The sequence below is a fragment of the Accipiter gentilis genome, chromosome 18 (genome assembly GCF_929443795.1).
Source record: "Accipiter gentilis chromosome 18, bAccGen1.1, whole genome shotgun sequence".
In the NCBI taxonomy this organism is placed as follows: domain Eukaryota; kingdom Metazoa; phylum Chordata; class Aves; order Accipitriformes; family Accipitridae; genus Astur; species Astur gentilis.
In genome coordinates, this window is record NC_064897.1 from 6,673,892 (window position 1) to 6,818,070 (window position 144,179).

Here is a 144,179-nt window from a genome sequence, read left to right on the forward strand (position 1 = left end):
AAAGCAACATTGAGACAGGCTCACCAGTCACGTTTCGTCCTAGGAAAGGAAATGGATGAAGCATTGAGCAGTCATTTGATGGCAGACCAAAACTGCTTGACTAAAAGAACCTGTGAAACATTCCCCTGCTAACAAGAGGAACTGTCATGAAGGCAGTTCTGGGAGAGCCTTCTTTTGTTACGACTATATTGTGTCAGGCATCTAGCTGAAAATCTATAGTTGTCCCATCTTCTTCACTGCTACTACAACAATTCACATCAACTGACAGCCTTACCCATTCATTCTGAAGCAGGATTTTTCTCCATCCAAAAAGCTATCTGGAGTTAAAGTAAAATAAAATGCCAATAAAATACGGAAGCCAAAGTGGTATGAGTCTCTCTTCCATCACTACAAAACAGCAACTCAAAGTTTCAGTCAAGGAATTCATTAGCTCACCAAAATAATAAAACCCATGTGTAGTGAACAAAATAAACTGGCTTAAGTACATTTCTTGGATAAGAACAGTTTCTGCTTTTGACTGAAACTGTGGTGCCCTAATGTTCTTTAAATAGCAGCAGAAAAATGGCACTGCTACCACAGTATTGGCAGCGCTCAACACCTGCAAGACATCAGTGTAAGGCTGAACTGTATAGAAGCTTAGAAATCTCCATATTCCCTCCATTTCTCCAGAAAAAAAAAAAAAAAGGGGGGGGGGGGGGGGGATCCTGTTCTCCAAGCAGCTTTAAGTATGGATAATTATTCTTTATAGAAATCAGTAGCATTTATATGGAAAAAAATTAAAAATCACATAATTCACTTGATCAGTGTGTCCTCCCTACCTTCTCCGACTACACTGTTCATGTTGCATCTCAAAGCAATACTATACTCTTAGTAGACCAAAATATTTCTGAAGAACCCTAAACCACCTAAATAAATACATGTGCATTGGGTAAGATGTAACTCGTATAAAATGCAACTATTTCAAGTTCTTAGTCACCATCCTTATTCATTCAAATAACACTTCCTCATTAAAACTACTTGCATATTACACTTATATTAGAGCAGTATCTAGAAGCCGTAGAAGAGACGAAGATCGCCCTGTTAATAGGAAAAAAAATTTAAAAGTACATATAACTAGGAGACAAGATGATTGGAAACTGAGGACCCAAGTTCTGTATAGAAAACTGATACCTCTCAGCATGCGGCTCTCAGGGTCTACCATCATCCTGTCACAACCAAGATGACGCACAGCTCTGTCGATTCCTCTGTATTGAAACTTGACAAGAAGGTGACTGAACACATTTTTATTGCAGGAAGTGTAACTTCTCCTGTCTGTCTCAAAACAAACTCAAAAATTAACCACAGCCTTCAATATGTAGAGAAACCTAGCATTTCTAGAGTAAAAAATCTCCAAAATAAGCTGGTAATTGTCTTATAATGTCAATGGCAGACCATCACATGGGCGTTTGTGTACTCTTGCATTCTTGGTTCTAAGCCAAACAACTACTGGGAAAGGCCAGATAACAACCATGAGCTGAAGAGCGACTGCTGGAGACTGAGATGGTCTGGTAGAAGTGATTGGCAGCCTGTACATATTAAATGGTAAAAGCAGCCATCGCTAAGCTCCAAAGTGAGAAAACAATCCTCATAAGACCTATTAAAAGATGAAGAAATTAAAGGTCTACCAGAACAAATCGATTAGATAATGAAACTCTGGAACTAGATCAAAACTGAAAGGGGGAGGAGGGAAAAAAGGGGGAAATGAGATCAAATAACAGCTGTGGGATGCAAGCTGCAGAAAGTAGAACTGATTGAATATCCTCAAGTCAGACCCAGAATGAGACAGCATCTGGCAGAAAGAGGGAGAAGAGCGGTGGGAAACCAGAACAATAGGAGTAGGGAGTTTGGGAAAGCCGGTTGGATGATGCTGCATACCAGAGTACCCAGATGGGCTGACTGCACAGACACATTCACGCTCGGATGCACCCAGCCCATTTTGGAAGGAGAAAGCAAGCCTTACCAGAGGAGGAAGATAAGGAAGAGAAAGACAAGGAATTCATGAGATATGAGTTGACAAGATAACAGTGGGAAACAAGGATGGAGATGCTGTTAATATTAAGTGGGATAATATTCATGCCCAGAAGGTTTAAAGTTTTCTAGTGATGCTATAAGAAATACAACAAACATGGCACACTGTAGATACGGACTGACTTGCGTCAGAGTATCACATTTGTTGTTGCATAGTCTAATCTCTGTAGCCTTTAAGCCTGATGCATTTTCCATTACCATGGAAGTTTGTGGGAAAGCATTCAGAACCTGTTTTCTGGCCTCTTCTTACGGAAGGTGTGTTCCCGATGAGGGGAAGGGTACTATGCCACATGTTCAAGAATTATTTTCCAAAGAGAAATGTGGCCCCAGTTTCTTAAAGATACTCAGATACCTAGTCAGGTGCATCACAGAACCTCTTCCATAGGCTTCCTACATCCCATGAACATTTTAATGAAGTTAAGGCTATGAATGGTTAACTATTTTTAAACAGGACTTTGGATGACAGACTACCTAAACCACTTTCAAAAATTATAATCCAAGAATTTACTGAGATGACAATAAGTGCTGTCTTTCTAACACCAGTAGGGTAGATGGAACTTTTACACTTCTGTAAGGAGTTATCTGTGTCTACAGAATGAGCTGGAATAATCTTGAGGCATGATTTCCTAAGACAATGAAGCAAACACAGTCATAGCATAACAGCTTTCTCTCCAATTTACTGCTCATGTTTATCCAAAATTATCAGAGGAATGGAAGTGTCAAAGACCCAAGTTTCTGACAAGTTTCAGGAATTGTAGGAGAAAGAAAGAGAAAAAAATCTGAATTGATGCCCCAGTATGTGAAGGGAACACATGAACTTGAGCTAAACCCTTAGCACTCCTGTTCTGTGAGTCTTCCCACAGGTAGGTCATGATCAGTTGTAACATCCATTGCTTCTTGCCCAAACTGTGAGAAAGAGATAACAGGAGGAAGACGGGGGTCCTGGCTTACCACAGCAGGAATGAGATTATTCTCATGACATTCCAGTGAGATTTTTCACAAAGGAGAAACTGTTGTAGTGAAAAAAAAAAAAAAAAAGGTGAAATGCAGGATCTGTAGCAAAGACTGGTTTCTTCTCTTTTGCTCCACTGATCCCAGTAATGTCTCTCTGAAGTATCACATTGTTTTTATTCCTTAGTTAAAATAAAATTATTTATTTTAATCAAAAAAGCATCACTCAGACATGCAGGTGGAAAAGGTTAGAGGGATGTCAGCAAAAAAATGTTTAACTCTAATGCTAGCATTTTATTCTTTCACAGACTGTAAAGTAAAAGTTCCAGCTGAAATTATTAAAAGAAATGAGAAAAGCGAAGCAGCTGGTGAAAGAGGACAAGGTCTCTGCCTCAAGTGGTAAAGGCTGTGGCCTTCGGGGGACAAAATGGCCCTTAGCACAAATGAGTGTCTGCCGAATTTAAAGCTGCAGAGCACTGAGCACAAAAACATTTTACTTTCGAAGCTGTCATATTAAGCAAACTACATCTGTCGTGTTACAGATTAAAACGTTCTGCCAATTTAACAGTTGGGCAATGGACATGGAAGGTACTATAATCATTTGTATCTGTACTTTACTTGTCCTGTGTTATCAGCCTGTACAAATGCTGAAGATCAATAACAAATATCACAGCCTGAAGAAAAAAGGAAAGGAAAGAAAGAAAGAAAAAGAAACCTAATATACAAATGGCTATAACAAAGTACGTGTGTGTACACTGCATGTTACTAGAGTAAATGGGAACTCAGCATTTAGGTCTGTGAGTTCCCACAATTTTACCACACATTCGTCATCATTTCAGCATCAGACTTTTGCAATTTCATGTCATATTTGACACATTGCAGCCTGAATATACGAGCTGGAGGATTCCACTTACATCTCTTACATATGGAGAGAGAACATTCTAAATGTCAGGGCATATATATACTCTAAATTGTTCTTTTTATGGTAGCAGTTTGTGTCTCTCGCTATCATATTTTCATGGCATGAGACATAGTATATATTCTCATTGGGTTAGCGTTCGAGACCAGAGAAATCTTTACTTCTTCATTTGATACTGCCTCATTGCAGGGTGTTAAGTCACATGTTCCCCTTGGTGCATCAGTTTGTACATCCAAAGAAGTCAGTGGTAGAAGAAAATGTACAACAGATACAACAGATTCATTTGACAAGTGAGGGGAGACAGTTTACTCATGAGCTGGGGCAGTCCAGCATTAGGTAGAAAGTTCTGGAGCCAAAATCTTGCTCCCAGAAGAGAGATATAATATATAGGCACAGTAAAGAAATATATATGCTGTGGAAAACTCAATTAGGAAGGATACTTGATAAGTTATTAAGGCACTTAGCTAAGATGTTCTCCCTCATCAAGAAGAAACTCTGCTACCACACCAAAGTACTTGAGCACTCTTGGGAATGCAGAATTGGGTTCTCTCAGGTTCCCTGTTATGCTTATTCCCTTTTGCTTCATGAGGAGCGTGTGGGACTGATTGTGAAGGGTGAAGGACTACAGGAACAAGGATATTACACCGTTACGGACAAGGCTCTGCCCAGTGTGAAGAGTGAGGCTCTACCCAAGCTGCCTTCCTTCCACCGGTAGAGCTTCCTGAGGGCTGTGAAGTTGAGCCAGAGCAAAAATTGTTGCAAACAGCATAGTCTTTTCAGCAGAAAAACACCAGTGCATTGCATGTAGTCATATATTTTAAAGGACGTATTTAATTTACTGTTAAAGCTCTGAAAAATCAGTCTCTGACTGTAAAAATAGGACCAGCTTTCCCACCCCAAAATTGCAGAAAAACTACAGTGCTAAATATTCCTCTTTTTTTTTTTGTTTAGGGAATCCCTGTAATTTAATGGATATATCCTTTGCCTCCCTCCTTCAACCATCTTTGCTTCAGCTTCAAGTGAGTCCCACATGTGAACTGTTGAAGGCACTGGAAGTCTAACAACATCATGAAAAAGAGACAGAAGGTCTGCGGTAGGAGGAGGAGAAAAGGCAGATGTGGCTTGACAAGTGATGAGGAAATAGGCTTTCAGGACACGTAAACTCAGGACAGCTAAGCTGACACTGTATCCCTGAGAAACAGAAGGAAATCGCACACCAGCCAGAGAACAGCATTACTGAGTCACTGGAGCATATAGGAGTGACCAGCAGGCATGCTGGTATTTCAGAACAGGCAGACTGAAGTCATGAGAATATGAAACACCATCTGAGAGGAGGCATTCTGTACAAAATGCAAGGAAATCTCCATGGAATCAGCTAGGAAGCATGTCAGGAGCATGACCAGCAATGCTGGCTGGAGTTCAAAAGGTTCGGCTCCGCATCACAAAAAGCATCCAAGTGTTACAAACGTCTTTGGTCCTGTGTATGTATCGTAAGTTAGTTTTACATTAAAATTCCATGATTCTCACCCACCCCTTTAATCATGAAACGGTGGCCTCCCGTAGCACCTACCACGTGAGGTCATCAAGAATTCTGCAATCATTATGACACCCCTGTGAAGTGTTACCTTGACAGATGGAGACCTGAAAACCAAAGGCTGCATGCTTAAGGCGATGCTACAAATTAGTACGAGAGCTCACGGCTTCCCAAAGCGACTCTTTAACTGCTAACTCAGATTTCTCTCAGTTGCACTGGAAGAAGAGCTCTTATTTTGTTCTTGCTTCCTGAACATTATCACTGGAGAGCCTTCACAAGCCAGTTATAGTAAATTAACAGAGCCAGAAAAGTGGGCCAGGGCGCTATCAAGACCACAGCAAATTACTGCATGCTTTACAGCCCTCTTTCATTGCATTTGAAAAGAAGGGTGACTCAAACATTATCTAAATGACAGGCAAAACAAGTTTCTGTAGACCCAGACAGCTGAACAGCGAACAAGGCTTTCTGAGCAGGTGGCATGGTATCTAAGAGAAGGGAAAAAGAAAAAAAAAGTAAGTCAATATGTGAGGCTAGATCTCAATAATCCATTTTAACAGTGCTAGAATACCCTTCCCAAGGCCTGATTCTCCATTCCTTCGTAATAGCAAATTCTTGCATTACTAACAAATGCAATTTAATAATAAGCTTCACAGTGCAGAGTGTTTCTCCTAAAACGCTGAGCACTGATATAAAAAAGCGACATCATAAATTCAGCTTCTCCTAAATAACAGTAACTTGCTGTAGGACAGCAAATATCTGTCCTACAATTTCAAAGAAATACTTGAAACAAGAGCTGGCCGAAAATTCAAAAAAACTCCTTTCTGTGAGAAATAACTGAACAAACCTTCAAATAACTGTTCTTATTCTGGGGCAAAATGAGGGAGATTTCTGCCTCTCAAACTCATACCTCTCCCCAAAGAAAAGCGGTGTATGGATACTCAACTCACAGTACCCCAAAGGAAAACTACCGCCGTCTGACTTTCTTCCACACTGCAAGTAACCATCTGTATGTTCCAAGGCTATGCTTGGGGACTGGAATGCTGCCAGACAAATATGAATTTGGTGTTAATGAGCAAAAGCCCTGCTTTCAGGGTTAGAATAGACAGAATCAGGGCATAAGAATATGGACAGGCTCAAGGGGTGAGATAAATCACAGTTCGTTTATCTCAAAGGACATGGCTATCTGCAGGACTCTTCGTTCAGCCTGGCGAGCTTACTTTAACAGTATAAGTACTTATCTCTGAGCATGAGCAGGACTGACTCAGGGGAAGCTGCATGCCTGAAGTCAACCACACACTTAACAATCCTATCGAGTAGGTCTTCTTAGAGTAAATAAAGAGAATCATGCTTTGGGGTTCACATATCAAGCAGTTTGTATTATCTTCCTGAGAGGATGAATCCTTCAACAGCAGCATCTGCAGTTCCCTGGCAGGACATGATGGCCGGGCCTCTGAATTTTCTCTATAGGGACAAAAGGAAGAAAGAGTCCAGCATTGCTTTACATTGACATAGGTTTCTTGAATCACACAATTCAATAATACAGCCATTTCTGGCACCATTGTGCTTGCCTAAGTCTGTATTTGTAGACAAATGAGATCCAGGACACGGTTTCAAATACTGACCATGCTATTTAAACTGCCAACATGCTTTCTCCCAGACAGTGCCTGGGAATGGCAGGTGACAACAAGAGCCAGGGGTCGTTCCCAGTAGGCAGACTGCAATCTTTTCAGTTGGTTTGGGAAAGGAAGAAAACCCAGTTGAAGGGACGTGAGCTGTGCCATGTCATTTTGCATAAGAGACAGAGAACAGATCCCATACATTTTACACAGCAGCACAGCTGAAGCTTGTTTTCTAGAATGTAATCTTGTGAAAGGACAATGGTAGCTACACTGAAGTGTCAGAGAATCATCTAGAAACATTTCTCAGGCCTCTTCCAGGTTTCAGTTATCCAAGGTGTATGTTCCACTTGTCCTTCCTACCCACCCTCCCATGCCCCCCAAAAAAGGAGAGCTGTACAAACCAAAATTCTCATTTTTAGGTGGTAGGTTGAAAGCTTGTATGGAAACCTATAGTATGAAATATGTCTAAGGTGGTTGTAAGAAACTTGAAAAAGTGAGAGAGTAGGAATGAAAGCCAAATTCAGCTCTAGCAAAAGCAGTCATTGGTTGATTCTAGGAATATCTAGTTAGTTGACTCTTACACCTGGAGTTGTAAAAAGTTTTCAGAGTATGAAGCCATAACCAGAGACTAGAAAGACTCATCTTCCACTCAACACTAACACCCAAGGCTTTACCTAGACTAATAATATTAGCTCCAGATTTTCAAAAAAGCTTTCAGACAATCAAGTCCTGCTAACTTTCTGGGGCAGTATAACATGTACCCCTCTCCATTTCCTTGGAAATCCAATGCTCATCACTCAGCCAAAGCTTCTCTGGTGTTAGACTTTGGGCATTCATCATTGGCTCTTCCTGGTGCCTCCTCTCTTGAAGAATGTTTTCTTGGTACATTGCTCTGAATTCCTCCAAATCCAAAACATTTCAAACATCACTCTAAAGAAGTAGCAACAACAAAACAACAAAAAAAAAAAAAAATCAGTTTTGAATATGGAAAAGGTGACATTAATTATATATTCAGCCTGAACTAGTTACCCCAGTCCTACTAATTGCTTCATGAACTATCATTGCTATTGCTGTTCTGTTCCTTACTGAAAGTTATAATGCATCTTCTTTTCTACCCAAAATCTCCTCTTCTTCAAAGAAGGAAGTCATCACACTACAACACCTGCTTTGGCTGCTTTGACTCCACTACATGTCCTAGGGTTTTGCTTTCTTCAGGAGAATGGGATTAAAGAAGAAACAGCAAGATATGAAAAAAAAACACTTCTAGAGCCAAAAAGGGACCTTGGGCCATTGAAAAAGTGAAGAGGTGTCAGTAGAACACTCCAGAAATGATTTTTAAAGACAAATACAACAGCATGATCAGATAATAATTCAGGCCCAACTGGAGATGTTTTCTATTTGTGGGAGATGGGATGGGGTACCAGGAGACTGGTTCCCAACACTGGCTAAGTATTTCTGGAGGGACAAAACTCAATGACTGGACTGAAATGTTAAGAAAACCAGGGACCACTGTGTGTAGTTCCAAAACCTGTCCAGGCACCTTCTACAGGGAGAATTAGCCATCCCTGTAGACAGAGTCTGCAGGGACACGGGAGGACTGGAATTTACCCTCAAGCAGAAAGATTGCCAATATCATGTTGAGAAGCCAACACAGGATCTGTCCTTTGTCTGCTCAAGCTACTGTGTGCCCTAAGCCTGTTTGTGCATAGGCACTAAAGTCATTGCACTGATTTTTAGTACAATGAGGGATAACAACAGTACGATACAGCAATAACGCTGTAGGAGATTTCTACTTACATAGTGGACAGCCTTCTGTAAATATACTGAGAGGCAGGTTCCATGCAGAATTGCATGCATGGTATTCAGTCAGTCACTCAGCCATTTTCTTGATTTCAAAGCAGTGTATGTTTAAATGATAGTGAGTCTTTCTCAGATGTCTTACTCCTCAACCAGAAGCTGTAGGCTCACTGCCCAGCACGGCTTCATAGCACATGTTATAAAGAAAGTCAGAGCAGGTATCTGAAGTTTCATTCCTTTCCTGACTTAAAAAAAAAAAAAAATCAACTCTCTCACCCCCACCAATGACACCAGAGTTATCCCAATTGCTGTTTTCTGTATAAAAATCTTTTCCTTTTCTTTTCCTCATGCTTAGGCATGTTGGAGGCTGCCATTCCTACAATTCACCCCTTCTCTGCTCACCTCATCACCAGCAGTGTTCTTTTTCCCAAGAATGGGAGTGCAGAGGGATCTGTGTGTAACTATCAGCAGATGCAGTCTTCCAGCAGCTTAGCTCAAAGAGCTATGAAACCCAGAATGTCCTCTTCCTCCCCAGAAGAAGGGGGAAAAGAGAAAAACCAATCTATTTATGGCTGCCAATTCAAAGGTCAATGAAAATAATCTCATTTGCTTCCATGGGTTTTGGATGAGACCCACAGATCTTTATTTTTAGGTATGAAAGGATCTATTGCTGGCTGCTTAAAATATGCCGTGACTGACTCCTCATCCACGGGACAATATTCCTCCCTCGCTTTTGTTGCACTTTGACAATGAAAGGTCCTTTTTAAGTTTTGTCCAGCACACACTCATTTTCCCCAACACACACTAAATACTTTGTTTAGAAGGGTTTACTGGAACAACACTTCTTTCCCTTCTGTGATGAAAAAGGCTTCAGTCTCCCTTCTCATAGCCCTCCCTTGTACAGCCGAGCATCTGAGTCTACTGCATTTACCCTGTCCTATGGCCACGTAGCTGGATGTCTCCGCGTGAGTAGACCATCATAGCTGTGCATGCCAGTTGCGATGTACTCTGCAAACCACAATGTCCAAAAAATTTGCTATCTTGCTCAAATTGCTGTCACTGCCAGGAATCTCCTCGGACTTTTGTTGTGCCGGATTGGATCAAAAGCACCAGGTCAATAGCAGTCCGAACAAATTAAGGCCTGTTTTCCTTTCATTAACTGTTTAAGGAATTTGTTGTGTACTACAAACAACATAGACAATGAACTTTATCAAAAAGTATCTTCCCATATATGAGAACATTTCCAGTCAAGTAAATATGCGTAAATAAGGTGCTGCTGTGGGAAGTCACCCGAGACTTTAAATCTAATCCATATTCTGCCTACCATGGCTATCTTGCCAAATGGAAATTAGATACTCTGGGACAATTTTTGAAAACAACAACCATGAGCCCCCAGAGCATCTAAATAACATCTGAAAGGATTTAAAGATTTGCTGTAATTAGAGTGGACAATAAATATCTGAGCAGAGTGGCAGATTGCTGTGGGACAGGAAGTGCCCATATTGGTATCTGCCCATGATTATACATCCCATTCTTCCCCTTTTCAGACTGAGCGCTTACGTGCACCAAGAATTTCTGTTCATTAAATACACTATTTCAATTAAAACTGCACCAAAAGTGGAAAGCACAGTTTATCCCAAAGTAGTTTATTCCAATCTGGTGAAACCAGATAAACCGAATATTATAAAATACTTAATATCAAAATAATTATGCAATGTACCAGGGTCGTATGACTGGAATAAAAATAACTTCAAGCATCCTCCCAACTTAATTGTGCTGTTTATGCTGTTAGCAGAGACAAGGAGTTAGTTTCCACACTACTCGGTCTGTGGATAAGTCTCATTTTCAACAGTGGCTATCATTCTTAAGGAAAACTTGCCTTCCCGTAATGGCAAGCTAAAAGCACTCCCTGCCCAGTCTTCCAGCCCTCCAGTATGTAAAAATGTGTATTTTTTCTCCCATACACATTCTGTCAGACTGCATTCCTACAGTCTGAGAAAACAGCACACAAGCTAAATCAAAGATAATCTAAAAATACTTTCATAATGAACTCTCTTGAAAATAATTTGCACCAGGGATGGACTGCAGCATTCCCTTGCAAAGAGAGTATTCGTTCCTTTTCATATTAAAGAAGTTCTGGGCACTAACCAGTATTTCCTAGAGTTTTGAGTCATATTTTATTCCTGATGAAAGGATCAGAGTTGCAATTATTAGTGAGCAATTCTTGACAGTTTTCAGGAATCTCAGCACCAAGAAAACTGAGATTAATGGGTCTGCTCTGAAAAGTGCTAGGACAGCTGGATGCTACACAGAAAAAAGGGTTCTGTTCTGATTAAATCAGGACATCTGTTCAGCTTCCTGTTGGAAACGATTATTCTAATTTTAATAACAACAAAACCAATCCAATGTATCTAGAAGGCAGATACTCTGAAGAGCCAGACGCTGAGTATTGAAGAGTAGATGTCACCTTAAAAGGAGATCAGCAGCAAGAGCCACCGTCCAGGCAACAAGGCAAAATCACCGCAACCTCCTTCCTGCAGTCCCGGCTTTTGCTACCACTGGTACAGAAAGTGAAGCTCCTCTGCAGGAAAGCTACTGCCTTGCCTCTTCTTCTTCCTCCCTCGCTCTCCCTTCTCAACACAGCTTCATGTGGAACAAAGAATCGGGAGACTTGAAAAGACATTTGGAATACATCTGCCCATTCCAGTCACATCACCGGGGCCTGAGTCCTTGAGGTCAATGGGGAAAAAGCTTTCAATCCCTACAAACATTAAATTTTTAATTATGTTTACATTTATTTTCAGGAAACTCAGATCAACCTATCATTAGGTGTACTGCACTTAAAACACAGGGAGCCTGACTGGTCCCACTACTGGTGGATATTTGAGCACAGAGGGAAGCGATTGCAAGGAAACGTTTAGCCTTCTTCAGGGCAACAAACCCATATGCCAGGCCCTGGGGCCCAGGCCATATTTGGCAAAAACACTAGCAATATCATAGTGATTTACAATTAACCTCCACAAAACCAGCAGCCGCTCCCTCTGCAGCAGGAGAAAACAGCAACTCCGTAGAGACTGATATTGCAACTGTAAAATTTCCTTTTGATAGGATGGTGCTACGTCTTCTTAGCATGGAGGCACTGACTTCCTCCTTCCTGCTCCTGCTGGGAAATCCTTAGCAGGACTTAGGACTTTGTTCATTAATAGATTACACTGTAATTATAATTTATATTTGTGTCAGATCCCCTTAGAACCAAAGGAGCATAAGAGAAGACTGACCGTAACTGCCCGCCATTTGCATTGTTAATTATTATCAAGTGGCTTAAATCCAGAAAAAGAGAAGTCATCTGAAAACATGAAAAAAATATAAATGGGAAAGCTAGTCAAGAGGAAGACATTCCATCTAGCACAGACACGACAACCAGGAAGACTATGAACTTGAGTCATCTCAGGCCGCCTGCGGGTGCCCTGCCAGTACTAAGAGCAAAAATAGGACTCATAACACCAACATCTGACTTCCAAGACTCAAGGCTGCATAAACTTCTGCTGGCAGCTGCAAAAAAGAATCAGAAAAAAAAAAAAATATTAGCTAAAGCAGGGGAAAAAGCAAAGGAGAATCTCAAGGACACTAAAATATTCCTGATGTCTGGGAGACACACTACTTATTTATGAATAAGGGCTTTCTGGATTATTGCAGAACGGTGGAGTTATCACCACTGACCAGCACCCATTGCGCTCAGAGGTACCTGGACAGAAGAGAGAGGTGCTCCCTGGTTCGAAAATAAAAGCATCAGCACATGCAGGTGAACAGATGGGAAGGGATCGTAAGGGCCTGCTTCATCTGCAGTCTTTGCCTGCTGCCAGGATCAATCCAGCTAAATCTCTCCTGAAAACAAAACAAAACAAAACCCCAAGCCCCTTCCTTGAGCTGCGCTTTTATTTCGGGTTGTAGGAAAAAAATGCCACACTGTTGGTCAGCACTGACACTGAGTATTCTCCACTCAGAAACATTAAAATTCTCAGAAACTTGGAGCCACCAGTACTGAGGCTGCCAAAAAGGGAAGGGAATGGTAACAGGAAAATCTCCACATAGCCACATACATAAATGAGCATAGCAAAGCAACACAACAGGACTCTAGTTTCATGCTCCAGAGATCACTTGACCATTCACCCTACTGTTTAGGCTACCCCCAATCCCAGGGTCCTGCTCAGGAATCTAGTTAGGTCAGATCTTTATCACTGCTGCGCCAGTCCAAGTCACCCCAAGAGGACAGGATCTCCAGGTAACAAGCAAGAAGAGGGCCTTTGAACATCTGTTCTGCGTGGTAGGAAATCAAGGAAATACCAGCAATCTCATCTGGCCTGTCTGATACAAACCTAAGAGTTCATGCTAGTATCTGTGGAGAGAGTAATACTTTTTCACAATACTCAAGGCAACATTATTCATGGGAAGGTCAATAGCAGCAAGGCCAGATCATGAAAACGGCCAAAGTGAAAGACAAACAGAGCTCTGTAACAGGCAATCCCTTCCCTTGGACAATGCTGTAATGCCGTATCTCTCCTTATCTTACCACATATGTCACAAATAAGCTTTACATTTGAAAAAAACACAATCCAGTTTGATGTTCTTTAGTGCTGTGACTGGGTCAATGCTACCTTTGCATTTGCGCAGACCTTTCCTTTCAGTTAAAAAAATGTTTGATTTGAGTTTTCTAAAGCCTGTCTGGTCTGTTTGGAACAGACCTCCATTATTCCCTCCTACCGACCTTCCCACTTCTTTCCCTAGGGAATCTTTTAAATTTATGTTCCCCTGGAGAATTTTGAAAGCAGATAATCCTAAACCACATCCTCTGGCAAGCTACCAGCTTGTTAGCTACCAGGATATTAGCTATAAGTAGATCTTCTCTCAAATGACCTACCACAAATTTATACCTGGTGATGGGAAGGATGAGAGCTTGCACTCAGAAATACCTAACTGAGCTGGAGTTGGAATCTTGTTTCTTCTTCAGATAATAATGTTCCTCTGCATAAAGCAAAGTATCCTGATACTGTGTGCTGGGATTAGAGGACTATCATGACTATCTGAAAACAGAGCTGGGTAATTTTATACTTCATGTCCTTCCCAGGAGCCCTTAGAGACTCCTTAGATGGAACACCAATATAGCAGATACTTTGTGACTAACAAAGAGAAAAGTCAAACAGCCCCAGGAGTACTCTGAATATGTGATAAGAGACAAAAAATGGAGAATAAACATGGGGAACAGACAGGGACTTTGAAGAGACAAGCTACAAAAGAAACATGTCTCTAATAAAAAGGGTATCAAACTCAAAGTGATTGTGAGAAGCAGTAAAGACTGAAAAAACTTGCTGAATCTCATTTGTAAGGTAATCTGAAGGATGAGTTGCCAAGTCCTGTCAATGTACTTAGGAAACAGAGCCGCACATTTCATTCACATTCCTCTTACCCTTTCACAAATGAAAAGAGACACAGAAGGTATGGCACAAACACCTAAGTAATGTGAACAGGCTGAACAGGCTCCAACGCCTTTCCAACAAGCCTAATCTGAAAGAACAACAAAGCATGTAGGCATTGGTGTAGCTGATGTACCTAGAATCTCTCTACCATGAATGAACTTGAAAGTTTTGTTTTAAGAAGATACCATATATACCCACGAAAGATTCTCCTTCTTCACCTACAGATGACAAGATGACTTTGGATGCCTTCGGATGCCTTCACCTCCTATTCCTTTTGTGATACGTTAGGGCAGCAGAGCTAGTAAAAAATTCATTCACATAATTTCATCAGAATGTGTTGCAGAACTGCTTAAGACTTTCAGATGATGCTTCAGGTCAGGTTACTCAGGCTGAACATGGGACAAGAATAACCAATCACCTGCTGAAGACCTCAGACAACATCCTCTTTGGGAGGACAATACCCTGGGGCAAGAGAAACCCAAATCAGATTTCTCCTCTAAATATGGCAAAATTACGACTTGATCCAGAGTCTTCAGTATAAGAACTTCCAGCTATACTGCAAAAATCTGGGCCAATATACTTAGTTACCCATGGCTCCAGCTGCGAAATGGTTTTCTACTTTACTAACAATTTTGATATGGTGATTTTTATTTTTTTCTTTCCTGAATTAGGTTAAAACCCCAAAGATCTCAAGACAGGTGATCTTCTGCAGGAAAAAAAGATCTTTTCTAGGAAATTAAGCATTCCATTTCAACTTAAAGATTAAAAAATAATAATAAATTAGAGTTTAAACTTGAAAAATATATTCTGCAAAGTAGTTTTAAGCAGGGAAAACCCCCCCACCCAAATCCTCAAAACTGTTAAGTCATAGTACAGACCATCTTGAAACTTTTTCATCATAATATATTTGAGTGTGGGTTTTTTCAGAAGCTAAACTTCTCTGTAAACAGTTGAAGGTTTTAAATCAGCATTTTTCAGAAATATAGAGGTCAGCAAATGTTCTCTAAAGTGTAAAGTTGCTAGGCCAAATGTGGAAGAAGTATCAGGTGCTTGTATATATGAATTCCCATAATGGGTGCAGGAGAAATGTTTCAGAACAGAGTAAGAATTAGAAAGAAGTAAAAAATAACATATTCACTTGTCAAAAAACAGAAAAACTTTGTTATTCACATTGCATCCTACACAACTGGTGTTTTTTTTTTCTGCTTGCAATTTTACTTTGAAAGGTGCTTTTTTAAGGTTCCACCAAGCAGAAAGTCTCAAGAAAAAAGAGTTTTCTATATTGCTTTCAATCACAAAATCACCTTAGTGTGAACTCACTGGCCACTCAGGTTTCACCCTACTAGCCTCTCTCCTGCTCTGCTGTCCCGGGAACCACCACCCGCTGCGAAGGAGGAAGAAAAAATCACTCCCCACTGAAGATGCCAAGCTGCATGTGCAGAATTTGAAGCACTGAGGAGCTTTAGTTACTTCTGTATAATGTGATCTATTTAAAAATATGGTCACACAAGAATTTCACTCTTTTTTTAATTAAAATCTTAGTCAAATGAAAAGACAAGCTTGACAAAGGTACTGGAGCGTGCTGCTTTGCTTAACAGGCTGTGGCAAGTATCCAAATTCCAGGCAGAACTGCAGCAATCTCATACACTGTCAAGAAGTATGACTTCCCTCTGACAGAACGTGCTGCAAATTTTATGAGAGATAATTGATGCCAATTCTTGTAACATCCATTAGAGTCCCTCTCAATCTGTCTGTGCGAGGTCTAGAAGAGTGGGAGCTTTCCCAGTCAATCCCCCACATTAGTAACTAACGGCTTCCAAGTTTTCTGCTCTTTCCACCTTTAAAAAAGGCCTTTGTTCTGTAGAAATCATTCCTGGCACGTTTAAATCATTAACCTCTGCAAAACTTTCCTGTTTCAGTGTCTAGCAGAGAGAAGCGCAAAAATACGTGCCTAATACCGTGGTGAGAATAAGCTGACTGGATGCTGTATCTCACCCTACACAGTGAAATGTTGTGGAGAACTCCATCTGCCTGGCTTCTTAGTAACGTATGCAGAGGAAAACTGACCTTTACAATATTTTGCATTTTAACAGCTTTATAAACCTCCTATAACTAGAGCATCTGCAAATCAAAGACAGGGATGGAGACGAAAGTTATAGTGCAGGCCGTAAGGAACAGCATTGTCGGGATGATCCAAGGACAGAAGTGGAAATGTTTGCAGGAAAAGGGGCTCTCCTATAGTAAAGCTGCTGATTGATAGAGTTTAGCTCCAGCTCTCTTAATGGGTATAAATAAAAGCTGTAATGGGTATAAATAAAAGCCACACTGTCTCTGAATTGTAAGTCTTAGTACTCGGGACGCAGTTACACACTGACGCTACTCTATAAGACCCTCCTGACCTCGCTGTACTCCCAGTCCTTCCTCCCATCGCCCCAAAAACTCGATCCAACTCCCTGCGTGGCTACCTCGTACGCTGGCTGTACGAATCACAGACACAACTCAGAAAACAAGCTTCCATCTTTTCTCTACTCCGTGGATTTCTTGTATCTCTGGGCCCTCAGATGACTCATAAACCAGAGACAGACACATTGCAGAAAGGTTAGTAAGTGTTCGAGAGTGGGATGTGCCTCAAGACACTACTACTGTTCTTGATGAGATTATTGACAGGTTAATACACATGGCTCGTAAAGACTCCCAGTTAGAGGCACTACACAGGTCTGCAACTCTGCAAGTCACAAATTCTGACCTTAGAATTAACAAAACTGTGTTTCAATACATGGTACGATATTTACAACTATGTTCTTCATATAAAGGGCCAAAGAGGGTTATCGACTAGACGTCAGACTTCCGTTGCTATAAAAGAAAGATTCAAAAGAAGGAAAGAAAACACAGCTGAGTGACCACATCCTTGTCAGTTGATTTGGCTGAGACATGGATAATCAAACCAGTCTAACCATCTTCATTTTCAGTGCAAAACTCACTACTTTAGGGCTCCTGGGAGCTCCCAGTTTAGGGAGCTGCCCAAACTGAGTATGTAAACAGAAATATAACTTATTTTGCAAGGAAAACCAGAAGCTTTCTTTTGACTCTTCACCCTCCTTCAAAAAAAACCCAAACAAAAAAACCCCCACAAACCCACAAACCCTAAGAAAAGAAAAAGACCATGGCTATTCATAAATAGCCTACCTACAGTGTAGTGTTCATTAAATCCATTCACAAAGATTGGCTGAGGTTTTTGAATCATAGAATCATAGAATCGTTTAGGTTGGAAAAGACCTTTAAGATCATGGCATCCAACCGTTAACCCAACACCACCATGCCCACTAAACCATGTCCTGAAGTGCCACATCTACGCTTGGTTAAACGCCGTTTGCCGCAGAATCTTACTTCATCTACTTGAAGTCTGGCATAAAAACAGAACCAGGTTAATGTACAGCAATGGTGGATCCTGTGAGGAGGATTTTAAACACCAAAAAAAAAAAAAAAGAATTAAAGAATGGAAAATGAATAAGCAAGGGAAGAAAAAAATATTTCAGCAAGTGGCGTCTTTCAGTTCATACACTGGAAAAACAAGAACTTTTGCAGATTTCATGATCTTCAGCAGCCTGCCAGCAGCCAGAAAGGGAAGAACGGCTAGCAACACCTTTACACAGCATCTTTTGCACCTAAAAAAAAAATAATAAAAGAAAATCAGATAACTCGGGGGTGGGTGCAGCCCCCCGGGGTGAGCGGAGCCGGCTCCCCCCGGCGGGCGGGGTCGAGGCGCGGCGCAGCCGGGAGGTGGCGCCGCCGGTTCGTGGCTGCTGTCGGCTCCTCGCCGGCCCCCCGCCGCTCCGCTTGAGGGGAAATTTGGGATACGCGGGTCTACAACTCCGGTCAGGGCTAGACAGCACCCAAACGGGTGGGACTGGTACGTCCTGCGCCGTGCTGGCCGCTGGAGCTGACCCCCACCCCGGGGACACTGGGGGCATCCTCTGCTGCACGCAGGAGGGCAGGAGCCGGAAAGCAAAGGCATCAGTAAGACCGGGAGCTGTGATCCAGCATGTGTATAAGCAAAAGCCTCACGTTTGTACGGAAATCCTCACATGCCTTTCGCTCACGACTTATTTCCTCACGTGCTGTCTCGAGCCCGCTGCATTTTCCCAAGCCAGAATTTCACCACGCTGCTGTTACGCTGGCTCTTTCTCTTTGAGCCAAAGCCCTAAATCTGGCCTATGTCTCTTCCACCTGCTTAAAACCCATCTCCTACCTTCCTCCCTTCTACCAAGCAGGGCCTGAATCCCCTCCTCCTCCCCACTCCACACCCCTGCATCCCCCAGACCCCTCCGACTCCCGAATCCCGCAGTATAAGCTGCGCGCACCGCCTGCTGTGGTATTTCTGCCTGGCCAGCCTCTCTCCGAGCCCTCAGGCCACCTTGTGCATCTGTCACCCACTCCTAATCCTGCGCAAGCCGCACAGCTTGCACTCCAGGCCACCACGGCTCCGGCATCTGCCCCTCAGCAGAAGGATGCCCTGCACCCTCTCAGCAGGGAGAACAGCTACGAGCTTAGAACCAGCAAGAGCTGGGGCCACGCTCCAAAAAAACACCCGCCGCCTCTCAGCCCTTTTAGCTGGAGAGAGCCCGCAGATCAGCCCGATCCTCTGAATGTAGCAGCGAGTGGACCACGGCAGAGGAGGGGGTCCCAAACCATGGACGACACAGCAGAACGGAGGCGGGGGGGGGGCCCTGCACACCTCTGGCTCAAAGTCCCACGTGCGAGGCTGCAGCCTGAAGTAACTCTCCACCTTTCCTTTCCCACATAATCGGATTCCCCCTTCCTTGCCTCGTCCTTGTCGCCCATGGCACGTGAAAGACGAGGAGGGCGCTGAATACCCCAAAAGCCAGCAAGTCTAGACTTGAATGTGCATTGTTCCAAATGGTGGGAAAAATTACAGGCTCAGACTTCACTGCTGCTGGAGCCAGGGGGTCGCTTTCAATCCCCATCGAATCCCTTTGATGGGGACTAGACATGTGACTAAGAAGGGACAGTGGCAAGTCTTAGCCAGCTCCTATTTCCTCTTCTCCGCCTAAAAAATCATCAGTGTCCTGCGTAGGTTGGTATCCCGTCTCTGCCAATGGGCAGCATCAGCTACCTGGTGAAGGCTGTTTTGCAGCTCTGCCATCTCTGGTTCACAGCAAACTCCAAGCGCTTCAAGGGAAAGACCCTATTTACAAAGTTTTCCATAGATGACATCTGTGCTGGGTTGAGGAAACGAGGAAGGATTATGTTTTTAATATCTTAACATATAACAAGATGCAATAATATCTTGATAACAGGATCGTAAGACATCCTTCACTGTTTTATATGTTTACATAAATCATTCATCTTCCTGATCGCCAAATCTTTTCAAAGCATTCCAATCATTGCCCAGCTACACTACTGCTTTTGGATACTAGCATTTAATGAATTTTATTTTTTACAGCCATCAGAATGTGCCCAGCTGAGAGGAGATGATAGAACCAGGCTGCGTGGTGCAGTGCCTGAGCAAATCCAAGGTCAGAGCTACTAAGCTACTGCAAGTCTGGAGCAGGCTGTAGCTTCTGAAAGCGCAGTCAATCAGAATAGACTTTGCGCATCTGGGAGCAAATCAAGCCATAAACTTGGAGAGATCACATATGCCTGGATCCCCATGGGCAATGCTGAACTGAGCAAGGCAAGGCTTAAAAAACAGAACCAAAAATAATCACACACGCACCCCTTACACACACCTCAGGATGGCATAGAAAGGAAAACATCATAAAAGGGTGGGTCGAGCCATGGGGGGGTGAAGGCAGATTATTTAAAGAAAGTAATAAAAATAAAATGTTTCTTTATTCTAATGCGGAAGCCTCGGATTTCATGGCAAGATATGTGTTGTATTCCCTAAGGCTTTCCTTCCTTCATATAAGCACAGTCAGACAATCGGTATGATCCTAGATTAGTTTCCTGTTTGTGCTTCAATACAACAGTCTATACGTTTGTAGTAAAAGAGACTGTTCTATAGGTTCAGGAAGAATATTTAAAAAAAAAAGAGATTAAACACATCAGGTCAAGGCAGATCTGTTCTCAGCATTCTCATTCCCAATTTACATATTTTGTATTTGGTTTCTTCTCATTCCACTCTCTCCTTTTTAATTTAGCTCAAGCAGCATTAATTATCCTATTTCAAAACATCCCATTAAAAAAAAAATATCAAGTGGTATTTGTATCAGATTTAACCTACTTTTCAGATATTTTGACAGCTACTCTGGGTTTAAAGTAGTCTGCTGCAGAATGACTTTTTGTTACCAGAGAAAGCAAGCTGCTTACGGTAGGTTAAAATGAAGTAGATGGGTCAGGCTAGTCTGACCAACTGCCCTTTTAATCAAAGATTTTCTCAGTTAAAAAAATTAAATTTTTTTTAATAAATTTGTAGTCAACAAGAAGTTTATGACTGACAGACTGTCAACATGCCTCAGCACAGGCTTTATTTCAGCAGCAGCTGGATCACACCACAGAGCAATCCCAGCATGATCCAGCACCAGCAGGGGAAGGCTGTAGGGCTGGGCAGCCTCCAGCCCACCTCCCCGATGGCTTTTCTGCCCACAGAATTTCTGGCAAAAGTCAGCTACGCAGACTATGGTGTGGCTGCACCATAGGGTCCCAAGAGCACTGATCAAATCGATTTGTACGGGCCAGGGATTCTTAAAGGTGCGATCTGGGGGAACATGGTGGGTCAGGGTGACACAGACCTTGCTCCAGCCAGCCCGTCACCTTCATTCAGAAATTGCGCAGAGAGCTTAACAAACTTGCAGTAGAATGATCTGCCCGGACAGTGACCTTCACCCTGTCCTGTGCACACACATCGTAATTTATCCTGATCCCTAAGAGAAATTGGTCTAAGAAATAGGTTGTAATATCTTTTCTACAATATTTCTTATCATTAACCGTAATTTTAAATAACAACCTGGGTTATTTATGTCATTGCCCATATCAAACCCTTTTAACAATTTCCTATATCCTATTAAAAAAAAAAAAAGTGCTCTTATGATCTACGTTTTTCCAAAATCATTAGCCTCATTCTAGTTTTTTTGCCTTGTTTTGTTCTCCAAGGTAAAGTTTCTTGCAAATATCATTGTTCACCTTCCGCTCCGAGCACCATTCTTGCATTTCTCACTGCATTCATTTCCAGTGAGGCACAGAGTAGATGGCATGGGGAAACTTCCCTCCTCTGGTAGGGGAGACAACAGCCATGGACTTCAAGAAACATGAATCATAGACTTGTTCAACACCTGGGGAAAACTAGGAGCTGGAGGAGACAGGAGCACTAGAATGGCTGTCAAGGATGGGAAGCAAGGGGGAGAGAGACTGCAAACGTATGGTAACTAGTAAGAAACTGGAGAGGGAAGAAGATTATTGAAGATCAAATGATGGAAGAATAGGAAGGCAAGACTGAAAAGCAAGATCAAAAGCCACAGAACACTCTGGAGGAAGAGAAAGACAGGTATTTTTAGCCTTTAACAGAAGCACAGAGGCTAAAGTTTACTCATAATCAGTACTCGAGCTCTTACTTAAAAGCTGTTCCATCTACTGATGGAACTATAAGTGAGGACAGCCGAAAAAGATGGTGACTGTTTCTGGAGGACAAAGAAAGAGAGCTATTGCTGTTGCATTTGGTACCTCTTCAGTAAGCCTCAGAACTAACAAGGGCCATGGTACAGCATTCAATCCCTCAGTTAAATAGATATATCCCACCACGTCTGGAGAAGCTGTTTGATTTTGACAGTATTAGGAATGAAAAAAAAAAGAAAAAAGGCCTACGTGATCACTCATCTCTATAGCCCAGTATAGCCTGGGTTTGCGTGCTAGTTTCTAACACCGGATCCTGCTAAAACTTGCCTGAAGGCAGAGTGCTCAGGTACCGTTTGGATCCATGGGACCAGTCAGAGCTCCAAGCTCTCAGAGTCTTAAGCCATCCTCATCTAGAGAGCTTAGGAAAGGGAGTTAGAATCGTATATTACATACATAGAAAACCCTCACTGCAGCAGCTATCACAGAACAAGCTGACAAAGAAAAACAATAGCAACCTCCAGAAACGTGTGCCTACCCCCTAACCCTACCACCTCCCCCAAGAAAAAAAACCACGGAGCTTGAGGAAACCAGATACTTTCCATAAAATGTCATATATAAACTAATCACCAAATTCCCATCCAGAAACCCAAAGAGAATTTTGAGATTGCCTTAGTCTTGACCATTGGTCACCAGGTACGGAATCAGCCTGAGCTAACACCAGGCACACGCGAAGCAAGTAAGTGACACTCCATATGGACACGGCAGCGTATCGATGCTATGCCAGCTCCTAACACTACAGCACGTGTAGGAAAGGTATAGGCAGGTATAGCCTGGCAGCTCGTTCTCCTGGCACATGAATAATCATCTCACTCTTCCAGCAGCTGATGATTACGAGGATACTTTGCTGCTATGGCGAGGAGCAGCCTTACCAATTCCTGCTGCATTTCACTGGATAACAGCAGTGCTAACAGTCCCCAGCAAATGTACTTTGCAAATGAAGTTCAGAGCAGCTACAGATTTTTATTTACATGTTCTTGTAAAGTTTGCTTGCAAAATTAAATACTGCCTCCAGATACTGCCTCCAGATTCTTTCTTTTCCATATTTGCTCCAGTTTGGAAAAGGAAAAGCCGGTTTGTCACACCACTGGAAGAAGTTGCAGGCCCCTACCTTACACTGACAGTGCCTTCCTCATCCTCCTCCTATAAGCATTTTATGTTTAACACTACGCACACTCAAATTTACTACTAAAAATAATAGTAAAGTAAATAGATTTATATGATAAATTGGCTTGATTATGAGATCGTGTTGTGGTTTGTTACCTCTCTTTTGCATTGATTTTCTTCCTCAGAAGGACACAATAACTGATCATCTCCACACACATCTGCAGGACCAGGAGAATAAATGACAAAGCCTTCACCTGGAATCACAGGATTTAACAAAGCTGACTGTATTGCTCTGAAGACTGCACATGCTGTCCCAATCTCAAGATATGCATGTGTGTTATTTATCTTGAGTGAGATTCAACTATTGCCCAGAGTAAAAAAATATTAAAAAAATTGGCCAAACATGGATGTAAGCATGTCAGCTTTGATACTAGACACTGGAGTTTCCTAGAAATTAATCCTCCATTAAAACAACAGATGGCCCTGTGTGTTCCAGGGGCTCAGAGCACACGTGAGGGGCTGGGTGACTGACGGACTTATGAATGACTGGGTCTGCATAAACCTTAAGTTGGATTAGTATAAGCTCACGCATGTCAGAAATGATCTGCAGTATTGACATTTCACGTCAGCTTCGTGGAGCCAGGCTTCTTTCAGCCCCACATAAAATCGTGGCATGTGTAGGGGACAGTGTAGGAATACGTAGGAATAAACACATCCTGGCAGCTTTACCGACTGCTTTGATGCTTTCAGCCAGCAACAAATGAAGCGCCTGCTGATTCATCCTTTAAATCAGTGACAGCTACTTAATTAACAGGACCACAGCCAAGCTGCTTAGGACTAGAACTGACCCTTCTTAAGGAAAGGAAAGTTGTACAACACGTTTTGAAGGGCACCTCCCAGCAAACCACGGTTCACATTTTTTGGTGAATGAGATGAGGTACAAGAGCAGAGACAAGCACGAGCAGTGCCCCCACTTACAGAGCTAGCCAGGCTGCTCCGAACACAGACGGCTCGCAACCCTTTCCTGCCCGACTGCGTTAGGCGTACAGGTATTCTTTCCCACACAAAGCCATGATTCTGCATGGACTTTCACAACCAAAGGGTTGTCTCTTACCCAGATGCCTTCACAGTCCAAAGAGTATTTATAGGAGTTGTAAAGAGCCAGGCAGTTACAAGTTCTTCAGAGACCTCTGCTGTAGACCTTTAAACCCCCCTGTGCCCACCTTTGACTAGTCTTCACCTAAACTGTCCTTAAATGACATGCAAAACCTGTCAGCTGCGTGAAACGCATGATTAAGATACCTCACTGAGGGGGTGAAAAGCCATATACTTCATCTCAAACCTTACAAGCTCCAGCGTAAGACCCACCGACCCTAAAGGAGTCTTGAAGTCAAATCATAAAAAGCCCTTGTGCTCCTGTGAAAGGTGTGTACAGGCCAATGGACTGCAAAAAAATTTTCCCACCGTTTGCACAGCTCCTCACAGTCCATGTCAGAAGCAGAATGAAAACAAATTGTTTCCAGATCTTTTTCTTCACTCTTTTAAAAAAAATCTAATGTTTAAATACTTGTACATAGAATGGCTTTGAGAGAAGTTGCTATAATAATGAAACTATAATCATTTTTCATGTGATAATGTTTGGCTGTTCTTCATCAAGAAGAGCAGCGAGTTAACCTTAGCTTTTATGTGCACAAGCACAAACACCCTCACCCTCCCTCCCTTGCTTCTTGCTCTTCACATGCTTATAGGGCAAACAGGGGGAAGGGAGGGAGAGTAGCACTTTTTTCCACTCAACACTTTGCTGTAAAACGCAGGATCCCTCTTTCTTCCACTGCTAATAAAGCAAAAACTTCCCCGTACCATCTTCAACTCATACAACTCCACGTCACGTTCCCTCCCAAGAACAGAAGCCGAATATGTTCCTTTTCCCCACCGCTCTTTAAAACCCTATAAAATACCAGCCACAGGTGCCAGCAGAGCACTCCAGCCATACCCCTTCCCCAACGAGAGGCAATAGAACCAGAAAGAAGGGCAGAAACCGAAACTGGGATGTGAAGCACTTCAAGAAACCAAACCAAGAAAGAACGCAAATTTGCACGTTTCAAAACGTGCACCCTCCGGCAGGGACATCCCCATTGCACAGCAGCACTGGGTGGGCTTTTGCAGCCGCCCACCGAGAGGCCAGTTCGAAGAGGGGACCTGCCTGCAAAGATTTATTTGATGCAAGAGCATTCGGGCTTTCACCCAGAGCTGCTCAGAGAACACTTGCAGCCGCCGCTCAGCACAAGCCGAAAACCTTTGGGAGCCGTGTTCATTAGCAATGTCGCGGGAAACGTGATGCAGGGGTATAGGATTGGGTGCTGGGCCGGGGAACTGCAGGGCAGCCGTGCGGCTGCCTGCCCTGCCAGCCTCCCTGCGAGCTCGTGTGCGGCTGCTTTTCGGCTCCGCTGAGCTGCCGCCAGCACCGCGCTGTCTCCTGGCGTAGGTGGCTCGCGAAGGGCCTTTCTTCTTCCAGAAATTGGGAGGGAAAGACCAGAGGGAACGGTCCTTTCGCCGTTAAAAAGGGGCGAAATGTAAGCTAGCAATTTATTTGAGAAAAAGGAGAGAAAGAAACAAATAAATTTATCCTGCCCAAACTACTACAGGAGACAAGTACTGGAGGACACACAAGCAGCACCAGAAGGTTAAAGCTAGTCATGCCAGAGGCCTGAAAAAACCTGAAAACAGAGGCAGAAGCTAATCCATTTGATGAACTAGCAGCAGAGTTTCTTTTTATTGCAAAGAAACTTGCTAGTGGCAGAACACAGACCGTCCCGCTGGCTAAAGCCCACATATTTTGGCATGAAAATAAGCCGTAGTTACCAAAGCAACCGAGCATCTCAAGACCTGAACTCTGGCATCACACCAGCCGCATTGCTAAAGGAACAGGGGACTGGTGGACCTGAGGGTGATACGTGAGAGCTGACCCCTGACTTGTGTGGGCCAAGAGTCCGTTTCCCTTCACACTGGATATCATCCTAGGTTAACTTTTGTGCTGTTTGTAGCTGAATGTTTTGGGGGACTTCTAGCAAAGAGGCTATGTAGGCACATTTTAGAGAGGACATACAGTTACCACAAGCCCTGCTAGCTGGATAGCAAAACATACAGATATTTTTCCGTAAATGAAAGAAGAAGCAGAGGAGGAGATTAATCAGTCCACAGAGATTAGAAGAACACAAACTTTTTTTTTAATTGGTTATATAGGCACTTTGATCTTCATTAATGGAAATCTCATGCGCTTCAGAATGCTTAGTATAACAAAGGCATTCTGGAATGTTCATCAGTCACTATCTGCTGTTCTAGTTAACCTCCTTTGCTCATGTAATTAAGACAAAAATGGCATGCAATTTAGGAGGAAGTGCAAGGCAAAGAAAATAACAGTTCACAACAGTCCAGAGGCTGGAAATTATTTGGCTGAAGTATTTGGTGGATGTGTATGTTACATTCAAAGAAAATGAGATCCAGAATAATCTACTCCAGTGAACGAGGAAGAAATACAGGTAACAAATCTTCAGTTATGGGTTAGACAGCAGATATTGATTCCTGCCGTTGTTGACTGTCTGTTAGATTTTCTTCATGCTCACCCTTTCATTTTTTTACTCTTTCTTCTACGTATGGGAAAAGCTTCCAGTCATAATGTGAAAATCCATTGCCATAGCTTTCTTCACATATCTCTTTAAGACTTAGTCCCTGCTCCATCCTTTCTAGACAAAGGACAGACAGCTGGTGTACCATGGCTGCTGCTCATTATACTAATCTTAATCAGTTCACAGCTACTGTGCAGTCCTCCTGTCAGTCTGTCTCACTGTACATCCACACAGCAAGAGCTCTGGGGCAAGGAATATTTATTATCATATATAAGCACTGAGCCTAGCACAATGGAGCTTTAATATCTGACATATCTAGATGCTCTCAGATAAACAAGGAAATCATTTGACACAGCTTTTGTCACTACCATTAAATCATCTGAAGGAGTTTGATTTCTAAGAGCTCAGCAGCAAAGTTCTGCTGTTGTCATCTGCTATTTTTGTTTGCACTAAGTGCTCTGCATCAATACATCAGAGGCACAGATGTTGCTCCACTGTTTTCAGTGGAGTCAGCCCTCACATATCCGAGAGCAGGTATCAGTGAACGAATAATACTTGGATTTTATTAATTTGTTTGTATGTTGGGATCTCGTATGGAAGCTTAAAAATACAGGCACACAGCAAAAGGAACTTTTTCAATAAAAGAAGCAGCAAGTATTACAACGGCCAGACTTTGAGCTAGGACCAGGAATTCAAACCCTGATGGCAAGTAAAATGTTTTTAAGTTTCAGTTTAAAAGGTTTAACTTAAACCCACCTTTGCAGCATCCTGATTTTCTGGCAAGCTGCTTCAGCCTGACTTCTTCCCTTGGTTGGCTCAGACTCACATTTGCAAAAGGAACATTTGCCCTACAGCCACTCATATTAGTTATAAACCGTTCATCAGCTCCTGTGCAGTGGCTGTAATCAGCTGTGATTGTGTGGCTAGGGGACGGTTTGCTCAGATAGAGAAGCATCCACTTGCCTTAAAATTTCTCAAGAGCTATGTCCAAATTTTCCACAGTATTGTTTCAAAGGAGACCGAGACTCTCAGCCGTTCATCAGAGGGTTAGCCTTTTTGCCTGCTGTTATTAGTGGCCAATGCACTGTTGAGCACAAGAACAGCTAACCAGCAGCTTGCTTTTACATGGGGCTGCTCTGAGGAAGGGGAGCAGCAGATCGATACTCCCACTCAAAGGCACCGTCCACCAGTGAAGTTTTACAGACATGACTCAGCCTCTCCCTAGAGCACCATCATCAGCTCTCCAGGAAAAGTCAAAGCTGATCACAGTTAGAGGAGCAGCGGATTTACAGCACAGTCTGGAGCATGGTGAAGTCAGACCACAGTTTTCACAATAGCTCAGGATTAGTCTCTAGTCGAAATTCAACCTGTGAAGCTTGGACCCACCAGACTACCCCACCAGATGATCCCCTTTCTACATCATTGACCAAGTAAGGGTTAGAGGCAAATGACTGCCAGAATCCAATCCATAACACTGATATCATACCTGGAGCACCTTGTAATGAGTGCAGTGCCTCTAAAATAGCTCTCATTTAGAAATATTCAGTCATCATTCAGTGGAGTGTTAGAAAAACAGATCCTTTAGGTATTAGATCCCTCCTGAGAAATGTGAAGCTTTGGTTCCATTTGCATGAAACTCATAAGAAGAACCACTCTGCAGAGTAATAAAACCCACTCCATGTGCTAGCGCCAGGTCTTTAAAAAGCACTGGCAGAGCTACCTGATTTTTATATTAAACAGCACGTGTAACCTTGCTGTGGCCAAACCGAACCAAACAAGTTTCTGGGGTCAGCCAGTCTGTGAGTGAAACACATCATCATGTGGGAAAGGAGAAGACACACTGTAGGGCTGGGCTATGCCTTTCCTGTGGATGGGGCACCCCATAGCTCTTGTGCTCCAGGATCCCATCAGCAGGACATCGTGCTGAAAAAGCCCAGCCGTACAATAGCCCAGCTATTCTTTTTATTCAAACCAGCCTTTCCCCATCACCTTCCCCCTGCCAATGGATGCGAATATATTCACCTTGTGGATTCTTCTCTCCCATCCTTACACTGACTCTACTGCAGAGGATGACTTTGTGTCCCAGTAAAAAGCCAAACAAGCACAGAGGGCAGGAATATCTTTTCCACAACTAGGGATTCAGAATGCAGGACTGATGTGGCAGAAGCAGATGCAGAAGCAGGTACAGCATTTCTGGGTGGGAGTTCCCACCAGGATTATTTTTTATTCAAAACGCAGAAATAAGCAAGGAAGGCTTCCTAAGAGCAAAGAGGACACAAGCGGTACCTCCTCTGGCCTGAGGGTAAAACATGTGCCATTTGGCTTGAGATCAAATTTCCAGAAAGAGTGACCCTGTGCCCATACACAATGATAGAAGCACTACCGAAAGGTTTATCATTTATCGCGTCTCTGATTCGATTTTCTCAATCCTGTGCTGGTTGGCAATTTCCAACTCTAATAGTGCATTCTCTTTGTTATGTTTTCAGCTCCATTCAACACCTTCCCTTTCTAGATTATATTCTACCATTTTGTTCTCCTTATCCTTTTCTCTTAGTTTTTCTTTCCACCCTCTCAAAAGCAGCACGTTTATTTATCACAACACTCACACGACATTTCCTGCCAGTGTACTCTATTCGCTCTGTTCATGCTACTCATGCCACCTAGTTTGGAGGAATAAAGGCACCCCACAAGCACCATTCTGACCCACCTGAGAGCAGAACTGCCTCTGCATGTCCCTGTCCCTCCCAGCAGTGCCTGAAGAGGGTTCTAAAGGCACCCGACGCCCCCCCCCCCCCCCCCAAGGGAGCAATAGGAACAGGGCTGCTCTGTGAAGGAAAGCAAGCAAGAAACCCAGGGTGACCACAACATGGGCAGATGCAGCACCCTCATGACCGGGGCACAGTCCCACAGGGTCTGAGCAGGGTGAGCAGAGCTGGGGGGTGACAGCAGCAGGTTCCCTTGACGGTGCTGTGATCATCAGGCAAGGCGAAAGAATCAAATCCAAGGTTAGCCCTGAAAAATCCACTCAGCAGGACAGGCCTGGGTGCTGGCACACCTACAATGTCGTGAAAGCCCCAGCCAGGTGCCCAGGCTGGAGCTCACGTGGAGTTCCTGGGGCAATGGGCAGAGGATGCATGGCTGGAGGCTCCAGGTCAGGGCAATGAAAACCTGCTTGTGTGCTCAGGGCCCCGATAAGTAGCCACCTCGAGTAATCAGCCCGCACGGCTTGCTGTGTTGCGTGCCGCAACGAAGCTTCGTTCGTGGCTGGCACTTGCGTTGTGAGTGCAATACACAGCAGAGAAGTGCCAGAGCCCAGAGCATCGCCCTGCCGCCGGGAGTTGGGTCGGCTGCAGCTGCACGGTGGCTTTGTCTGTGCCACCCTTCCCACTCCTCAATCACTGACTTGACTTGCTGGCTTGACCTCAGACCTGCCTCATTGCTACAGGTGATGCTGGGTGATGGCTGGATTCTTGGTTGACCCAAGAATCTTGGTGATGGTCACGGGTCTTCTCCGATCTGCTGGGTGATGGCTGGATTCTTGGTTGACCCAAGAATCTTGGTGATGGTCACGGGTCTTCTCCGATCTTCTTGTTTGGATCGGTGGGACTGTGCCCTTGTCGACGAGGGTGCTAGTCCCGTGTGCCTTGCCACGGCTATCAGGTCCCCTTCCCGCACGGAGCAGCCTGCCTTGCTGCTCCCTGACAATGGGCAGAAAAAAACCCTGATTTCTGGAATTCTGGAAGTGACCAAGAACAGGTAAATTCCCAAAGATTTTCTCAGCCTACCCCCGATTATGCCATCCACCTTTTCACACAGACACACACGGAGACGCACACATCGTCAATACATTTTGAGGAAGCAGCACACAATAATGTCACACAGCTGAATGTGTTGCATAGAGGGTATGAGCCAGTATCACACCTTACGGGAAACTGGAACCCCAAAGGAGTAACTGGACTGCTGTGTGGGAGACGTTCTCCTGCTGCCCCACGATGAGGATTACAGTCTAATGAGATAATTCATTTCTTTCTGCTCTTTCTTTTCAATATTACATTTTGCTTAGAAACCAAAGAACTACTTAATCAAAGATGATAATGTTTCTCTTTTTTTTTTGGCAGTTCCCAGATACTTAAATTACACTACCTTAAATCCCTTCATACTCAGGTAGAATGGGTACAAGAAATGAAAGGAACCAGATTCCAGCAAAGCCTTCATTAAATTTGGCCCATCTAGGTTTCCCTCTGAAATGAATAGCAAAAAATTACAGAAGCTAAAAGGCCTCAGGTGATGCATTATAAGGAGATGCAATTGGCACAGAACAGAAACCGACTGAAAATGGTCCCTTCGAACCCACTGTGAGGAGGCTGCCGAGGGAGAAAAATCAGAACATCAGTTATCCCTCCCTGCCATTTTAAATTGGCTACTTGCATCACTTTCATCGACCTTCTTTTCAGATGCCATCGGCCCCCACTGGTTCAGACAAAGTCTCATTCATCCAGGGAATGAGGTTTGACTAAAAAAGAGCCACCTAAGAAATGGATTAGTCACAGGAATTTACAGAAAGCAACCACAGGAAGGAAAAACCTAATAAAATACAAAGGAAAAATACATTGCAAAAAAGTTAAGCGGGAGCTGCAGGACTCAGAGACTGCACGCTGACTCTTGGTTTATAAAACTAGGCAAGTCTGACGTAGTTGCTGTTGGCTGGATAGTAGGCTTATCTCCTCTGAGGTCATCAACATTTTAATGCACATTTGAGAAGGAAGATTTTTTTTTTTTTTAAACTATTTTAATCACTAAAATTTGTTCCATTTTTATGACGACAATGAGGAAGAACAGAAAAAAGGTTCCTAATATAGATGTTTTTCTATTAAAACTTGTCCTTCGAGCTCTTCCATCCTGCCAGCTGCTATTTTGCTAGCAATAGTCCTAGCAATTTTCCTGACAATAACAAAAATAATTTCAAATTTCTAGGGTAGGTGGGTTTCATGATTCATTTTTTTTGAGCAGAGAACCCTTAAACAGTAGTGTGGCAAAATCCCCAGAGGGAAAGGATAATAGAATTCAATTCATTTAAATTCCTACATTTCACAGGTACATCACATGGATATTAGATAATTATGACAAAGAGTATTAAATAATCTGGTCAAATTCCAGTAAATTTCCCATTCATTACTTTTGGAAAATATTCAAAATCATTACTAGGAAAACAAACAAAGAAAGCTTGGTATAAAGTGATGTATTTTAGCTAAAACTAAGATCAATTGTTCAATAATTGCAATCCTTAAATTAAAAATATGTCTAAATAATTAAAAGCAAATGAAAATTAAGAAGGCAACAGATAAATTCTCCTTCCTTTCAACGCAGTAAGACTAGCCACAGCATGTTCCAGAACTACACACAGAGAAGATTATCCCAGATGTGTCCTTGCTCTTGCGATCAGCAAAGTGAAAGTACCAGCAACTGCCCGTCCACATCTGGTCCTCAAATATATGTAAACCTCATGCCACTTATTCCCAGCATTTTTCTGCTCACTTGTACTCCTGCAACATGGCAGCAAGAAGGTGTTGTAACCAGTGGAAGAGCTACCTACATTTTGTCTGTCATTTTTGGTTGCGTATTTCTCTCCTAGAAGAGGCTGCCTCCTCAGATAGATGTAAGGGCACACTACTTCATTAGAAAATAGCAATCATGTTGCAAGACTGAGTAGGGCACTACATGTCTCATTTTTCCAGGCTCCCTTCACATTCAGAGAAAACTGAAGAAGCAATTACTGTCTCACCTTGAGGGTAAGTTTTTGTGAGTTGTTTACTTACAGAAATAAGGAACCAGAACCTAAAGGCTTCTTCTCACTCAGAATGCTGTAGCCAGGAGTAAGATCCCATGCTGCTAGTCTGTCATTGCAATGTGTCGTATGACATACTATGACTGGTCCCCCTTTGGTGAAATGATTTTTTCATTTCAATTACCTTCTTTCTGCAGAGGTTATTTTCCCAGGCTACATTCCTCCCCAGACTCTGAAACTCCCAACATCTGGCTGCAAGCTCAGAAAAGAGTCATACAAGCTTTCCTGGAAAGAGTGTCAGACTTTGGGACTTTTTAGGGGAGGACACCAGCATACTGAAAATAAAAAGCTCTGTCTTCAGAACAGAGAAAGGAAAAAGAAATGAGGAGGAAGTAAGAGGGGGAAACAGCAGCATACTAAGAGAAACAAAAAGAGATTCCCCACAATTTTATTAAACCAACTGCTTTAAGGTCTCTCCTCAGAGACCAGTGCTATCCTGACAGCGAGGCGTCAGGAAAAGAGAAGTGGGGAATCGTAATCCACATCCATCTTCCTCAAAGTTTTTCCATTTCCCTTGGGGCTGCCCAGCACTGGCCACCATCAGAGGCAGAAGTCTGGACTAGAGGAACGTCATGTTTGAACAAGCATGCTGAATCCTACCTCCAGCTAAGGACCTTACACACAGGCAGGAGGGAAAAAAGTAGGCTTCAGGTTTGTCGAGTTGACATTTTGCTCTATTTTACCCTTTCCTGTTCATTATAGCAATTACAATGCACCATCACTAGACCCTGCAGAAGGAGGTAAAATACTTTCACCAATAAAACCAGCAAATCTCCACCAGTATTATGGTGGAAAGTGAAGCTTCTTCATCATGGTCTTCAGCGCAGGACAGAGCAGAGGGTTTCCTGACAAGCTGCTCTGCATTAATGTCTCTGTGATTAGCTCTAAGGAAAGAATGAGAACCATTCTGAAACTTCTAACCCCACACACCTTGATCTTCACGGGCCACTGAGTCTGTAGAGCATAAACTGGAGTCTCCTGATCTACAGCAGCTAAAAAGCACATTTTTTCTAGTTGTCTTAGTTGCTATTTACATAGCAACAAAATCCCTTTCTTCACATTTTGCACTTATCCCAAGGAGAGAAGTTGCAGCTGATAAACCCCCATGGAAATATGCTGGGGGTTTCTTCATCTGCGAAACTTGACAATAAGCACATTTGAAATGCTTGCTGTGTTGTTCCCGGAAAGGAAAGAGTGGTTTACTCAATATTTTAAAATGTTTCAAATGTGAACAGAATAAAGAGGGTTTGTAGCCATGGTGACTTCCACATTCATTTTTTAAAAAACTATAATATCTCTGAAGATTTGTGACATGATGCAGCAAGCATGTCACATTGTGTAGGCTTATGTTATGTCTTGAAAGCCTGAATGACTTGATGTGACCTGGCATGATGCTATGGATATTTAAAATATTTCAAGAGAAATTGCAGTTCTAGTGGTAGGTAGAAGGGAACAAGTTTTCACATACGGTTAGAAAAGAACACAATCAAATGACAATCTTAAATAATCCCTTAAAATTATGCAATTGCAGAGTAATTTCACAACATGGAAGGTAAAAGATTACAGAACATTGTGGCTGCACAGGAAAGGGTCTTTATCCAACAAGTGGCATCTCCACTGGATTACACAGCTATTGTAGCAAGTAGGTGATGTATTTTTTCAGAAAACATACAGACACTGTTATTATGAAAATATGTTGCAAATTCAAATTTAATCACTGGAAAGTTAATGTACATTGCATTTTTTCAGTATTTAGGCTGTCACACTTGGAATTTTAGAGCGCTCACTTAAAATGAGACCATAAAAGCTTCTTGCTTTGATTTCTTTTTCCCTATTTTGAATGAAAATTAAGGCTTTAAAATGACTTTTGAGCATGTGCTCTTGAAAAAGTATCCTTATTGCTATCATTAGAGCCTCAGATGCTGGGTTAGACTCTTGTTTTAATTACTGGACTAGGCACAATATGTGAGGTCAGGTGATTGCTAGGCAAAAAAAGTTGATATGATACTCAGGGGAAAGACCAAAGGAAATCTGATGTATTTTTATTCTTTAACTACATCACCATGTTTTGTATTCAGGAAGTTCCAACCCCAAGAATCATCCTAGAGAAGGAATAGATTGTTTAGCAAGGCGTCCACAGGCCAAGTCTGCAGGGGGGTTGCAATTTATATCTTCTTCCTCAAGGGTTAATCCTGCAATCTAATGTGGGTTATTAGACCCAAGCATTGTGGTAACATGAAACATCTCTGACAGAGACATGGTAAACCCAAAATAGCATTTGTCATTACATTAGAGTAGGCATCAGCTTGATGTAGAACACTTTCTGTTAAGTTAGTATTTTGTAAGTTGCCTGAGAAGCAGCAAGATATGAGAGATGTTTGTAACCAGTTCACATCTTAATGAAAGCAGTATTTCATGGAACAAACTAAAAACACTCCTGCAGCACTCTTACAAAAAACAGCAATGGCTTTCTCTCCCGAAATAGAGGTAAATCAGTTCTAAGAGAACAATTTTATAAGGGAGCTACTAGGCAATCAGTTCTTCCAAGAACGCCCACTTGGACACTGTCTTCCTAAAAGGAGTTGTAGAAGAGTTGTGGAAATTTCTTTCCTTGACATTCTGGCAAAATTTTGACAAAATACACTTGGAAAAGCATGCTGCATGGAAGAGTCTTGGACTAGCCCTGAAGGATAACCATTATTTGTTTTTTTTCCTTGGAAGGGCACGACTTTGAGAGTATGGAACTATCAAATAATGGTTAGGAAAGGTCATCCACTGCACCTCACAGTCCTGTCAGACGTGGTCCCAAAGACGAAGTCATCTCCTTTGTGTCCAGAGACATTATTCTCTCTGCCCCAGAGATGAGCTACCTACCTGTGCAATGTGTTCTCTGTATTGTGAACACAGCAGGCTGCAGCAGCAGGAGCAGCAGGAAGTTACAATAAACATTTTTTTTCCTTATTTTGACAAATTGGGTTGCTCCAGGTATTTCTCACCCGTGCCACTCGTGAGTGTTTAGTGCAGCTCAGCCCATGTTTGTACTCTGATCCGTCACTGGCTCATGCACTACAGGTTGGAGAACGTTGAATGAGCTAACAAGTTTTTTCTTTCACAAACCTTAGTCATATAGATATCTCCCAGGATCTGCCAGAAAATGTTTAGATCACCCACCGGCAATAGGTTCTGCCTTAACTGTCTAAGTGTATGACCACTTGATAAACTACAAGCAGACTTCCACTCAATAGACTTTAATAGCTAATATTTGCTTGGAGACCTTTTGTCTGCCCTCCACACTCAGGACCTGCTTCCTTTTTGAGATAAATCATAAAGAGATAAGCCATAACTGAGACAGAATCTGTCCATTTAAATTTCTTTTCTTCATCTTGTGGAACTGTCTAGAACATACCACATGCTCATAGACACTGACAAACAGAGATTTGAAAACATGATCTCTTCCTCAAAGGCAGGACAGTCTAGTCTCACATTGAAACTTCCCACAAACAATTATGACCTGAAATCTACCCAATGCTCCATCTTTCCTCATGCAGAACCATGGCCCGCAAGCCTTTCTCCCACCACTAAGAACCAACTGATGCTCAGATGCAACTTTGTATAATGCCACCATGGCGATTAAAAGCATTTTGATTCAGAAGGGATTGTTAGGATCACCCGCACAGCAAAAGCCTCAAAAACTCCCCTGGAAAGGCCAGTGTCATGCCTTGACACCAGCGATACTTTATGTAGCCATTGATAATTCCCAACCAGAAAAAAAAAAAAATAAAAATCAAAGAGCTTTCAATTGCTCTACAGGGGTTGCACCTGAGAACACCAGCAGATAAAAAGACCAGTGTCTATTCATCATAAAGGCTCACGCTGGGTACAGAGACTTTGAGGCTTTGCTTGGCACTGCTTGGGGGAGTACCTGTTAAACAAATGTGTGCCTCATGAATTCATATTACTGTTTTCACTTCCCACTTCCTGTGATTTATTAGGCTAAATCCTCACCCACTGTGAACTGCACTGACTCGCTCATCTGGCTGCAGCATTGTTACAGTATTTTAAAGCCTACATTAGCTAGTTCTAGTGTATCTCGTTTGTTCTGATTTGCAACAAATAAAACACTAAGTTTTACGATATACCCTTTGAGATGTTAGTTTTCTTTGGAATCTAGATTTAAACTAAATCAGTCTCTGGCTCCACCAAGGACAAATATTTTAAAACTGCTGCCAGCCATGCCTTTTAGCCTGCTGCCTCCCCTTTATAACTATTGATGTTGGCATTATACCAAGAACCATTTTCTTGATGTATCAATAGAGTTGTGTTTAATTTGACATTTTACTTTCTGAATAAAAAACTGGTCTCAGTCATGGCATCAGTTTCAGTGGGTATTTATAAGAAGTAGAATCAATTATTTATGCATTTTAACAGCATTTTCTTTCCTTCATCTCACTGAGAAAATCATTCAATAATTCTCCACTAAGTGATTTCCAGAAAGCAGGAGGTTATTTGCAACAGACCACATCATGCTGAAAGGCTGAATAGGCCTGAGAATGTCCACTGAGCCCCGCAGCTTTCCAAACTGAGGTCAAACCTGGATCAGAACCAGACCCCTGGCTCCTCCTGCCTGATGCACGCTGTAAAAAGAAACTCTGCGATCTCGGCTTAGTTCCTAGTAGAAGCATTTGTCATCATGTTCCACGAGCAGAAGGAAAAGACAATCCTTTTCTTTCCACAGACCTATTCTGATCATGTTCCCAGACTATGATTGGTTCACTCTGCTATGTTAACCAGCAAGAATTTGGGGTAACAGGTGCATAAACTATGTATTAAAATTACACACATCGGTAGTATATTGAATTAAATGTGCAATTCCCACATCCACATTGTATCTGTTCTCACCTGTCTGTTATCTAGGATGGGATAACGTCACATACATGAAGTATATCTCCTGGCACACCCTTGTCAGTGGGTCATGAGAAGCTTACTGTACAGTGGAGTGCTGTCTGTGTAGGAAACTACACCCCCCCTCAACTTCAAACATCGGCATTTTTGCCTCATACCCCTGCGGTCTTCTCTGACACAGTGATGTGGTCCGATCCCTTAAGCGGAAGGCTCACCAAGATGCTGTGAATTACTGAACACTTAAGGAAATTAGTTTCTGAGTCTTGTTTTTATTTGAGCGCACACTTTAAGGTGCGAATGGGATGAGGTAAATGTCTCTGGTTTTGTCTCATGTCTGCTTATGCAGTCATTCTGCCATGGCCACCTTCAGGCCATGAATTATTCACCAGATATGATAAGAAGACTGGAGCTCAATAAAAACCTGTCAGGTTTCCAGGTCCCATTCAGTTGCTAACATTAGCTTTCATCTTTCAGATAATACATGTTCAAACTCATTTGCTAGCCTATTATTTGACAAAGGAACTACAGGTCACATTAAAGTTAATTTATGAAATCACTTAACTGAAACCCCACACCAGCCTTTGGCTTTCACATCTCCAAAATGTTAGCAGGCTATATCACGTATCATTGCAAGTGCTTTTCATTAGAATCAGCAACAAAGGTGACTACAGCGCAGCACAACAGCTGGTTTTAAGAAAAGCAAGTCTCAGTCAACTTCATTTCAAAGGCCCTTGAAACCCAGCTTTGCTATCACAATACTAATTCACAGCTCATGATGTGTGCATCTGCACGTTATAACCTTGCTTTGAAGGTCACGATGGCAATGCCTCATCATATAACATATTGAAGAAACATGATCAGCTTTTGATGCAGCATCACACCACCACTGTACTAACCACTTCCTTCTGTCACTTGTCTGTATTAAAATCGGGAGGATGGAAATGTGGAAAGCGTTTCTCTGGTTACGCTTTAAAATCATGACCATAATTGTCATGAAGTTCACATGGTCATGTTGAGACAACATGTGCGAAAACAGAAACAAACTCCTGTGACCATAGAAGCCTGCACACTCTCATTATTCCTGCACATGTAGTCAAACAATCAGAAATGTGGTCAGAAAAAAGAGAGTATACCAAAATATAGCAGAAAGTTTGCTCAGGTTTTCCACAAAGTAGCATTCACTATTCCAGTGGGTAGACAAGCAGGTAACGTCAGCTTTCAAGTACTTGTAACTTTCTTTTCTGTTTCTAAATTTGCTGAGGGAAATTTGTCACTTTCCCCCTTTTCAGATTTTTATCTCCAGCTTTGTCAAGCTCCAGCTATAGAAATGGTCTTTTCCAAAGTAGGAACAATTGATTCAAGGGAGTTCCAGACGCATATGGGCTTTCTTCCTTTTTCTTTTAATGAGTGGCGGACAGTTACTACTCATGGAAGAGGCTGGGACCATTTCTCCACTGTTGAATATGGCATGTTTATCCGCAAAATAACCTGCACACTCCTCTTTCTAGGTAGCTCAGACTGTAAGTTATTTTGCTGCAGTCATGCTGCACCTGACAGATTACTTGCTGTCCTATTTAAGCTTGCCTACCTACACCAGTGTAAGAACTAAGTCAGCCTCGCTGCTACTGACGTATTACAACAAGACATATGGTGTGTGGCCCTCCAACACCAAACTAAATCTAAACCTGATGATGACATAGCTGGTAACGACCAAACTCTCAACATGCAGAGCCTTTCAGAAGCAGAAAGGTCACAGCTAACGCGCCCCACATTTGAAACATCTCTGCCTAAGTTTTGGCCTCCAAGCTGCCGCTTGATGTCCCGTGCGCTACCATGGCACGATAACCTGGAACTCCACCTTACTTACGAAACACTACCTTATGGCGCCTTACCCTAAAGAATTCTAAGGACAAACGCATGACTGAGAAAGGTCCAAGTGTCCTCTCAGATCCACTGCCATAGGTTCAGTGTTTTCCACCTACACTGATAACTAATTTTGAACAGAGAAAAAAGAAAATTGGGAGATAGAGTTCCTCCTTCGGTGCTCCCTTAGCAGGCATAGACTCCCTGCTGTTCACAAGGCAAATACAACCCTGAGGTTCCCTAACTTCTGGCCAGTTTTCTATTTCTTAATGCAAACTTGAGTATACTTTGAGTGGATGTCAGAGGGGATTTTAAGGACAGTGCTTTAAAGAAGTCACATGTCAAAATGCCAAACCACCACCAACCAACCAACCAACCAAAAATCCCCACCACAACCCCGAAACTTTAAACCCATAAAAACCCTCAGGAAACAGATTAAAGCCTCACTCAGGAAAAGTCTCCCTGTAGGGCCACTGGAAGTGTGATACTCTACTTGTATATCATTAGATCAAACATTATATGATAAAAACATATATTAGACCCAAGTTAGCCCAGAATTGCCTGATTTCTTCCCATACACAATTTCTCAATTTAATTTTGAAAGTCTTTCATCTCAAGTGCACAAAAGAAGTGGAATAAGAATAAATCCCAGATGAGAATCTGCCTTCCTCACCCTGAAGTGAAGAACGCTTGGCACTGAACCACAGTAGAACTTGCACATAATCTGGCAGCAGAGAAAACATTGCTTTGACACTATATAGCCCCTATGAAATTGGGAACGGCACAAGAGGAGATGGATACAAAAAGATTGGATAACGGAGAGCTGTTAAAACAAGCTGTTAATTTTCTGCAAAAGTAATAGGCAATCTGCCTGCAAGCTACTGATTCAGAAAAAGACAAATAATTTTTAGTGAAACTAGTTGAAGCGATTTTTGTTGAATCTCCTCTCCTAGGAGAAGAACTCACCCCTGCAACTCCACTCCCCAAACCTTAATTTTCTGGAACGTACAGGAAGATTTGTGAATAAAGTGTTTCTTTTCATCACTAAAGCTGGTTTCCTCTGTACAGAAGATTGCAGCCCTTAAGATCTTGAGACTGTAAGTATTTGTTATTTAAATGCAAGCAAGCAAGCATCTAACAGGGCATTATTTCCTTTTAAAATGAATGAATGAAGCTGGGTTGTCAATCAGTTATCTTGCTTTATTCCTCTAGCGCATGGGACAGCATGCAGGGGTAAGGGAGCAGTTCAGGTAATCCTCACATGATTTCAATCTTATCTTTTTTTTAATAGGCAACATCTCCCACACAGTCAGCAGCATTCTGATAGATTTTCAACGAGAATTTTGTTTTGTTTTCCTCCTGGAACACCAGGGTGACCCTAGGTATTGAGGCACTTTTTTTAAACACACACAAACAGGTGTCACTGGACAAGTCCTATTGGAAGCAAATGTATCTCTGGTACATACCATTAACCCTGTGTGTTACTATATGGTTGTAGATGACAAGCTCTTTCCTCTTCTGAGGACTGGCATTGTTACAGTAATTAATTAACACAACACAAACTCAAGAGCAAGCCTGTTTCTTGAATCTTGCTGTTCCCAAGTCTCCTGCTGCTGTTAATCCCAACTGGAAGAAATGATGGGGTTTGCATTCTGCCTCCTTAGATTGTTCCATTCATACGGTCGACAGGACCTTCGACAGGAAGGTCTTTTAAACATAAGCAAGGAAAAGCTGGAGGTGTCCCCTCTTGTAGCTTAATTTCTGCAGCTGAGGATTTAAAGGTATCCAGTGACTGAAAATTTATGATTCAATCCACATATCCCAGATCCAATGAAAAGTATGGTGTCACTACAAGGTATTCTCTACTTCAGTCCAGAAACTATTTTTGCCATTCTTTTCTCTAGCTAGGACAAATAGATAAACGAAAGAGAGAGCCAAAGCTTTGGGGGTTTGCATAAACACACCCTTACTGCCTTTCTCAGGGAACCAGAGACAACAAAGCTGAAAGGGACTCTAAGATATCATCTAGACCATTTTTCTGTTCTGAATTAGGAACTACTCTTTCCAGACTACTCTTGATAGATGTTAGTCTACCCTGTTCTTGGAAACCTCTGGCAGTTGAGACACCTCACTGTTCCCACACAGTCTATTTCAGGCTTTTCCTATTCTTACCATTAAAAAAAGGACACCTGATTTCTAACCTGAATTTCTTTTCATAAAATCACAGAGATATTTAGGTGGGAAGGGACTTCTGGAAGTCTATAGTCTAACCTTCTGCTCAGAACAGGGGTAACTTAAAAGCTAGATCAAGTTGCTCTGGGCTTTCTCCAGTTGATCTTTGAAAATTTTCACAATTTCTTTGGACAACTTCTTCCACTGTTTGATGGGTTGCATTATGAGCCTTTTCTCATATCTAGTTGGAATTTTCTTTGCCGTAAACTATGTCTGCTGCCCCTTAGCCTATCACTGTGCATCTCGGAGAAAGACGAATGTGACCCTCTGTTCTCTGTAACCACCCAGGAGGTAACAGGAGATAAGCAATAATACCCCTCTCAGCTTTTTCTTCTCCCAGTTAAACAAACCCAGCTCCCTCATCCTCTCCTCCTACATCACGAATCACCTTGGTGTTCCTCTGCTAGTCTTGCTTCCATTCACAAATGTCTTCCAGCATTCATCCCACTTCCAAAATACCCCAAAACAATGTTATCCTCCTTTTTGCCTGTAATCAAAACTCTCCACACAATCCTCCTCTCCAAACTAAGCAAACCCAGCTTTCATTCTGGCCCAGAAGGCACTTTCCGAGCCTTTCTTGTTGCTCACATGGGGACTTCCTCCAATCTGTGCTCATTTTCCTTGACCTGTAGACAGAGCACACCAGCCAAGATCATGTTTATGCTCAGGACAAAGGAAGGATTATTTCAAGGATATTTCATTCAACATAGTTATACATTCCAGGGTAACTGTAGATTTTTCTATTGTATGGTGATTTTTCAGATTAATGGTCAATTTACACCCAAGTGTAATCCTTTCGTCCTTTTCTACAGAAACATTGTTTCGCCAGTCATTTCCCAGCTTGCATTTAGATTAAAATTTGCAACTACATGAGTTTAAGTCCACACACATTTCCTTGCTGAATTACATCCTAATTTTTTGGTCTTTTTCTCCAGACCTGAAAAGGCTACCTTGAATTCCAGTGTGGGTCCCCAAACTGCTTGCACCTATTCTGCTGTCTCTGTTTCTCTTGATTAAGCTGACTCATGGCTTTTACCCTAGCTTACTCAGCTGCACATCTCAGAGGTGGAGTGGTTCTCCCAAGAAAGAAGTGCTTGTACACAGATCTACAATTCTTCTCTCCTCCTTTTACTCAAAGTTCACCATTCAGGACTGCAATGAAGAAATATTTTCTGTCACTACAGAGCTGGGAACAGGATTTGAAATAAATGGTTGCATTTCCACTGCACTTCTTACATCAACTTTATGAATAATGTTTTTCTTCTGCAATGTCATATAGACCCAAACATGCACTAGAGCTGGTGGTCTTTAACCATGTACCTACCGACATCATGTGACCAATGTATTTTACACATGCTCTACTGGATAGTGTGTTGGCACTTATGCTATATATGTACTCACATCTCCTACCACGGTGTTCAAGAATTCCCGCTCAGCTCAGACATGAGTTGGACAGACCTACATATCAGAATGGGTATCTGTATGAAATCTATCCACTTCCCTAAAACCTACAGGTGTTTCTTAGAGTCTTCAGCAGAAATGAAAGAATCCCTTTGTGTGTTTTTTTTTCAGGGAGAAGCTATTGACAATACTTTTTTAATAAACCATTTATTTTAAAATTTATAATTAAAACCAAGTTTGCTAACATTGTAGAACCACCAGAACTGCCCTACACATTGAAACATCACATGTTTGAAAATTAAGACCTTTGAACTATACCTGCTATATCCTTGGCACCTGCTTCTATAAATGCATCAGAGTCGGTGGACTTGGAGGAAGAGAGAACAATGTGAACCTACATGGGCTAAAAAGGTGCACTTACAGTGATCTGATTTCGGACTTATGTCTCAGAGGACAAATTGGAGGAAAACAAACAGAGCCATTTTGCATTCCAGCTATTACTACTGGGTGCCCATTTTACAAAATAAATTTGACAACTATTTAAAATAAGAAAAAACACACTCAAACCAGCATATCAGAAAGATATCAGCCCAGTTGCATACTCAGTCTGATTGCAGGTTCCTTTCTCTATACTCAGCTTGACAGTCTGAGAATGACGAGAAACCTCCATGATTACAAATCCTCCATATATTTTACACCTATTTCACTGGGGAATGAAAATGCTTCAGAGCAGTCGTTCCAGAATATTTCCTATAATGATGTTATCTGACTATGGGGCCTCTTCCTAATTATTTTTTATATCCTGTACCCAGGCAACTTTCCTTTCGGTGACATCCACTGACTACATGGAGTCTTTCACAGGGTAGAAGACAATGTCCCCCACACTCTTCTTTTTGCCTGCCTTTCTCATTTTATCCCCACAACTTGTACCCCTACCTATGTGCCTCCACGTACCCATTAAGCTCTGTATTCCCTCCCATCACTTGAGTTAAGCTTACTAATGTTTTGACTGTTTGTCTTCCAGGACTACATGGTACCTTCCCTCTCCAGCCCATGGTTGTCCTTGTGGTGGGAATTTCACCCTCAGAGAGGAAATCAAAGAAAAGAGCAGGTGTGTAGCCTTTGCCAAGAGACATTTCTGCAGAGATGATTTGGGGGGGGGGGCCCTGCCATCCCACAGAACTTAAATTGGGACCTTTCAGCAGCTCGTGATTTTACTTGAAAGAGAAAAAAAAAAAACAGAGCTGTTGAGAGAAGTTTCCCAAGTGAAACTTAAGACTCGGAAAGCAAGGAAAGAAGCTTCTTTTTTAAAATATAAACTGCTATAAACTATAGCACTATAAACTGCTGCTCTGGAATTGAGATAAATTTAGTATGGATTCAACAGTGAGAAGTAACTTCTCCTGGTATGTGAGCTCTCTGAGAGCTTTTGAAGCTGTCTTCAGTAGACTCTATAGAGGAGTAAACAGAATGGCATGTATTTCACTGTATACGTGCTCTTGCATGGGAAAATCTGATTTAATCCCTGGAATTTCAGCTCTCCACGTTCTGTTCTTAGCCAGACAGCTGCTTTTAGAAAAATCTTTTATCTTGAAGCAAGACAAGGAGCAAACAGCATTGACTGCAAGTGATCAGAAGCAAAGTTTCGACTGCAAACACCGAATGCTTTGAGCTGTTTCAAGCATCTGACTTCTGGTTAGCAGTGTTCTGCTAGCAAAGGACAGCAGACAAGAGAGAAAGGAAAGAAATCAGAAATTAAAGGGCTGATTAGGGATCTAAACAGATCTCTTTTTGACACAGAGTCTTCTTAAAGTAATTTCATGGTTTTCGACTTTAAAAAACATACATGACAAAACACATCTACTTTGCCAGATCAACTCAATGAGTCAAGAACTTTACATTTGTAATATCCATTTTCCATCTTTCAGTGCTCTGCTGGCTGTCAAACTAATGCACATTTCATGGTGCATGAAGCAAATCACTGGAGAGAAAGGGGAAAGAGCCACTGAGGTCACTGATCCTGCAGCTAATGTAAGGGTAGATTTTGGTTTTGTCAGGTCAAGTTTTCTTCATGTTGTGATCAGTTCAACCTCTTTGGCCTAGAATCTTCTCCCACTCACCTGACGTGAACCGGACTAACTTATCTCAAGACCAGCACTTAAACTTCTCTAAGTGTGACAAAGAGAAGAGAGAAGTTTTTCCACTGTTCCTTACTTTGTGCATTTATTCACACTTACACAGATAGAGTGCAACTTCATAGTGTTTCACACTCATTTGCATACCTTCAGGTAAGTGTTAGGGTGGAAGACAATCTAAATTGAATCCTGTGTGAAAAAATAATTGTTGTTGGGCCACCCTGACCACCAGACATTCGTAGGGAACCACAATCATTCAAAGTTTCACAGCAATAGATATAAATATTATCTTCTTAGACAACTAAGTGTGAAATACGATGAGTAAATAAAGAACAATCCACAGAGACAGGGAAACTTCATGGGATACAATAATATGACAACATACGCAATCGGTGATTATGCAGATTAAAACCAAGAAAATGTGTTTCCTTACATTTTAAGAAGAAAGGATAAATAACTACAATCAAAAGGAAAAAAAAAAAATAATTTAAGGACGTTAAGAAGGATTAGGGCAGAAAATCTTCCCTAATTTACCAAAGATCAAAGACTAGGTTTTTGGGAAGGCTGGAACTTCTGCAGGTGGGAGTGCCTGCATAAACAGTGTTCACTATCAGAACACTGTCGTGGTGCCAGACTGCTCTTACCTTAATCTACATAAGGCAATAAGATGCAATCACACCATTTTATCTTAATCTACGTATAGTAAAGGCACTTCTGTTGCTTCTTTTGTGATCAAGATAATTATTCTGACTTGTTAGAACTCAAAACAACATGAAGTCCAAATTGGATCAGTGCTACTTAAAGGAAATTATATTATTTCCCTGAGTCATTTTCTGTCATATCTGAAATATCAAAATAAAATTTCAAGTATAGAAAACTTATCCCCCATTAAGCCTTCCAGCAATAGAGACACAAACACAAGGGTTGTAATACTAGGGTGAAGCACACCAGAGCTGTTACCTCAGTAGGGCTGGTATTTTTTTAATCCTATTCATTATTCTTAACTCTACCACAAGTCTCAGCTGTTTCATACTTTTCCTCCTTGTATTACTGCATTGACAAACACACTTTGAGATATGGGATGTTTATTCACTCTAATTTAGGGTATCTGGGGAGCTGTACCACTGGAAGGGAATGATGTTATTCCCAGAATGGAGATCAGAAATATGAGATTACTCTCCTCACAGATTATTCTTCATACTTCCACATCGCTCTTCCAACACAGAGTTAGATCACCATGTTCAGTGCAGGACCTGTTTTTCTATGGTTTCCAATGAATTGCTGGAGGTGCTTTGAGAACTACAAGGACAGAGGAAAGCTAAAAGAGGCTGATGGGGCTCCTGGATGTGAGCCACAGAAAGCTGACCACACACATCAGACCAGATCATCTTCTGCAGTAGAATAAATGCAGACCTTATTTACTCTCAGTTTCTGTCTTGATCATCACTGTAGTTTCCACTTTAATTTCCTGGCAAATGGGAGATGTGTCATGCAATTTTGAGCAGAAAAGGAGCTAGTGGAAAAAATCAGAAGAATGTTCTGCTGGATAACATGGTTTGGGTGAATGGAGGCGTTTCAGCCTACATAACAGTAAGCTTTGTTTCACCTTCTTACCTGATTTCTGTGACACTTAATAGAAATAAGATTACTTAAGTGTAACCATAATTTCATATATATTCTTTTCATGGCACTCTGTGTCTCATTTCAGTTATGAAACAAATTGCTAGCTTATAAACCATTTCAGTTCGAGCTTTCAAAACTTTCAATTCCTTTCATTAAGTATTTTTACTTCTGTTCTAAATTTGGGACAAAATATAAGGGGGAAAATCAAAATATGAGAAGCAAGAATTTCCCAAGTGATACAAAAAGTGACTGTCTATGAACAACTATTATGCATCAATCCACACGTGGAGAAAGCCGAAAGTCTTTCTGAAACAGTTTGTGTTTTCAGTCACGCACACTGTGGTGTGCCTCAAGATCAGAAATTTATGTTGGAATAGAGCTGAAGTCTTTACACTATTTCTAGACTCTCTTAAAAAGTGGTTACATTGGTAATGCGGCCCTTGAGTGAGGCTGCTTTTTGCAATTTCTTTCAGGAAAATGTCATGAAAACTGTTCTCAATAACATGGCTACTTGAGACAATAGATTTATGGAAACTTTCTGTACATCCTATGGCTTTTTCTCTTGAGATATTACCAGCAGAATCCAGAGATACCAATACCGCTTGTACTCAGGCATTTCACTGAAAGGAAAAGGCTGATGACATCAATCCACGCTATGAAAGAAAGATGTGTCAGCATCAGCCTTTTAATTCACTGAGATCAGTTCATTAGCTGTAACTTTTCTCCTAACACTGTCTGTTGCGATAAATCCCAGCGTTGCGTATGCAACTCCACGTTAGCTCTTGTTGGCCGCCTTTATTTTAAAAGCCAGGAGGCTACTGTGGCAGATGTAGGATCACAAGACAGTGTGCACTAGGTAGCTGATGTGCACTTCCTTAAATATATACCGAGACCTAGGCAAGCCCTTTTGGTAGGCAGACACCACGCGTGCTACAGCTCTGAGTATTTGTTCATTGACACAAGCTAGTATGTTTGAAATAGGTAACAGATGGTTTCACTCAAAAAAATGCAGGCTAATGAATGAGCATTTCTGTATTTGTCTTTGTGCACAGAAAGTCCTTTCTAGGAAACACCTTCCCTAATAACCATGAAGCCCTAGATATCTTGAACATCGGGCTTTTGTTCCGAAAGTTGTGCTGAAGAGATTGGCTTTGGAATACTAGTTGGTGCAAGTTTTCCCCCCTTTCCACTTCTCTTGCCTGTGTTGTTCTGTGACTAGCAAAGCTGCATTTTCAGCACAAAGCAGAGAGACCATAATGCTGTCTGACTCAGAGCACCTCATGACAAAGGTGATTACTATGGCAGCATGGTGGGAAATTAGGTTGAAATAGATTGATGCTATGGAAAACTGAACTTCTGCAGGGTTTGAAACAGCAGCCTTAAACCCTAGGATTGAACAAAGTTTAGAGAAACAGAAATCCGGTGTGATTTTTCACTTCAACCCTTACCTACTTAGCTCTTGGGAGGTTCAGGCTGGTCATCAAGAAGTGTTTCACCAAGAAGTAACGCAGCCCTGGAGCAGGTGCCCCAGCAGAGCAACTGAAACTCCACCCTCGGAGGTTTTCAAGACCTGGGTGGAGGCACCTGCAGCTGATTTAATCCCCCAGTGACAGGGGTCCTGCTTTGAAGCTGAACTCCAGATCTCCAGAGGACCCTTCCAACCACCAAGCCTGGGATTCTGTGATACTTACACATACGCTCAATAAGAACTGTTTTACACCTTTGGTATCAATACAGTAAAAGGTAAGGCTGATTCAACAGTCTGCTTGTTGGCTTTCAAGGCACCCACAAGCCCACACTGGTTTTATGTTAACAAGCTGAGAGAAGGGATCTCGCTGGCCTTGTAACATCGTCTGTGAACTGCAGTATTAAACATCATTTGCCTGTTTTTGAAATTCACAGGTTGGGTACTTGACTACTTTCTATGCGAGACACCCATGATGCAGTGCAGTTCCTTGCACTGAATTTTGGGGGTTTTGATTACTTTTTTTTTCTTTTCAGTTATTCCCTATTACTTCCTTCCCCACTGTACAACCTTCTATAAGCCCTCTTCTCCAAGCCTTTCATATCTTCTTTACAAGGCTGTTAGCAGCCTCTAGAGTAACATGTTCCTTTAGGAATTTGGTACATTTATTTGATAAGATAGATCATGCTATCTTTGGTGCTTACTTCTACACAGAGAAAGGGAAGTGTTAAGTAGCCTGAAAATAGCTTCAATTTAATCAAAGCACCTTCTTCAGAATAGATAGACCATGTCTCTGTGTCCAAGGGGAGAAGAAGAGAACATTCTTACCTCATTTTCACCCGATTCACCTGCTTATCAGCCATCTCAACTTCTTGGTCTTCAGTCTTGGTAAAAGAATCTATTATTATCCCATATCCCATCCACACTCTTTCATGTGTTCCTGCTTTTACTTAGACTATAGCTCTCAGGAGGATGACTTTTGAAAGATTTTTCCCTTGTGCCTACCCTGAACACTAGGAGAACCATAATAAAAATGATCAGTTTATAAACTAGACAACCACAAAGGTAAAGACCCTTTTAGGCCTGAGCTTCATTTTTTGGAGGGTGGGTCAGGAGATAATTAGCTAGATTTTATTCTTGGAATCTCCTTGTATCATGCATAAAGAAGTTGTGAGAAGGATTTTCTATTCTTACTTGCACCAGTGCAAATCCAGAGAATGGCAATGCTCACCATGGAGTTCTTCAGGACATACACCACTATAATAGGCTAAGTGTTCATCTCAGTGGAAGGCAAGATATTTTGTTTTACCAGCAATTCATATAGACAGAGTCAGGGAAGCCAGAGTTTTAGCTGTCACATTTACTTAGCTGCACTAACCTGGATTACGAGTTTTAAAAACTAGCATTAACTGTTGCCTGTCCCTTTCTTTTTCCCATCAGCTCCTGTTCATACTCCACACAGAAAACCTGTTAGATGATCAACAGTAAGTGATAAAAGCTGCTTCTACATGTGTGTTGCAAACCGCATCCTGGTGCATTAAAATGCTTTAAACAGACTTAAAAAAAAAAAAAAAAGAAAAAAGATAAATTTTAAAATTATTTAGATATTAGAGTTTTCTCTTCTGGGATGCCAAACCTTGCCTAACAAAACCCCAATTTAAGTGAAGAAAAGTTTGGTCAGCTATGAACTGTTGGACTCATTATCTTTATGGTTATTTGTATTTTGAAGGTTTTCAGTACGGGCTTTATTTGTGGAGATTTCCAAGAGAGGCTGACCTGGGAGTGCCAGTTTGGCAAAGCAGGCCAGAAAAAGCTAAGGAGAAAAATATGTCCCTCAACATTTAAAGATCTTTATTCTTTCCTCCACGTCTGCGTAACAAATACATGCCAGAAGCAGACTGCTTTTTTTGTCACACTGATGAAACACAAAGGGCTCGGAAAAATCAAGCAAAGCCGAAGCAACCCAGCAGCTCCCCTGGGTGGGATGCTGAGCCTGGGAATTCTCCACCGGCATAGCCAGGCAGTGCCAGTGGGACCCAGGTATGCACAGCGTAGGATGGAGAATGGCATCGCAAGGGCTCTGATGGGAGAGTTTTGTTCTGTAGTACACCCTTCTCATGATGCACCGCTGAACAGAGGCAATTCTTTCTTGTAGTCAGATAGGAAAGGGTTTGCTCTTACATGCTATTTGCCTTTCAGCCTGAGCTGTAAAGACAACATGAGAGAGAGCTGAAAGAAATTCATGGGATATCAGGGTAACGAATTCTAGCAAACAGCGTAATCAGGTTGTTGTGTGAGAATTCTCCACTGACAGATGGGATTTTTTTTCCTACAGGCTTGTTTGTGACTCTCCAGTGAGTTGTTTGTACGGATATCTCAGCTCCAAACTCTTGCAGAAGATTGTAAAGCTTGGGGGAGCTTCTATTTGTAAGTCAATAGCATGAAATGCCCCTGCCCACCTAAGTCAGATGCGTCTTTTTCTGTCACTCATATCTGGTCAACTTCTAAAACCTTAAAGCTCTTTCAAAATGGCTACAATAACCCTCTTACCACACAGTTACCCAACAATCCATGTTAATAAGTCATTAAAACCTCCAGCTCTACAAAAAGGTGAATCACAGAACTATGTGAAGAAAAACAGGTTTCCAAGTACTTTGGTGAGTTCACAGGAAAGTAAATAAGAGATACCTGGCAATGTGGTCAGCTTTCCATCTTTTTTACACTTTAGGAGCATGCTCTTCTCAAAATGGCATTTTGCATTTCTTCTTTCAGTGAGTGATCTTGTTTAAGTTAATCCCAGTTACTGGTTATCCTTCCCAGAGCTCTGTAACCTCTATGCAGCTGAGGAATGATAGCTGTGATCCATTTATACAATAGATCTTAGCTACATATAAATAGCAGTGAAGCTGCTGACACCCCTTCAGTTCCCAAAGGCTGCTCAGCTCATTCCTTGACACTTCTTCTCTAGCAGCCTTACTGAAGCTTCAGAGTCGCCGTTCGGACTGGAGGCTTGCCTGTGGCACAAAAGCAAGCGCTCTGCTGTGCTTCCTAAGCGAGAAGAGCAGCAGTCACTCACACTTCATTAACTAGGGGAGCACACATCTGTTTCTAACTTCCACACCAGCATGCATTTCACTGATGGGTGGGAATGGGGCAGACCCCAGGGTTACCAGAGGAAAATTAATTCCTGCCTTCTACTCCCTTTTCTTCCCAGAAGCTACTTAAAGCTTTACTCGCTAGGGATAGAAACTAAGGGCCCTTGACTCAGCCAGGACTTGGCATGGTTCAGCAAGAGTCTCTCCTTCCCCTGGTTGACAGAGAGGGGAATAAGGGGTCATTCTCACTAGAGGACCCCTCTGCGGCAGCGCTGATCCTTCCGCTGCCAAAGGACACCAGATTTTGCCAGTCACATGCAACAAAGCTCCCACACGGCCAGCATCCTCATAACGCATTAATTCAGCTTCACTCAAAACACCAGCTTCAACTATAGCCCGGAAGGCATTTTTAAACCCAGAAGCACATGAGCACAGAGCTCCTCCGCCTTGACTTCATGGGTGAGACAGATTTACTCCAGCCTGCAAGTGAAGTAGGATGCTCACTGCCCAACCACACCTGTTAATCTCTGCAGCTGGGAAGATCACCCCGACTCCGTCTAGCACCAAATAAATGTTTTCCTCCTTTTCCTTCTGCAAATTACATAAGCGGGGTACCCCTCTGGAGCCAGAAAAGAGGGCTGCTGCTGCTGCCTATGAGCAGGAGCAGTGAGTGGAAAGAGACTGGCACAAGCAGAGCAGCTTTTGCTGCAAATAAAGGCTCTCCAGCTGGGGCTGCGTGGGAGGGAGCAGAGATCCTGCCAGCAAGCAGAAAGGTGGAAGGTTCGTCGTGATGTGGTTTTGGTTTTTTTAAACACAAGGTGATTTTATTCTCCTGTGGCCCCTTCCTCGTGTAGAGCTCTCGAAGATAAGTGTTTGTGGCACTTCAGACCATACTAAGGACAGGTTACCTGACTGGGCAGACAGGGGCTGTATCGACAACCTCAAGAATTTTAAATCAACAACAACCAACCCACCCAAAAGTATCCCCTCCATATCATCAATAAACTACGTTTGGTCATTATCGGATTTCTCGTCCCAAGGCGACTCCTAATGTCCTATCCTTGTGGCCTATAGAGAGAGAAAGCGTATGTGGTTACACACGTGAGAGACAGTGAAATAACAGCTGAGATCCTTTTAAAGTTGTGGCAATCCAACGTGATTTCAAGGGGGCTGGGGTGAGGGAAAAGAATAATAATAAAAAACCCAACCAAATAAATCAAACTCCTTATGCTTCCTTCCCACCCTCATTTTGTCTACACCCAATGAACAGGCACAAGAGGAGCTCTCCCAAGAGCACTGCGTTAGTATTTTCTGCCCACATCTGCTGTACCCAGGCAAAAAACACCTCAGGGCCTGCCCCAGCTGTACATCCCCCACAGTGCAATTAACGTGCTGAGAGGCACTGTTTTGGCCTAGTAATCTTGTTTACACATGTTTCCGCTGTATTTTATTTTCTGCATGCCTGTGCTGTAATCTTATTTACCAGCTTTTCAGCCCCAAAGGTAAAAAATAAAATGAGATACCAAGAACAAAAAAGAAAAGGCAGGCAGGAGGCTCACAGGAATGCCCTTGCTCATCTCACGTAGGCAGTAATACGCTCTTTCACCGCTGCCCTTGCTGCCACGTGACAAATTGCATCTCTGTACAGAGCGTTCCCCGAGTCCTGCCTATTTTTCCAACTGGGCAGCACAAAGTAAAGGGATTTGTGGAGTGACGGTTAATTCAGATAATTGCATTTCCCTACTGCCTGTGTAACGGAAATGCCAGGGCTCCGGGGGCAGAGGATTCCACGTGCGCTTGCATGCCTTATGTAGTGCACCGTATGCCTGCAGCTGCCCTTCTCTAGTCCCATCTGTTGGAGATTGATGTTGATTTTGCTCATCTTGCCTCCTAAAAACCCAGCAATAATAATGAATGAACTCGGTGTTCAGTAGAGTGTTGGCAGCCGATTCAGCTGGGCATATTGCGGGCACGTGCTCTGCGAGGTTTCTTTGCTGCAGACACGCTCACAAGTCTATAGATCTGAATCCTATGATTAAACATCCTATCGTAGCCAGGTCTTTGCACCGCATTCACCTCTGTGGACTTGCGTCTATCACCTTTCTTCTTATTAGGAGACTTTTCTGCTGTGTTTCCTGCCCACCTTGGACTTTTCTCCTGTAATTATAGGCACAGAGCCCAAGCACAGGGCTAGGAGCTGGTTAGGGACAGAGTCAATTTCTAAGCAAACTCCATTTTTCAGGTTGAAGATGTTTTCACCCAAACTGAATTTTTATTGTAAAGTAAAAGCTGATTAATAGAATCAAAGTGATTTGATTCATCCAGTCTGAAATATAAGCTTTTAAAATCATGAACCTATTTGCTGGTTTAGCTTTTCATCCTGGCCCAGAGTGGAAATCATCCTCAGAACTTCCTAATTCTCAAAGAATGAGTAAACCCAGTTCAGCTACCTATCTATGTGCTTTGATCCCAGCATGCAACGTTGCAAGCTTTCAAGTCTACCGTGGAAATATTGATGCATCTAGACGTACAGCCCCTACTGGAGCAGCCCACATAGCTAAGATTATGATTCTTCAAATTGTTATCATTTTGTCATTATGCTTTGCTTGAATCCCTTTACCAGTTTCTCCCTTGAACAAGAAATTCCGTACTAGAGCAAAACAAAATCCACTCATCCTATGGCAGACACTTGAGGAGGAATGTTAGAATCAGACCATATCCTCCTGGCCCCAGTCAATCAATTTTAGGGGACTTCCTGAAATAAGGGCTGCACCCTAAGATAAATGTTTCTTTTTCAAGATTTCTATCCAGGCTCTGATCTGCTGGCTTTACCATAACAAGAAGTAGACAGAAAGTCCTGGGTTTTTTTACTGTGCATATGTTGCAATTCCATGCGTTTGTCAGAATTCTGCAAAAGTTACTGTAGTAACTGAATTATAAAGAGAAGCATTATCTTTGGATTGTGAGAACAGTGAACAGTGGAGACTGTAAGCCGTGTTTATGAGAATAATGGAGCAAGAAAGGTAATAAAAAGAAAGGCCATCGGCCATACCTAATAAAAGCAAATTGCGAATGCAAACAAGTTCCTCCAGGAGATCAAAACTTGCTTTCTATCCTCTAATGATGACAAGGAGAAGTTAGAAAGAAATTGATGAACATGCTTTTGGCAGAACAGCAGCAGTTGTTCACCTAAATGAAAGAAGATGTCCTATAACTAGTAACCCTAATTATAAGCCAGCCCCAGCTGTTTGTTTACATGAATATATCTTGTTACTGATTGGAGATGTCTAGATGTGCATACTATATCTCCAAGATGTAACAGGACTCAGAAGCTGTCATTCTGGCATACAGGAGAAAATACAATTGCAGTCAACAGCGCAGTGAGGAAGATATGTCTTGGTGTATGTAAGTCTATAGAGCCAGACTAGTTACCTGTCATCATGACTACTGTCATCTCTCACAGTCCTCCAACATCTCCTTGGAGGTCCTATTGCCTTTTCCCTGTGGCAACCATCCTACAGAGTAGCAGACTGAATTGGTTCAGACTTTATTCTATTTAAATGGGGCACTTTTCAATTTATACGATTTAAAATCCTGAACACAGGCTTGGCATACAGCATTAAACGGACAAGGATGAGGAATGTCTTTCCCTCTCTGAATGCTTTCAAGTAACTGTATTTGAAGGAGTCTTACTTGCAGCAAAGATATGTTCCCAGCACGCTGAAACTGATAAAAAATTTCCCATTGACTTCACTAAACTTTGGAGACCCAAAGGAATATTACAGCAGTAAAAAGCTACTGTCGTACAATGGCCTCAAGTTTCTCCTGGCAGTGAACATCTTCTAACAAATATGCCAAGAAAAGCAGAATCTCCACAAAGCAGAAGAGACATTAGAAGGTTTCACGTCCTTGCTCTGAGGGATTTTAATGTCTGTGAACGCTCATAGCCCACAGAAGTTTGACAAGTTCACTCTAAGATCAAAGCCTATTTCCAGGCACTCAAAAAGCCTCAGTCCTGCTTCCATTTGTGCATTTATGCAGTCTGTTCATGTCATCTAGGGCTACACTTAAGCACAGAATTGAGCACCTCGCTAGATCTACCCACTACAAAAGAGAAGCACAGAAAATCAAGGGAGTTGTAAAGAACTTGACTATCCACATGGCGAGGGTGAAGATCCAACAGTTAAAGGCCTAAGGCTTGCATCAGCCCACAGATTCCCCAGGTCAAGTTACTCTTTTCTTTTCCTTACTGGAGAGGATAAAAAAAGTAACAAATTCCTTTAAAAAGGTTGTGCTTCATATAAACAAGTTTCATTTAAATGCAGCTAAGCTCTTAGGTTTTCAGTGGGTATAAATAAGAAGAGCTCCGCTAATGTCAAAGAAATTAGGCTAGTACATGCCAGATGAGAATTTGCCTTACAGACTGAAAAGGAAGAGCCAGGTCCTACAGCATTCGGTTCAAAAAGTAGCACAGGAAAGCACTGTCCTCACACAAACTTCTCAGAGCTTTCTCTTTTGCCTTAACTTCGAAAGGTGGAGCAAAACAACCGCCATCCCTTGGATCTGCTGCTTTGGTGCTCGCTAGGCTCATTCACTGAACGGCCGTTCATCAGAAGACATTGGTTTTGTCTGTGCTCTGCCTCAAATGTGGGGTCCGTGAAAAAGTCAGCAGGATGTGGATTCTCACAGAAATGTTAGGTGTTGTACTCAAAATAGTATTTGTTAGCTTCCAATGAGAGCCATAGGCTTGGAACTCACCTAATACACCTTTTCTCCCACAGAAAACTCATGGTAGACCTTTCAACATAACCCAAGCCTTTGCTGTTCCAGGCCAGTGACAGATCTCCTGGGCTATATTCCTTCTTAATCATACAACGGCTGGGAGCTCTGAAAGGTTAAGCTAGCACTCCTTAGAAACTTGCATATTCTGTGACAAAGGACATATTGCAGTCATTTCTGTATCCCTGAGCTGTAGGGACATAAAAGACACGTGCAGCCTGATGAAAGGGGTAACGCCCCATTGACTTACATGACTAATACCAGTTCTAAAGTTAGCCATGGTGAGAACTGAAATAAAGAACATACGCCGTCAGGGAACAGAAAAAAATCTACTTTTCAAGTTCAAATAGCCTTATGAAGAATTATTCCTGAGCTAAGCTTACCGCTCACTGGTAATTTTTTCACCATCTCACATCCCACATCAGAAGAAATTCAGGCTGTGACAGATAGAAATAGATTAGATATAGATTAACCCATTTACAGTTATTAGTCATTATTATTCAAAAACTGGTATCACTGATATGCACATGTTACAAGGTTCTGCAGAATGGGACATAATTTTATTGAGTTATAGATGGGAAAAAGGCATAAAGAATACAGGTAATGCACATTCTTGAAATAGCAATATAAACATAAACAGAAAAATGTTCAAGTCAAAGTCACATGAAAAATTAGACTAATCTTCAGATGCATTCTAGATTTGTATGTACAGCATTTTTATGTTAAAAGTAGAAATACAAACTCCAGAGATGCAACACATCTCAAGAATACAAAATAAATAAACAAAGATGAATGCCAATAAAAGAAAAAGAACAAATACGTGACTCTTATTCCAGAATGATGAGATATTTTGACATATAAGAACCATGGTAGAAGATGCCCAATCTATGACAAGAACTCATTTATTTCCAAACAAAACCTCAAGCAGTAAAGTCGTCTTGTGCCTGGGAGCGAGTTCAAAGCATTTAAACTCTTACGGGACCCCTGCACACTCCTTCTGTGGTGCTGAACAATTCCTCTATGAGAGAAACCTCTACACAGAACAGATTTGCAGCAATTTGAATGAAGAAATCCAACTCACTGAGAAAGTATACTTGATGGGGACATCACAGTCATTTATCCAGGAGAAAATTTTTCAGCAACTTCTAACCCAAGATGTCTTGAGAACAAGGAATAAATGGGTTTGGTTTCAGTCTCTGCAGCAGTGTTTTCCTAACGGTCGGTGTCCGCAGGAGGAAAGCAATCAGACTTCTGTAATGCAAAAAGCTACAGTAAATATCAAGGGCAAATCATTAGGCTCCACACTGGATACAGAATTATGGCTTAGAACCGAGTGAAAGATGCACCATTATTTCACTTTCCTTTCAAGGGCGTTAATATTAATTGAGTGACACCGAGCACCATCAGTGGCTTTCCTGCTGGAAATGTCTTCTTCATCAATTTGTTTGCATAACCAAACATCCTAGAGAAAAACAGTATTGTTTACACTCTTACAGTTCTTGCAAATTAGATTTTTATGGTAGGTTTTTTTCTCTCCAGAAAAATAGGTCAGTTCCCCTGCAGTAATATACACAATCCGAGGCCTATGTTTCTGCTCGTGATGAGTACACTGGATGCAACAACTCCTTCGTGCTGGGCATTTGCACATGCAACTAACTACTTCAACGGCTCAAAAGTCTATTTGCAATGGACAGATTTCCCCTGACTTCAGAGTTGAACCGAGGCCTAAATACTTAAGCCTTTTTCTACTTCCACTCTCCCTCTCTGAAAACAGGGACCATAAATATCCTCTCCCAGGAGATTAGCCCTGGAACTTTATTGGGCTTAAAGTTACGTTCAAACAATGTCCTAATAAAAACAGTTGCTATTGAATAGTAAATAAAATGTGTTCCAAGGATATCAAATCATGATTACAATGACTTCCATTTTTGTATAACTTCAAAAATAAGTGTTTTTTTCTTTACGTATTGGAAAATAAAGAGACTAGATATACAAGAATAAGTTAAATAGATGGAAATATAAACGTAAAAAATAACAGAAGATTGCTTAAGAGCAGTGTTTAAAAACCAGAAAAGATATTGCCAAGTAGCTTCCCAGGCAGACTTTGTAAGAGAAAATAGAAAAATATTAAGAATTAAAAAAGGGATATTTCAAAGTCGTTTCAACTTAGTGGAATCAAAGAAATTGGTTTCAACAGGGTCTGAAAGGGAGCACAGAGTATTCTGACCTAAACCATACTACTTTACACACACGCCTGCCTTAAATCAAGTGACCTTAAATCGATCATGATTAAGCAGCATCTTTTTACAGTGTGTGTGCAAATGCTTCACTTCATCAGGCAGGCCTGAGAGGGCAAAGAGGAGGGAGAGCCCTGCAAAGGTTGGTTCTTCACATTCGGAGCGCTACAGCACAGGGACCACACAGCCACCTCGCTGCTTGTCACAGAAGGTTGTCCCGTCAGTTTTTTTCTATGTTCCCCAGTTTTGACAAAGTTTTCCACAGTCCTGACAAAGCCCAAAGGTGACTTACATTAAAAAACACCCAACAAAGTGAAATCCATTTGAAAGATTTTGAACTGAATCTGTGTGAAATAAAATAAACATTTCTTCCCACTCCCAAATAACAAAGACAGTCTCTATCAAAAGAGCTGTCTATGTGTTAATCTGCAGTGAAGACTCAGTGCCAGAGCTGGCACCCTTTGAAGTTAAAGGAAAAGCTCCTGCTGTCTTTATGATGCCCAGATTCCTGACTGAATTGAAAAATAACATGGTAATAGGCTTCCTAAGCTCTGAATAGCTCTCTGAAGATCACTGTCTTGCTCCAGTGATTATAGGAGATGTCAAGGTGACTGGGTTAGATGCTTTACTCAAATACTTCAAACTAGCTGAGCTGAAAACAATAGCTCCCTAGAAGTGCTCCCGATTTTGTTGTGAGTGATCTCAGAACGAAGCTCAGCCAGGACAGAATGGCAGATTTGAGTAGAAAAATAGGGATTCACATTTCAAAATAAAATACCTGGCTTTTCTTCTGATTTTACTGATTCTACTTTTTCTACTTTTTTTCTACTGAGTCATGTTAGCTAGAATCAAAGCTGATTTTTGTGTCAGTTTTTCATGGTATTTTTATACTTCTTTCTTTTCTCCTCCTGAAGGAAGAAGAAAAAAAAGGAAGGTTGGAAAAAGAGTGACTTTAAAAGAGAGATAATTTTAATTTTTGAATAAATAAATTTATTCACTTGTTGTTAAATTAACTGAACTTGATGTTTTCATATAAACTATAAAAAATACGAATGTTGCAGAAGTGGCATTTTGATACTGTCTGATTACATATTTTTTATTGCAGGAACTTCTTGATTAAGAATTTTCAGCCAACTTAAAGGCACAAGTCTTAGAAGTCCCTGCAATCTGGCATCCTGAGCCATAATCTTTCAGAGTAGCATAGAGAGATCTGTTCTGAGCAGTAGAGCATCTACGGTATAACATAGTAGCGTATGTAATACAAGCTAGGATAACACAGGGTGAGAGATTAATATTCTGCATCGTACTGTGCTCTGTTATTTTTATCCTGCTGTTTCTTTCACTCACCATCTCATGACTCACACCCTCCCCACACTGGAATTCCTGTCTCAGTCTCGTGGCTCACTGGTGTGTTACGGAAGACGATGCCGCGGAAAGCCATCTGGAGACTAGCGCTACGGCATGAGCTCCAGGTCGCTCTGAAAAACAAAAAGAGACAACATCACTTACTGATTTATCGCATCACTGCTCTGACTATTGCAGCCTCTTTAGCAAACTGTCTTCAGTATTTGTGAGGGCTGCAGCTCTTCCTCAGCACTTGGATATGAGGCGGCGAAAGTGTTCCAAGTCGCAGGTAGTCACGTGGAAAGCTGACACTGCCCAAGCCTTTAGGAAAGTTACAGGACTCACCCTGTGAGGTGATAAAGGGCCCTTGTGAGACAGGTTGATGAAATTCAACAGCAGTAAAAGAGCTGTTGCTTACACATTTCTTCATTAACTTTTATCACCTCAGGGATACGGTCTTCCATGCCACACTAGACAGACCATCAAGGATCTATGCTTCATGAGGCCAAAGCACAGTTACATGATGTGGGATGGGAAGGCCAGGTCACAAGAGGAATTAGATACTTAAATCCTTACTAATTGGATGGATACCTACTGTGATCCAAAATGTAGAACATCAAAATCCCAGTTCAGTCTGCTGTTGTATAACGCTGCACTCATACTTCTTAGTTGACTCAGTTTCCCAGGTGCCTAGGCTCCGTCCTCTGTTTAAACCCAGAAGTAGCATGGTGTTCACTAGTTAGGAACCTAAGTTCTACCACATCCCAGAAATTAGGGTGATCAGAGGAAGCATAATTATTTTCTCTTACCTCCTAGCTGAGTGTTAAGAGCCCTCGCTCAAGAATCCCAATTCCCTCCTTTATTCCTGTAGCTGAACTTTCATCTCCATCTTCCTGAGGGCATTTTCTAACCAGCCAGAAGCCAAGATCACAGAGGGTTCACTCTTTATATGAACAAGCAAATAGTCCCTAGGCTAGAGGGAGTACTTCAACACCATTTGAATCAGCAACTGGACACCATATCATCCTTCAAAAAGTATCCTTACCAGAAAATAATTAGTAAATCTCAGGCTAGAAGGTCATGTTTTCTCCTTTTTTGCCCTGTCACTTTAAAAAATGAACTTCATTGGAAGGAGTCAAAGAAGCCTTGTCCACAGAATATCTACATCTTGCCAAAAAAGGCATTTATGTGAGGAAAGAATAAAAGTCTAACTTAGGGATGAGAATTCCACTCAGTAGCAAGATTCCTCTCACGTAGGTACTGCAGCAATGAGCTCTCCAAGGACCTTAGTGTGTATCTAGCCAAAGTAATCTGCCTTTTTGCTGAGATGGCAGGTAGGAGTCAGCTTGGCTCTGGAGTAAGTTTAGCAGAAGGATCATTCATGCTCTGTTGTGTTATTCCAGCTTTCACAGAAAAATGTACCAAAGGATTTCAACTAGCCCTTCATCTCATGCTTTTAGATCCCCTGGCCTCCTGCTTTTCCGCTCTGTCACATCTGGTTATACAGGTAACGCTGGAAAACATAAAGCATGTTTTCTTTCTATGACTGTTTTGTTATCCAAATTTGCCTTGGGACAAACTTCCCACCCCGTCACCTCAAGTCCTTCATATGGATTGCTGATGGTGACTCAGAGAATAGTCCATGAGTCTTTCGGTGGTGCAGTAGCCTAATCCAGCAGAGACACTTTGCTGCTCAGCATCCAGATGCCAGCTCAAGTCACCCATCACATCCTCTGCTCTCTCTTCTTGTCCATTCCCAATGTAACTGACTGCCTGGAGGGCAGCAGACGTGCATTATAGGGAAGGAAGACTGAAGGCTTGCACATCCACACCACGTTCAAATGTCAGGTCTTCCCTGAATCCAAAGGGCAGAAGCTTCCCTCAGTCCACCCTCAATCTAGAAATGTGACCTCAACACACCAGTCATGTCATTTCAGACAATTCCTCCAGCTGGAGGACAATCAATGCAAGAGCCGGAGGAAAGCCTGAGGAGGATGTGATTAGTGACCTGAAATGAAGCCTGTGCAAACTGCAGTAGAAGCTTCCACTAGAATCTCTTTCACTAGAGTCAGCACCTCAGGACAACAAATGCTGCTGCAATTTGAAAGATGATTACCAAAAAAAAAAAAAAAAAAAAAGACTGAAGGGAATTGGAGCAGCCAGAGAAAATCTTGTTAAAGCAGCAGCATCCTGCTGCGAACAGCTGTGAGCTTTTTGTTCAATAGTCAGGCTCCTTGGTACTACTGACTTAAACAACAAGTTTTTGCTTGTCAAACTCATATCAGCAGTCCTTTAGAGTAATGTTTGTCCTGAGCTGCAGTTTCTTGTCTTGAACCTGTATTTGTCTGCAGCTGTTCTAAGCTGACTGTATGAATTAAATAGGAGTTTTACAACATCTTACTTTTCAGCTTTGTCTTATCATCTGAGAGCCACAAAAGGCCAGGAAAGCAATTGCCCTGAAGAGCTGGGAAACCACTTGTAAAGAGGAGTTCTCCATTCACATGAGGTTGGTACTGGGTCCCTGCACTTCGTCCCACTCGCCTCCTCCAAGCACAACGAAAGGAAGATGCCAGGGCACAGTCCATTGCGCTCACTTGTAGTCAACTAGTACATAGGATAGAGCAAAGCAAGGGACTTTTTTAGTAAATCGTTTTCTTTGGAGGATGTTAGGTCCTCAGAAGAGACACTTTTCATGGAAACATGCCTGTTTCAATTTAGAGTTCTCTGGGAAAGGTTTTCTCAGTCAGATGGGAGATGGGCTCTTTACCACCTCTAGCAGACAGTAACTCACAGTTCCTACAAGCTCGAGCAGGCTGGTCTTGAAACACCTCTTTGTGATAGCCGCTTGTACGTGGCTGATGGGCCAGAAGGGCACTGTAGGCTGAAAGACCACATATCCTGGATGGTAACTGTACAATTTTTTTCTGGACCAGACTAAGCACGTTGCTAACTAAAACAATGCAAAGAATGGTCTCACTCGATGTGGCTTCACAAGATAACAGTGAACACTATCAAACATACAGCAGAAGATCACAAAAGAGAAATTAAAAGGGAGGATTTCTGTTTTGCCACATTCCCAGACGCAGCAGCCAGGAGACTGAATGAAGTTTTGCCTACAGGATTCTTCGATACATGTTAGGCACTGGACGGGATTGGTTGGGGAAAAAAAAAAAAACAAAAAGAGTGCAACAGTAGAAATCCAACCCTTTAGCAGATATCCTCTTGGAATTCTAAAGAGCCTGTTCAAACCCCAAGTTGGCAGTATTCCGATGACGAACATGAACTTGAGTGTCTAATGTTGATTAGAGACCTGAGTCTCTCATGCCGATGAGGTGTGCTATCCTCCTCTCATCTCGCATGAAAAACCATATGGTTGGAGTTGATGGAGAAAGGAAAACAGGAATTACTGGATGGGGAATACAGTACACAGTGAACTTTAATGTGGGTTGTAAATGACTTTGGTCAACTGGCTATCAAATAGAGCCACCTACAGTTTTTTCTCACTACTTCAAGCCTTCAGGAGTTTTCATGCACCTCTGATAGCCTGAGACATCAAGACCAACCCACTCCCCCTTCCTGACCATTCAATGAGAAGGTCAGTGAAGCCCTGATTCTGTGACTGTTGGTGTGTGTCAACACAGGCTTCTAGTTTGGATATTTACATCCTTACCTGGAAAAATGTCTTTTGTCACTGTTAAGCCATAAAGCCATGCATGTACTATTCTCTTCCAAACTCATCCCATTTTAATCCCATGCCTGGGAAGTTTCATCCTTATCTGCTAGTGAATTTCCCATACTCATTTTAAACCAGATTTTTAGTAGGGATTCTGGTAAAAAATAAAACTAGCATGATTTTCTTTTAGTGCTTCTGAAGAAGGAGTTGGGACCTAGAAGGTAAACTAAATCCTAAAATATATATAAACATGACAATTTCCGGATAGCATTGATCTAATTACCTAACATCTGTACGCTGCATCCCCTGTAACTGCAACTTCATGGCAAATGGAGGTCCACCATTGGATATAAATGTTAACTGGCACTGAAAACAACAAAGAAGGATGTTAGTTCCTTGCTCAGTGCATCATTGGAAAGCACCTAAAGTTATCGATGCAACATTAAAGCCTTAAAGATAAAACTGAATCTTTAAAGTGCAAGAATTTTGCCTTGAACTTGAAGCATAACCAGTTTCAAGACAAGTACAGTACTATATTTGGAACAAGAATTAACAGGAAAGGAATCTGTAAAACCCAAACATCACTACTCGGTATTTCGGCAACAGAAGCGTGTGAGGTATTTCTCCATCTTACAGAGAGTTTCTCTCCTAAGAGGAAAGGTTCATAGTTTGTTTTTTCAAGAAACTACAAGTAAGTTTTGGACTTACCACTATTAACTGATTTATGCAACTTTTATACTTATTCTGTCCATGAACAAATTAGTTGCCAATCTCACTGTATTTTAAGTAAGATCAGCACCAGATGGAGAGCAAACAGACTTGCTTACTAAGGGGTTTTATCAAAAGAGTAATTCAGCAAAATATACCTCTGAAACCCAGTATTGATATTGAAAAGTCTAACAAACTTTCCTAAGAAATTACCTGATGCTGTGGCAACTGGATTAATTTTTAAGTTATTGTGAAAGATCAGTATCCTCTCCTTGCACTGTGCTCTGTCTAAAACAGAAGACTGAGCTCGGTTCTGACCCCCGTGAAGTCAGCAGCACAGCCAAGTATCCTCAACTGCATACGCACCAGGATTGTTGGTTTGAAGAGAGATACTGGCAGTTACCTAAACTGCACACTTTGACTGCTATGGTAAAGGTTAGATTAGCTCTTTCATTTCCACGTATGCAGTTTAATGAGACCAGCCCTGATACGTTGACCAATATGACAGCCACCTTTCTGAGGCATCACTTTTCCTCTGTTCCAGCTTCTACACAGGCTCTGTGAGAGCAGCCTTTTTCTCTGTGAACTGGGAATGAAGACCAGGAGCACATTCCCATCACAAAAACACACGGTTTGCTGAAACAATACCAGCTCCTTTAATCTAACGTAGTATCAGGTCAGGTTCCTGGTCCTGCAGCTACCAGCTGCCTATCTGCAAAGGCAAATTCCGGCTGGCAAGGCAATGTTGAGTCTGACAGCGTGTAACTTTAACAGGTGCTGCTAGAGCCTGGAGGAGGTGTTGTTTCTTCTCTCCGAGCCTCACAGAGGCTGTCAAAACTGGCAGGACAGCTTGATTCAGGCAGCCTCGCTAACAGCTTTGGTGGTTGTACAAAGAACCAGGCCATTCACAAATTGAAAAAGAGCGAAAGGTGAAAGCACGTTTCAGGGGAGAACCCCGCACCCACAGCCAAGACACGTGGTGTCACTTTCACTACAACACTTGAACATCTCAGAAATAAGCTTATTGTGCTCAGAATGGCTAATGGACACAGTCAGTGCCCAACGGAGTCCTTAACCATTCACCGTCGTTCCTCTTAACACAAGAGCCTAGCTTGGCCTCCCAGAATCTACAGAGACAACTGGATCAACACAACTAGATCCCAGCAGGTCATAGCCTTCTCGTTCATATTCAGAGGACAGTCTTCCAGACAATGCAGTCATTTGTTCCTGTGAAGTCCGCGCCTGCTTCAAGGAAGGCGAAAAGTCCACTGTCACTGACACATCTGTTGGAATCATGGGAGAAGGCCAGGCAAGGGTCCTGAACGATCTTCTTTCACTGAATATTTACATTTAGATATTACTGAATATTTATATTGCATATTTATTTTATATATTATTTCTCGGGAAAGGTAGAAGTGAGATAGGGTAGCCTGCAAATGCGGAATTTATTTACAGTAGTTGGGACAAAAAGGAATTTTGAGGTCCTTCAGACAAAGAGGAAAGAGCTAGATGAATACACACTAAAATGGCCAGTGAAACTTACAGCCATGTAATTTGTAAAGAAAAAAATCCTCATACGTCTTACAGAGATCTAAATGTTTGTATACGATCTGAAAAAGGGCTTGAGCACCTCTGGGTATGTCTATACAAACCGTTTAAAAAAACCCTAGCCCAAATGTTCAACATTAGCATTTAAATCTGAATCAGCCCGACACTTGCCAGAGTGAACACTGAAGAGACCTGTCTGCCACCACTTCAGGTCGGTGCTGTACTTCAGTTAGTGAGAAAGACCACCGGTGTAGTAGACACAGCCTTCATTACCTGCAAAGTGAAGGTTTGTGATCACTACGCAAGCTGCAGTCAAAGCTACAAAGATGCTAGGGTGCATGTGGAAAAGAGAATGAAGCGGAAAACATCACGTCGTCTTTACATTAATCAGTGGATCAGCCCCTCTTGGGATCCTGTGTGCAGTTTGAGATGCCGGAGCTCAAAACAGATGAGGCGGCTTATAGGAAATGTGCTAATGATCCAGGGCCTCGACAAACTGTCAGACTGAAAGTTGTTGGAAAGACTGAATTATTTGCCTTATAAAGGGTACAAATAAGAAGACTGGGCAAAACGTATGCTACATAGAACCTGGTAAACCAGATAAGACTGGGACTTTTTGTTCTCTGAAAAAATATTCAAGGACGGTGAATAATGGATAAAGCAGAAAATTTAAAAAGAGGAAAAGGAATTGCTTTTCTACACAAAACGTAATTAAGCTATGGCACTTAGTGACACAGGCAATCATACAGGCCAAAAACTTAACTGGATTCCAAAGGGACAGGACACTTAAGAGAATATCCAAACTACCCAGAGTTATAAACTACAGACAACAAAAACATGGAAGAGATGGCTATTCCAGCTACCTTTTCAAATACTTAGTACTAGCGTGGCATGCTGTGATGCTACACAGGGCCTTACTTGAATCCCCTCAGATAAGTTTTCTTAAGGCAAGTCCAGAAGTCCTGTTTGCCTCAAATTCCTTCTACTTTCTGCAGCTCTGTTTTTTCCAGGTTAAGCATTATCTACTCACAGTGACACCCAGCCTTATATAATGCCATGTGATGCCTTTCTAGAGAGCACAGAAACAGACTGAATCCTAATTTAGGCTCCAAGCTGTCAGCGAATAATAATTATCTCACCCCCACCCTTTCTGAAAGCGCACTCTCTGTGATTTTTCTCACTAGTTCAGAACAAGGCTCAGACCAACTGCTACTCCGTCCAACCAGCAGTGGGAAAGTTTACAGAAAGAACCAGTGGTATTATTTGATCCTACAGGTGCTGAAGCCAGTTGCAAAATTTCCATTCAATTCTACAGTAGAGGAACAGGCCTTCAGGGTCCAAACACAATTTGAATCAAGTAAGGGTGGAGCAGGCATCTCTCCAGCCCAAGTTCCAGTCATCAGCGTGTTTTGCAGCTAAGAATGGTAAAGTTTTTTTCATGCCTTCTACGATTAAGTTACTCCTCATTCAATACCCATGACATTTGGTAAGAGCTATGATATATCTGCCCATTGAGCCGCACAGGTTATTCTCAATGCCATCTGTGCTTCATCATGGGTGATACCAATCGCCTTCAAGACCCACAGATGACAAAAGGAATTTAGCACCTAAAATATGTTGCTCGGCACCTTGTTGAATTGTGCTTTTTGTGTACAGCAAGTTATAGAGATGGCATGTCTGTTTTCCAATGACTTTCAGTGTCTTTCCTGACTTCTCAGATGACTTTTAAAAATGGGCATTGTCTACCTAGGGAAAAGTCATGTTTATTCTGGTTAGTCCCTGCACAGTCATTCTCCTTTAAAATAATAAAGATTAAATTTAGTTTAGTATTCTGAAGTGGACTAAGTTACACACGACCTTTATTCCAAATTATTACCTTTATTATTACCTTTATTCCAAATGTGATTATTCACAAAGAAGTATGCTCTATTTCAAGTCATCGTACTTCAGACCTAGCTTTTTTTCATTCAGATTACACTTCCCAAGCATTCTCATGTTGGTGAAACCTTATAGCTTTAGAAAAACCCTATCTCCAACGCCTGGTCTTTCTCTACAGCAGGAAAATTGCTGTAAATTCCTGATTGTAAAGTCTGAAGAGCCATAGTAATGTCTCTGTCACATACACTGCACTTTCTTCAAACAAATGTAGCCGCACCAAAATAGGTCAAAATTCTGCAATATGATTCTCAGAACACACATATGTTGTGGCAATGCCCCAGATACACTTCTGTTCCCAAATACCTTATGATTTATCACCTATGGGTATAACAAAAGGTAAGGCTCAACTATTTGGGGATTTGCCTTTTCTTAATTTTTTTCTGGAAAATATGCTTTTGTAAGATATTCCTTGCTTTTAGCCTGTGTGCTTATAGCATTATTTTGAAAAGCCACTAGGCAGATGGTCCCCAAATGTGAGTTAATAACTTGTAGGTAGCTTTTGGGGAAGCTTTTTGAAATCCCTTCATGCAAAATGATTTTGCAAACTGCCTGCATGCCATTCTTTGGCTATTCTAGCAGACTATTTCAAAACGGTCAAGAGAAAATGGCAGATTATGTTCTATTTGTTTTGCAGCAGACCGATAGATTTATTTTGCAGTGGTAAAAGAATATAAAGGGAAACCAAATTATGCACAAGACTTTTACTGAAGATTTTTCTAGAACCTGGAAGTCCTCACTGGCTACAAGGCCAGGATGTTTGGGCCTCTGCTCCTCTGCTGCAGCCCTTCTACAGCATTTCTTACCATTCAAAATAAAGCTGCTTTTTGACAGAATAGGATAGGCTGAATATTCAACAATCATGAGTCAGACTTCACAGCACCATAAGATGAATTTTAAAATCAGATTTCACATGTGGGGCTCTTCCTGTTTACCTTTGGCTTGCTAGAGATACTGTATTTTTTGCATGGTATAAAGTTAGAAATATTGCTAGTGTCCAATCTGGTAAGCATGTCCCAGTGTTTTTGAACAGATTTCACAAGAAATCCATTGCTATACTGATGACAAAATGCTGCAGTCTTTCTTAACAATGGCAGGAGATCAAATGCCTTCTAATCCCCATGCAGATCTGTCTGTACGTGAACCAATCAAGTTTAACTGCCCTGCCTCCAGGGTGATCCATAACTTTAGAAAATAAAATAGAAAAACAAAAAATAGAAAATAAGAAAATTTTCAGTTGTAAAGGACCTACAGTGATCTTCTAGTCCAACTGCCTGAGCACTTCAGGGCTGACCAAAAGTTAAAGCATGTTGGTAAGGGCATTGTCCAAATGCCTCTTAAACACCGACAGGCAGGGGGCATCGACCCCCTCTCTAGGAAGCCTGTTCCAGGGTTTGACCACCCTCTCAATCAAGAAACGTTTCCCAACGTCAAGTCTGAACCTCCCTGACGCAGCTTTGAACCATTCCCAGGCGTCCTCTCACTGGATCCCAGGGAGAAGAGCTCAGCACCTCCCTCTCCACGTCCCCTCCTCGGGAAGCTGTAGGGAGCAATGAGGTCGCCCCTCTGCCTCCTTTTCTCCAAACCAGACAAACCCAGAGTCCTCGGCCGCTCCTCACAGGACATGCCTTCCAGCCCCGTCACCAGCTTGGTTGCCCTCCTCTGGACGCATTCAAGGACCTTCACATCCTTCTGACATGGTGGGGCCCAGAACTGCGCACAGTACTCCAGGTGGGGCCGCACCAGCGCTGAATACAGCGGGATAATCCCCTCTTCTGACCGGCTGGTCAGGCTGTGTTGGATCCCCCCAGGATGGGGTTTGCCCTCTCGGCTGCCAGGGCACGCACTGCTGGCTCACACTGAGCCTGGTGCCGACCAGCCCTCCAGACCCCTTTCTGCAGGGCTGCTCCCCAATCCGGCATTTGTTCTCGTTAAATTTAATCTCACTGATGATTGCCCAATGCTTTAATCTGTCCAGATCCCTCTGCAAGGCCTCTTGTCCCTCCAGAGAGTCACCAGCACCTCCCAGTTTGTTATCACCAGCAAACTTGGTAATGGTGAATTCAACTCCTGCATCCAGAGCATTGATAAATATATTGAACAGAACTGCCCTAGAATTGAACCCTGAGGAAACAGAACTTTGGCCCAAGGTGTTAAAAAAAATCAGCTAAGAGCTCCAAGTTGATAGTTACAGCAAGTGAATTTCTTCCTCAAGCACAGCAAAACCTCCTACCGTAAGGGACCAGGAAATCACACTTCCTTCGGGATAGGGCCAAAGTCTGGAGGATAAAGAACAAACTCCAAGACGTAGTTTCTCCTCAGAAATCACATATTGCTAATACATAGGTATCTATATTTTCTTTTTAAAAACCCCAGCTGCTTCACTGCTCATAGCTCTCATGAGGAGAGGCTGAGAGAACCAATACACGAGGGCCATTTAGCCACATTTCTTATAGCATTCTTGGAAGGGTCTCATCCACAGAACTGGTGATGAACAGAGTATAAGAATGTAAATAAAACAGACTGCCTTGGCTAGACCAGGAGAGTAAAGTCCAGCAATTAGAGCAATAAACATATTTGCAGATAACACAGAAAAGCGCACCTAACAGCTATCCTACTAGAGAGCAGTAAAAGGACAGTTATTTTTGGCTAGGTGTACCTCACAGTTTCATTTTAGTTTATGGCTGCAAAACATGTGGGCAAAAAGTGTGACCACATCGTCCTTAAAATTAAGGCATTAAGCCCTCAGGAGATGTGCCCTCTCCTCTGCACCCCAGCACTATGTGATCTTGGAGTCGTTTAGAGCTCAGTTATGCTTTTCAGGTCCAGTCTTAAACACGCCATAGTAATACGCTTTGCTTTTCTTCCTGTCCATTCTCAAATCACACCAGAAAGTCCCACAGCAAATGCCACCGGTGGGCATAATAAGTATGGATAGTTGGTTAGTGAGTAGGGAAGAATCAACCAACTCTTTGCAGAGTGCCTTATGCTTAGAAAAGCAAATAGGATGAGCTATTACTCAGCTCCAGGAAATAAAGGAGCTGCAGGTAATACTGCTGCCATGCAGGGCTCCTAAGGGGCATGCAAACCAATCTACTTCAACCCAGTCTATTTAAAGTCCAGTAGTAAAGATCTAGTCTTCTTCTAAACTCTTCCCTCCCTCCCTCTTACCCCTCCAAGCTCACCACTGCAATGCAGAGCTTTAATTTCAACGTTTTGTTTCCCCAACTTGAAAACACCAGGATGGCATGAGATGGGCTATGATGCGCCTGACCCCAAACGCACTAAAATCAGGAGGGCTTTCTCCCCCCTGCCCTCCCCCGCCCAATTACAACAGACTTCAGAACACGTTAGAAGCCTGAAAAATGTTCCGAAAGTACTGCTAGAAGGAAGGAAGGAACTCTGTCTCAGTATGTAAACCACTACTTGCCTTATTTCTAAGCACAACTCTGCTTCTCACTGTTATTCTATAAATCCCATCTAGTCAGTATTTGCTACACTTCCGAGAAGAAGCCTGCGAACATACGCAGGTTGATAGCGTGTCTTTCATTCACTGTATCTTTCCTGTTTTGATAGAGCAACAATTTAGGAGAGCTAATGCCACAGCTTTTCCCTAAGACAAGCGGTATTAATTCAGGTCTTTCTTTCCCCCATGAAGTCAGCTACCTTTACAAAGTTGTAAAAAAAAAAAATTATTTGCTGCACAGCTGGTGTCCTTTTGCCAAACTTGGTTGAAAACAGCCAACAAGCTCAAAAGTTAGGGATGAACAAAAAAGTGACTAAAAGAACTTTGTTTCCCTTAGAAACCACCAAACCCTTCTCCAGAATGAATCAGAATGAACCCAGATCAGTTCGACATACTGTTTTCTGTAAAGCTGATATAATCTATTTCTGTGCTGCTCCACGCGGCAGTTACCGAGCAATCCCACCAGCAAACAATGTGTGAAAATAGCTGTATCTAAACCTCCTGCTAAGGCCACCACTAAGCCACAGCGTCCTTGTGTGGGGAGCCATCCCCAAATACCGGCCGGCCCCGGGAGCCCAGCCAAGGCCAGAATACGCGCTCCGCGTCCGCTCAGCCTTGTCGACGGGCGAGCGCAAGGCAAACAGAAGAGAGGTGACGATGAGGAAGAGACCGCTGCCTCTGCAAAAAAGAGGTAGTGTTGGGAGAACGATGCAAGACCGCGCTGCAAACGAGCATCCCGGGGATTCATCGGGGCAGAGCGGTGGGACGGCTACGTGCCATACGCCCGCCATAGCCCAAGTATTTTTTTTGCCCCTGCTCCCGTTAAGTACTGACCCACAGGGCAACTCAGCAGATTCCGCTTCTCACGGAGGCAAGATGCTACCAGTCAGCAGACTGGGCTCAGCACGGAGCTCAGCTGGAGCTGCAAGGCCCTGCCGCTCGCTTGAGCACTGTTTTCCCTCAGTGAAAAGCACCAGCTCCTGGCTCCAGGCTCCCACTGAGATCCAAACTCAACAGAGCCAGGAACTCAGCGGGAGCCGGCTGTAGCCCTGGATATAGACATAGCCAATCTGTTCTCAGCCAGCAGTGGTAGTGCATCCTCAGAGCACGTCCCGCACTGGTTTAACCCCTCTACAGCCCCCCGTTCACTCAGGGTGGTCTGCTTCTCTTCAAGGGAGAGGAGCCTTTGACCCGCGCAGCGTGAAAGCCTACTACTATCTGTTAATGAGGCATTTGCTCTGACGAGGCAGTTAAAATGAGCATACTGCAAAGCCTATAAAAATTATTGACATTCATAGCACCATTAATCAGCTGCACTCATCCTCCAAACCCTACCATCTCGCTGTGGAATGGGAAGCTGCAGGCTTGATTCACTGCAAATCAGCTCAGCTCTACGCCGTTTTGTCCCAGTCACGTCAGCACCAAACTGGAAGGAACAGCCACGGATCAGGCAGGAGATTTGTCTGAACCACTTTGTTTGTTATCCTTGCAGTTAAACCTTGGAAAATCCATTTTTTGCCAGGAGCTTTTGCTGTAGTTGCTCCTCCCTTTGGGAAAGATGCTAATTGGCTGTTTATCATCTGGTCGGAGAGGGGAATTGAATATGGCCTGAATGAGTCACAGCCTGCTGGAATTCATTCCTGCCCTTTCCTCAAATTGAGAAGGCATGCATGGCACACACCTGAGTAGAGAGACTTCTTGAGTAAGGCTTCTTTTCAGTAAAGGTACCTGGCTCATGTTTCCTGTTCAACAGAGACTAAAACTTTACAGAATCAGCCGCTGGCAGCGCTCCCAGGATATTTTTCCATTCGCACATATTTCTAAAAATGTCAACGCCAGTCTAACCATTCTCATCTGGGAAGCCTGACATCAGATGTACATTAGCCCGGGAGAAAGAAAAAAAAAAATCCAAAATGCAAGCCCCTTCTAAAAAGGAAAACAAATTCAAAGTATGTTACATTGGCTCCTGCCTCTGAGCTCTATGCAAATAACTGGAGGAAATTTTACAGTGTGACTTTACACCCATGACAATTCAATTAGAAAATCAGCCCAGGGAATAGTATGGATTTGAGGGATGAGAACTGGATGGTATGTGAGATTCTTATTCAGGCCCGATTCCTGTGTGTTTGGGTTCATTACCCAACAGCAGATAAAAAAAGGCCCAGGCAGGACCTTAAGAGCCACGCTTTCTTTGCAGTCCTGGAATTAAAACCAGACAGCTAAACAACACTACATCTAACTGTGGGAGAGCTTCCCCAGGGAGGAAGCATTTTGGCTTGAGCATTTTGTTCCAGTCATCAGTCTCCGATTATTTTCTCATCCAAATTTGGACCCTTCACACACCTTCCCAGCATCACCTGCTTTGCCTGAGAAACTAGTGTAGACGAACAAGACATGCTATGCTGCCATTTTGCAAGCTGAGTTCAGGCAATAAGCAATATTGCTTCGCCACAGCACATGCCGTCAGCATGCTGTCGCTGTAAGAGAGATCTCTATTTAATTCAGTCTGTCAAGACCCAAGGAAAACAAAGGATATGACGGCAGCCCTTGAGTCTATCCAAGGAGGATTCCTGGAATGGAACAGAAGTTGACTTCAGTAGGACTAATCCATACTTACAGAGTGAAGGGAGAGCAGGATGTGCTCCTGAAATACTTTAAATATACATTTCACTGTCCATGAATGCTGCAATAATTACAACTTCTCTCTCTAGGGGAAATTACTAGAAAGGCCCCCTCCCCTTACGAGCTCCAATGATGATTTTGTTCACTTACCTCCAAGATGTGTTTGGCTCTTGAATTAGACTTTTGCTTTCTTGCAAATCTACATGTCTTTTACATGTCTATTTTAAGTATGTATCCTGTCTCTAAATATTGAATAATACATAAATATGATAAACAGAATTTTTAACTTTACTCGTTGCTGAAACAGACCTTAAAGACTGATGCCCTGACATACAAAGTTTCATCAGACTTTCCAGGTGGTAGACCTCAGCATTCCAGACCACAAGTTCTGGTGGTCTTTGCTCTAGTCACCTAAGACATGATCCCCATGCTAAGCCATCTGCCCACTCATCTGCTGGAAGAAACCACCTCCACAGCAGAAATTCCTCAGCCAGCAAGTTCTATTGTCCAGAACATCTGCCATCACCAAACAGGCCTTCAGTACTCAGCAGTTTTGTTCTACCACTCCCACTGAAGGATGACAACCTCTGTCAGAGGACTGAAACAAAGGAGAAAACGGAGTCATTAGGAGAAAAGGACTATGTTCTATGGAAGATCATATGGGATGCTTGTCTATACAAAAAACCAAAAAAAGAAAGCCCATTGATAAGTTCACCTGTCCTTAGTGGTCTCTTCAGAGGGACTTGCTTCTCACCCACTTGTTGGGGTGGTTGACAGCATTAACATCTTAAATTACTGCAGTTAGAGCTGTCAAGAGCCATGAACTACCATGCTAGAAAAGGTTTCAAGTGGAAGTTTACTTCTAGACATGCACTCTTACTTCTCAGTCTGACTGAACTTAACTAATGTTCCAGTCCCTGGGGACCACAGCAGACCAACTGCTGGCACACAGATTCACCTTGAAGTTAGAGAAGAATTCTAGTGGTGGTTGGTCCACTTCCCACTCGTGCTCGGTGGTCCATGGTTTCTACAACACTAGAAGCAGCAATACACACATGCTTGTAATAGATTTGCTTCCAGTATTACATCCAAAATCCCGATGCTAAAGCAAGCTTGGTGATGCTTTCAGACCAGTCCTTACTTGCACATGCACTTTTCTGAGGCTATCTCAATGGATTTAGAGAAGTCAAAGTCATTTGGAAGCTAACAATGCTCAGAAAGTACATATTTGTTTTGATCTTTAGTTACTCCCCTTTCAGGCTGCAGTTAGTTTAGGACCAAATTATCCTTTTTGCATACATGCAAAGGGAAGTAAACTTAACCCACAGTGTAAACACCATGGACCAGCATAGAAGGACCTTGTCGGTGTCAGGTACGGGCCAGGCAAACATCTGCAGAAGATCATTTAGGTGAGGCTGACCATCTCTGTGGGAAGGAGGCTGGCCTCAGTGAGATCTCTGCCGGTCTCATCCTGCCTGAATTTCTTTGTATGCAGTTAGGAGTGTCTCCCCAACCCTTCCCTTGGTGTTTTTGTTTGGGTTGTTTTTTTTTTAAAATTGCCAGTTATTTTCTAGTGCAGCCTGCCGGAGAGCAAGAACAGGAATTACAGGCATTACAAGATGCGGTGACTGAAACACAAGGTATAGTCTACGCTAGGGCTGTGCAAACAGGAAAATCAGTCAGTCAAAACACAAAGCAACAGTATCCTGCTCTCACTGTCAGACTCACTTCTGCTCCTGCATGTGCAGTTAGAAAAGTCAGGGCTTTGTGTGGTGACTTTTAGTATAATTGCATATAAAGGAGCTCAGGTGGAAGCAGAATTAGACGAGAACAGATTTCTGCAGAAATAATTGTGCTCAGTGAATAGAGACTGATTACTGTTTAAGGTATGAAGGTACCAACAGGAGGTATTTGAAAAGATTTTAAGATACTCCAAGAAATTGCCTGAGGGCAAGATGCTGTGTAGCATCAAAGCCAGGCATACTTCTCAGCCCTAAGAGTGAAACTCAGCAATATCTACACTTGCCAGTTAAATAGTTTGAGGGAACGTTCCCAGGCAATTAAGGACCATCAGCTATGCTGTTAAAGGCTCCTGGTCACACTTAAGTCTGTACCGGAGCTCTCTCTCCCAAATACTTCCTAAGCACAACCTGGGAATCGGCACAGGCCAGGAACGCAGCCCATTAGGCAGTCTGCCTCCGGCCACCTTGTCTTCCAGGGAGTTTAGCGGTATGAACCCAGGCTGTTCCATGCCAATTGGCCTCAGTGCCAGAGAATGGTCCTGGGCACGTTTCATTTTCTAATATAGATGCAGTCAGGATGTCTACGAGAATCCGTATCTCCTCCTTAGTGGAATATCTAGCTTCCTTATTAAGAACAGAACCAACCCCATTTTCCACTAGCAAGAAGCAGTACAAATTCCATTTTGAAATGCACAGTGTTTCCAAGCCTTCCAGAAAGATTTCTCTCTCATGGTCCAAAATTCTACACTCCCCAGCCTCTGCTCCGTTATCAGTATGCATCACTGAAATCCTTCTTACATCCCCTGGTATTCTTCCAGCACTTGCTTAAGACGCTTTCAATTCAGAATGTCAAGAAGACAGCTAAAATTTGAAGAAAAAAACCATCAATCCTCCAAAACCCAACCAGGACAAACTTGTGAACATTCTGTGATGTGGTCAAATGCATTCTGCTATCAGAGAAAAACTATCAGACCAAGTTAGAAAATTAATTAGCTTCTAATAACAAACAACTTTTTTCCATTGTGTAATAATAATAATAATAATAATATTTCGCATTACTGCAATAGTTTACCTGTTGCAACCACTACATGTGAGCAAGCTATGCCTACCTGTCAGTGCTCCTCTGTGCTTCATGAGTCACAAAGATAGACAGGGCCACTGAAGAACTGGTGCTCTTCTCAGCTCCAGAGAAATCCAGACTGAAAGGCCTTGCCTACAGAGCTTTTGCCCACAGGGAGGTTTGGGGCATCTCTAAATATTCAACACACTGGCAACTAAAGTTAGCATCTTAACCCAAGGAATGGGTCATTTAGATGCCCTGTGAGACAAGTGGGTGATGGGAATCTGACCAAAATTTTGCTATTTACTGGGACTTATTCCACCAGGCCTGCGGGACGATGTCAGTGTCTGCTTTGGATCCCCACTTTAGCACACTGACCTGAAGACAGGTACCTGTATCCTTTCCTCCAAAGCACTGAGCAGAATTTTAAAACACAGTCCTGAAAGATATTTGGCCAGTAGCTGAAATCCAGAAACAACTCTGTGAGTCACCGTCCCTTTCTTAGGCAAATGCCCTGCTATCTCAGTTATAGACTCCTGCTCTTGCCTTTGCTTCTTATTTGGCTGGAGGAATGTTGTCTCCTCCGAAGCAGAGTGGCTAAGCTTTTGCTGGAGGGTATTCCTTCCCAGAACAATCTTTGTCACCCTCCAGACTGACCGTTTCTTCATGTCATTCTCTTGCATGGCCAGAATTTCTCAGCTCGTTAAAGATTATACTTCCTACTTAAAATAGTCCAAGAATTAATTGCATAATAATAAAATAATAACAACAACGTTGTATTTTCACATCAACCTTTCTTTAAATAAGCCTCTTATGCAGCACTGCCTTGAAAATTGTAGTGTTTTCTGAACTAAGGAACTCATAAAATTTTCTCTGCAAATTCACATTAAAGCCTTCCCTCAATTACACCCCCTCAGATTTTCAAATCACTTTAAACAAGACAGAAAAAAATTGTAAGGCTACACTGCTTAAATAATTCAAATAATTTTCAGCTGCCCCCCCCCCCAGTCGCATGCATTTCTACTTACAACTAAACAGGGAGGAAGGAGAGGAAGAGGAGGTGGAAGAGGTTTTAAATTTGTTGAATGTACTTGAGAGAATTAAGTATGGTAGAATCTAACTAATCCCTACTAACTCTGGAGGGAGCAAAGAAAACCCTGGTATGGATTTGTGAGATTTTCTGGGGGAATTCCTAAGTGCTAGAACACCACCATTGTAGCGCAACCATACAAAGGAAGGAATTTTGATGTTACCAACCTCTGCTCCCTGTACACACCTCAGACCTTCAGAGAGCCATGCTACCAATCCAGTATCTTTAAATTGCACCTTTTTCTCCAGTATCTTCAGACAAACCGCAACCCTGAATATGAGTATTTATTATGCAACTGTATTCTCATGAGAAGAGCTGCAAGGTTTCATTGCACTTGGCAACCACCACTGCCTGGCCTGGGCTGGAGACGTGATCTGACAGAACAGACTATGTATTTCAACAACATTTATCACCAAACGGGCTTTGTCAGAAGTCTGGAGAAGGGTACAATTCCCACTGTCCTGAGAGGGGAATTATTAGGGATTTCCATCCAAGGTGGCTTCTCTAGCAACATGCTTTCCTATGTTTTCCTATATTTTAACACGACCACCTCTAGCAACACAGCCACCTGAAAATGAAGGGAGGCAGCCGTAGAACGCCCAGCACTAATCACATCATCTATACGTCCAGCAGCGGGACAGCTCTGCCATTTACTGCTTTGCAGTAATGACTGCTATCACTATCAAATATACTGTGTGATCAAAGCGAAGAGAGGAAGTGAGCAGTGAGGTGTTAATCCAAAGGGTAAGAGCCAGGGTGTTCCAAGAACGAAATAACTGGAGTTGGAAGAGAAAGCAAAAATGCATCTCACCCCTATTTTCAGAAGCAACTCTTCATCTTGGGTCTGCATCTTCTCAGACAATACCAGTGAAGACTGGGGAGCCCTGAGTCTAAGTTATTACTCATGTGAGAAGGACTGCAATGGGTGACATAAAGTACAGAGGAGAAAACAACACAGAATGTTTTTAAAAAAAATGCAGTTATCATTGGCTGCTTAAAAGCTGTTTCCCACAAGATGACAAATGACAGTCTCCATGGCACACTGTAGCTGAAACACAGAGATAAGATAGATATATCTTTCTTTTTCGTCTTCTGCTTGTCAGCAAGTGTTACAACCTGCACTGATTTCTTTGGAAACACCCTCCCTATGACAGTGAACACGGCTGAATTACTAACACAGAAGAGAATTTGCAAATTACTTTTGGTAAACTCTAAATTCTACCTGGAAAATTAATTCTGCAGTAATCATATAGACTATGCGTGCTGGGAAGCCCGTGATTTAATGGAAAAACTTTGTTGCCAGCTAGGAAGGTTATTAATTTTACTATTAGATCAGGTCATTTCTGGAAATCAGGTCCATTTGCTGAAAATTCAAAGTAACATTTTTCCATTGAAAAGGGTAATCTCATTTTCATGTCACACCAAGTCAAATGAGAAGAAATTCACGAAAACAAAGGATGTTGCATCTCTTTTAGAACAATGGAAACAAGACTGTAGTCAGAGCCACTGGATTTTAAGAACTCTGTTTTGGATTCACCCAGGCATCAATGAGAACAAAATTCAGGGATCTGTCCCTAGCACAAAGTTCTTAAAAGAAAGCCCCAAGGCTGGCGATGCAAAGCTAGTCCTAAATTGGACTACCTGTTCATTGTGCCCTGGCGTGGGACTGTAGAGTGCAGAATGGCAAACTCTTTGCTAAGTCAGATTCATCACATTGGCAAAAATATGTGATTACCTTACAGCGGGCAGCTGAGCTCTAAGTTCAAAGGAAAAGTGGCACACAAGCTGGTACGAGCACAGAATCAAGTCCTGTGCCTTTACAACAGCGGGGAGTGAAACAAAATTAGGCTGTGCTGGTTCTGTGGTGAGAATCTGGAGCTGGCGTTACTGGGTTCGATCCTTAGGCGATTTCAACGAAGCAACGCTAACTATACAAACATGCTTACTTGCAGTACTTATGAAGAGAGAAACAAGCTTTTATTGCATCAATTGGTATTACTGAGAAAAGAAAAAAAAAGCCTCCAGGTAAACAAGCCATCTTTAAGGCACTGTGCACAACAGCTCTGGGTCCATCTCTGGGTTTTGTCTTTTTCGGTCCTGGTAAAAATATGGTATAGACACCTGGGAATGAAAAAATACCAACTAAGGACACTACACTACTACATTACAGAAGCAAGAAAGCACTGCAATATATATACCAATTGCATATGAATGCTGTTCTTGAAACAAGGTGGTATTTATCTTTGCAACTTCTAATTCCAATTAATTCTTCAGTCATATCGTTATGAGCTTTTCTTTTTTCCTATTCCAATTAACATAAAGCTTCTTATTTCATATGATTTTAATCATACGATACCCATATTTTCCCCAATGTTTCATCATAAAAATATGGGGGATGTTCTGGCCAATGGACCCACAGGAGAATTTCTGTGTTTATTCCTGCTATGAGTTAACGCACTGACGTCAGACAGCATGACCCAGGTTCACTGAAGAGTATCAGCACCCTTAGCTCCCAAATTAAGGCAAGAGCAACAGAAATTTAACAAGCTGACAAGGAGAATTGGGGAGCAGTTAACACATACAGCAAAGAAGTAGGGGAAAAAAAAACCCAAACAAAATCCAAACCTTACAAAAGCTACAAATACACTGAATGGCATGTTCTAAAAAAATATTTTGTGGTGCTGAATATAACATAAGCCTTGGCAGAATGATATTGGAACAATGACTTTGATTGATTATAGGCTATGTTATTACAAAGACCTTTCCTATTTCATTTTTTAAACATTTGTAGCTAAGTTAGCCTACGGAGGGAGGTTAGTGAAACTGATGCTCGCGCAACGACAGGCTGAAGCTGCACCAAAAGCAGGCAGATGCTGTTAAAGCTTTGTGTCTCATAGTTTCCTTGCTGCTCCTCTGTCCTGAACAGAATCAACCTCATTATTAGCGAGATCTGCCATACAACATACCGACCCCACCATGGCCAAGTAGCAAGGCCAAAGTCTTGCTAAGGACTTTAAAGCCCTCCTTTCGTTATTCCCTAAGCATAGCAGCAATCTGCCTGCAGACCCTTGTCGAATTTCACTGCTGGTCATGACACGTTGAGAAACGACCTGAACAAATCTCAGCTCGGTAGTTACATTCCTCACTACAGCCGAGAGGCATTGTTGCGTGCCCCTAAACGATCTTCCCTGTTTGACCTCAGAACTAGCTTCACCGATACGTTTCAAAAGAGGAAGGCTTTTTGCGTACATACATACCTCCTGCGAGACTGGAAGCGCGCTGGTATTTGCTTTGTTAGCTAATGAGAGGTGAAGGGCAGTGCATGGAGGAGGGAAGCTACTTCTGAGCAGTGCTCGGTGTGCTGCGAATGAAGACCCCCCATCACCACCACCACCACCACCAGAGCAGCGGTGTTCGCAGCACGAGAGGCCAGGGAACAGCCAGCACAAGTGCCATTTTGTCCTTACAGAGTCCAAATAAAAAGAGCACACAAAAGAGGGAGTTGTTCGTGCTGCCCAAAGCAGCATTAACTTTCCCTCTGGGTTCAGTGACCCCACCGGATGGGTCACAGTGCGGAGATACTGGCAGACAGCCCTTGCCAGCAGAGCCACCAAGAGCCACGCAAGAGACCAGAAAGGAGACCACAGGGTGAATTTCTCTCCTCCCTTCCCTCCCTCCCAGAGATCTCGCATTTTAGATGTCCCAGTCCAGCCGAGCCCACTCGGTTTTGTGCCTCTCCTAGCCCTCTCTCCCCTTTGAAAGGCTCCATCTTCCCTTCCACAGCCTTTTCTTTACCATGCTCGTATACAGAAAGATCATTGTACTATTGTTGATAAAGCGCTAGGAGATGAATGGTGTTATATAACTGCTAGTTACTGTTCTATCATTTTTTAGAATGATGGAAAAGTAAAATGGGAACGTAGACTCCCCTTGGGGCCAGGCTAAGCAAACTAAACTTAACGTTACTGGTGACCCAAAAGAATAGTCAGTTCACTTCCAAAATGGAAGAATGGAAGGGTAGTGCATTTCAGTACATACAGTCCTGCACAAATGACAAGCCATTAATAACTGTGGCATATAGGCACATGTGGGGTGAGAAATCTTCCATGATGTAGCTCCTAGTCAAAACAGTTTACAAAAAAGTGTTGTGGGGTTTTTTTTGTTTGTTTTGGGATGTTTTTTTTTACATTTCACAATGATTTGCTATTCATTAAGCTCTGATATCTTGTGGCTTTTGATATTCCAAAGAGGTTTTAGTCAGCTTGCTTTTCATTCCAGGTCAACTAACATAAGATCAATAATGGTTTGGACAGATTTCCTTCTTGTAATGAGCCTAGAATTGGCATACATAGCCTAAACTCTCTTCCTGTCTCATATTTACAGGAGCTTTCTCAGAGTGATTTGGTTCTCTCTTTCTCTTACATTCTTTTGCAGCAGAAATTTGCAGCAGCATGTTACAAGGCTTCTGCACTGTTTGTATCGCAGACACAGACGCATGCTGCCTACTGAACTCAATCAAGCTTCTTGACACCAAAATCAATTACTACAAAAGCAGGTTCTCGCTGCTGGAAAGTGCAACTACACTCTCACCCAGACCAAAGTTGCAATTCTTCATGCAGACAGTCCCGGTACTCAGTTTGTGACTGGTCGTATGAAGAGGACTGCTCCGATGAGTAGTGGCTGCAGACATGGGCACTCTTTCTGTAGCAAGGATCTGGTGTTCTGACTACTGTCCTGCAGCACCGCTTGTTTCCAGGCTCACAACCTGTACCGCGTACCTAAATATTTGCACCGAAGTCCAACAGGCACTGATGGCTCTAAGGTTTCAGCAGGGTCTGTAGTTCAACTTTAAGTAACAGTCTCAAAGATTAGCGCATCTAAAATACCTGCTGAACAATGCTTTACTTAAGCATGTGCTTAAAGCTGAGCCCGTGCTAAGTGCTTTGCTGAACTGTGATCTAACCATGTTTCTGGTTGTATTACTCAGTGTCTGGCAGCAACCTCTCTCATTAGAAAGCAAATCCTTTACTGCCTTATAAGCCAATAAAAATTATGCATCCTTGTAAAGAAGGTGTCAAAGCCGAGTTTGCCCGAACTGTGCTTGACAACTCTTCAGAAAGCCAAGCCAAACAAATATTTTCAACCATATTTTGAGAATAATTGGTTTCTTTTTATTGGAAAGGTCTGTTGTTTTATTATGGAAAAACGCAGCATGTTCAAACTGAAGGTCAAGGAATGATTTGACAAGCTTGCATAGAACCCTGTGCAGCGATCAGGGCATTTTGCTCTCACGGAGCTTGATCTTGATTGGGACAAATTCTACTCTCGGTTACAGCAGGGCACAATATGCCGGAATCCAGAGCTGAATTTTGCAGACTGGCTCCGGTGGGAAGTTAAAGGCCCCGACCGCCTTGCGAGACCAAGTCCTGGGGTACCTCGGCAAACACGAAGTAGGGTTCAACAAGCAGTTGTGATTAATCTGACAGTTCACTGCCACTGAAGGGTGAGGATTTCCCTCCTCCCTGCTTCCTTGCTTCCCCACATCACTGACCTTCCCCATCCCTTCCTCGCACTGGCTCTGGCACTCGCTTGCTTTCCAACTCACTAATTTGACAGAAAAAGACCTACTTCGTTGTTGTTGTTGTTGCTGCATTGGATTTTCTGCCAGATTAGTGAGCCCAAGCAGCTCCCGGTAGAGAAGGCAGCACTTGCACAAGGACAGAAGCAGTTCAGGGTAAGGAACAAAAGGGCACACAAAGGGAGGAAGAAAACTGAAAAGGAAGGAGGAAGACAAGACCTTCCCCTTCCATCAGCAATGGGCTTTTAAGATCAGCTCAACCCACCCCCCATAGCCCTGATCTGCTTTCACCTACATCAGTTTTACACCGGTGTTTCTCCACTAATTGCAGTAATTACCATTGTGTAATTCAGATCATTAACATCCAGAAGCCTTGGCCAATAAGCAGGGTTCTGCTGTTAAACAAGGGATGGTATATACACATTGCCCCTGCCCTGAGGAGCTGACAGTCTAATCCTGCACAATTGGAAGAGCAAACTGTGGAAGACAAAAGTGGTCAGGAGGGTGGGGGTAAGTAGTCAGAGGAAGACACAACCAAAATTTGATCTGAAAGACTCACTGAATTGTTTGGTACTTGCTCAGGTGAGTCAGATGGATTTAATCACTGCAAGTAAATCAAACTACTCGCTTTGAGCAAAAAGCTTCACTGTAAGTAAGTCCATCAATGATCTAGATCCCAGCATGTGCAACAGGCAATTACACCACTTCTTTCTTTCAGTTTAGATTCAGCCTCACCAAAGGGCTAATTCTGCACTTCACCTTGATGCAAAAACTCCCACTAAAGCAAAGAGGAGATCTGCCTGAGGCTGGAGTGCAGCTGGACGGGGCACTTTCTCCATCCGTCTTGTTGCAGTTTCTCAGCATATTACAGCATCATTCCCCGTCTAAATAAACAAGCAAACCAAGCAAGAAACCAACATCTAAAATGCACCTGAAAGATCCTGTTCTCTATTACCAGATTCAACCTCCCCCTCCCTCTCCCTCAACCCTGGGCTTTGGGCTGAGCTCTGTGTGACAGTTCTTTATACCAAACATGAAAAATACTACTTGCTTGGCACTTACCATGCCTCTTTTACTGAACAGGAAGGAAAAACATCACGCATTTGGCCATGATCGCTAAACAGCACGGTAAGGGACGGGTAAGCAGAATTTGCATCTGGACGAGAGAATGTCAAAGCGCTGTTTTGCAAAGCCAATTTAAATTTATCACAGTACATATATCTGAGGTACTTGCAGAAATTATAATCCTGATTTAGTATTTACTGAGTTGTATTAGAAAATTTGTTAGAAACAAACCTTGAGCGTTGACAATCAAGGCTTCTCTTTCTGCTAGTCTTGCTGTGCCACTGTATGTGGTAAAGGCATGAAACATCCTTCAGCAATAAAACAGAAGTTTGAGGGGAAAACAGGGATGTCCTTTGCAAGAAAAATGATAACGCAGCTCTTTGAGTTAAAGTAAAGAAGCATCTTTGTGTCAGTCTTCACTAGTAAGCTGTACAGTGCTGTGTTATCACGATGAAGATAATGAGTCATTCGTCTTTCAACAGCATCTTAACTGTAAAATCCACAGCACTGCAAAGGTTTTCTTTGGAAATAAAAGAAAACAAGGATGTGTTTTGATGAAGGGCGATGCTGTCCGTCCGAGTCCAAGACATAAGCCACGCAATGGTTATTTAAGTAGCACGGCATGCCCTGTTAGACTCTTTAGGTGCCATCCATTTCCAGTCTGTGATAATTAAAACCAGTGAACTGTGTATACAAACGGTATGGATACATAAAGGTGACTGATACACACGCCAAAGTCATCTGGAGTGTACAATGAAAACAGTTTTGCAGATATTGCACTCATATTCTACTTTCTCGTTATATCTATCCACTCCCTCATGTTTTTGATCTGTTGTGCACTTGGATCGCAACAAGTAACAGCAGACAATAATTTTCTTCTTTCTGTCTCAAAAATATAACTGAAGTATAAAACTACCAAAAAAAAAAAAAAAAAAAAAGCTGCACATACCTTTTTTTGAGTGGGGACAGTAAGCACAAGACTGACTTAATTTAGAAATTCTGAAAGAGCAAGGTAATTAATAAAATTATTTATAAAGAAGTATATCTACAGTATTTAATAATTTAAGGCTCACAAGAAACTAACATATCAATGACAGTAAAAGTTTTCTGCTACAGGGTTAAAAGCACCAAATTCACTTCACATACTAGATAACCAGATCTGTACTGATCACAAGTGGAAAACTCTGAAAGTGCTGATCTGCTAATGTTCTAGTGCTTTAAAGATGTCATATTTCACAGGAATAAGAAATCCCCTTTCGACCATAAATAGAGTTATACAGATATAAAATATATTGGAATAATTTCAGTTTGAAACTACAGTACAAAAAACTGACACCCCCCTCCATTCATTCTCCACGCACACATCCCCCCAACTCTTTAATACTAAACTTGGAGCAACTGAATTGGTTACAAATGACCCATTTAAAACCAACCACCATTTGCTAAAATAACTTTCTACAAATTAGATTTTGCACTGTCATAATTTACCAGCTCCTGCATCATGGAGCGTAGCTTATTCTTAGTCCATTTTAAAAATAGGTGACCCTTTGTGTCATGGAAAAAGAACATAAAAACATGTATTCTTGGAGGACTACTCAGGACAGTGATCAATTTATAAAATATAGCCTGATTTAAAAAACTAGTGGGTACCAAAAGAATAATTATAGTAGTAAGTTTCTGACACCGGTAAATCCTTCTGCATCTCCGAACTCTAACTCTCTCCTCTCCTTACAGGTCTGTTTCCCTATTGGTGTCCAGACAGAGAGCATAGAGGGATTTTCTGAGATCTACGTTACTTTTCGCTTTGATATTGGTTTTCTCTAAGGAGCTGGCGTCATTGTTGAACCCCTCACTGTTTTCCAAGTGCACAACAGATTTGTTCAGAGAGTTTCTACTGGACCTTCTCTTCGCATCTCCCCCCGCTGTGCTGCCCTGAGCACTACTGTGTTCATCTTTGAGGATAGCTTGCTCTTCGTGATCAGTCTCTCGGTGGTAGAAGTAGTTGAAGTTGGACACGATGACGGGGACAGGCAGGGCGATGGTGAGCACACCCGCGATGGCACACAAGGAGCCCACAATCTTGCCCCCCACGGTGACAGGTCGCATATCCCCATAGCCCACGGTGGTCATGGTTACCACCGCCCACCAGAAAGCATCGGGGATGCTGGAGAAATGAGACTCGGGATCGTCGGCCTCAGCGAAGTAGACAGCACTGGAGAAGAGGATCACGCCGATGAAAAGGAAGAAGATGAGGAGGCCCAGCTCCCTCATGCTGGCTTTCAAAGTCTGTCCCAAGATCTGCAGCCCCTTGGAGTGCCTGGAGAGCTTGAAGATCCTGAAGACCCTGACCAGGCGGATGACTCTGAGGATGGCCAGGGACATGGCTTGCTGCTGGCCCCCACCCCCATTGCTATTGCCAGTCCCGGGCTGCTGCTGCTCATGGGCCAGCTCGGTGCCCAGGGTGATGAAGTAGGGGATGATGGCCACGATGTCGATGATGTTCATGATGTTGCGGGAGAACTCGGGCTTGCTGGGGCAGGCGAAGAAGCGGACGAGGAGCTCAAAGGTGAACCAGATGACGCAGGTGGTCTCGATGATGAAGAAGGGGTCAGAGAGGCTGCTGGGTGGCTGCATGGGGGGGGAGTCCCCGGCCGTGCCGTTCAAACCTCCTCTTTGTGGAGGCAGGGGCACGGGCATCTCCCTCTCGTCTCTGAATTCCGGCAGGGTCTCCAGGCAGAAGGTGATGATGGAGATGAGGATGACCAGCACGGAGACGATGGCGATGGCCCGGGCCGAGCTGGAGCTCTCGGGGTACTCGAAGATGAGCCAGACCTGGCGCTGGAACTCGTTGCGGGGCAGGGGCTTCTCCTCCTCTTTGATGAAGCCCTCGTCCTCGCGGAAGCGCTCCATGGCCTCCTCGCCCAGCTGGTAGAAGCGGATCTCGTCGGCGAAGACGTCGATGGAGACGTTGACGGGCCGGCGGAGCTTCCCCCCGGACTGGTAGAAGTAGAGGATCCCGTCGAAGCTGGGCCGGTTGCGGTCGAAGAAGTACTCGTTGCGGAGGGGGTCGAAGTAGCGCATGCGCTTATCGGGGTCCCCCAGCAGCGTGTCGGGGAACTGGTTGAGGGTGCCCAGCTGGGTCTCGAAGCGCAGCCCGGAGATGTTGATCAGCACCCGCTGGTGGTGCATGGCGCCCTGGGTCGCCGCCGCCGCCGCCTCCTCCTCCTCCTCCTCCTCGCCCGCCGCCGCCGCCATGGCCATGCCCCGGCGGTGCCCCCCTTCCTCCGAGGGACCCATCTCCACGGCCGCGCCGGGCCGCGGGGCTCGGGACGGCGGTTGGGGCGCGGGGGGGGCTCCGCTGGCCGCCGCCTGGCCCTCGGGGCTGCCGCCGCCGCCGCCTCCCCGGGGAACCGGCGGGGGCCGCTCCCGCTCCTCGTCCGCCGGCGGAGGAGGCGACGACGACGGCGGCGGCGGCGGCGGCGGCGGCGGGGCCCCCTCCTTGCCGTCGCTCAGCCGCGGCACGGTGGGTACGAGGTGGAACGAGTTCCCCCGGCGCCGGGACCGGGCGCTGCCGCCGGGCGCCGCCGCATCCTCGCCGCCCGCGATGGCCGTGGTGGTGGTGGTGGTGCCGCCGCCGTTCTCCAGAGTCACCAGCGCGATCTCCATGGGCGGCGGCGGGAGGCAGGCGCCTCTGAGGCGGCGGGCATGCTGCGCTCGCCGCCGGTCACCGCCGGGCGGGCGGGCGGGCGGGCGGGCGGGCGGCCGCCCTGCCCCTGCCCCAGCCCCAGCCCCTGCCCGCCTCCGCCTCCCTCACGGCCGAGCGCGGCCCGGGGGAGCCGCCCGGGGACCCGGATATGAACGAGCGATCGTTAGAGGCTGCTGGCTTGACGTCAAAGAGGATCCCTTCACCGCCGGCCGCAGCCTCCCCCGCGGCATCCCCACACACACCCCCCACTCCCCCCCCCCCCCACGCCGGGGCAGGGACACGCTCCGCGCCCGGCGGGGCGGCCGCTGAGGAGGCGCCGCAGGTGCCGGGGGGAAAGGGGCTTCGCGGCCGTGGACCCGCTCCTGAGAAGGGGGAAGGACACCACCCCAGCCCCCCGCCCCACGCGTGGATTACTCGCTCGAGGGAGGGAGGGCGGGCGCGGGCTGTAAAGCCCCACTCACCTCTAACGAACGCGAGAAGAGAAAGCCCCGGGGATTCCTGGCGGCTCTTGGCGTGGCTGTGTGTGTCCCCCTCTCTCCCTCCCGCAGCGTGATGAGAACAAAGGGAGCGGGTGTTTTTATTATTTTTTTTTTTTTTTTCCGCTTTGCTTTGCTCTCCCCCTTCCTCCTCCTCCCAGTTTATCACGGAATTGGTGCAGCTCCAAAAGGTGCTACCGAAGCCAGCAGACAACGTTTCTACCAGGCTCCCTTCGCGTCAGCGGTTGCAAACCGGGACCCTACACTTTCCCTTTGGTGCATTCTTAAACCCACGTCCAAGGCCAATAACATTTAGGTAGATGCACAGTTTATTAGAGAAAAGGAATTGAAGCAGCTTTACACAATGACTTCAGTTACAGTTCAGGAATACAGTCAATGCCAAGATCTTATTTTCTATATTCAAACCGCAAACTCGTGTATTCGATTCAGGGTAACATGCTAAATACCTATACAAATACTGTAGGATCAAAACTTTATACATATGTATACCACTCCACTCCTGTGGAGTTTCTAGATTTCTAACAAAAGTATGAAGAAATACTAAACTAAGTGAAAACCCATTTTGCCTTCCAGCTGGCATCACTGCAGTGACATTTTCACCGAATCCTTGTGCTGGTGCTCGTAGCTCCGTCAAACGGTTTACCTAGATTCACTGCGATTAGTGGGTTTTCGCTTAATTTAAAACATTATCTCTGTGTATGAAACATGCCCAAAGATATTAAAAACAGTGCCAAAATAGAAAACCGTAATTATACGAAATGGTTACTGTAAGTGATGATTTCCCCATGACACAGTATGTTCTGTAATTTACCTCTAAGAACTGAGCACAGAATCGCTGACCTGTTTTGCCACCGTGCCGGTCAAGTAAAGGACCGCTTCACTCTCACAAGAAATTCCTAGAAGCAAAACTACAGCTACGTTTTCTGGAGCAGCCCTTTGAAAATAATGGCCCTTTGATTTACAGTTATTTAGCAGAATAATGTATCAAACCTGCAAAACCTAGTATAATACCCTTTGGGACTAGCAAACGCTGCAAAAATACAGACACACCTGGTCTATTGGGTCAACCCACCACACCTGGGCACCCAAACAAATAACAGCTGATCTGTTATCAATGCACATCAGGGATTATAACCAGAGGAAGGGCTTACACACAGGAAAACGGCTCTGTTTTTCCATCTCTGTCAGCTCCTCTAACGCAAGATACTCTCCCTCCAAACCTCACCTCAGGAATAATCATTTATTTCAAGAGGAAGCATCCCTAGACAAGTTCATATAGATCTCCCAGAGGCAACACCATCAAAATTAATAACTTGCAAACACCAGGAACAGTGGCACCTGCCTATCGCGGCAAACGCCTTCGGCGTCTGCTCCGTATGTCCCTTTCACAGGCACCCACAGACACTCAACTGTCCTTTCATCTGCATACAAATACAACCAGCAACACAACGCAACACAGAGGACTTGCCACCACCGCTGCCTGCTCCCTCACCTCTCTACTTTTTTCATTCAGCCTGCTATTCCTGCGTGGGTGTGAACACAGACGCCCTTCTCCCCATCTGCAAACCCCCCTTCCAAGGACCTCCTCCCCCCCCCCCAAGGGTTACGTTTTGCCTTTGCTTGCAACCGCCCCGTGACCCGTCATTGCATTAGACGAGTCCGAGAACAAACCCCAGCCCCCTAAGGGGACATTTACGTGCTAACCATAGTGGATCTCTCCCCAATCTTTCAAGCACCCCTCGTAAAACCCCCACATCCATTCTCAACCCTCTTCCTACGCTTCCCTTCTCAATCCTAGAGGCGCTTTCAAAAATTCCCCCACACAGTAAGCGTCCTCAGGACCGTGGCAGATGGCTTTCTGGGGACACAGCCTACAGGAGGTGACGGTGGGCATCGCACAGAGCAGAAAAAAGCGTACAGAGGGCTGGTAAATTTGCTGCCTCTCAAACGGTTGTATCCATTCTGCCGTTCCTTCATCAACAACAGGGAGCAGCGCTTCTCTGACGCCTGGGAGAGATTGCGCTGAATTTAAATTCTCCCTTGATTAAAACCCAAGTTTCCAGCCCTTCTAAATGTTGTGTTGCAGCGTTCGCATCCTGAATTTGCAGGCAGATGGCATTATGCTAAAGTGCGGAGAAAAAGACAGGCTTGCCCACATTCATCTTGCTGAAAGCCTCACTGAAAACCCTAAGAAGAAAATGTACATTATTAATTGATATGGCAGGAAAATACAGCTGCTCTGTATAGCATTTGCGTAGAATATTACTACTTTCTTTGCAGCTTTAACAATTCTGAGAATCTGGTATGGTATCTGTATATGTGGGTACAAAGGAAGAGGGGAGAAAGGGGTGAAGAGAAAGTAGGAGGACGATGTTAAAGGGGAAGAAACATCTACTCCAAGCAGGGAATTTTCAAGGGCAATTCTTGTTTAGCATCTTTAATTTTTTTGAGTGTGGTGAAAAGACTGAACACCTTCCTAAGCAGCTCTACCAGCAGAAAGCTAAGGCACTGGAGAGAAAAGATGACCTGCAGAATAGTGAGACATACCAAGCACCAAGATGTGCTACTAACGTTTTAACCAGGCACTCCTTGACAAAGAATTTATTTGTCCCCATACTTGTGATTTAACAAAAAGTATTTTCTACCCCGAGCACATGCACGCAATCAGTCCCCTACGCTCCAGCACATCCACACCAAAACTTAGCATTCTCTCCAGCACTCCCTGCCACGCAGTTCTTCTAATCCAGTTAGAACACCTGTGGCCATGCCCTCTGACTGGGATATTGCTTTCCCCACGCCCCATCTGGTCCACACAGCACCGCTAACGGCTTATCCCAGGTTTTCCTCCGAGGCTGGACAAAGGGCTGGTAAACGGGACTCCCCTGGTCAGGCACCATCAAGGGGCTGCCTAAATGTGCTTCTTTTAAGATGCCCTACTTTGCCAGCTAGCACCTATGAGACGCTCATACAAGCTTTGCAAAAGAAGAAATACTGTCCAAGCTAGAGATATTCTATCTTTCACCTAAAGGCAGGCTGCATCCTCAATACTACCTTACATGGGGAGAAAAGAAGGATCCTATCCTTATGCCCTGTACAGCCAGGGACATGAATAATACACGCCTGTGCTCAGACCTGTGTAATCGTGTGCACCACATATGAGACTTCTGTAACTGCTTCCCATCAGCTGCTGCATTTTCTGCCTTGCGCTGGCCTCCCCCTGCTCTCAGGTACTGGGATAGATGCAACTGGCTGATCCAAGCTGTCACGGGCTGATGAGCAGCACCCATTACGTTCAATTACATAGCAGGAGCAGCAGCGGCACGGCTGCTGGCAGCTGTTGCTCAGTGGGACACTCACACAGCAAAATGAGTGACCCAGCCATGTAGGGGTCTCGCATGTTGACAAACGAGCAATGGGGGTGGGCTGCAGAGGCTGCATTTGGCTACCCACACACACACTACACAACCTCTGGTACACTTGACTAAGGGATGTCCAGTCCTTTCACAAATCCCGATCGCTGACAGCGGCTGGGAAGCTGCAGCATCACAAAAATAAAAATAGACTGCTGAGATGTGGAGAGATGCACACCAGCCTCTAGAGCCTTAATCTGCCCCCAGCCCTCCTCCTCAGTGGTAGTGGGACTAGAGATGTCTGCTTCAACACGTTCTGTGGGGACAGGGACCCCACAACTGTGTGTGCCTTGTGGGGTGACATGGGTGACTCCTATTTTTTTTTTTTCCTTCTCCACGTGTTAACTAAATAACATTCCCATCATGGCAGATGGTGAGGAAGGCATCCGATGCCGAGAAGAAACTGAAGGGGTTAAAGGCAAATCCGTGCCTCCTCCACTCAGTTAATTCCCCAGCAGCCTGATCCTGTGTTGAGATGATTCAGGCCAGAGAGAGAGACTGCCACTGTCCCCAAGGGAGACCCCAGAGAAAAGACTCGTATTTCCTGTTCAGGAGGATTAAGTACAAGGCCATTGACAAATCACAGTAAACATCTGGATGCGAGCACTCCATCTACCAAGCCCTAATCCACAAAGTTATTCATTAATGAATTCAGCAAATTCACGCTGGTCTATATATAGGGTCTATATATAGGTTTTAAATGTTTGGCTTGGAGGTGTTTTACATCCATATCAACAGATTTTTTATTTATAATACAAAGAAATCTACTGTATTCTACTTTTGCTTGCTTAACTGTTTAGAGTAATTATTTTGCCTTTATAAAAAAACCACCCCACACTGCTGTGTTTTCTGATAGTATATAAAGAATTCCAATCATTAAAACCTAACCATGTTCCTGCATTTTATATTGTCTTGCAGTTTTAAGCCCAAGTTCCTCTGGAAACTTTCCATCACACAGTGATGGAAAAAACATTAAATAGTAATTGATTTTCTTTTCTGTATTTTGTTTTGATTAAAAAGAGAATCCCTCTCATTTATCTTCAGAGATAAAGTAAGCATTGAGTAAATGGTCTGGTTAATTCAAAAGTAATTCGATCAGAACATCCATAATTTACATTGACTTCAACAGCAGGAAAGATGCTGAGCACCACCAGACATCAAGCTTATTCATTTAAACAGACTACTTAAATTATGCTCTACTTCTTGTGAATATAAACTACTCTAAGAATGTATAATGACCCCCATTTTGTAAGAGGAAGACTTGCACACAACTGTGCCCTTAAAAGTCATCTGTTAAGCTTGAATAACACCCCAGTTTGCTCACACGCAACCCAGACCGTGTAGCCGAGTGCATTGTTTTTTCACACAGCTGTGCCATCTTGTTTCCAGTGAAATCTGCAGGCTTTGTCACTGATAGCGGTGGAATCAGCATTTGGCCCAGAGGTTTTTATAAATCCAGCTGCGACAGGATATTTTCAATTCACCCTCAAAGCTTTGGACTCTGCCAGACAGCATGAATCATCCAAAATTGCAATTTATGATTTCCAGCCCTTTTGACTTACAGTGCCTTACTGTGATGTAATCTTTAACTCTAGGGACTTGATCTTAAAGGGGAAATCTCAGTCTGTGCCTTTATTCTCTTTTACTTTCCGGGAGCACATACCTCTACTCCCAGGTTTTTGCTCTTGTCACAACAGGATGCCCCAAGTGGAGAGTACCAACTGTGATAACCCAATTTAAAACAGGAAAATGAAGACAAGTGCAATCAGAAGGAGCGAAGAATCAAGACCTGCAGAGCCATTCAGCTATACCTATGCAATTTTATCTTCACTGCTAGTGCAAATTCTCTCGCAAGTGACTTGTTTGCATCGATGCTTTTGTAATGGCTGTACTCCATACCAATATCTATTTCTGTATGCAAAGCGTGGTGTTTCAGGGCAAGTTTAATCCCTCCTTACCACCCAGCTGAAAATACTTCATTTTTATCCTATGGCCATTGAAGTCACACTGCCAAAAAGCTCTTACCAATTCAAAAGTGTAAGATCAGGCCACTTGCTCAGGCTGTGAGGAAGAGGGACAGGAATAGATAGAACAAAGGTTGCATGTCTAGGACAAATAGTTACAATGGCATGTGATTTAGATGATCAATCACTTCAAGTGGTCAGGTAGCAAATTCACACTTTGGCTGGGTTTTATTTTACCAGCCAGTCACAGTCCAGAATCCATTGCAGTAAGCTCTGTCATACACAGACACAAATTAAGTTGCACAGGCTGCTTAAGAAAAGCTAAATGACATGTTTACAAATTTATATATTTTAAAAAGGAGTGGATTCACAAAAACATCGAGTAAGCTCATACAAATTTCCTGTCCATTTCTAATTTTTAAGCAGTCATGAATTATGAATGACAAGGAAAAAATCAAAATACGTGATACTTACTCTGGTATAAAATTATTAGTGAAGCCCTTGAAATTAGTAACTGCAATCTGAAAAAGCTTATGTGAGGGCAAACCGAGGTTGAGACATCATGATCCCCTATCATATAGGAAAGAGCTAAATTCATTAGATTTCTTTGGAAGCACAGATAATTTAGCCAGCTGCAGGAAAGTACGCTCTGCCATGAAACTAGGGGGCCAAATGTACCGATGGTTTAAGCAGGATAGGGCCAAAAGTGAATTGTTCGGTGGACAGGAGTAATGAAATAGCTTTACTTGCACTAAGTCTTCAGTGCTGGAGAGACCTCTGGGGAAACCCTCAACATGAATACAGTATGTTAGATACACAGCAGATTTTTTTTTTCCTGCCTTACCAAAAGGAATAATGGAGGACCCACCCAGAGGTTTATTAAAGCTCTAACAAAAGTAGCAGTCTAGTATGCAAAAGCAGTACAATTTATATAGTAAGTCACATGGAAAAATACGACAGAGCACATAGCACACACATACAAAATAAGCCCTGCTATGCTTTTCGTACTCACCAGCAAAAATGAGAAGAAAGACTACTCCAATCAACGGAATAACATTTGGGATGTATCATTGTGGTAACATAAGCAAATCCTTTGTGTATGTACATGAAGAGGAGGAGGACAAGGAATGGAAGAATACTCTTTTATCTTATACATGTGCATGTAGTAGCTAAAAGAAAGGTCTGGCATATGAACATAGATGGGTGATGAAGAGATTGCGTTTATTTTGCATAGCCACTAAACTCCAGATTGGCATAGAGCATACAGGTTCGTGTACATCCATTTGCTAGGTTCAGGGTGGCATCTAAGCCTCTGGACATTCTCAGAGAAGTTAGACTTCTTTATATTTGCGATGAATTTGGCTTGGCAATAGCAATGCACCATGTGACTAATTCCAACGCTCTCCTTCAAGAGCTCTGTTTCAGCTGTGAAAAAAATCACTACTCCATAATACTTGTTTTAATCAACAAAGCAGAATGCAATAAATGAATACCACTTTGTAGTTTAAAATCTGAATTTAGGATTTTTCAAAGCACTGCCAGATCAAAACTTTAACAGTATTTAACTACCTGCAGATGAATATAAGTGCCAAATCCTAGTTGTAATTTATTTAGGAACAAGAAAGAAGCCAATAAGTGATATACTAAAGTCAATGGGAGCTATGCAGCTTTGCACTAGCCAGTGAATTGACTTTATACATTTTGTATTAATACATGTACAATTAGGTAGTGGAAGTGGTTGCTTATGGTGGTATAAAATTTATCTTTGATGAGAAGAACAATTTTAAAATAACAGCAACAAATTGGAAGAAAAAATATGAATGAGGATCCTCAATCTATTCTATCAAAAAATACAGCATCTATAAGGAGCAATGCCAAGCAGTCTTCATGCATTAAAAGCTCTCTATTGTTATGAGAGCAACCAAAGGCAAATAAGCATTCCAGAAAATGGTACATGGCAATTCTTACCGCATTAGTGTCTGTGTTAGGATGAAAGTGCTAATAATGCCTTCTTTAGCTTCAGAACAGTGAAGGAACAGAGGCACCTGTCCACTTGGACAACATAATGGCCAATTTCCCTCATACTTATGCTAATGTAAAGTTAAACCATGAGGATGATATAGCCATAATTTCACCCCAGTCCTAGTGAGAGCTTCCTTAATGGGAAAGGCTGGGATGCAGCGTACAGGTGAGTGCATCCTGCCGTCCCAGCGAGTTCCTGGCTGCTGCTGTTACCTGGACACTGCTTTCAAGGCTGAAGGCACCTGACCCCACCTGATCTAGAACAGTAAGCTGAGATGGTCTTATGAATGCAAAGAAACCCTCTGTAGCCTAAGAAATAGCCAAGGAGTCATGGTTGGATGCTAGACCTTGCAAACTGAGCTAACAGATGGAAGGGAAGGAGATCTGGTACTAATTTTACAAAGGCTGCTATGCTGAGGACTACTTGGCTTGGCTTTACATCAGCTTAATTAAGTGTGCTCCTCAATACCTTAACTGCTGAGTTTATGGCATTCCTTTTTTCCTCCTAACTTGAGATATTTGAAGGCAACTGTGAAGTCTGCACACAAGCCTCACACACACTCCCCAAATACATTTTCTTCGTGCAATCATGTTAGAAGCAGCTGAGAATGGGCGAGTTCAGACTGTGCTCGCTCTCCTCTGGTTTTCTTTAAGTTAGCTTCTCCTGCTTTCCCCTAATGTAGGTCTGATAGTAGAACCGTAGGAAGAGAGCAATGAGGCTGAGAATGTAGAGGAAGACTGAAGCGTTGAAACCATCAGGGAACGGGCATTCTGTGAAGAGGTTGTAGGAAGAATGAGCAGCAATGGCTACAAACTGGCACTGGAAGAGGGGGGAAAAAAGCAGCAGCCAGATTAGGGAACCTACATGAGACATACCTCAGCTGACCATCAGGGCCATCATAAAGAGAATCACAAGATACTAGTAGTGTCCTCAACCCAGAGGATCACCTGCTTGCCTCTCCCGACATCACTGAAAAACTTGTCTTTCAAGCCCAACAGCGTTTTCCCGACATGAGTGTCGTGTGTCCACCAAACACTGAGGCTTGCCCAAGGCTGCAGGGAGCAGGTTTGGAATCCAGCCTCTCCTGCCTAGGAGCAGGCTGCTGCTCTTGTCCCACTTCTCTGCCACGGGCCAGTAATTGACATCCTGGAATACGGAAACTAAAGGTGACATACTCCTCTTCCCCAGTGATAATCAGACTGTTATGCCCATAACAATTTTGATTTGTATTTTAGCTCAGAGAAGAATTAGAGATGCTACTTTTATTCATTTCAACTCTAATTTTTTTTTTTAATATTTTACTACATCACCTGTCTCAATACCCTGAAGCAATGGGTTCTACCTACTGAAAGTATGTGAAAAAACCCCAACGATTTCCTGTGCTATATTTTGCATTACAAACGCCTTTTCATTTCTTGTTCTGCTATCGACATTCAGGATAAATAAGAATTCTGGACCAGCCTCCAGTGCACCACTATTTTACATATACCCTAGCTTTTCCTCCTCTTCTCTGGTAACTGCATACTTTGTTTGCATAACGTCTCTTTGTGTGGCATTAACTCACACACGCTTAACTATAATTATTGTCCTTGTCTGGAACATTGCTTTTATACTGTATCTTTGAAAAATCACAGGGTTGTCAGGATTTGTCACCTCTTCAGAGATGAGGGAAAGAAAATCCAAAGGGATTCTCTCCAGAAAGAGTAAAACTCCCATTTTTCTTTAACTCGACCCTGTTTGCCTGCAGGTAGACATGCTCTTCCTTTTTGAAGAAACAGAATGAAGGCTGCCCAATCTCCTGCCCTACCAAGAATCCAAAGTTTCCCCAAGTTACTGCCCCACGCCTCTCAAAATCAAGCCATGTTTTCAGGGCTCCAGAGAGGAAAAGGCTGCCATGTACAACAGAAAAGGGAGAAGTCTAATTGTTGTTTTTTCCTCTCTCATTCCCATTAAAAAGGTGGGGGCTTATTAGTTGATACGGTCACTGAAGACCTCTTGCTAGTTTTTTCAAGAGTAGCATTCAGAGCAGGTCACCATTCAGTTCACCTCTCGTAGTGATACATGAGGACACCTAAGGACATGGTGATTTCCACAGGGAGCAAACAAAAAGACTTGAGCCCGTGAGGGGACAGAGACAGACAGCAGAGACCATCACACCTGACACACACAAGTGCAGAGATGAACACATGGAACTAATTACCAGCTGCATGATGGTTAGGTAACGCTTCCACCATAGGTAAGGGTGCATCCGTGGTCCCAGGCTAGCCAGGGTGTAATAGCCATACATGAAGATGTGTACAAAGGAGTTTAGCATCCCAATGAAGAAGGCTGAGGAGTAAAGAAGTCAGCATGAACAAAACACATGAACCCTGTGGTGAGCTCACAGCCACTATGATGATGCTTTCAAAATACATATCAGCCCTGTTCATGAGCCTTCAGTTCAGACTCCACCTAGGAAGCATATCATATTCTCCCTTCTCCTTTCAGCATATATCTGTCCCATATCTAGTGTTCAGAGACAGAGAAGAGCTTCAAAGGCAGAGGAAAAAATTCTTGATCTTCTGACCTAAGCTTTTCATACCATTCTGGTGTCAAGGCCACGTAGCCAAAATAGCATCCCAAAAAAAGAATAGCCCAGCATCTTGTATAGGGCCTACCTATAGTGGCTTAGTACCTAGGTGCATCTCTTTCCATGGAGTGAAAAGGAGAAGCGGTCTGGATACAGACCAGAAAGGGAGCGAGGACTAGGCTGGACATGGTCAGAGCAGGTGACAGAACCAGAACCTGGGCTGCTGCCCCAGACCCAGCTGAACAGGGAGTGAGGGAGCACTGCTCTGTATGGAGATGGACATAGACCTTGTATAGGATGTTATTGTTTCTGTTTGGACATGTTCTCTTGGCACATTCTCATTCTGGATGAGGCAGTGAATATAGCAGTCTCAGTAGCCCAAAGAGCTGAGCAGATGGTATCAACTGAAACGCACATGTTTTTCACACCTTTGGAATTAGGTGAGTTTCCTACCTGCCAGTCAGCCCATCTGCACTGTTTATCCTATCTCCACAGCACAAGAAAAACTGAAACACAAGGTGTCTACAGATGCATACCTTGTCCTCCAGGCACATATTTGACCCCTGACCACCAGTTGAAGAGCATAGTGCCGTGATGGTACACATGCAGAAAAGTCACCTGTTCTTGTTTCTTCCGCAGAATAAAGAAAACCTGAAAGAAGCCAGACAAAGGAAAATCTTGAGTTGATGTGTTCAGATAAAATATTTTACACTAAAAAGTGATAAAAATAGTTAATGATGATTATGAGTCTCCCAAACCCATTTCCTCCACTGTTGATAAAAACTGGTGAAATTCAACCCATGTGATAGATATTATCTGGAATGGGGAGGAACTAGAAGGCCAAGTTTCATCCACAGAGCCCCAACTATTTGTACCTTTGGATGCAGGTCCCAAGGTCCAAAGAGGACACATCTGAGACTGGCTGAGCTCCCATACAGTGTGCAGCTGTTTGGCTCTAGTCCTTTTCAGGACATAGGTTAGATGTTTACTGGTACCAGACAACGATCCCCAGAAAAAGTGCTGTGTTGAATGCCCAAACCCTTCTGGAATTTGCTTTAGTAAAGAGAATGGTTTTGGCAAATGAATACGTGTCAGGTCACTGTATTTCAGCACGCACATGCACACACACATAACAAAAAGTGAATCTGCTTTTCAGGGACTTGGGACTGGCAAAAAGCTGCTTTTGTTGCTGATGAAAACAGAGAGAGGATTGATCAACCACTGGCTATAGGCCTAGGAGGGCTCCACACGCCGATTCACTTTTCGGACAGTGCGTTGTCAACTCATACCCCAAAGAGCACTAGACTGTGAAGTCTTTGGCTAGGATACAGCTTACTCCTGCTGACCAAGCAGAGAGGAGGGATTCCCTTATTAGTTCAGTCATTTAGTAAGTTCATTTATAGTACAGGAGGAGATGTGAAAACAAGCTATAAAATGGCACTGTCTTCAGGGGAAGATTTAATTGCACATGGGACACAAACCTTTAATCCACAACTCTGGGATAATCTCTGGCAGCAAAAATACCAGGACGTGTACATCTGCGGTTTCTTTACTGCCCAACTAACCATTATTATTCAGCCAGACAGGCAATGGCAGATCCTGTCTGGCAGCCTTAATCAACTGGTAACTAAGATTTCGGGGGACCATCTGGCAGCAGCCAAGGTTAAAGCTTCTCCCGTAGCCCCGTGGTTAGGAGGGAATGCCCCCCGTGGGAGGGGTGCTGGGAAGTGAACGTGCACAACCACTGCGACAGAGACAGGCAAACTGCACAGCAGCGATTCTTTTCTTCTGGAAAGGAGCTTTTGAGGAAGCCTAGCAGCACGATATCCAGTGGCGGTGCTGGACATTTGCAGGCCACATGCTGTTAAAAACCAGCACACTGAAGCTGAGCCCTCTTCTTTAACAGTATCAGCCTTATTCCCACAAACAGGCAGAGCAGAACATGTGAAAACAGCATTTACTGAAAAGCATCAACCAAATCAATATAGGATCAACCGAGGACATTAGCTTTTGGCACCCTGCCCCATTCTGACAAGGGAGTGACTTATTTACAGCACCAGTCCCGCTATGGAGCCGAAGCAAGCTGTCCTTACCGTGTCAAGCAGCTCGATGACTTTGGAGAAGAAGAACCACCAACACACTCTTGCCATCTGCTGGGCAGCACAAGGAAACGCTCTTAGACCTCAAAGCAGAATCGCTGCTCAGCCTCACTGCCTGAGATTTTAAACTGTGCACTCTGTGTGCACTGCTCGCTTGGGATTGACAGCAAAGAGGAAAAAATAGGGGACTCCTTTATGGCTGCTGTTTTTTCAGGGTGGGAGCTCAGGAAGGAGTGGTGGTCTGGTGGGAGGAAAGGTATTTGGGGTTGCTTTGGCTGGTTTGCTAAGTTGCTTGCTCTTTGACAAGGCAAGGGTGACCTGCTCAGAAACTGTTTCTAGCCTGACAGCAACACCTGAAAAACTGAAAAACTAAATATCCATGCTTTGATCTGTTCAAAGTCTGGTTATATGTGGAAGCAAAACATAATAGCTCTGAATTCAAAAAGAAAAAAACTCATGCAGCATTTTGGAACAGTGAAGCTGGTGGGACCCAAACCTGACTGAGATGGCCAGGCATGGAATAGCTCTAGCCAAATCCCCCTGCTAAGAGAAATGTTGAGTAAGAGTTGTCCTGCAAAGTTGAGGATATAAAAATTGGTTTTCTCTTTGGTAGTGATCAGCCAGAATCCTTTGTATAGTCAATGGAAAGAGTCACATATATTTCAGAGGTAATTTGCAGTACCTGTACTAGACATCTACCTCCAGATTGCAGGATCACCCTCTCACTAGTGATGAAAAAGGGAACTTAGATGGCTGTGTTGACTGAGATGATTAATTTGGAGAACTAAAGCAAAGTGCAACTGTTGAAGTAGACAATTTAGTGACAAAGATTTACAAGCAACAAACTGGAGTAAAAGCCTACTTAGGCATGCAAATTGCTATTTATGAGCAAAACAATCTGCATACCCATGGGAGGAGGAGGGCATAAGGCAAGCTTTGTATGGAACTGTACCCTCATTCCTAGTTCACTTCGGCTGTAATCCACTGGCTGACAGAGGTAGCTGTAGTTGTCCAAGACTGAAGTTACCAGAAACTGAAACAAAAGAAAAGCAATAAAGATCCATTTTCCATTCAACACCATCTGTTCCAAAAAGATGTACATACTAATGCTAAGGTAATAGGGTCTCAATATAGTACTCACTGACAGAAAATCCATGTAATTTATACAGCTAAGCAAATAGTAAAAAACTAAAAAAAGTGTACTTCACTTGCTTGTTGGAATCTGAAAAAGAAAATTCAATCTGGGCATATTTTTAACTCTATGTAATGACTGGTGTGCTCAAAAATGCTTCAGCAGGAATAGTGAATTATGGGCTTCAGAATATCCCTGAAAATACACTGTTTTCCTTTGCAAAGATCCCATTCTGCCTTGTTTTGGCTGGTTGCATTTGCCTATTAATTGGAAAGCCAAAAACTAGACCAAGTAACCAGTATAACTGAACAATCAAGCACGGACAAACAATTTTCATACCTGTCTTCAGATGGAGCAGTATTTGCCCCCCAAAATTGCAATTTGCTTTAACTAAATGTAACAATTGTGTTATAAACTAAAAGGGTAAGTTTGTCAACATCAGAATGTTTTTCAAACCTATTCAGCCATGTTCCCTTGAAGAGTTTTCAGTGGCCTACATAAACTAGGGAAGGGCTTGTAGAAAGGCTTATGCATTAAGAACAAGCAGAAAACAAATGTCATCAATCTCTCAGCAGCTGGAAGCTGCAGTGTGCTTGGCACTCTTGGAGAGGACTGCCTAAGTCTGGAAAAACAGTTCTCATTCTCAGAGACAGATCCCTCACCAGCCAAGGCCAAGACAAAATGAGGAGGTTCCATGTCCTCCATACAATCTGTGTCTACCAGGGAGATCTCAACTTTCAGTGCATTCATTCTCAAACCTTTCAATGTTAATTTTACGAATGAGAGGAAGATTGAGAAATGGGAGGAAATGAGGTACGCTTCGGAAATAACGCTTTCAACAGGGCAATAGTGCTCTGCTTTTGGCAAAACGTAGGTATATCCAAGTTGGGTCCCACTCTCTCCATTACAGTCTGTCAGCAAAAGCTGTTAAAATGGCTCTGGCTTTCAAACACTTCCCAGATGCTTACCTAGGAGCCAATCCTGTCTCCTCACCTCGTAAAACATGTAGCTTGATAACGTCATCATGGCGAGATTGTAGGCGACCAGCAGGCCTCGCAGCTTCAGCGGTTTCCGCTGACGCATATAGAAGGGACCCAGTGCCACGACAAGGAGGTAGAAGGCAAAGAGAAGCGTGACTGGAAACGGAGAGTGCACCAGTGGCCACGGGTCTGTCCTTGGATCTGAAAAGGAAAACAAGCCAAGCTAGCACATCCCATACGCTGTACGGCAGATACGTTTAATTACTTCCCTTCAGCACGCTCTCTGCGGCACACTTTCTAGCAAAAAGAAAACTAGTACCTCGTGTGTCTGTACAAAGCAGTGCCACAATCCTTCTATCCTGGAGCTCCATGCGCCAGACTCTGCTAAAAGGCTTTAGCACGGCATTCGAGTTGGAACTGTAGTACCTAGGAGACTGCTCTGCTGAGCGCCAGCCTTCTGCAGCACCGTAGTGAGCAGACCTTCCCTGTCATGAGCTGGACTTATCACAGGCTGCAAGATTATCCCACACGTGGGTGGAAGAAGAAGTTCAGGCCACATGCAGCAGGGATGCACAGGAACAAGCCAAACAGTTCCTGGATCTTCAGGAGTGTAAATCTTTACAGCTAAACAATAAATAGTTTCAATGACTGGTGCAGGTTCCTTCCTGTCCCACATTTCTCAGGACATCTGAAATTCCCCACCCTTTTATTTTTATATTTACTCTAGGGCAGATTCTCTCAAAAGCATGCCACTTCACTGGAAAATGACAAAATACTACTCCCTGCTGAAACTGCTCTTCAGTCCTGCAGGAAAGGGAAGCTCAACAAATTTTCTGCCACACCACCTCCACCTAATCCTGCCTCATCCCTGGCACACAGAAATGCAGGATACACGATATCTGCAAAAATATCCCAGTTCTCCATTCATGCTTTCCTCTCCTATTCCCAATGTGGACAGCTAAACTCCCTCAGCATCTCCCTTCGCTTCCTGGCCTGCCAGTCCCAAGCCCCAGACCCCTCTTGCTATTCTAGCCCCAGGATCCCTGCAGAAGTCCTCTATTGAATTTTAGCCCTCGGCTCACTGGTGAGCCCATGAGCCTCGGGTTATTTTTATAAAACACTGTCCCTGTCCACACGACTTAATTCCCATCCCTTCTAAACCTGCCAATCCTTCACTATTCCTGTTATGGGTTGTGTGAAGAGCAATTTAATATTCCACTTCTGGATTTAACAGTCCGAAGTCCCGAATCCCAGTTTAGACTCTTTCCTGAAATTCAAGTCCTGAAACATTTACAGACTGAGCACTATGCCCCACGTCCTTCTCCTGTCAGAGGCACCATGCAACGCAGGCTTGCCATTCCACCTTCATGCCATTTGTGGCGTTTCCTTGCATTTAACTCCAGGGATCCAACAGAGTGCTGTGGGACCAAACTGGACCTGCAGAACCTCTAGCTATTGAAGATCTGAAGACTCCTAAGTGCAAAACATCAAATCTCAAACACTGAGGAGTGGTTTCTGTCAATATTTCATTTGACAGTAGGATTTACCGGCATCACAAGGAGTTTAAACCTCAAAGTATTAACTCTTTGGTCTACTAAGCTTTCATATGACACATGAATATGCAGTTGAAAAAATTCACTTTCTTGAATATTCCAGACTTAACAGGCAATCCCAAGCTCATGTTATTCATCATCCTGTCAGAGCCCATTGTACAGCGAACAAAGTTGCTGAGAGTTCCCCACTATGGGCAGGGGAAATCTCCCATCCCTTCAACCCTTATTGCGATCCAGCCGGAGTGTCCCCAAGTTATATTTCAAGACTTAAAAGAAGTTCACGATCATGGGGAAGGAAAAGTGAATATCTGTCTCGTGAAAAAATGTGGGCTCATGAGGATCATGTTCCTTCTAGGTTTGTTCATGATCACGATATTTATGTGGAAATTCCTATTTAAGACAGCATCTCTCTACTTACCTCCACTTTCAAGGATCCAGTTGTAGAATTCCCAAGTTTTCCGCCAAGCTGAAGCCATCACAAGTTCTGGAAAGAAATTAAAATTAGCACCCCCTGGGATCAGATTAACCCCATTTATCCTAGCCTTGACTGAGTCCTGAATAAGGAAGCTCCTTAGACAAAGGCTCAGGACTACAGATAATGAAAAGAAAATAGTTTGCTCTCTGTAGAAATTGAAGTTTTGGACCAAGATTAGTCATGTTCAAAAAAAGGAAGGAAGAGAATCCCCCTCTAATGATTAGCTATTTAGCTTATGTTTCCAGATTTTGATATTTTGTTGAAGTTTTAACTCTAGAAATACTCTGAAAAGCTGCATGCAAGATACCATGTTGGGAAATCAATGACATGATTATTTTTTTTTAAGCACTGTAGGCACAACATTCATGCAAGGGCACACTCCAGGTGGCATAACTGCATTCTTCTGCAGGCATTCATGGAGATTCACAGTGCTAGCAGGAAGTTTGGCATTCAGAACTGCTGCAACTGCAGAGATGTTAAGTGAGCTATGTCGGTTATTTGGCTGAGGCCCTGTTTACACATTAAGTTTGTTTTGCTTTATCTTGTATATAATTCTGTAATATAGTATATTCAAAGAGAATACCCATATAACAGGATGGTCCTCCTCTTCCCTTTAGCAAGGAGACCTTTTCAAGGGGATTTAGAAGTTCACCTAGAAAACACTTTACTGCAGTTACTTTCAACAGCTTGTGTTATCTGCCCTAGTTCTCTCCATTAGCAAATACACAGGACCAGCTTCCTCCAAGTTTCATCTCCTCCTTGTACTGAGGAAAGCACATTTTCTCTTTTGACATGTCGGACTGCTGAGTGTAAGAGTACCCACACCTCCTTTGGACCTGTCCCCTACTCTCCTGTGCCCACTGGGTCCCTGCAGCACAGTAGCTTGTGAATTACGTGGCAGGGAAAACTGTACCCTAATATAATCATAGAATCACAGAACGGTTTGGCTTGGAAGGGACCTTTAAAGATCTTCTAGTTCCAACTCCCCTGCCGCAGGCAGGGAAACCTTCCACTTTTTGCTCAAAGCCCCATCCAACCTGGCCTTGAATATAAGGCCTCTTGTACTAGTATAAATATGTTTTAAGGAGCCTTATGAATATAAACAGTTTCTTAATACCCAGACCACATAGTTCTGCTAGAACTACAAATGCATACAGCATGCGTAGCACTGTTTATCAACTGCACTTTTGACTTTGCACATCTGGATAAAACCCATTAAAATTAACAAGGCTTTGCTATATCCCAGTTGCATACAGATTTACTCTGGTAAAACATAACAAGCAACAAAACTTGCTATATCTACACCTCCCTGCCTGCAGACCTCACCGCCTGACATGCAACTGCACACACAGCACCGTGTCGGTGACAGAAGCATATTCGCACCAGATTTCCCTCCTGCAGTCAATCGTGGCAGTCAAACCCCTTTTTGATGTGTTTCTCTGACACATACCCAGAAACCCTCAGCGCAAGCATGTCTCTCATGCATCCTGACACAGAGACACACACCCTCGTAATCCGGGCAGAATCTGCCAGCAGAGAGATTAGTCGGTGATTATCAGCTGGCTCAGAGTCAATCCAACAGGGATTTCTTACGGTTACATGCCCTCAAACAATCCATACGCATTCCACACCACTCCACCCCGCTCCCTTCGCTTCCTCCCAAACCATCAGCCCGTAATGAACTGGAAAACCCAGGAAAGCAGGAACAGACTTACCCCAGCGGTGCGGCTGGCTTCGCACCTCCCTTTCTTCAGGGTGCCCCGGGCGCTCAGGGTGCGGGCGGCCGGCAGCAAAAGGAGAAGCCGCCGTTAAGCAGAGGCCTCACGTGCGGAGAAGAAAGCCGAGCGTGGCGAGTACATCGCCTGCTGGGTCTCACACGGACCTGGTGGATCTTCACGCCTCTTAAGCGCGATTCCGAGTGGCCCCGCGGCACCCACCACAAAGCCACCACGAGCTGCAGGCGCCGCGGTGTTGTCTCCTGACTTTGCCGGAGCGGAGGTTACATCACGTACTCCTCCCCCTCATTCTCTTGCCTCTCCCCACGGGATTTATCAGATTAGGGGACTTGAAAGAGGAGGAAAAAGAATGCGGGAGAGGACTGGGATTCCGCAGAAGTGAACCACTGACCTTTAGTGTCACACTCGGGAGCCTGGCCAAGTGGGAACCAGGCCAGCATTTCTTCTACAGGTTTCTTCAGGACATGTCGTGACAGCTTTTCAAACAGTAAAACGTGAAGAATCATGCCTGGACAAGACCCTGGAAAACAGTCTGTTTGGAGCACTCCTTCAGCCCATCATAAGGGGTTGTCAATGAGCTTTTTGTGCACTCAAAATACATCCAAACCACAAAATGAGGGAGTGGAGAATGGTGGGAACACTCACCCCCTCAGGGAAGGCAGAGCAAACTCAGCTGGAGTCACCCCCTCACATCCAGCTTCCATCCCTGGGGGAGTCACATTTACAGTTTTTAAAGATATATGAAAAAATTTTGAGGAGTTTGACAGTGATATGAGGTTTCCCCCTATGCAATCTCCAGCAACCGTATCAAGGAAAAACACAGAGAGCCTTCGTCAGCAGGGGCTCAGGTCAGTAATTGCAGTGCCTGTGATTTAGTCCCATGGGGAGGTACCAATGCAGAACCAGCACCCTGGCTCTCTCCCACCCAGAAACAACGCAAAGCCAAGCAATGGGGTTCTGCTTGGTCACCTGAGGTGTTCCTGCACCTGGGGTGTAGATATGTCCTCTTATATTCCCAGCGGGCACAGTTTATTAGCAGAACTCTGGGAAAAAAAGAGGCTAGCATCCTACTTTGTACCACTGCATTGTGTCTGTCACCAGATAGATACATCACAAGCACTTCTGAAGGGCAAACCACCAAAGAACAGCTTTTGAAAGCAGGATAATTAGACATACCACATGGTGGTCTTTTGTTGAAACACATCACTTGTTGATGCTGCTGGACAACTACTGTTTCCATGACTTGTGGCAACTATGGAAGAAATTAAACAGATACTTTTGGAAAAGGGCATTTCAAGTGTAGGCTTTGCATTTTGGGGGTGAGGGGTTCAGAAAGGCAACACAGTTTAAGAGAAGGTTTGACTGACCTTTGGTATCATAGGGGTGGGTTTTTGTTGATCCAGGTTGTTGTTGGTTCAGGGAGACAATAATAATGAGCTTTACACACCATTTTTTGCAGAGCTTCCTATAAAGGCCCTTTCTCGAAGTTTTTAATTGCTCATTAGCTAACAGGTTTCATTTCTAAAGTTTTGGTGCCCAAATCCTTCAAAAGGTTCAGTGATTTATCTATGTGAATCAATGGAGGTAATACATCAGACCAGCCCTTTCTATCTATTATGTGTAGATGGGACTGTATTTTATTACTCCTGTCTGGTAACTTTAATATTTGTTGAGCTATTTATATCAATGTACAAGACTCAGAATTACAGACACAAACTTTTCCATCAAACTTTTTTACCCTGGTGAAAAAAATTCAGCTGAAGTGAATTTTCACAAATACATTCCATTTGGGGCAAAGTGTCTTATTGTTCATGTAAACTGAAATTAAAAAAATACTATGAAGCATCTTTCATTTTTTAAAACCTGCCCTGTTCCTGAAGTATTCCCGGTGGTACTGTTGCAGATGTTCACTAGCACAGCTGGCAGATGGAGAGATGACATCAGTAACATGGTACTTTTACACTCCAAGAGTGAATGTCCTTTGATGGATGTTACTACAACTGTGAAGGCAGCTCTGTGGGGACCACACACAAAAGCCATTGGGGCTTTCAGTTTCAGAAAAAACTCGATAGAAAAAAACCACAACACTGCTCCTTCACTGAAATGGTGTTAGGGGAGCTCTGAATGCCAAAGTGAATTGGGCTTTTCATTCAGTGACTTGTCAAGAAAAAAGGGTAGTGCAGGAACATGGGTGACAGCCATAGTAATAAGCAACTCAGTTATGTACAATATTTGACAGCTCAGACAAGGCAATCAGATTTAAAAGACTACATATTCTAACTATTTTAAAACCTGGATATCTCCTGCATGTACCATGGGTGTTTGCCACAAAATCATTATAACAAATACCAACAGTAAAACCATTCCAAGAGCTTCTAACACAATGCAGTTTTTGTTATTTGATCCTCTGATTTCTGTTCCTTCCAAACAAAACTGTACTAAAAGCACCAATTAACAAGACAGACTTGTTTCAATACTCAAGACAGACAAGGAGCAGCGGGCCAGTTTCACCTGGATATTCCAGCTACAACACAGTGATGCTCTCAACGCCACAGCAGAGGCTTAATCAGATCTGACAGGCCTGTATGCTTCGCTTTTCCTACCTACACTTCATACAAAGGAGATGTACCGTGGTGCACCTCTGAAGTCCAAACTGGGTTCTAGCCTCACCTCTTGTAGCAATGTTCTTCATAGCTGTGAGCAATTTGACTAACTCTTAGATCAAAATTACTTACCCACCTAAAAATTTTCTTTTAACATAGATGAAGTTGCTTGAAAAATGAGAACTGCTGCTTGCTATTAATCAAGATGTTACATCAAATTTAAGACCTACTTTTTACTTTTCCAATCTTTAAAACATTAGTATCTTATTCAGTTATCCACTGAATCCAGGCCAAGTCCTATAGGGCAGGAAAGTCTCAGATCCAGTATCTCATTTATGTTCATTTCCACAGTGTTACAAAGGTATAAGCCACACTTACACAACACCAATAAGCAACAAGTTTGCCTGAAAAAAAATGACTACGTTTACCAAACTGACTTTATCAGTTTGTAAATGGCAGTGGTGCATGGGGTGATAGTGAAACCAATGAAAGACAAGATCTCTTCTGCAGTAGAACACACGTTCAAGTGCTATCAGCAGCCCGCTGAAATCAACAAAACACCAATAACAGCAGGAATTTCAAGATGGGTCAGAGACTATCTAACCAGTTAAGGCACCACAAACTTAACTACCAGCACACATTTAAAGATCTGAGGTGGCCACATACCTTCTAAAACTTGCACATACCTGGCCCGTGCAAAACTTAAATTGTCCATGAAGTGAATTTGGTACTGTTCAACTGAACCAAACCTCTCAAGTGTTTTATGCATGCAGGCACTCATGTGCAATGTTTTATGCACAGATATTTAATATTACTTGTAACTTATGTATGAAACTTATGCCACCTGACTGGGGACAAAGTCCAAAGGAAGATGTACACCACTAGTTTGCAGCATACATCTCAGGAGGCGCTTTCCTGACCAGCTTCATCTGGCATGGAGAGTCCTGGAGCTGCAAAAAGGCTTCAATAAGATGTGTCAGAGCTGCAGACATCACAGCACAGGAAGGCAGGCAAAACCCCCCAAATCTCTCATTCAGCTCATCTGCATCTGCACTCTTGCTAAACAAGGTCTAAAGCCATTTAGGCGATAACATCCCTCCTAGGGTGAGCGTACCCAAGTCATGAGAAGTCCAAGGACAGGATCAGATTGTCAACACCACCAGCAGATGAAGCATTACCTTGCTCCTTGGCAAGACTGTCCTCCAAAGAAAGCTCTGGACTTCTGAAACGGCATATCTTCGTGAGCATATTTGTCAAGGGAGGTTCATGTAATCTCCCCTACTCCACACTTCAACAAATCACATCAGCTTTCAATTGCTAACAACAGAAATAAGTAACAGCTGGTTTTATGAGTACTGTCTCAACAATGGGTAACATAATAGATGTTTTTACAGCAATAGAATTTCCTACAGAATAATAATTGAATGACTGTTTTGCTAATATGCAGTTACCAGCTCATATGTGTTTCTGGAGAAATACAGTGATTTCAGGTGACAATCAACCATCATTAAAACACTCTGAAAACCTAACCAAACTTTTCAGCATATTTGGGTCTAGTCCACAAAGCTCTTGTGCGTGTTATAATCCAAACACATATCTAGTTAGAGCAAATAGAAGCCCTTAAGATGCACAGTGAAGCAGTTGAAGGAAGAAGCTCCTTCTGGCACAGGAATTCTGTTTCTTGATTGCCTCACTTATACACCATGCAACCAATTGCACAGACCTTGGAAGGTTTAGCACAGATTACAGGAAGAAAGTTTTTGGCAGAGGTACTGAGCAGTCTGTCTCTATGCATAGGACTGGAAGATTACAGCAGCTCTTGTATGAATTATGGTCTTATTTTAATTTTACCAGCATACACTTTTCAGTTTAATTATTCTACATATGATATATGAAGAAAACTTTGTGTTCTCAGAAGAGTCTTTCAGCCTCTCTATGCCTCAGTTTTCAAATCTGTAGAGCAGGAGGAAAACTTGCCTATCTCACAGGAGTGTGCTGAACGTGACCCGCAGTTAGTGCACAGCCACAGCAGCCACATTCCACCCATTTAGGTGCAAGACCAGGGTTCCGCTTCTGGCTCTGATGCTATTACCTTTGTGACCTTGGGGCAAGTGATTTCAGGTGGGACCATCTTACAAGACACCTAAATTTAGGTGTCTACATCCGATTTAGCTTCTATGATACCCACAGGAGCTCTAAGGACTGATTCAGCTGCCCACACATAGGAACCTCTTGACATTCAGGGTTCCCTAAGGTATCTTACCTGACCTCCTGCTGTTCCAGTAGGAAAAGGATTCCCGCAGGTTCTGTGCTGTATCTGTGAGCACTACATGGATATCAGAGCTATCTTAAGGCATCTCCAGTGGCACTAGATACCATCGTATCGGCAACTGAATTGAGCCCTCTTTGCTTCTATACCCAGCTTTTGTTAGTCTTGCCTACTTATTTGACCAGAGCTTTTGTGACCAAGCATCAGTCTTGCTTGTAGGAGCCTGAAACAGCCCTGTCTCCAAAAGTGCATTCCCAAACAACTTCTAGGCCTAGAGAACTCAAAACTTCGACTTTCATTTCAAAATCTACTGACTGAACCAGTTCTTGAATCAGTATTGTTTCAAAGTAGGACTGTGACTGGTAAGAAGTGACTTAATGCTGAGCCCAAACATCATTCAAAAACCTCCCAGAAATGAACTGAAAAAATATGTCTTGACCAATCAGGTAATAACGGCTTTTTAAAAAACTGCAGCCTTTAGGGATAGTGATAGCAACAAGATTTTTTTGTGCCAAGATCTTGGCCAGAAGTGAGAAGCCAAGAGAGAAAAGCTGGAACTAATGAGCTTTCATTTAGACATTAGGGTTGGGGATTATGTCACCTAGCTTTACATGCCCAGTTCTGAACTGGTGACTCCAGGTCCCAGGAATAGTTGCACAGAGAAATAGGATCCTCTAGTAACCTGCTTATCTGCCAGTCTTAAAAAGGAGTTGCTCTCTGGACTTGCCCCTCTCTCCACTTGCTATAGACAGAGTCACTGATGGTGAACTCTAAATTAATGCGATAAAACTGGAGAGAGAAATCCCAAACCCAAGGGGTGCCAGGAATATTGTTTTAGTCCTAGAGCTCTACAAAGCACACAGAATGAACCAGCTTGTTCAAAGCCTCTGATACAAGCAGCACATGGGTCTCCAAAACCAGACCTTATAGCATTTACAATATGCACGAGCCAAGGGCAGAACATACATTTAATGGCTGCTGCAACTAGTGCAATATCCACATAATAAGACTATAGTGCTGTGGCTGGCTGATCCAGAATGATGACTCCCATCTCTTGTTTTCCCATCCAAAATCAAGGTATACAAAACCTTTACAAACCTTTCTTTAAGACTTGAATGTTTCAGTTCTTCTGAAAACTTTCCTCTTCCATTTCACTCCCACACAAAACCACTAAGCACTGAACTGCAAAATTAATTCTGACCAGTTGTTCTTATTGAAGGGAAAGTACATAATAGTACTTGCCACTGAACATTCACTGCCACTGAAAAAGGGATTTTTTTTGGTGCCTGTACCCTACCTTCTGATATTCCCCCCACTATGTGCACGTAGCTGATCAAACATGCCAGTCATACTAGAAGCTACTTCAGAGGCTGAAGAGAAATATAAATGGTGCATAGATTTTGTGCAGACCACCTACAAATGTCTGGGGTTCCCACTACAGGAAAGAGAATGATCTTTTAATTGAAATGCTAGCATTAGAAGTAAATGTGTATTTGGGTTTTGAAATCAGATACTCTGAATTACCACACCAACATCCGTCAGCCTTATGGGGATTCTTAAAGTTTAAGACCTCTGTCCCCCTTCTTGTCCACCTGGCAAATACCTAATATCATCTTCCCTCCGCAAAGGTGTCTACACCAAATTAGTTTTACCTAAATCTCTATGACACCACCATGCTTTCGCCCCCTTCTGTTTCAGCCCTACACCTGGACAAACCTCCCCGCAGAAATCAGTATGGCTACTATCTCACTCCTTTTCATCTTCAAATCTTTCACTCTATGCCTGCAAATCCCTGGCACATGGTGGTCAACAGACAACTGCCAAACCAAGATGTCTCCCTAACTCTTACTACTTTCTATTCCTCTTTTGCCTACTCCTACCTTTATCCTGCCTATGTCTGCAAAGCACTTGATCATGTCTAACATGCAGATTGCAAGCTCTGCAGGGCCCAATTCCCTGTGCAGTGACTAATACAAATTGAGGATGCAAAATCCTCTTTCCTCATTTAATGATCTGGTACACCTGCTCCAGTGATCTGTAAGCCAAATAGAGCAGATATTTATAGGAGCCAGAAAATGAACAATTCAACTTTCCAACTTCTAATGGTGGATTGTGTAGCCAATAGGTAGTACCTGATGTTCTGATCTCTGTCCTTCTGGTGCAATTACCATTCAGAAAACAGCAGACACCTTCCCGAAATTGCCTTTAACATTTACAATACCAAAAAAGATTCAGTTTTGTTATGGCCTGTCCTTCATCTCTATATGCACAGCCTATGTGAAATAGTAGACTTTGCCTTGAGTTAATATAACTCTAACAAAAGGCATAGTGACATGAAACCTTTACTGAGGCAACATACTTTCCTTCAGACTGAAAGAGTAGCAACCTCCTCACTGGGGAGGACTTTGGCTGGATTTTATATACTGCTTTTGCAGCAATGAAAACAGCATGGATGATCACTGGGGAAAATAATGCTATGCCCCCTCCATTTATTGCAGAAAAAGGATGCAGTTGTGACTCCAGTTCTGGCAGACTCCTTAGGCTAGTGGTGAATCTGTCAATAACTAGCAAGGCCATATGCAGTCAAACAGCTTCAGAGCTGCATTGTAAAAGTGAGTGACGTGAAACCTTTGTAACTCCCTGAGGTGTTATGAAGCTTAATTACTATTTACATATGCTTGGAGATCTTCAGATAAAAGACAATATGTTCGTGGGAAGCATCATTAATATCACTGTTGCTGCTGGCTAGTACAGTCCTCATAAAAGTGACAACAAATTAGCCAGAGTAACACACAGGAATTCTCTCTCCTCCTGCTACAGCATGCAGCAATGGGAAACCTACTGCTTTCCATTCCCCTGCAATAGCATTATGTACTAGGGAAAGTTAACCTAGCCTGTAGTCATAGGTCTTGTCATATTTACAGGCTATAGGCCAAATCCTGAGCGATGACATGGACTAGCAATCCTGCTTTGGTAGCTCAGTATACTTCAAGCCGCAGCATACTTTGGCCTTCCTTCCTATCTTAACTACTGTAAGAAGTTTGGAACTGGTCCATTTGGGATTGCACAAGTTCTTGGGCTTGTGGTTTTGTCCTTGTTGCCCTCCAGTGCTGTGGGACACAATCTTCTATATACTAGTACAGGAGAAATACTCTTAATGATAGCGTATACTCCTAATTGGAAGTCAACAGACTACCCTCCCGAGAGGAAGATGCTGATCTCTGCCACAGGAGATAAAATGCAATACAAAGCAGACACTGACATTGGAAAGAAAGACTATTTCTGAGTATGCAGATCACATACCTCCGTCTCCTCTCTTTGTTAAAAAAATGGATGGTGTACAACTTGTTCCCTTGTCTAACATATCAAGGAAGCTTTCAAATTACTTTGTCATGAGGAGATTTAAACAATTAAAACATGCTATAATGACTGTATAGCTAGCAATGCCCAAACTAATGATATAAAGAAAGCAGACGGAAGAAAAGAAAAAAAAGACCTGGTTTTGCAAAAAAAGTGTTTACATGGCTTATGGGCTTCCTTAAGACTAAAGAAATTGTGCACTCAGAATAATATGCTGAGCCCCAGGTTGATAGTTCCATCTCTATACTAAGTAGGTAAGGCAGAAACACAGATTTAAAGGTTTCCTGCTGCTCCCTGCAGAGGCATGTCCAAAGGTATGCATTTAGGACTCTGAAAAGTGAAAGCATGTTGCCAGCATTAAGTAGTCATCAGGCTGGTTTGTGCAGTCCCATAATAGCCCTCCACATAATTCATCAGTAGATCCCTCCCACTTACAAATAGATTCACTTTGGGATTTCGCAGCCTCCTCTACCCAGCCCTGTTCTCCAGGAGTAACAGCTTGCCAAACAGCAGCTGCCATAGTAAAAGGCGATGAGTGAAAGGTCTAATGTGACTTCTGAGTGCTTGCGTTTGTATTCTGGGATGCTGGCGATACAGCAAGAAAATTCACTCAGCAGTGGAGGGGAGACAAGAAGGTTTCCACCCCCATGAGAGGCACTGATCAGTCATAAAGAGGGTAGATCAGCTGTGGTCCTCAATTAATAGAATAACCCACCCCTCAGCAGCCTCAGAGAATCACTTCTGTTGGGTCCCTTATACCTCAGTTAAATGGATTATCAGAGATACCATGTAGATCTCAGGCAAACATGCATTCCCTGTGAGCTACCTGGAAGTCAGCCAAAGATGCCAGGGCTCAGTTGTGGACTGGGGATTGATGCCAGTTATTTTATTAGCTGAACTTTTTTTTTTTCAATACAGCCATGAGCCTTTATTTATGTCTCAGACATCACAGTCTCTTCTTCTGTACTTGGGAACATTAAGCAGCTGCATCTGCTGCAAAAACAGTCTGTTTAAAAAGTTGGCATGAGTTGGCTTCGCAATAATGGCAGGATGCCCTGCAACTGGGCTGTTGGGCTAAATTGAAGGATGTTTTTTATCATAACTGGGTACTACCTAATAGTATGGTAGGAATCTTCCCTTTTCCCCACAGAATTTCCTGAACTGGATATGATTTCCAGTAGGTCACTGGATTTCATCTCACTAGACAGCAGCTGAAGACACTGAACTTGTCTTCAAACAGAGCTGCAGACAAGTGTGCGAATACAGGTAAGACAAAGCAATTTTTTCCAAGCTCGTGGCTGCAAATCACTAGAATTTCACTGTGAATCTTTAGTGGGAATGTTTGAGAAATGTTGGTGCTATCTGTACCAAAACAGTACCACTCACACATCACCTGGACAGGATAGAGGAGTGTAACAAGGAAAGCCAAAAGAAAGCAATAAATGAACATATGAAAGGATGAGCCACTTCTTTTTTTACACTACCTGACAAAATTCAACATAGATACTTCATCCCCTGCCTGGTAAGGAGAGATAAGAGGATCTGAAGAAATTTAAGCACAGGAGGATGCATCTTACAGTAACACATTCACTTCCAAATATGATGTTCTGACTTGAACGCCTACAGAATTTTACCCTCTTCTGCACCACTGTGGTCACACGGATTCTGACGTAGGTTCTGCTTACACAACCCCTCAGTCACCTGTCTTCCAGAATGACCTTTTCCAGTCTGTTTAATCTTTCCTCCCCAGCTCTTTATTCCCCAAATATATAGCATTTTCAGTTTTCTTCTCAAGCCTCTCAAATTTGCCTACTTCTTCACTAAAATGCAGTGAAGAGTGATGAATCTCATTGTCCAATAAAGAACACCAAAGTAGAAAAAAGAGTGAAATGATTTATCTTCAATCACTTCTGACATTCCTCACTTGTTTTACATATAGTACTCCTATCAACAATATTTAATGAACCATTAACTCCCTTAAAAATATAGTAAAATGCTGAGATTGAAGCATGCACTACCATTTGGAGAGCCTAGATCCTGGTTATACCATGTCAGTCCACTCCACTACAGCCCACAGCTGTTATTCCTGGGTGAGCCAGGCTGTGCTCACCTTTACTCTTTCACTGGTATCACTCCTATAAAACAGGGATAACTTCCTTGCAGGTAACCTGTGAGCTTTACCAGCTCACTAACACTTATGCAGTATTTTGAGATCCTTCCATTTAGTGACACTGTATAACAACTACTGGCCCCATTACCATCGGTGTTTAATATAGGCAGGTATTTCTATCTCTGTTCTACCAAGCAGACGTAATTTCCCCCCACACCCCCAATCCTCTTTGAGTTTCATTATCATGTTCTACTTAATCCTATACAAAACACAGGAATCATTACCTTCACATCCCTCAAATCATCTTTCTGTTCTTCACCTGCAGTTCTCAGCTCTTTTTGAAAACAAACTTAAGAAAGAAGGTAGCGGAAACGGTACAGAAGTCCAGCCTTGGCAGGTACAAGTTGACATCATGTTTCTCAGAAATAAAGCTATGTTAGAGAGTATTATGCTTAACATCAGCAGAAATTTTTAATTCTCAAAAAACCCCAAACCAAACAACTCTCTGGAAGTTGATTAGTCAATGTCCTGTGCTTTGTATAAGACAAATTTGTGCTGGACAAATAAAGTGTTAAACACTACCAGATCAGCCTGGCAGGATGGTACGCTCCTTTACAAGGACTGAAAGGAGGACGATGCTGGACAACGAGCACCTGCAAATTTCTCAGGGAGGTGATACCAGCCAGGCAATGGCCAGGTTTTGGGATGTACCGGGAGGATCATGTCCACACACAGACCCAGCAGAAAAAGCCGTGGTAAGGCTTGAGCCTTGGCATATACGGTGTGGCATGATTGTAACCTACCAGACTCACAGGGAGGGCTTGCATTCTACCTCTTCTGGCTACTGCAAACAGCCCTGGAAATTGAGCAAGAGTAGGGCTATCACCATGTACTTTTTTTTTAACCTAGTTTACTTTCTCATTGTGGTTTTCAGATTAACAAAAAATTGTCACTGACATCTGACCTCTGCAGAATTTCCATTTGCCTCAAGTGAACAAACTAGCAGGCCAAATCTATAAACAGAAAGCATTACGCAATTTATTAAGACTGAAATAAGTACCATCAGGAACTGTTACAGGGATAGATCCTAACATATGTATTTTTATTTCTACCACTAGAGGCCTGTAATGTGCTGCGTATTTGGCAAAATCCTTATTATCTGTCAGTGGCACAACAGTACCGCGAGTACAAATCTGCGTAATGTTTTTAAAGTTTCTACATATTCAACTTCTAAAGACAACTCTCTACCAACGACATAAGTTGTTCAAATAAACAACTACTCAATGGTTTAATATGATCATAATAGAGGACCCTTAATAATCAAATCAAATACTATTTATGTACATGAGCAACTTTCCTCAGCTCTCTCTAAAACTTAGGGACTGATCCCTTGTGTAATATTGCTCAGATCAGGATCTACTGAACAGACACCCAGCCAGCTAGTTTTGAGTTAGGAATAAATAGAAATTTAGGAATAAATCTTCACATCTACTATGTTTGTGCATTCGATTTGAAGATACAGCGTATCTGACATCTTCCCTGTTGTTAGTAGTCTGAAAAAAGTACCTTACCTATGCACAAAAACTATACTTAATGCTATTAGAGAAATATTTTTTATTCTGAAGTAGTCAGAAGAGATGGATATTTCCAAAACAATAATACTGTTTGCAGCACTTGTTGGGTTTTTTGTTTTCTTTGTGTTGATTTGGCCATTTGATCACTCTGCTTTGTTCTAATAAGGCAAAATTTTCCTCAGGCATAAGTAAAACCTTTCTATGGATTTCAGAGGGACCATAGAGATCTCGGTCTGTAACCGAATCTCTGTGGGTGAAAACAAACTGAGCGCTCGGACTGATGGTTTTCTACTCCTGACATCCTCCAGACCTCTACTCCAGGTCTAACGGTTACTCCCTTATGAGCTGGAATATGGGCAGAGCCACTGACATGTCACGATATTCATATCAGAGCTCCTGCTTCATACTGAAGAACACATTTCTTCACAGGTCACCACACACGTTTCGCTGGAAGTGTTTACAGAGGAAGGCAAGAGATGGCAGCAGAAATTGCTTCCTAAGATTCATATCCCCTAGGTTTACCCACCTGGAAGTTGGATGTCTTCAGCAAACCCACAGCCAGTGGAGACATACTCGTGTTATTGGGAGGTGAGTCACCATGCCTCTGTCAGATCTACCATAGGGCAGCATGAATCACCTGTTAGCAGTGCCCAGCTTTTTTACTACCAAAGAAAGAGCCTAAACAATTAACTCAGACTTTATGCCTCAGTATTAGTTCAAATCAGGCAAGATGTCCCTTTTGCTGCCTCCAATCTTGTATATCAACAGCAGTACTGAAAATACACGGGTCTGAAGTTTCTGCTTAGGGCTCTGCACAGTAATTTCTCTCTGTGGAACATAATGCAAAGCAAGCAGAGTCTAATGTAAAGAAACAGAGAAGCTTTGATTTGCTGGTGCTTCCTCCCCCACTTCTGGGGGTGTAAATGACTACATAAAACATGGGAGACTTACCCACAGCCTCAAGGCCAGTCCTCTAACAGCCGACTGAACGCACAGCAAAAAGGCACGACTTTGAGATCCCCGCTCTGCTCTCCCTACACGTGCGGCACTGCCGCCATCCCCCTCTGAGCAGAGAATCAAGGGTCACCGCAGAGTCTGAGAGCGGAAAAGCAGTGATAAAGCAAAAGGAGGGGGAAATCTGGGAGGTGGAAGCACCTCCCTTGCCACCCAAGCCAAAGCCTGAAGGTGACTCATCCTCCTCTGCACTAGCTCCTGCGCAGCTCCTGTAATGGGGAGCTTCATGCACCATTCTTCCCTTCCTGAGGTGATCCAGAAAGTCCTTCTCCCTGGGAAGGACTTCCCTCATATTCCTTCCCCAGAAAGTGATTTTTCTGCTTGGGCACTGGTGTATCCAAGTCCTGTTATGCATTGCTCCAGGCACCGTACAATCTTTTAGGCATTTACTGCAAAACAGCATAGCAAACCTGACACGCTTGGCAGAATACGCATTAAAACGTCAGGTTCTCAGCAGATAAAAACTGATGTGGCTCCAGAGAAGAGATGACCCTCAGTACTCACTTGGCCACTTGAGACAACAAATGCAAAATGCCCCTGTAAGGGCTTTGAAAGCAGACTGGGTTTAAGTGGGTGCATCTTTGCTGATTTTAAAACTGTGCTGCTTCTAATTCACACCAGCATGGAATGTTCGATAACAGCCTTATTGTGCACTTCAGCGCACAGCGAAACCCATCTTCCTACACACAGAAAGGAGGTGTCTTCTAAAATTAAACGTCATTCTAGTTAGCATTGTAACATGCTGAATTTCCATATTGAAATATGGCATATTGAAGAGCTGATAGATAAATCCTCAGGGCTGAAGCTTCAAACAGGAGAAGGCAGCAAAGCAAAATTATGTTGCCTTTCCCCAGTTGTAGATTTGGTGCAGTAACTCTAGGGAACAGAGGCCACCTAAGTTTCCATGTCCCTGGCAGAGTTGTGTATTTGCTTGGTCTGACAACACAGAAGAGTCAGAGGACTCGGTGACCCTGGGAAGCTGATCAGCTTCTAACTCCAGGAAATTCTTACTATAGGAAGCCAGCATTCCCTTTGTGGGGTTGCTAAAGAATACACGCACCACTGGAGCCATCAGGGAAGGCTTGCTTTCTCCCTTTCTCAAGGCTACGTCAGTAAGCTGATGCAAACATTGCAAAAAAAAAAAATAGGTGGGAAGTACAGAACCATCCATTCCCTCATCCTAAAACAAGTCCTTCAGCCTAGCCTGGGCTGCCCTTTAGGCAAAGGGCTTAGTCTCTTGTGTGCAAAGCTATCTCCCTCAGCAGCCCTCCAGAGGTGTAGTTGGTCTGACATCAGGGGACACCAGCTGAGGCTCAGGTCAGACCTTTCTCCTGGGCCCATGTTTCACAGGACACTGGTGCCATACTGTTGCATTTTAAACAGCCACTCGACTCCTGTAATTAATAAAAAAGCAAACCTAAGCCTTCTGGCAACAGAGGCAGAACACTTCATCGTGATTCAGTTGCAAATTGTTCCCCTCCCTACGCTGCACTGAAAAAACCACGGGGAGCCATCAGATGAGAGGGAAGTGATAACAGTCCAGCAACCAGGGCCAGGGCTGAAACCTGCCACCCCAAATTTTGTTTTCACCACCAACTCCGCAGTGAGCTTGCTTTAGCACTTCTGGAATTCCTTGCCTTCTCACAGAAGATGGATATTCACACCACTATCGTTTAGACAAGCAAGCTCAAACCACTGCTGAAAGATGTACGAGTATCACCACCTCTGCTTCTGTCCACCTTCTTTGGGAGGGAAGGTGTTCACACCCTCTCACTGGAGACTACGAGCTTAAGCATTTGTACTCTGGAGACATCCCCTCATTCCTTGTATAACAAACCAAGTCTTTAATGTCAATTTTACAAATGGCTTCTAAATTAGGATCTTAGCACAGATGAAAATACCTGCAGTAGGCCAAAGGTAGTTGCCTTTTGGGAATTTGAGCCTTTATTTGTTGCAATGGATTTTTGCCACCCCTGTGAAGCATTTAAATTACCAGTTGGCTCAAGCTGAAATCCTTGGGTAGTCATCACAGGGAAGTAGACACCTCTGGGGGGAAACCAGCTCAGGTGAGGTCTGAGCTGCCCTTTCTAGATGGTCATTTTTCCTCAGAGGCAACAGAGGGACAAGGAGTCACTAACCTATTTAGAGTTCATAGTTATGCAGAATGAATCCAGACCATAAGCATAAAAAGTTTATTTCTAGAAGGGCCCATGTGGCTATCTATATCTCAGCAGGTTTTCCTGTGGAGCCTGGACCTCCAGTTAGACTAACAGGTTTGGATCAAAGCCAACTCATGTCTCACTTCAGTGCAGTTAGCAGTAAATTTATTTGTACTTGATTGTGCAGACATTTCCACAGGCTCCTGAACTGATAGAGTGGGATATGTTTTGACTAAAATATCCTTTTTTAATAAAACCAACAACACATTGAAATACCAAAGTATAAAAAGTAAAAGGTTGGCTTTGATAATTTATGTGAAAAATCCTCAGAATTTTTTTAAATTGTTAAAACAACATTTGTCTAAGTGAAAAAGTTTGCCTAGTTTTAGGATGACTAGGAGCCTCAAATTTTATTTAAAATTAACTTAATTTTAAAGTATTCAACACATTAGAAAAGATCCAAATACAAATCAAGTATTTCAGACTTTGCAAAATGAAATTATTCCAGCGGGGCCATGGAGGTATTTCAGGCTCATGAAACCCTAGCCAAAATATTCTGCTTAATCGGTGTTGATTGTTCAGAAGTTGCAGCAGGGGATACGCTGACTAGATAAAAGGAAAAGAAAAACACAGTGAGAGTGGTGCAGCGCTGGAACAGGTCTTCCAGACTTATGGTGGAATCAGCATCCTTGGAGATTCCCAAGCCTTGACTAGAGGGAAGAGCCACCTCTCAAGAAGCTGGGTGGAAGGTTTGCAGATGAACAAGGGGTGTGTAGGAGCTACGCCTGTTCTGGAACATAGTGTTTAAATGTTGCAAGCCAGGAAATCACCAAACTCTTATAACCCTAGGTTACCAAATTATTTGGGATATAAAATAGACAGCATAGCTACTGCATTAAACACACAACCACTCTCTGCTGAAAAGAATCAGCCACATCAAACTGTAGTTATGCAAAGCATCAAGTCTTTCAGGAGCATCATGTACATTTCACAGTGCTGAAGAAATATCCATCCCATGCATGTTTTGTCATGACACCGACAATTTTAGTGCAAAGTACGATCATTCACCTGCCTGACAAGAGAAACGTGGTGGGGCTGGTGGGAAAAACAGGCACACATATGGAAACACGCTCACTCTTACTGTGTACTTATATAGAGAGTGTTACTTAACAGGAGTCCCTGCAGTAAAATGTATGTATGCACGCTTGAAATAATGAGAAGCTTCACTTTTCCCCCCTCATTTCAATCTCATAGCTCATGGATATAACCAAGGAACAATCCTTAAGTTGATGGAGGTTCTGCTTCTGCCAGCTTTCTCTTCAGCATGCACCCTTAGAAGAGGTATAGCTATTGAACAAAACAGGCGTGTAAAACACAGATGCCCTGCATGCAAACACAGCCTCTGTCTTTTGTGGAAGTGGAAGCCTGCACAGGACAGTGACGGTACTCCCACCATGACGGCACCCTTCCTGTTCCCATCCAGCAGCAAAGTGGGTAACAGAGATCCGGCATCCCACTCCCCGGCATCCCACTCCCCGGCATCCCACTCCCCGGCATCCCACTCCCCGGCATCCCACTCCCCGGCATCCCACTCCCCGGCATCCCACTCCCCGGCATCCCACTCCCCGGCATCCCACTCCCCGGCATCCCACTCCCCGGCATCCCACTCCCCGGCATCCCACTCCCCGGCATCCCACTCCCCGGCATCCCACTCCCCGGCATCCCACTCCCCGGCATCCCACTCCCCGGCATCCCACTCCCCGGCATCCCACTCCCCGGCATCCCACTCCCCGGCATCCCACTCCCCGGCATCCCACTCCCCGGCATCCCACTCCCCGGCATCCCACTCCCCGGCATCCCACTCCCCGGCATCCCACTCCCCGGCATCCCACTCCCCGGCATCCTCGCTGAGATGAAAGGCTTGAGGTGGCAGAGGGAAGAGGAAAAGCAAGTTCCTACAGGGCTTTCAAAACTCAACACTAGATTTAGACCTTGTGAGCAGCTACAGGCTCATGTACTTGATTTAAGCCAGGTTCAAAGCAGGCAGGTGCTGGGTAAGCAGCCTCTGCAATGCTGTTAAATGCGCTTCACTCCTGAGCTGCATTTCCCCAACATCTTGGCATGTGTGGACTGCTCTGGCATTTGCTTCACCTGAAATCTGCTACCCACAGCCTCAATGAACAGCCATACCCTTTGGGACTCTCCTTCCCTCTCCCCTGCACTACCCAGATTGAGAGGAAACAGTGACAGCAAATATAGAATAGAGTATTTCACTTGGAAGATACCTACAATGACCATCTAGTACAACCGCCTGACCAATTCAGGACTAAGTTAGAGCATGTTAAAGAGCATTGTGTGCATGCCTCTTGAACACTGACAGGCTTGGGGCATTGACCACCCCTCTAGGAAGCCCGTTCCAGTGTTTGACCACCCTCTCAGTAAAGAAATGCTTCCTGATGTCCAGTCTAAAAAGTCACATGAGACAGGAGGGTTTGCTGCATTTAGTTCTATTACTGAGATGGGGAACTGGGAAAAAACAAAGGATAAAGCTTGTTTAACCCCCCCAGACACTTGTCCTGAAATACAGAGCTAAATATCTAAGCTACAGCTGCTGTTATGCTGTCATTTATGTTGATATTTACTGTTGTAGTCAACTATTAAATTCAGGTAAGGATGCTCTAAGTAAAGGCAGAAAGATGATCAATCATTTCTTATCTTTCCTGTTTTAGCTTTTATGGGCACATTTGAGTGGAATGCGGCATAGAAAATACTGCTTCCTTTCAGAGCTTTTGCCATTCTGGGATTTCTGGCACTTGGCTCAAATGGTCTACAACTTTTTTCTATTATAAATAGAATTTACCTGAAGCTACTCTAGTGAGCTAGGCATGAGGATCTAAAAATGAAAGACTGGTTGTTACCGTGAAAGCTGCTGTCACTTCAGTCTTTGAACCCAATTGTGCTAGCCCTCAATTTCTTACAGGAAATGACTGTAAGTCACATCCAGTCTTCCTGGAGTTTCTGATTATCAGGAAGAGACCTGCTGCACTTGCAAACTAAAATTAAGTCACCCCCCCCCCCCCCCCAAAAAAAAATCAAAGGTCTGGACACCAAGACCTTCTGGCACTTCCATACACTTGCAGAGGACATTCACATGCATATACTGAGAAGGAATCCTGCCTGGTTTTGCCATCTCAAATGCACTGGAAACGTTTCCTTTGCAAACCCATATGGACCCTTCTGTTGCAATTCTCTGTGTGTAGAAGTTGACAGGATTTCCTTTAAGAAAGGGTGAGAGTTCTTGTGTGTCCCCACACTGGTATATCCTGTAGGATTCCCACAAGAAATTGAAGGAGCTTATTTGTCATTTGTTAGTCTAACTCAAGGGGATTTTTAGTGTGAAAATAGTCCTTTGAACATGACCATCTAGTGCATACAGTGAGGGTTGCTCTGAGATGCAGACCAACAAGAATGTTCTGTGCAGTTGATATTTAATTCAAAAACTTTGACCCAAAGACTGACAACACTTTTGCATTTCTTTGAATGCTGCCTATGAAAAAGTTGGGGGGGGTTATTGCTCTTTTTAACTTTTCTGCATGCCTCCATAGTACTCACAGCAGAAGACATTGGTAAGTCTGTAGTTCCAGGGTCAGCATTGCTAATTGATTTCATTAAGGCTGTACTGATTTGCACCATCAGAGAACGTGACCCCAAAACAGTGTTAATTCAATTCCCCTCTGTTTCACATTTACAAACAGTGGAATTTTAATGAAAAACAAAATGCCTCCCCCTCAGCCATCATAGACTGTGGTGGCACAGACCAAGCTGTTTGACTCTCCTTGCGTGATCAGGAGCAGGGGATGAAAGAACATAGATGGAGTGAGGTTTGCTGATGGCAAACAGGAGGTTGATGGAGGTCCACTGATACCAACTATATTTACACAACCTGCATATCTCCCCCAGTAGCATCATGCTAATCCCACCACTACTGCATCTTTTTACCAAGGCACCTTTTTCTCCTGATGGAGCACTTTAGGACACAGATGTGGTATTTGTCCTTCAGCAAAAGTCACAAGCCAGTTCTGCTGTAGGAAGCAGTGGTCTTCACTCCTGCACATCTCTCTAGGACCCAGCCCAGCAATTCAGTCTGTACAACAGTTTGCCCCTAGAAACTAATAACCTATTACCCTGCTTTAGACATCAACACAAACTTCTGGCTACCCCACTTCTACAGGGGCTTGCTGGCTGCCCATCCACTCCACTGCTCCGCGTAAAGCACAGTTAATTTCACACATAGTGCCCTGTAACTCAGATGAACTCTGGTTCACCCTGTTACCGCTATCTGTTTTCACCTCAGAGCTGCATTCCCCCAAATGATGTCTATTGACTTGGTAATTTAACCCTGGTCTCCCTTCACATGACTATCATTCCTAGAAACTTCAGTTGACTTTGTAACAGAACAGGTCCTCTTTGCAGAGTTCAAGGGTACTTTGTAGGATGCTGTGACATTCCTCAGAAATTCCCCTGCACTCCAGACATCACCTGGAGTATCACCAGGTAGCACTGTGCCTGGATGCAGAGCGCTGCAACGCCCCATGGATTCTGCATGGCCACAAACAGAGAAGCAAGTTCCAATACCAATAAGCCACTTGCTTATTCCTCTTGCTGTCTGTTGTTCATGAGAAGGACAGAAATCATAAGCCACAATAAGCAAAATATCTATGCCATGTTCTCAGGTGATTCCTATCAAAACAGCAGGGAAGAACTTTGTGGTCTTTGGGGCAAAGCCTTAGAAGCATAGGAAAGAGTTATCATGCAGAAATCGAGGCATACGACACCTTCCAATTTTCAAGAAGAGATAGAAGTTTGAGGTATCAAAAGTGTGTTACGTGCAATGGATTTTCCACCCCTCAGTCCCTGGAATGAGCTCTGCTGAGAGAGGCCAGCTTGAATTGCTGCCTGAAACCTGCAGAAACAAAGCAGTCCAAGCTGTCAGATGCTGAACCATCAGTAGCCACACTCCCAGAATGGCCATCAGCTGCCACTTTGACAGGAATCCAGAATTGTTTGGTGGCATTTACCTTAGGGGACAGACATTCTCTGCATCAAGGAAAGCAATTTAAGCTTTCAGAATTCTGTATGTTTATTGCTTTTTTGTGAGTTCAAGAACTGTTCACATCACACCCTATACTCTGACTCAGCTTAATTAGCATTGGAAAGGTCATCTCAGGGTAACTTAGGTAGATGAAGTACAGGAAGCCTTGCACCATTTCCTTTCCTTGCTACAGGAGGGAAAATTTAAGTACCTCTGCGCTTAGTGCTTGGCTATGTTTTTGGTCCGTGGAGATGCCATTAAATTAGCTGCGATTAAGATTTTGACACAACCCATGCTGCAATCAGAGGTTAGTTTTCCTGCAGCAGGGGAAACAGAAGCAAATGTATGTTGGCTCTTTGGCTGCCATTGCCTATATATGGTGTATTAGCTTAAAACAGTCATTCTTTGCTCAGGTGGTCAAAACAAAGGTGGTGTGCAAGAATAAGGCTTCTGTAAATTGTATGCTTCTTCTACCTGTAGCCAGAAGAACAACCTTCCAGAACAGTGCTTCTACGCTTTTTCTATGGCTATCCAATGTGTTTGAAAGTGAGTAGAAACCACTGAATTAGATAGAAACACTGGCTCTCAGGCACTGTGCTCCTGGACATATCAAATTTAGTAATGTGTATTTAATAGTATGCCATTAGGATGATGTTGAGTTGGCTTTACCCTCATAAATCACATCTCGTTGCATGACCTAACTGAATTGTTACAATTTTGTTTCAATAATATTTCATAGCCTGGGCAAAGCTATCTCTATATAGAACAGGCTACATTTCATACCATTCATGCCTCTCCTCCAAGTAGAGCTCTGCATGATATTTCTGTCTCATCTAGTAGCTCCCAGATTGAGATGGCAAGTGTGAGGTAGCTATAATCAATTATTTGTATTCTTGCTAACAACAAAAATCATCATGGTTTTCTTGTCCATAGAGTGTCTGGACATCCTTCCTGGAGCTAAGACCCTATAGAAGTGTCCAACCTCATTATTTAAGGATGTAGTGCATCATTAAAACCTAACTTTCAGTCAGGAAAACTTACTGTGGTTTGAGAAAACTGAAAAAAATTAGAGCGAACTAGAGGGCTTGATCCACTGGTACTGGTATGGCAGGAGCCACAGCTGCTTTCAAGACTAGTACAGGGATGATAGTCAGTAGGTGCCCAGGAGACTACAGAGACAAAGAGTACTTTGAATGTTAGCTATGCCCAACAGAATTATTCATTCTGTCAGCTCCAATGCTCCTCCACATAGCACATGAGCATATTCACAGTGGCACTTATGCCTTTCTGGGCAGCCCATCTCCATACCAAGAAAGGAACAGATCATGCAGGAAGCAACAAAATGATGAAGCAGGAGCAAAAAATGCTAATTGAGCGCCACTTGGCGAGTGCAGCGCTCAAACAGTAAAGCTAGTTTGCTGGCAAAGAGGATTACCTGTGCAAGCACATCAAAAGTTGGGCTGTTACAAGTAGGTGGAAATCAGTTTGGGGGATAATTTGACTTGGTACTGAATAGTCTCCCCAGGGCTGACTGTGAAGGCAGGATGAATTCAGATCACAAAGGAAAGACTTGACATGCAAGTTGCATGGATGTTGAAGGCTGCAGGAGGACAGTGGAGAGAAGCAGACACCTATTTTTACAGGCACAGCCTCAAGCCACCAGCTTCCATGACTGGCTGACATGCTAGGTAGTGAATGCAACAGACCTCCAGGGTCTTGACTCTTAAAGGCTGAAGCTAACCCTGTTTGGTCCAGTATGCCAAGGCAAGCAGGCTCACACATCCACCCCTTCCACTTCTTCCCTTCTCCTAGAAACCAGGGTTTCCTAATGGTCTGAGCAATACATAACACAAGCTTTCTTCCCTTTATTTCCTAGAAGAACTGTTTTTAATCTAGTGATTCTCATATTCTTTGCGAGTGCCTATCCTCTGCCCTAAGGATAAGCTCTATGCACATTTCAAGAACTGCTTATGCAGTGCAAGTTATTCCAGCAGATAACATGATAGGGGAATCACTGATAACAGAGTACATGCAGGTGGGAAGCATTGGCTGGAAAAAGTCCAGCACCAGAACAGCAGACCCAGGAAAGATAAGGCTGCAGACAGCCCCGAGAGCAGAGGCAGAGGCAATCTGCATGCATGGTAGCATTCTGCAGCTGCATCTCAACAAGAACTGCATGATGGGGTCAATGAGAGCATGTCTGAGACACAGCAGAACAGTGCTTAAGAGCAGGGTTTTTTTCTCCTCTGTGCTGGCTTTCCTTCACTGCATCATCTCATAATCACATTTACCTCCAGAAATTACCAGCAACATGTTCCCCCAGAAGCACCTCTCATTTGTTTCCACCAGCATTCCCCTCAATTTCAGCAAGACTGCTCAAAGGAGACAGAAAACCAGTGGAAATTGTCCTCAGTGGCCTTGGGATGCAGCTTACCACACATGTAAGTACAGCCAACTCTTACATCCACAGCAGTACATAGTTCACCTGGGGCTAAACGCGCTTTCTGTGTCTGTTGAACTGATGCTCACCTATAGCTCAAGATTGGATTGAAGCACGGGGGTGGTGACACATGCTTGGAGGCACTTCCAGTAACACACCCCCAAAAAAATTCAGAGAGGGACAACTGCCACCCACCCAGAGCCACCTGCAGTAGTGCAGTCACTGTGAATGCCACCTCTCTGCCATCATGGAGCATGTTCAAAGCAGGGGGGGTTGCCACAGGTCAAGAACACAGTAGCAAAAACAAGGCAAAGATAATCTGCTGGGTATTAGCAAAAGGATATGTGTAATAAGAGGTCAGCTAGTTCAGGAAAAGCCTCTTTGATGTTTCAGATCTGCCTGACACCTGAGAAGTCAGCTGCCTTACAGAGTTGGCAGCAGGAGTTACTGTTTTTTCTCAGGCTCTTTTCCCCATGCCTGTTATATGCAAAGCAAGGACATACTCAGCACTGCCAGCCAGCCCTACCCTGAAAACCCTGCTGGTTGGGACAAGGGCACTCCAAGTCCTGCAGGTTTAGTGCAGCCAGTGCTAGGGAGACATGTTTTAACACAAAGAACCCAGAGTTCATTTTCATTCCTATTCCCCTGTCACCCAACCAGTATGTCCCCTTCTCTTAGCTAGGGCTGGCATCCAAGAGCAGATTCAAAACAGCGCTGCTACTGGGCTGCTACTGCTCTGCCTCCCCAGCTCTTCTTCCAGCCAGTGGCAGGGGATTAAAAGCCTCAGGACTTCTGCTGGAGGCTGCATGTGGGTCACAACTGAGAAACAAAAAGGGTGCCAGCCAGCTCAGGGAGCCATGTCCTTCAGGTGGGAGGTTGGGGAGCAAAGCCTTTGCAATCCCACTTTTTGGACCTGTCGCACAGCCTTACTGTTGCTAACCAAGTTAAAGTCTAGCTTCAAGGAGTCAGGGCACGTACAAGTCAGCAGACTGACACCTCAGCACCTGACCTGGCTTTATTCAGTGAGCATGTCTTAATGTCTTGGGTATGATTGTACTTCTATGTGCTCCTCGTGCCCTCCCCACATATCTGAGTGCAAAGTAAATCCTTCATTAGAAAGGCACTTGCTGGCTTCTCAACTGGTAGAAGGGAGGGAGACAGATGAAGCCCTGACATTTTGTCTGCATAGAACTGGAGCCGTGTACTTCCACAGAGAGGAAATGGTGTGGGATACTGCCAAGAAAAGGGCTTTGCTGTGCTCAGGTTTCTCTGAATTAGATCTGTTTGGGGATACAGAGAGCAAGCTGTTGCTACAAAATCTCTCCTCTCCACAGAGCTCCCAGTAACATTTTCCTCATGATGCCCAAGCTCCTTTGTCTCCCTTATTTTTGACAGAGGGTAAAAGGAAAACTCCCATTGACTTTGAAACAAAAGCATTCTCACTTCAGCCAGCTGCATCAATCCCAAAACTTTTGCAAAGGAAATCTTTTGAGGGACTCCACTTACAACAGGAATCCACTGTCTTGGTCCTCTGGGTAAAGCGCTCCAGTCCTGCCCCGAGAGCTGCATCGTGGCTCATCTCAGGTCATTTCATGCGCAACACCAGCATCTGCAAAGTCATCTAGACTTGGCTGCAGACTGCTCTGCTCAACTGAAGCGCAGCTCCCCAGCTCCCCAGCCACTGCGCATTAGTGCTGGCAGGGCAGCAGGCAGCACGGCGCACAGGGAATCAAGGCAGCCTCGCCATGACCTTACAAAGTCAGTGAGCTCGCGGTGGAAAGGAGCCAGCGTCTCACCCTTCCCTCTTTTGTGAGCCAGTCCCTTGTAGCAGGGTATAGCCAGTGGCACCTGTCACGGGCTCCGTTTTCAACTCCCCAGTTGCTCTGCTCCCTCTTCTTCCTCATCTCTTATGGAGGACAGGAGAGGTTACTGGATCACCTGGTCATTTCCAGCTGTCATCATGCCCCTGACTACTATGATTTAATTCTGGGAAGTGGACATCATCCAGCTCCATAAGCCAAGGACTCAAGTCTGACATCAAATAATTTCCCTTCCAAAACTCAGGTCATGGGCCTCTGACTCAGGCAAACATGTCCAGGTAGCTCAGCCTACCAGCCCACTTTGTAGATGGCTGTCTCTTTGTTCTTAAGGGACAACTTTACCTTATAGGATTTTCCAGGTAGGAACTTCTGAGCAGAGCCAGATCACTATAAAATAATAATCACACAATCCCAAAAAATGAGCTACAGTGACATTTTATATAAACAAACAAAAAAGGAAGACACTAATTGCATCTGGATTCACCCACAATGTCACTATTGCACTGGTAATTATGCCAAACCTCTACATTTTTAAAAAAGAGAGGATATGTTCTTTAATCCCCCACCTCTTCTAACACAAACTAGGCAGAAAGGGATGTCTAGATTGGTGTGTGAAGGCATTTCGCATACCCCTAGCCCCCATATCTTGGGTCTATAATGCTCTCATGCTTACATAAGGGAGATGGATGAAAACCTCTGAAGTGACAGCTGCAATATAACAGATTATTTTTCCCCACTTCTCATACCAGAGAGTCCCTGTCTGCTAAACTGGGAACAACACTTCCCCTTGAGAAACATTGCTCTTACAGGTTCCAGTCAAAAGTCAGAGCTGATTTTTTTTGTCCGAGAGGGAGGCAGAAGACTCCACATCAGGGAGTTGCATGCTCCCCACCACTTGCAAAGGAACAAGGAGCTCAGGGGGTACATAACAGCATTTGTCAAAAAAGCTGGAGAACGCTCCCCCTGCTGTAAGTGCAGGCATCATTCTTGCTGCAGGAAATAGAACACTAGGGCAGGCTTTCTAGGGACACAAGGATTAGCCAGGACAGATAAAAATTACAGTAACAGAAAATTAAATACAAGCCCTTCATTGCAAATTTAATTCTCCTTAGCAATGCATGGCCTTTTCATTTGTAAGGCTGCTGCTGTCACCAAGATCAACACAAATGTACTGTCAGCTGCAGGAAATATGTGGAAAACTGAGCATTTCTGAACATTCCCAAGATTCCTGACGGCTTCTGCAAAAGCACACAGGGCTTTGTCTTGTCACGAGCCCCACTTGTGCAGCTAAAGAAACATTATCCATTTAGAATAGAGAAGACATCCTTTTCATTAATCTGCTCTGCCCTCCCCACCCCAATCAAGAGAAGCTCTGCCCATACATTGCTAACAGAGTTTGCTATGATTTTTAGAAGGGGTGGAGAACATCACTGCACTGGTTCTCCTCTCTTAAGAGCACCCCAGCAGCTGAGATGATCTGGCGTTCTTCCCTGTAGTCCAGTTCTCACACTAAATGGCAGAGCTGGCCCACCCGGAGCAGTACCCAGTCTCCATCAGTGGTGTGCGCCAAAAGTTGTGCAGGCAGCTGTGGAACAAAAAGGTGCCAGAAGAGAATACTGGTAAAATAGCACTTCTGAGACTAGCCAGTTCTCTGAAATGTAGGAATATTGCTATTGAATTGTCTGCCAACGCCACGACACTGCAAAAATCGTACTCTGTAGGCACGCTTCAGAATTGGTGGGTTTCACCATCTGTCTCCTGTGCACTGCAGAGAGCACAACAACTCACTCTGCACATGCTCTGGCACGCACCAGCCGATAGTAATGTCTCCAGCTCTGGTTCAGAGTGGGCAGATGCAAGCAAATAGGATTTATCAATTCATCACTGTGTTGCTTTAGATTTGCATGGGTATAAGTCCACTGAATTCTACAGAGCTAAGCTGGAGTAATACCTTACTGAATCTGCTGTTCCTTCCCCTACCCACACACACGCACTCTTTACTCCAACAACAGCTTTCACACAATGGCTTACAGACAGGTGGGTTTACAAAGCAAAATGTTTTAAGAATGAAGTACTTGGCAGAGGAGACTGCTGGGTGAAAGCTGTTCTCAGCGAAGCCACCTATGAAATGTACTGGGGAACCAAAGCATCAAAGACCAGCAATAACACTTAGTACCTAGACAGTGATTTTTATCCACAGAACTCATTTTGCCTTATAGCAGAGGACAAAGCATTACTTGTCCTTATTGAATGGGCCAAAGAGGGCAAACAACAGGATTCATGTTCCCAACTCCAAGACAGGCTATTCCAATCCCTTTAGATACCATTTATGAAAACCAACAAACAGCTGAGTTAGAGGTGAGACTGGCATCCAGGTCTTCACTCCAAATTCATCCAAATGTAATGTGAGCAGATGTCGTCAAAGACATCAGATTTACGAATGCTGCTGATTTTTCCCTTAGCAACCCTGACAGTTGCCAGGAAACAATGACTTGCTGTTACTACGGTGACACAGGGTACCAAAGCCACATGCCATACAACACCCACCTGCAAAAGAACAGGAGAAATGCTCACCTTGACTCTCTCTTCACTTCAAAGGTGAGGAGGTGGGTAAGGAACATCTCAAGTCACAGGAATGACAGTGTAAACCAGGCCCAGTGTTCCTGCCACCTCTGATCTAAAAAGGGCTTTGACCACCTGGACAGGTCACCAGTAGGCTTGGTCTTGCACTGCACCCTGCCAGCACCCAGAGGGCATCGCTGGGGAACAACATGAACATTACGGAAAGTTGCAAGTTTTGTAAGGGCTGGCAAGGGAGGAACCTTGCAAAATACAGGATGGCAGAGATGTATCAAGCCATCCAGAAAGACCATCGCTGAAAACCACCACACTGAGGAGGCAAAAGAAGCCCCATGCTTTGGCTCATTGGATGACACCACAGCATATTCTATAAGGAGCAATAGCAGGGAGAGGATAAAACATTTTTTCTTTACTTGGCACATTTCAGGTCTCAAACAATGCTACATAAGCCTGCAGGACTATGGAAGTACTAACTCATTTTGAGGGATCCACCATTCAGGCTACGGTCTGAAAGAGCCAACACCCTGCACAAGCAGAGATATACAGCCTGCTTCAGTATCATATAGGGGATTGTCTGCCTAGCCCTGCAGCTTGAAGTTTTCCACTGTGCTACCACATTAGCCCAGAAAACCAATGCGATGCCATTTCTCACAAAGATGGGAAGGAGGTTGCCTACACCTCTTCCAGTCTGTTGATGACCCCCAATACTGCAAACCTATGGCCTTATGCAAAACAGCTACAGGATTCCAGCTCTGCTTTTGCAAATGCATCAAGTCTGTCTTCACTCTGTCTTCTCCTGCCTCAGGAGAAACCAAACATCAGTCCAGAGAGACTTTTGGAAGAATGAACTACCTGTATCTGCTAATGGGAGCTCTGAACCTTGACACCAACACAGATTTCTGTCCCCTCTTAATAGAAGCCGAGTTTCCTTTCCTTGCTATAGAGGAAGAAAAAAGGTCTTGGATGTTTACCTCCCAGCCTAAAATTGGTTGACTGTACCTCACACTCCAAAGACAAAGTAGGTAGAATTGAAGATGGGTGGGAAGACAGACCCACAGACATGTCCACTCTTCCCCATCACCAGCCTATGTGGAGGTAAGCCAAGATGAGCACAGTTTTCTATAGCCAAATGGATGGTGCAAAGTCCTTCCCTCCTGCAGAGGGAACACCAGGGGACACTTTGCTCCATGCAAAGTAGCACAGCTCCTTACCACATCCTACCCAGCAGGTGAGGTCAAATTCTACAAAAGACTTCAGACCTGCCACTTTGCCACACATCATAGCCAAGAGGATTATTTCAGTAAAGGCAGATACTAAGCTCTGATCATCTTGTTCCAAAAGTACAGATTACTGCAATATGAGCCATGGGGGAAAAAACACAACAACGAACATGAAAACCAGCTGACAACAAATCAAGCCAAAATGTTTTTCTCAAAATGGGGAATAATACAAAAAGTTACTTTTTCTGATTAGTTCAAAGGCTGGTTAGAAACATTTCACTCAAAAGTCTTAACAGAAAATACAGGCAAAATATTTTCTGTAGAATCTAAGCACAAAGGAGCCTTTTGATCTCTTGGTCTGATAAACTGATCTCCTTGTATTCCATAGACTTCAATTTCATCCATTCATTTCTTCACCAAGCACAATGAGAGACAGTCAGCTAAAGCTTCTACTTCCTGAAAGCCACCCAGTTTTGAAAACATCAAGAGGTGGTGATACCTCCCTTGATCATTTTCTCCAGGGGATAACCACCAGTTTCACGACAAGCCCTCATCTCCTGTTCACTTACACACAACAGATCATTTGGCTCCAAGCAGCAGAGGGCACAAACATACACCTATACCATCCAGTCCATTATATTAAAATTATTACCACATCTTAGAGACATCCATCGCCAGCACCATTTATTATTTATCCAGCTCTGGAAGGATATCAGCCCCCAGCTTCAGTTGAGATCAAAGGCATTCTTCCTCCATCCTATCTGATTGAAGAGCAATGGAAATCCTGGCTGGGCTTTCTGGCTGTGGGAACCATGCCAGTTGACCTCACTTGATGCTTCCAACAACCCTATTTATGTAACCACACAGCCTTCCTTTGCCTTGGGGCAGTTGGCCAGGAAGCTGAAGGGTAGTCCGGAATTACAGTAAGTTTGAATATGAAGTATTATTTGTGTTAGGAATTGGGAGTGTCTTATGGCTGAAATAAGCAGCCCTGCATGTTATGGCCAAATTAAGGTTTACAAAGCATAATATTCCATAATATCACTAGAGAAATCAAAGTCTTAGATTTTCAAAACAAACTAGTAACAGAGATCTAACTTAAATTCAATGATAATTAATTAGCTGCTTCTCCTTGGTAAGTCCCAACCTGAACAGAAAATCTCAACATTTAGCTGGAAACTTTGAATATCACAACCAGGGGACAGTGGAACTGGCATTTATATGGCAACTTGAGCATTCTCTGATATTTAAGGCAGACTCAGTAAGGAAAAATTCTCTTAGAAAAATTCTTGAACAGATTCCCTGTGATTCACTGTGTTCCTTGCTCCATCTGTTTCCCTTAATATCCAATGTAGCTACACATTAACCTCACATTTTAAGAATGAATTATGAAGGCTATAGCCAGCTTTATACACTGCAGTGAAAAGGCTCCATAAGGCTAAGATAAAAGAAGTTAACACTTCTAAGTGGTGTCTTTCAGTGTAAACCTGTCAAACTCTCCCAGCAGTACAACCCTGGAACACTAACCTGCTTTAACACACAATAAGCTGCGTCAACGGTTTGTTTCCGCTGTGTTGCCATTTCTTGGCTTTTTCTTTATTCCCCCCCAGTCTTTATTTTCTACTTGTGAGCTAAACCTCAAGCCCAAGCCTTTCATCAGCCCTACAGTCACAAAACTCCACCAGGCTACACTGTCAGGAGATATTGCCTCTTCCCACCACACACTGTTCACCCCTCATATCTAAGCCCACCCTGAGGTCCTCTCAGCTGCTGGAAGGTTCTGTGAAAGCAGTGGTCATCCTTTCTGGGCTTGAGTGCTTGTGCCTGACACAACACGTCAGGGAAAGAGAGTCACTGAGGTGCTTTGCAGCACAGCACAACACTCAAGCGATGTTGCACCAGGGGCAGAAATTTGCAGGAGGCTTTTTTAACAGCCACCTCTACTCCATGGGAGGGAACTGCTTCCAGCGCAGCCCCGACCATCCAAGCCACCCTGTTTTCTCCAGCCTGCTGCTTTGCCTCATGCAAGCCCAGAAACCCCCTGCACGCCCAGCTAGCATGGGGAAGTAATTCTGTGATATTTAGGGATTTTCAGCACAAAAAGGAAGTCTCATAGTTAGGTGGTCATCCTTAATTTTAGAGGAAATATCCCATCCATGATACCATATGGTTCTCACCAACCCAGTGCAGTGGAGCACAATGGAAAGTCATATAGGGACCTTCATTTTCAAAGATGATGGACTGGTAACTAGTGGAAACAGATTGCCAAATTGTGATCACCCTTGCCCATCTCTGCATTACATTTGGAATAAGTTGAATTTCAATAAGCAAAGTTTCAGTTGTATATCAGTAAGCAAAACACAACTTGTCATTTGAGCTGCCACACAGACCCACCAAGCAAGTTCTTATCATTGATATTTGTGGCACAGTTAATCACAGTGAGATTCATCTCTCTAAACGCCAGTCATTTGATATGGCCATCTAGGATTCTAGAGGTAATGAACAGAACCAGAGACTTCTAGAACATCTCATCTCCATCATAACACAGACACCTCAGACCAGGCAACTCATGCTTTTTGTTTCTGGATATCATGGGAATTGAGATAGCTTGCTCAGAATTAAATGTCTGTCTTTGCTGTAGATGCCTACAGTTAAGTAAGGTAAATGCTGTTCTGGTTGCCTCAGATTGTAAAGGAGTACTCTGATCAGCTTTGTATCTGTGGAGTTATAATTAAATGTTTAATGTATCATGGGCTGATATCCCTGGCTCCTTGGAGATTTGTGAATTTAAGGTTTGACCCAGGGCATTTCATATCTGCCCTCTCTAATGCCCATCTCAAGAAAAAAAGAATCAAATTCCCAGGATCAGCTACTTCATAATAATTTGTGTAAGAGAAAGTATTAAGTACTCAGTTCAGATTAATGGCACTATCAGGTTGCTGTTGCTTTCTCCTAACTCTTGTCACACAACACAATTATTGTTTTGGCAGTATCTTCCCCAAAACATGAATGAACAAAAGTACCCAGCCCTTGAACAGAGCCTGCTATCTGTCTGCCATCTCATCACAGCTGCTGCTAATGGATATTGATTATTAGCTAATTAGCCAATTGACATTCTCAGTTTTATTGTTTTGTTAAGGAGTTTATCATGAGATCTGTCAGACAATCCAAAATGACTTCATTAGCATAGCACTAATAATTGAAGACTTCAGATGAATAATAAAATACAAGACAAAATTCTTATCTCATTCTTCCTACTTCCCTCCTAGTGTGATAAAGCACAAATCTGTTTCCCTTCTTCACCCCAGACTTTGTATCTGATTGTATCTAATTTTGCTACAGAAAACATTGCTAGAAATAAGGCTAGAAACATCCTTGTTTAGTGGTACTCGGAGTCAATCCAAACCAGTCCTTCAGTCGTCTTGGAAGGTGGCAATCTGAAGAGTTAACATCCTTGCAGGACTATCGTGCAAGTACATCATCTTTGTCCCCAGTGTGCTACTGACTCATCTTTAAGAGGGTTTTCCTGATTGGGATGGCACCAGCTGGCCTATAAATTCACCTTGTTTCCTTCCTTAAAACAAATGTATTTCATGGACATTAGATTTGCGATGCATGTCCTTAGTTTTGAGATATTAAAAACACAACTGTACTAGGTGCTGACAACCCTGGTCTAGCTTTGAAGTTAGGCCTGCTTGAAATAGAGGGTTGGCCAAGATGCCCTCCACAGGTCCCTTTTGGAGTAAGTTTTACTATGAGTCTTTACAGCCAAGAGTAATTTTATAACTTGTACACATAGGCAAATGTGAAGTCCTGCATCTGCAACGGAGTAACTCCACAGAGCAGCAATTAGCAGCTTGTAAAAGCAAGTGTCCTGGTGGACAGAAGCTGAACACATGCCAGCAGTCCATCCTCACAGTGATGAAGGTTAACTACATAACAACCGAGGAAGGAGAAAGCAGGTCAAGGAAATTGCCTCTTACCCTCTTTTCACCACATTGGGACTACTGTGTTCTGGTTTGGGTTCCCCAGTTGTCCTAGGTGAAAAAAATAGCTTACAATGTGAATGTTTACAGGCAGCAGATAATTGGTTGCATGTGTGGGCTGATGAACATCTGAAAATGATTAAACTCAAGCACAATTCTGCTACTCACTAGCTGAAACCAATAAAGGATTATCATAAATTTAGAGAGCACATGAACTAAACAGAAGTGGCCTGATCCTGAATCCTCCTATTAATACAGAGGCACAAGACAGAACCTCCAATTAGGATGCTATTCATGTGGTGGTGTTCTGTACATATGCTACTTAGACTGGAAAATCCAGGGGCCTAACTTCCAGAAAGAAGAGGTGCCACTAACAAGAAGGTTTTCCAAAAAGAAGCAAGGGTCTCAGAACAAGATGAAGATCTCGATTGGAAGAAAGATCCTAGAAGTGGGGGAAAATCCCAGAGATCAGATTACTGAGTGGAGATGAACACTGGGGGGTGTCCAGGGACCTTGACCAGCAGCCCCCCAGACTGGCACATCCAAGGACCTGCATAGCAGGATCTGTCCTTCCCAGACCAGCAGTAACCTCCCTGCTAGGAATCAAAGTTGAGACCTAGGGTTGTAGCACTGGTTTGGGGGGAGCCAGGGAGCAACTGCGTGTGTGAAATAATCAAGAATAAGAGCTCTAATGCCACTGGTTATTAAATAAAACCCAGCTGAGGGACCTTGGTTTGCAGAAGAGAAGGTCTGAGGGATCTGATTGCTGCTTGTCACTACCTACTAGCAGATTATAGAGAAGAGGGAGCCAGACTCTCCTCAAAACTGCACAGCAGATGAGAAGCAACAGTCACAGATGGCAAAAAGTCAAATTTGATTTAGATATAAAGAAAAAAGTCTTCTCTGAGAATGGTGCAGCACTGAATCAGGTTGCCCAGAGAGCTGTGGAAGAAGTATTCCAAGCGCAACTAGACAAGGCCCTGAGCAATCCAGTCTAGCTCTGAGCAGAATCTCTGAAGCTCACCCTACTTTGACAGGTGGTTGCACCAGGTTGTACCTCTAAAGGACCTTTCCAACCCAAGTTACTCTATGATTCCATAGTAATTTAAATGTACAACCACCACTCAATATTATAAATAACATAAAATATCAATAGCAAAACGAGACAAAGCTTATGAGATATAAAAATATTATCGATGGGCTTAAACTACAGCACACAATTTCCATTCTCTAATTGATGTCAGTACAACACACTGGAGGACAGCTTGTGTATCAGACCTCAGTGCACACAAAATGCTTCCCCACCTCTTCTCCCCAACCTCATCTCAGCAGGGTACACTTGTCATATATGCTACACAGAACCAATATACATACTGCACATTTGCAAAGACACCTTCCTTATCCCTGAGATGGAATGATCTTACACAAATAGTATTATGCAATTTCAAATTAAGTTACCCTTTAGCACTGGGGATGACCATCTTCCAGATCTGTATGAGAGTTTCACTTGTGTGATTCAATATTCAATAAAACACTCTGCTCTAGCTTTGTGAAACAACCTCAGCCAGGCGTAACTAAGTTCAGCTCGTACATCAAACTTGAATCTACCCACTCAGGGCACAACTGGGCACAAACTTTTGATGAGACCCACCAAGGAATCTTCTTTAAGTTTCTCCTTTGATTTATTTCTTTGGGCCAAACAGAATAAGATGAGCAATGCACTTTGAGCAATAAGGGTTGAAATAATTTCCACAACTCTCAGGTACAAATGAAGCACCACCCTGTCAGGAAGCTCTTTTTCCCTAAACCGAGACAAAAATCAGATTACAAGATTCCCTACATAATGAGACAAAGACATAAGGGTGTATCACTGAAAAGGTGATGCAAGCTATGGAGTACCACACAAGTAAAAGTCAGTGTTGTATAATTATGTTGGTATAACTACTGGTTATCATAGAACATTTCCTTACTAGGTACCTACTGGCATGACTGGCTTAACCACTGGCTCATACACAGCACACAACCCAAAAGAGCATAAAAGCTAAAACCACTTCTACTATATATAGTTGCCAATATTTTAATGCTAATAGAGATGTGCCTACTCATGCCAAGGGTGAATCTGGCCCAAGGTTTCCTTCAATTGAGTCATTTCTAACTATCACTAATTGTTACATGTGGGCAAATATAGATCAAGTTGTTCTCCCAAGTGATTTTAATATGGTAGCAGTAGTTCAGTCTGCAGGAAGCACTACATATTTGTCTCCAAGACTTTAAACGCCTTCTTTCCAAAGCAAAAGACCCAGGAAACAAGGTCTTCTGAAATACAGAGAGTGCAGATTTGATCCTCTCCCTTGGATTAAAACTCATTTTCTTCAATGACTACACCCAAACATGCTGTAAGCCATAGGTAGGTCCATATGAAAACCTATAAAAGCATCACATGATTTAAGATTTAGAATACAAATACACCCTTCACACTAACAACATGGGAAGGTTTCAAAAGAAAAGTAATTCTTTGCCCAACTCCTCTTGGAAGTGAAACAGATTTTTCCCAGGCCAACTGTTGCTCCTTCAGAAGCCTCTTGATTAGAGAGTAATACAGCCAAGAGAGAAACACACAATTCAAATTTGATAAAGACACATCAACAGATAAAACTTAAGAGTCCCAAAATCACTGCTGGCATAAATGGCCATGATGATTTTGGTCTCAGTAGAACGGTACTCCCCTGCTTAAAACTCTGCTTAACTAATTAAGCCAGGTTGTGTGTCAGCAGCATAAATCGAAGCACTCCTTGTGATGCTAAATCTGATGCCTGGAAAAGACTGGCATAAGAGCAAGCCTTTTCCTCTAGCGAGAGATTTCAACACAGAAAAGAACTGTACCTAATGAGAAAGCAAAAAGCTGACTGAACTAAAACATGTAAGCAATGAGCCCCAATCTTCTCTGGATAAAAGATCATTTTGAATATCAGTTTTAACTCAGTATGAAGTAAACATCCTCCAAAATGGAAAGGTTTCCAGAAATAACTTAGCATTGTCAGTGTGTACATTGCTCAGTCCTGAAAGTCTTGCATCAGGCTAAGATGTAATCCTGGAAGTATCACTCAGAATCAGTGACTACAGACATGCAGATATACACGTGGAGTAATTCCATGCTCTCTCATCATATAAGCCCATTACAAAAAGACTCATTAAATATTTTTAAAATGGGCCTGCTGCTGGAAAGACTCACAAATGTTTTTGCACTCCACTTTAAAAGGTACATGTAAGAGGTGGGTTTTACTCCAAAGAAAAACAAAATTGCAGCCTGATTTAGACAGCTAGCGCATATTTATGTTTCTCAGGGAAAATAGGTTTGCACAGTAAATAATATGGGAGCCGAACTGGTAAAACATTGGGTTGTTTTTATTTTTTCATAGTTTATAGAAAAATGGACAAGAAATAAACTATCTTTGAAGGCATCCTTACTTCATTATTTTCTATTTGAATTACATCCAATGAAGAGCAAAATGCTTTACAGGCAAGTGTCAACTCAGTGTACAGAGCTTTGACTAAGGTCAAGGTATTTTAAGGCTCTCAAAGGCAACTAACTAAATCAATTAGATCTAAGCAATCTTTTAGCAACCATCACAGGCTTGAAGCACCTGAGAGACTTTAGAATCTTCAGCTAGAACTTGGGCAATTTGAAACCTAAACCTTTTTGTCTTTCATTGGCTTTTAGGCTCTTGGATGCTTGAAACACTTTAAGACCAGTCTTACTGAGGGGACTGATGCCCTTAAACTCTCAAAGGGCAACAGAGCCATTGGGCTTTCAGAAACACATCCTTTATTTTCTCTGTACCACACTTCCCTGCCTGTAAACCAAGGGCAGCAGCAAGTTAAGCCTATCCCCCCAGACTGGGATAAATACAGTAATGACTATTAGACACAGGGGTTATACAGGGACAGCGAACTTGACCAAGACAAAACACCTCCTGATTCTTCCTGATGCTTTCACTCCAAGGCAAAACAACTCTGACCTGACCCTGAAAGTGAATGGGCAAGACCATCTGCTGCAGGTGTCTGACACTGCACCTCATTCCTTTGCTTCAAAAGTAGTCGCAGTCCAGCAGCCCTGCACAGACCAGCCTGCATAGGCCCCAGTGAAATTACTGGTGCTGCTCTAGTATACACAGGGTGGTGGATTAGTGTCCTAGACCACACACTATTTAAGCAATGTAAGAGTGGATGCTGGTTTTCTGCTATTTTCTCTTCTCATCTTTGGCAGGGTTACCCAAAAAGCAAGATCAGATGCAGACCACAAACATCCCTAGTTCAGCTCCTGCAAGGCAGAGAAGTTATGGTGCAGGAGAGGTACAGGGGAACCATAACTTTCCAGACCAACAAGAGAAGCTACAGGCAGGGCATATCCCAAGAAACCTTGTTTTCTTTTCCAATCTCCAGAAGCCTTCTCTGGAAGGGAAGGAAGACTGACCCCTTCTGTTGAGGGCAATGCAAATTTGAAAGCAGGATGTCAAATCCTCCCCCTTCCTATTAAATAAAGACATTTTCAGAATTCAGAGTCATAGTTTCCCATCTCCTTTATGCGTTTATCCTGCATGCAGGATGGTCAGGCATATATTTATCTCCCTTTATTTCATCCCATCTAGCTGGCCTGTCACTCAAGTGGGTGATTAGTTCAGCAAAAGAAAGGAGGGCAATCCAATCTGTCTGGAGAGAGGTGATGGAAAATGTACTCTTTGCTGACAAGAGCAGCAGGACAAGGGTCACCTATTGGTAGAAGTGATGAAAGGTCCTGCAGGTCTATTCAGTCTGGCCATTGCTATGAGAGTGAAGAGATTTGCTGGACCTGAAGCAGGGAAAGGACACAAATGCTGTTTTGTTCCCTATCAGTTACAGATTCTGGTCACTTGTGTAAGCTAATACTCTCCCAACTCCTTTTGGGCTCATTACAGCTCTTCTAATGTTACAGCTTGGCATAACAGTCCTGCCTTTCTTTCAACATGGAAAGTGCACTGCCTTTTGCCCCTAACATAGGCACATGATTGTAAAGGACAGATTTTAATTTCTGAATTTGCATCAGTGGTACTATCAGCTCCACCCAGGTAACTCAGTTCTCATCTGTGTGGAAGAGAAAGACTACCACCCTTCACACATACTAGCCTGTAATCTCAGGGGTGCTCACCCCTTCTAAACCAATGCAGTCTGAGCCTCCATTTATGCTGATGAGAAAGTATTTTAGCACCACTGATCTCAACAGGGCTTGGGCTGGGTCACCTCCAGCCAGGTACTGCAGCATTGGAGGTTTTCTACTGAAAGCAATAATGGGTAGCTCAGGCAGGGAATAAGTACTTGATGCTCTCTATCCAGGTGAAGTAAAAAGATCATAACCATATAAAACAGTGAGTTCCTGGTGCTGTTTAACTTTCTTCTTGAAAGTTTGATCCTACTGCAATTAGCTGGACTTCAGCTGTTGTTTTCAGGGTAACAGCATCAGAATCATTCCCCAGAGCATTGCTCCAGAAATTAATTCTGTTTCAATGACAGCAACAGGTTTTGTGATAGCTAAGCAAACACCACACTGAAGTACTACCCATACTCTGTAATACTGTGAATACCATATTAAGTATATATTTAATCAGTGGTAATTAACTGAAAATGGTAAAAACAAAAGCTC

At 43.2% G+C, this 144,179-nt stretch overlaps 2 protein-coding genes across 6 annotated transcripts; both read right to left on the reverse strand.

Moving 5' to 3' along the window:
- Positions 1-56,618: 56,618 nt before the first annotated feature.
- On the reverse strand, positions 56,619-87,903 carry LOC126047603 (potassium voltage-gated channel subfamily A member 5-like). Of its 4 annotated transcripts, none has more exons than XR_007508620.1 (3): positions 60,063-60,276; positions 59,648-59,778; positions 56,619-57,314 (listed from the first exon to the last, which is right to left on the reverse strand). XR_007508620.1 is itself a non-coding variant. In XM_049821429.1 (3 exons), the coding sequence occupies exon 1, from the start codon at positions 87,795-87,797 to the stop codon at positions 85,860-85,862; it is 1,938 nt and encodes a 645-aa protein (XP_049677386.1). In that variant the 5' UTR covers positions 87,798-87,903; the 3' UTR covers positions 56,619-57,314; positions 59,648-59,778; positions 84,363-85,859. The 4 variants fall into 4 exon arrangements, 3 of the variants coding, with proteins under 3 accessions (XP_049677386.1, XP_049677388.1, XP_049677387.1); XM_049821429.1 differs by lacking the exon at positions 60,063-60,276 and adding an exon at positions 84,363-87,903; XM_049821431.1 differs by lacking the exons at positions 56,619-57,314; positions 59,648-59,778; positions 60,063-60,276 and adding exons at positions 62,136-62,248; positions 84,363-87,903.
- Positions 87,904-95,076: 7,173 nt separating this feature from the next.
- On the reverse strand, positions 95,077-106,278 carry LOC126047606 (elongation of very long chain fatty acids protein 4-like). Of its 2 annotated transcripts, none has more exons than XM_049821436.1 (7): positions 104,483-106,278; positions 102,525-102,712; positions 101,352-101,432; positions 100,394-100,450; positions 98,837-98,951; positions 97,932-98,059; positions 95,077-96,501 (listed from the first exon to the last, which is right to left on the reverse strand). In XM_049821436.1, the coding sequence occupies exons 1-7, from the start codon at positions 104,538-104,540 to the stop codon at positions 96,385-96,387; spliced, it is 744 nt and encodes a 247-aa protein (XP_049677393.1). In that variant the 5' UTR covers positions 104,541-106,278; the 3' UTR covers positions 95,077-96,384. The 2 variants fall into 2 exon arrangements, with proteins under 2 accessions (XP_049677393.1, XP_049677392.1); XM_049821435.1 differs by having other exon boundaries at positions 95,077-96,550.
- Between the last annotated feature and the right edge of the window lie 37,901 nt (positions 106,279-144,179).

Coding starts and splice junctions, on each gene's coding strand:
- LOC126047603 (XM_049821429.1), bottom strand. CDS start 87,797: ATGGAGATCGCGCTGGTGACTCTGGAGAACGGCGGCGGCACCACCACC.
- LOC126047606 (XM_049821435.1), bottom strand. CDS start 104,540: ATGGCTTCAGCTTGGCGGAAAACTTGGGAATTCTACAACTGGATCCTT. Junction 102,713..104,482: donor CTGGATCCTTGAAAGTGGAG/GTAAGTAGAGAG, acceptor TTTCCTTTTCAG/ATCCAAGGACAGACCCGTGG. Junction 98,952..100,393: donor TCATCGAGCTGCTTGACACG/GTAAGGACAGCT, acceptor GGCTTCTTTCAG/GTTTTCTTTATTCTGCGGAA.